The sequence below is a fragment of the Acinonyx jubatus genome, chromosome C1 (genome assembly GCF_027475565.1).
Source record: "Acinonyx jubatus isolate Ajub_Pintada_27869175 chromosome C1, VMU_Ajub_asm_v1.0, whole genome shotgun sequence".
In the NCBI taxonomy this organism is placed as follows: domain Eukaryota; kingdom Metazoa; phylum Chordata; class Mammalia; order Carnivora; family Felidae; genus Acinonyx; species Acinonyx jubatus.
The window spans coordinates 188214250-188357873 of record NC_069381.1 but is presented as its reverse complement, the minus strand read 5'-3'; the positions used below and the strand labels follow the sequence as shown (position 1 = coordinate 188357873).

Here is a 143624-nt window from a genome sequence, read left to right as displayed (position 1 = left end):
AAATGGACAGAAGGGAAAAGCAGGTAGGAAAAAAAAAAGCAGAATGTAGAAATAAATGCACTAGAGAAGAATGGTAGGCATGGGGAAGAAGGTATATTGATTTTCATATTTCAAAAAACTGAAAAAGTTGCATTTCATAAATACTTGGATATATGTGCACATACACAGGCCATTATCACTGCATTGACAATTAAACTTAATCTCAAAGCTTCAAAGTATACCGTGGAGGTATTGATTCAGTTAATCCTCTCCAGGTGGATGAAACCCATCCACCAACGTCCCTTCCACGGGGGGAAGAGGAAGGAAACAGCGTTTCACTCTGGGACACGCGGGAAGCGGGCAAGAGCCCTGGCAATCCACGTGGTGCCAGTCCTGCTTTTGCAGTCAGGCCTACCCCGAGGGAAAGGCCACTGAGCTTGGCATTTTAATGATAATTCATGGCATGTTATTTTCAGTTGCGGTCCTTTTATGTATTTTAATTAGTGTCTTAACATACTTGCCTTGGGCCCCTGAGGGAATAGTCCAAACAACCAAAACCCCAAACCCCAAACTACGACAGAATGAGTGAGTGAAAATTAAAGACAATCCTGGGAGTTCTTGGCTTCCCAGCCTGTGTCGTAACCACTGAAGCTCCTGCCCCTCCCCGGCTCCCCCTCCACAGCCCTCTTTAGCCCGCCACCTCCCATCGCATCTATGCTGCAGGGAGCAACCACATCTTTTCTGTTTCCTTTGGCTGGGCATCAGTTTCAAAGGTGCCCCCCTCAGCCAAACGCCTGTTGCTCGTGTCTTTGTTGCCGGCCTCTGCCAGCCAGCTGCCCCCTCTCCCGCCCCCACAGTCTGCAGTGCCTTGCCTTCCTTATTTGCAGTCCTTAGTCCACCTCTTCCCCACTATGCCTCTGTGGCCCTGCCCCTCTTTTAAGTCCAGGTTGGAATCTTTTCATCACGCTGCCTCAGCCTGAAAAGACGCCTATTTTTTTTCTGCTCCTAGCTTAGATTTATGGCCCTTGTCAGGCCTTCCTGCCGTGGCCTCTGACAGCCCCTGCCTTTCCTAACATCAGATTCATTGCTGTTCCTAAGGTCCTTTAAGATTTTAATGCTAAGTCTATAAATTTCGTTTCCTTTCTGCTTTAACCTTTCTTTAGACCTTCCCATTGTCTGATGGGATGTCCCCCAGGCGTTGATTTGCAGCCCCATTTCTCCACTCCAGGGTGAGCTGGGGGGGTGGGGTTGTGGTTGGAACCCATGATGGGAGAAATGGCGAAAGTAGCCGATGAATTTAGATTTCCATCAGCTCCAACAATTCTTCAGGGTTTGATAGGGATTGACATTTTCCTTCAAAGCTGTGATTTGCTGTGGACTTGTGGTGGCTTTTCATTAAAATAGTATCTGAGAGTTAAAAAAAAAAAAAGAGAGGGTTGGCTGAACAGATATCCAACCTCCCTTAATAAATGCATCCGAGCTTACATTTTTCCTCTCTGATGTGTCAGCTGGAGATTCTCTTCCATCTCCAACACACATGGGCACTGCTTAAATCACTCTGATTTCTCTCCCAGGCAGACTCCTGCCGAAGAAACTTTTCTCACCTTAAGATAATAAAGCCCCCAGTTGAGAGAGGTGGAAATGGCAACTGGCTTGAAATTTCAGGGGAGAAGACTAGGTCACTGCAGAGAAAGAAGGAGCTTGCCAGCTCCATGAAGCACAATGAGAGTACTTTGGAAGTATGATTTTTGGAATTCATTTTGTCTTTCTTTGGCCTTGGAGGTGTTAACAGCCTCACGGGCCTCGCTTTTCCTTTACTCCCATTCAGGGCAGCTGTAATGAGGGGGAAGGTTGGAGAAAGAGTGGGAGAAAAAGACTTTTGTGTCCAAATCACTTTGATTACATTGCTTGTTCAATCTTAAATTTATTCAAGGTGACAGTAAAAGTCGAGGGAGCAAGCCATTAATGGAACGGTGAATTATATAACATATATGGAAGTCTTGCTTCCCTAGGTCAGACGTAAGTGGAGTCAAGGCTTTTGTTTTTTGATGGTGTCTGTCTCTAAGAATTCACTCCATTTTCGTGTTTGGATTCCAGGTATTGGAATCCTGTGGGTCATGATGCCTTGCATGCTTTTTCTTTAAGTTCTGGTATAGTTTTCCATTCCTTTGAGCTGATTTGTGCTCGTTTTATTGCTGTCCCTACTTTAATGTCCTTAAATCTAGTTCCAGGACTCTCCTCTATTCCTCCAACCATGACGAAGTGGTCCCCCAAACTCCTACAGACAAAAGGTTTGCACTTTTTAAAGCCAACTTTAGATGGCTTGACATTCAATAAAGGCAGCTTAATATCGGATGTGGCAGAGACTAGCTACCCATTCACTTCACCAGCTCCCTTTTCCTCTTGGGCACACGACTCGACTGCATTTCCCAGTCTCTTTTGTAGCTGTGAAATTTGCAACCACATGACTCCGTTCTGGCCGATAGAATGTAGAAGTGATGTCTGCTACTTCCAGGACTGGCCCATGAAATTCTTACCCAGTCCTCCACGTCCTCTCTCTTCCCTTGAGTGATAGTCAGATTTAGAATTTGCCACTGAGCATGGTGGGACCTACACACCTGAAAATCCGTAATCTGATAACAAGGACTTCGTAACTCCCTTGGAACCCACCAATTCCATCTGCTAACCATTAGCAAAACCCAGCTATGTTTTATAAACACCCACTTTTATCTGTGTTTTCTACAATTTAGTAAAAGTTACCTTGAGTGAATTGGGTCACATTCCTCAGAAGGAGGCCCTTTGCTCTAAAGAATTATAAAAGCTTGTGGAAAAGATATGGAGGAATTCTTGCCATTTAGGAGAAAAGAAGGTCTCCTATGTGGGTTAAGAACTGTGATAGAATGGCTTATAGCTCCCAATGCTTTACCCTTTTCTTTGTCTTTGCGTTTCGTTATTCAACTTTTAAAGTTATCCTTATGCATTTAGGCATTTCCATTTTTTATCGAGGTATGATTATTAACAAATGAAATTGTATATATTTGGGTTGTATAATATGATTTTTTAAAAGGTGTACAATGTGATGACTTAATGCATGTATACAATGTGAATCAAGCTAATTAACACATTCATTGTCTCACATATTCACGTTTGTGTGTGTGTGTGTGTGTGTGTGTGTGTGTGTGAAAAACACTTAAGATCTACTCTCTTGAAAATTTCAAATATGCAATACAGTGTTATTAACTATAATCACTATGCTGTACATTAGATCCCCAGAACTTATTCATCGGATAACTGAAAGCTTGTACATCTGACCACCATCTCCACATTTCCCTTACCCCTAGTCCCTGGCAACCATTGTTCTACTCCCTGGTTCTATGAGTTTGACTTTTTTAGCGTCCACATCCAAGTGAGATCATACGGTATTTGTCTTTTGTGTCTGGCTTTTTTTTTTTTTTTAACTTGGCATAATGTCCTCTAGTTTCCTCCATGTTGTCACTCAACTTTGCAGTTCCTTCCACCAGTACTGGAGTATGCTTCCCTGCCCTTTGTCCTTGAGCTCAGCTGTGTGCTTTGGCCAATAAGATGTTAACAGACACCGTGCAGACCAAGGCTTCAGGTATGTCTGAGTGTTGGGTGTGCCCTCTTGTGCTTCTGCCATCGCTATGAGGAGATGCTCTGCCTAGCTTACCGGTGTGAGGGGATGAAAGGCACGTGAGACAGACTTGGCTCCAACCTGTAGTCTGGAACCAAGCCCAGTCTAGCTCATACGGGATCACCTTACCCCCAGATGGCCTACAGATGAATGACTGAGAACAAATGAGTTTTTAAATAAAGCCAACAAGTTTTCTTCTCGAGGTAAAATTCACATAAAATTTAGCATCTTAACCATTTTATCTTTATTTTTTAAATGCTTATTTATTTATTTTAGATAGAGAGAGTGCACACAAGCGGGGGGGGGGGGGCAGAGAGCACGCAGAGCCCAACACGGGGTATGATCTCATGATCAGTGGGATCATGACCTGAGCTGAAAGCAAGAGTCAGATGCTTAACTGACGGACGGGGCCACCCTGGTGCCCAGCCTCTCAATCATTTTAACATGTACAATTCAGTAGTATTTAGCGTATTCACCGTATTGTGAGACCATTACCACTAACTAGGTCGAGAGCATTTTCATCACTCAGGAAGGACACCCTATACCCAGTAAGCAGTCACTTCCCATTTCCTCTCTCTCCCACAGGCCCTGGCGACTGTTATCTGCTTCCTGTCTCTTGGAATTTGCCTATTTCGGATATTTCATACAAATGGAATTACAGTATGTGTGTTCTTTTGTGTCACTTAACATAGTGGTGTCGAGGCTCATCCATGTCCTGGCGTATAGCATCTCATCCCTTTTTGTGGCCGAATAATATTCCACTATATAGATATACCACATTTTATTATCCAGTTTGATGGACCTTTGGGTTGTTTCCACCTTTTGGCTATTGTGAATAGTGCTATTATGAACATTTGTGTACAGGTTTTTTTTGAATATCCGCTTTTAATTATTTGGCTATATCACTTGGGCTGGAATTGCTGGATCATGTGGCAATTCTATATTTCATTTTTGAGGAATCACCAAACCGTTTCTGTAGTGGCTGCCCTATTTTATATTTCTACCAGCAATATAGGGAGGGTCATCTGCACCGAAGTGGCTCGCTTGGCTTCAGCCTCGTTTCTTGACTATGGCCTCTTCATCCTTCAACCTCTTCTATAGCCTTTCGGATCCTTCCTGACTCCAGGAAGTGTGGGAGCTCTATGTTGTACAGAATGAGTCCTGCATTATTCTGTCTGTGAGCCTTCCCTTTCTCCTCCAGCTGAGCTTGAGGGAGCCAAGATGGCAGGCTCTTCTTAGTAGAGCTTTCACTGGTGCAGGGATAAGCCTGTGCAGGTGCCTGAATGACATTAGAGGGTTGGCATGTGAAATTGTTGGAACCCTTAAAGTGAGCCAGATACATCTTTTACTTAAGGTAAAAACATAGGAAAGGTTTTCTTTAGAAATAGAATTAAGGCACTGGTTTCTTCCCAGCTCATTAATTATGTAGTCTGTTTAGAGAAATACATGAAGAGAAAACAAGTGGTTCATCCCCACTTTTTCCATTCCTTTTTTTTTTTTAATTGTCAAAGTTTAACACAGCTGCTTTTCTTTCCTATTCTCTGGCGCTGGCATCTGATTACGGTAGAACTGATTTACGGTGGGAAAACCAGGAGGTGAATTATTTATTCTCCCCAAGTAAAGGATTAGCTATTTCTACTTTTAATGGATTTTTGTTGAGGTGTGTTTATATATTTTTAGATGGATTAAGAAGTCCTCTGACCTCTAATATCATATACAAAGCTATTTGCAAATCACATTAAAAGTCTGGATTTAAACTGATGAAAGCAAAGAAATGAAGAATTGTAACATTGAGTCTGTGACCCAAGAGATTTTTCTTAGTTTATATTCTTGTGCCCCAGAAGGAATACATAGATGTGAGAACAGGACCATAGTCCAATAGACTGTGATAAGCTAGCCAACACAGGTGTCCAGCTTCCAGGCACAGTGACTCGTCTCAAAGGCTGCATCATCCCCCAGCGGGTGAGGGAAGAAGCCTGGAGAATAGGGGAGAGACTGGTCAAGCTGTTGCATGTCCAGGGCATCGACTTCAACTATAGAGCACTGGCAGGGGGGCATGCTCCTTAGATTGTCGTAAGATGGGTTTATTTATCTATCTTAAATAGACAATTTAAAGTTTTACAGTAAAACGTTTTCCCTTCGGTCCTTCCCTTTCCCCCATCCTTCTAATTCTCCATTCTCCTTCCATGACAGTCATTCCTCTTAGCTTCCTTCATATACTTCCAGAGTTCCTTAATGTAAAACAAATGCAACTATATATTCTTATCCCCCCCACCACTTTTAGACAAAATTTGGAATGCTTTGTATGCTGTTACTCTGTGCATTAAAACAAAACAAAACAAAACAAAACAAAAACTTAGCAATATATCTTGGAGATCTCCATGTGAAAGTACACAGAAAATGTCCTCACTGAAAATGTCTACATTACTGCATAGTATTCAAACGCTCTGCTTCTACCAAGGTTTATTTAATGAGCTCCCTATTGGTGGACGCTTGGCTCATTTCCATTTTGCCATTTCAAACAAGTCTGCAAAGAACAACCTTGTACCTGTTGTATGCCACATGGTGGGGAGGTAATCTGGAGGATAAATTCTCCAGTGTGACCTGCTGGGTTGAAAAATATTTGTAATTTTGATAGATGTGTTCAAATTGCCTTCTGTAGGAGCTCTGCTGCTTATGCTCCCCTCAGCAATGCCTGAGAGACCATACGCTGTGTGTGTGTGTGTGTGTGTGTGTGTGTGTGTGTGTGGTGGGGAGAGATGTGGTTTAAATTTCTCTGAAAGTTGTGATACTATTTAAATAAGAGGGGTGGAGTGAGAGAAGGAAGTGAAAGAGTTTCTTCTGGATCCCCGGAATGTGAACAAAGAGCAACAGGGACTCCAGAGAAGAATAATAACGCTAATTGTTAATGTTTAATGTAATGCTTGCTATGTGTTTGACACTAAGCGCTTCACTACATTCGCTCGTTGTTAGGCGAGGATGGCTCATCTGCTTTTGATTTTCTTCTAATTTTTGTTTTCAAATAAGCATCGAGAATTTACCGTGTGTGAGACATTCTGCTAGGTGCTGGTTGATGTAAGTTTTGTTGACAGAAGCCCTGCCAAATGTCAACAGAAGGGGAATTTGGGGGCAAGCTCTTACCAACACCAACCAAGATGGTGTGGAAAGTATCAACAGCGATCTTGTGTCGGGCACCGTGTAATGTCTCCCGGAGGCTGTTTGCCCTGGAAGCTGCAACACAGACAAGGTGTGTGGTTGACTCACCTGCTGTAGGTTGAGGCAGAGCAAATCCCAGTAGCTTCATGACACGCGTGCACTGTTGGTCTGCTCTGTTTCATGTTTCTGTTTAATAATTCCAGTTTGGGGTTGGATGGGTCCGAAGGGGGAGGAAGAATTTGATTTTGAGTGAGTGAGCGAGCGAGTGTGTGTGTTGTAACACTCAACTAAGAAATAAATCCAGTTCGACGACATGTCAGATTTTGTCAATAGCTGGCAGTTATAATTAGTATATATGATGTATTACTTCAAAGGAATATTGAGAAGGCAAAAAAAAAAAAAAAAAAAAAGTCAGAAGCCAGAGTTGATTAGCATTGAGAGCTACTGCTTCCCCTTACTTTCTGGTTTTTCTTACTTTTTTCCCTCTGCCCTAGGCTGCCTTCAAGATGACTCCAAACTTCTATCGTCCTCACTCCTAGCCTTGGCTTCCAGAGACTATCCCTTTATCGCAGCTGGCCTGCCTTCCTGGTTTCTAAGCGAAGCTATGTTATAGTGCCAGGGATGATTAGCCTTTGTTTGTACACCATGGGGCTAGGATGTCAGTGTTACCCTTGTCTTTAGGATGCATTTGAATAATGGGAGGGGTTTTAGGGTGGGCCACCTATGGTTAGAGTGTTAGGCATTGGAAACTAGTTTTAGGGATAGTATTTATAGCGAGGGAAGGTGTTTGGGGTAGAAGAACAGTCTTTTGGAGCTATCACTGCTATTTGGAAATAGAAAAACAGGGGATTTAGCAGGAAAATAACTCACAGTAATCGATTTTTTCCAAGGCAGAAGCAGAGAATGGGGTTCTGACTCTAAAAAGCTGGGTTAAACACGGTTTCAGTCAAGGTCCATTCAGGTTAATGTAAACCACGGTAGTTATTTCAAATAGGGGGAGACTTACTAGAGGGAAGTGGATACAAGCATCACATCTGGGAATAACTTGTTTGGGCTTGGAACCAAATACACTCTTTTTTTAAAAAAAATTTTTTTTTTTAACGTTTATTTATTTTTGAGACAGAGAGAGACAGAGCATGAATGGGGGAGGGGCAGAGAGAGAGGGAGACACAGAATCGGAAGCAGGCTCCAGGCTCTGAGCCAACAGCCCAGAGCCCGACACGGGCTCGAACTCAAGGACCGTGAGATCGTGACCTGAGCCGAAGTCAGACGCTCTACTGACTGAGCCACCCAGGCGCCCCCCAAATACCCTCTTTAGATAGGACGCGTGCCTTGCTGTGTGCCACAGCCCCTGCTTGGCCCATGAACCGGGTATAGGCTGGCTGGGCCCCTGAGAGTGTGATCCTGATTGCAGAAGGAGTTTGTAGCAACAGAATCAAGATATGTTTCTTGGATGAAAGCCTTTCACCTTGTCGATGTTTTATAGGCAGACTATCATTACCTTCCGGTTGCTTTTGACACGTGGGTCCCTGAATTTTTAGACCTGCCCTTGACACTCCTTAAAAATAGGTCCAAGGCCTTCTCTTCTCAGGCTGTATTTGACCCATCCCTAAGAGATCCCATTCATACAATGGCTTCGGTGGTGCACAGATGATGTTGTGCCTCCGGCATAGTCTCCTATTCTGAGCTCCAGTCCTCACGGATGCTTCAAAGGCGAATCACTTAACACGTGTGAGACCGAGCTCACCGCGCCCTACAAAACTCCACCTTCTCCCAGTGTTCTCCCAGGGACAAACATCACCATCTATCCAGTGGCTCCAGTCAGCAACCTGGGAGTCATTTATGACCTTAGCTCATTTTTCCACATCTAATTCATTGCTAAGTCCTCTCGCTTTTACCTCCTAACCATCTCCTGAGTCTGTCCTTTTCTCTCTCTCTGCCCCTCCCACCCTAGTCTAAGCCACCATCAACTCCTTCCTGAATATCTAAAATCGCCTCCTCACTGGTCTGTCCCCGTCTATTTTGATTTCCCTCCAGTTAATATTCCAGCTGACTCTGGTGTGCTCTTTTCAAAGGCATATCTCATGCTAACATATTTTTCCCTCAGGGATGCTTTCTCTGCCCTTCATATCACTAATCACGGTGGCAATTTTACAGGGCTGAGTGTCATTCCTCAGTTACTGCCTGCCTTTCCCTGTGGATTGTCAGCTCTTGGAGGGTGGTGGCCATGTCTGTTTTTCCTGAATTTTCTGACATTCTAGCTCTCAGTGAGATGTATAGCCCATAGCAGGGACCCAGCAGATATTTTCCATAATAACTTAGCACAGAGTTTTGTACTTCCTCAGTGCTCCGTGAATACTAGATATTTACAAATACCAAATATCAACTGAGCAAATGACTTTCAGCTTCAAAGGTGGGTTGAGATGCAGTTACCAACCTGTCTGAAAGTATGAACGGAAGTCTGTGAACCTCTATTTCTCATGGGATATGAAGGAATGCTTCTCAGGGTTTTTAGCTGCAAGTGATAGAAGCTGGGTCTGGCTGAGTGCGCGGAGAAGGATTTGTTCAAAGGGTACAGAGGGGTTCACAGGATCATTGAGACAGCTGAAGGGCCCAGCTAGAGGCTAAACCTCTAGAAACATGCCTACAATTATGCCGTCAAACCAGTCTGATGGGGAAGCCACTGCAGCCACCACCATGCATTGGACGCTCTAATTGGCTCTGAAGCAACCTCTGCACCAGGAACTCGTTGTGCTCCTCCCGCCATTGCGTCTGATTGGAGGGGCCCAGGCCCCATGTCTGCACTGCAGCTGCAAGGGAGATAGGGAAGTGAGTTCCTCTCCAAACATAAGATGCATATGTAAAAGATGTCAGGCAGCCACCAACCTGACCGATGTCCTCGATGCATGGACGGTCATAAAGTCTTTGCTTGCTCCTAGCTCGTAATTGTGCATCTGGATGTTGGCATGTACCAGTAAGAGTAGTTATGTGGATAAATGGTCAGAGCTTGACCCAGAGTACTCTAAACTCTTTTCCTCCCTTTGTAGCTGATTTTGCATTTCACCATTAGATGCTTTAGCTTAACCATCTAGACAATTAATGTAATACTAGCTACCAAATGCTGAGAATCAGCAGTAATGGTAATGTATTTTGAGGTTCTTGGATAAAAGGCACTCCAAAGATTTGCTGTATCATTATTTAAAATAGAAGATTTCTGATGAAAATGCTAAGTTCAAAGGGCTTGATGGCTTCTCAGGATGCAAAATGGGCAATGCCTGGTACATTAGCTTAATAAAACCAGTCCCGAAGATGTTTGCCTAACTCTCCTTCCTGCTGCTCTGTGGGCTTTTGAAGGCAGGAATATGTGGGAATGGTGATGGGCGTAGTCACCACGTGTGAGCCTGTTCCATTGGCTGCAGGCGCGGTTGGAGCCTTCTGAAACGAATCGCCGCTTTTTTGCAAAGTTCATTGGGTGGGACTTTCTAACGCCCCCTCATCCCAGATAGGTTGAGTGGCAGAGAAACTCCAGATGAGGCCACTGATAGCACTATTTACTCATGTGTGATGCAGCATGAGAGACTCACATGTGATAAACACACATCTCTGTTCTTTCAGTTGTGGGATCTGGAATCTTTTCCAACAGGGTAGGATCAGCAATTGATTTCCTCTTATGGCTCTCCTTCCTTTTCTAGTTCTCTCTCTCTCTCTCTTTCTCTTAAGCCTGGTAGCCTTCGCTCACTTCTTCCCTAAGGTTGCCAGCCAGTTTTTTGTCACTGACTCTACTGCAAAAAATGGCTACTCCAGCTTTGTAATCCTTCTTAACCTCTTGCAGCTGACCTTCTTTGGTGGATTGCTCTCCATCCCCAGAGAGGCCTCCATGGATCCCACCCTTCTCCTTTACACTCTTTCCTTCTTTTCTCATTCATTGGTTGAGTCTCCATCGATTTCCAAGTTAAGGTCATGGCGTGTCTATGTGTCTCTTCTCTGTCCGGTCTGCAGTGAGCCCTGGTCTTTTCCCTTTTCCCTCATCAGCTGGAACATACACCCTGTTCTTCCTGTAAGAGGCCATGGCTTCCATGTTACAAGGTGCTTTACGCGGACTGCAGCAGGTTCTCTTTTCCTGTCAATAACATGGGGCACATAGAAGGATGCACACATTAGGTTCCCACATCCCGTTATACCACCTGAGCTGATCTCAACTGAGGAATAATTTAGAGGGACTCTACCAACCCCAGTATACTCATGCTAATTTGCTAGCAAGCTTATTTGGAGGGAAAAAAAGCACTGAGAATTCCTTTTTTGGAGCCATCACAAGATGCAGGCACTCAAGAAAGGTTTTTTGAGCTGAATCTGGCCCCTGATCAGTCAGTTGATTGACTATGACAAGTGACGGGAAGGTACAAAGCCTCCCTAAATGGCACACAAATTATAGTGGGGTGGTCATAGACGGAGAGGGCATTGGAGAAAGATTGAGTATTTATTAAAATATCTTTTGTCAGCCAGATTTATTTTTGTCTTTCTTTATAAGATGTGATAGTTTTGCATCAGCGCATCTAAATGAAATAATTTGCTAAAGGTCAAATGCAATTCCCTCCAGCCAGCTTTCATTTACCTTCTAATTAATAACTAAATGTCCACACATACATTAGCCTGAGGCTCATGCATAAAATATTAAGTACCATTTATTGAACACCTATTATGTCCCAGGCATTTTGAATACATTATCTCAAGTTCTCACAAACCCAGAAAGTAGAAATACTCCTCTAATAGAGGAGGAAAATGATGCCTGGAGAGGCTAAGTAATTTGCCGTTGGTCATGCAAATTCGTATCTGAAGCCAAATGCTCAGTGCTTCCTCATATCACACTACAGGGCAGTGGCTTCCTGCAAAGATTTGATGTCTTGTGCCATCTGCTGTTACTAATGAACGGGAAGATGAGAGATTGGTATGGAAGACTGTGACTTTGTGAGTCAAACACTTGCCCACCGGAGGACATCGTGTTGCCCAAAGCTTGTAGTCCTTGATGGTTGCCATGGTGCTAATAGCTGGGTAACTGAGGTAGGGACCTTGAGAGAAGAGCCAGAAGAGCCTCTGAAATGATGAAAGCTTTAGGAAATGAACCCTCTGAGAAATCTTTGGCTCCTGTGAGCCAGTAGGGGTTGAACTTCTCTAAGAGAGGATGTGTCTTAGTATGTCTCAGCTCATATTTCTTCTCTGGGTGAACGAGTGCCATGATGGGTCAATGAAAAACAGTTCTTCCTCTGCAGAATCGAGGTAAGAAGCCATTCTTCCTACATTTCTACTGACGTACGGTAGCCACAGGCATTCTGCAAAGGGAAATGACAAAGGTTCCTGGTGTTAGGGCCACACTGCTACGGGGAACTCGCATAATGATGGAAAGAGAGAGAGGAGGAGGTAAATATATATTTGGGAGGTAGCAAAATGCTGTTCTGTTCTTGTTTTCCATCAATTCATCCCCCCCCCCCCCATGTCCTCTCAATTGAGGGAAAGGTTGCAATTAAATCAGAAGAACATGCTTTGTATTGGTAAGGCAGGATTGGATGTGCCTCACCTGGAGAGGTAGGTGAATAGATCAAAACAGAGATTCGCCACCAAATGGTGATTTCCTAATGCAGGCATTAACAGGTTAGCTTGACGGGTGTTATCAGCTCATCACTTCCGGGGAGAGGCAGGTGGAACTGAAAAGTAGACAAAACTTTTTTCCGTAGCTCTCCAACCTCTTTCCTGACTCCTATTTCCATGTGTCCCGGACCCTGAAACTCTACAATGTATCAGCTGTTTACAAATCTAGTGCTCATTTTTCTTGCACATTACTTTTGGTATTGAATTTGTAAAAATCATCCAAACCTCCTTTTATTTTGAATTGGAACAAGCCACATAAGCTTTGAAACATTTATTGAGTAGTGATTGGACTACATCACATTTCAATGACAAAATCACCACCTTCTGACCTCTCAGAGCCCTCCTTCCCATTATGCCTGTAATTTGATAAATTTCCACCTGGTGGTGATTCCTTGCTCCAGCTGCATAGGTCCAGGACATTAGCCGGTATATAAATCATAAGAGTAGCTTCTCAATAGCGCGATGTAAATCCCTTGCATCAAATTACCCAGGACTTATTCCCTGTCCCTTGTTAAAACACAGATTCCTGAGCCCCAACCCTTCATCCACCTAATTAGACTTTTTGGGGCGTTGGGTTCAGGAATCATCATTTTGCAGAAGCTTCCTTGGTGATTCTGATGCAGAAAAGCTTTGGGAATCACTCATTTTGAGAAAAATAGAAATGCAAGTAAGAAAATCTTATAACTTTAAAAATAGTAAGAAGAGTATAGAAAGTGATACCCATCTTAAAAAAAAAAACATACAAACAACTGCTGTACAAAAATCGATGTGCAGCTTAAGTCTTTGTCTCATTAGACTTTGATTATCAACCAGTGTTTATCCGTAACTCTGCTTTTCCTTTCTTCCCTCTAAGCAAAATATCCCTATTCTCAATTATTCTTAGAGTGTTAGACCAATCCCTTGGTCTCTCCTCACAAGCTCCTGGCAGTTTCCCTCATCCTACAGCTTTTACTGAACACCTTTAGTACTTCGACCTCCTTGTCGTGTCTCATCACCTGGCTGAGGTTCAACTTGTCTCTTTCCCAAGAAAGCTTGGCCTTATTAGTCTTATAAAGGTCCCCAAACCACATTCTTGCTTCCTGTTTCCTCACTCTGAAACTGAAAAAAGAAAAAGAAAAAGAAAAAGACTGCATGGCAGTTTGCATAAAATTACGGTTTTTATTTTTCAATAAGGAAAATGTCCTTTTGGCAATTACCTTCCCTTCTATAACTGGCTCTTCCAGGTGTGGCAGAGGGATTTTTTTTTTCTTAGATGGATGCTTATTCTTCAACTAAATTAGCAACTACACAAATTCCAGCTGTTTTTATTTCCCTCCATACTACCTTGGGTATTGAATTTGTAAAACTCAGCCAAACCTCTCTTCTCTCCTAATATTTTAAATCTGAACAAGCCAGACAAACTTGAAAGCATTTATTGAGTAGTTACTTGACAGTAACACACAAATACATTTAGACATTCAAGGGCAATATATTAAGCTGATCTGCAAGATGTTCCTCTTTTACTACATTCAAGACACTTTGTTTTCACCTTCCAATTCTCGATGAAGAAATTTGATATTGGTTCTGTTTCATCTCCAGCTTCTGCCTACTGGGAATAGAATTTCTAGCAATTACCATAAAGCGTCAACGGGAAGAGATCATTTGACTATTTCATTGGTTGGCTGCAGGGAGGGGTTGGATTGTTATAATGAGGTATTTCTTGTATAACCCATTTAAGGGTTAGGATAGCGTATCACTTGACTGATGAGTCATTCATTCATTCATTCATTCACCATTTCCACAAACATATATCCAGAACCTTGGAGTGTTTCAGGTGCTAAAACACTCTCCTAAGTTGGCTTTTTCATCAAAGTAGTCACCACAATTTGGTGGAGGATAAATGCAAGACAATATAGACGGTGCAGGCATATGTATGATTCTCTTACATCGATTCTTGTTCCTGGTGTCCCAGCCAACTCAGAAGGGGAAAAATTCGCAAGGGAATGTTGCAGTTTGGTCCAGCCTTTGTAATAGTTTTACAGCCAATTTCAGTTGAGTCCTGGAGTCTTCTTTCCCTCAGCTCGGGAATGTTAACCTCTGCCTCTGATCTTCACCTCTGTGCCTCTGGATTATTATAGTGATTTATCTGTACTCTTGGAAGTAATTCCTCATCACTCTTCTTAACTGCCTTACCACTTACATCACTTGGAGAGCTTATGGGTCAGTCTCGGGAGACTTTTTCCCAAGAGGTGTCAAGTTGTCAAAATTTAAGAAACCTTTCCAAAAAAAATGGGAGTCCAAGGCCATACTGAACAGTAATGTGGGCCTTAAACAGTGGTGAGCCGAGTGTTCATTTGACTTGATGGCATGAAAGAACTCATCGCCAAATCTGCCCAAATGGAAGTAGTCAGCCCTTACTTCCAAATTAGCCTACTTGTGTCTGGATGGAAGATCCGATAGGTGGAACAGCTGAGAAGAATTATTACATTTTAGGCAGATATCATATAGATCATTTACATCAGAGTTGGGGCTTCCCTTCTATGTGCTTAGTGGTTTAGAGCGTGGGCCCAGGAGCCAGGATGTCTTTGGCTGGCTCTATCTTTCACTGGCAGGGTAATATCAGGCAACTTTTCCTCTTTGGACTTCATTTTCCTTATCCACAAAGTGAGAAAAGTAGTGGAATGTGCTTTACAGGGAATCATGAGGATTAAAAGAATAATTCACTTAGCACACGGTAGGTACTCAGTATGCGTAAACTATTATTTTTCCTTGCGATTCAGGAGCATCTCTGGTTCTGCCTCTATTTCTTTGGGTTGCACCATTCTGAAGATGTCTTTTTAGTTAAACTTGAAGCATCGTGTTATTACTGATACATTCATCTAACACATGCATTTCATGAGATTTGGAGTCCCTTTGCTCACAGAAGGGGTACCACGTAAACCTGGAGGGCAGCCTCTGTGAAAGTAGACACTGGCCCATGTGCCCAAGGCCTACCAAAGTTCAGGAGGCCGAGGAGATCCTCACAGAGATCACACACACACACGCGCACACACACATGCACACAGAATATTTGCTATTTATTTGGCTTCCTGGAAGTCTGAGTCCATTGGCAAGTGAGTGAGTGGTGAGAGAGGGGACGGTTTAATGCGAATGGGAGCCTATGTATTGCTTATAGTCTATGTGGACTTTCCTAGAGCCCTGAAACTTTTTCCTGATTATTTTAACTTTTGACTAGATAACATCCATAGAGCTCAAACATTAAAAAATACGAATAGGCTTATGGTGGAAATTCTTCTCCTTTCTTCTCTTCCTTGCCCTAGTGCTCACCTACTCCCCCACGGGTGAACCTCATTATTTAGTTCTTGTTGAGCATTTCAGGTTTACCGCATGGAGGCATACCAGCAATACTGGCTTTGTGGGTATGGAGAGTGCATGTGGCAGTCACACAGGGCCCCGTGTTCAGGAGGGCCTTGCCTTGGATTTAATGCTCTGCTCTTGCTGTCTTGCAATTTTTAGTAATTTTTGACCCCCCCTGCCCCTCCATTTCAATTTGCACAGCCCTGCAATTTATATGGTCTGTGCTGCATGCTAGACATCATTCTCCAGTTTGCTTCTTGGCTTCACTATATGTCTTAAAGATCTTTTCATATTTATACATAAAGAACTTGCTTGCTATTACGATTTTTTTTACAGCTGCCCAATAGTCTATCCCCGAGGATTCAAAAACAAAAACCACATACACGGCTGCTTTAGGATCCCTATACCAGCATTCCAGTCCTTTAATGCTTCCAAATTTGGGAGAGAGAAAAAGATTGATTGAGAGAAGCACCAGAACATCTTCCCTCCGGCTGGATCCCTCGTTCCGCCCTCATGGTTTTAGAAGCCCTCAGAAGCAACTCTCATTTCCTTACCAGCTTCCTGACTAGCAGTGTCCCCACTCCCCATGGCTCTTTTCCTGCCACCCCCCACCTTGCTTTACCTTTCAGTTCACGGTTACTGAAATCCTTGACAAGGAATCATCTGGGCTCCATCAGTCACAGCAAACTACTTCTGTCTTTGCCTCGATCTGCAGACAAATACTTTGAGCTGAAGGACAGAGTGGTCGCCAGAGACACTCTTTTAAAACCCCCCTTCCATTCCTTTCTTATTCTTACTAATCACTATTTCTGGATAAATCTATGGTCACGGCCCAACGATGTGGCTGCTTTTCAGAAGACAGCCTAGGCCCTCTCTCCTAAGGAGTCTCTCAACTGTTGGAAGGCACCGGAGTAATGTCCCGAAGCCCATAACTCATTTTGAAACAGCCAATAGCTCTGGCTCCATTACAGCCAGACCTATGTCCTTGAAGCCCTCTCTTGGAGTTAGACAAGGACCATTCACTCATTCAAGAAGAGATCCCGAGTGCCCCACACCATAGCCGTTCCGAGCGGCTGTCCCTTTGGAAAGAGCAGAACTTTATATGAGGTCCACATTCCCTGGGAGGCGAGCGCTGGGGTCTTGTACACAAGCACATGTCTTGCCTGTCACCCCTCCTCTGGCCATGACTTCGGTTTGAGTACACGGATCGGGATCCTTGTGCCAGACTTAGTCGTTGAGGTGCGCAACGGGGCCGGCAGGCCCCCAGCACAGCCGCAAGAGGTGCTGGCCGCCAAAGGCACGCACCTGCTACCAGGCCTTGGCCTGTGCAACGGCCGCGTGGTGCGTCCGCCAGCGTGTGCCACGTGGGATAGACACCCAGGAGTGAACGGTGCCGCAGGTGGGTGGGAGAAAGTCCACAGCCTTGTTGTGTTACCGCCTCTGTTCCTTACGGGGGAAGAGAAACCACAAACCACTCAATGGCTTACTCCTCCTCGTTTCAATCAAGCCATACCCTCGGCACCTGGAAGGAAGATTAACTGGATGCTAAAAATGCACTTTTGGAGTCCAATTCCACTTCCAGGGAAAGCTTCCAGGTACCCTGAGACTCCACCGGGAGAAAACAAGGCTACAATTCCAATTAAACACCATATTGAGTACTTTGGTCTCAGTACACTCTATTTGTTTAGTTTATTTGAATATTTGATGAGGAATGCTGGGGTGGCAAAAATTAATTAAAATAAGAAAGAATGATCTTAAGAGAGGAAGGGGGGAAAATGCTAAGAAGCCGTAGATGGCTTCTCCCCACACCTGCCAGCAATTAATTAATCGCTAATCCGTTCATTATTTCCAACTTAGGAATCTCTGTCCCCTGGAAAAAAAAAAAGGTTATTATTTTGTAAATGTCTAATTAAAACATGTCCAAAGACAATCTCTGAAATGGGTTTGGCCCATGCTAATCACATCCGCAGGATGGTTGGGAGTTGATGAAGTGCAGTCTTGGGGCTTTCTGGGACCGGAGAAATCTTTTCTCATCAAAGCGCTGAGCCTTTGAGGGCTCCTTTCCTTACAGTTCACCATGTGCGCCTTCTCACTCCAGGTATCAGTGGGCAGGGACAGGCGAGAACATCAACAGTGATCTCGTCCACCTTCCTGCAGTGGGTCGAAGGGGAGGGCGGAGGATTTCCACGGTAGTCGTCCTGGGCAGCTGGTTGGAATATATGCATTTATAACAGCATTATCCAGACCTAAAGTTCACCCTAGATTGTATTCTAACCCTCGGCAATTGACTCAGGAAAGTGCTGTACCTCTGCTTGGGCTGAGGGCGGACGGAGGGAGTTCCGAGTTTCGCGCATCTCCATCCGGGGCCCAGCCAAGCGTCTTTATCCCAGAGCCCCGGGCCCACCCAGGTGCTTGTCCCCTCGTTTTCCTGTTGCCTGCTCGCCCTTCTTCACTGCAGCAGCTGAGAATCTTTACCCAAAGTGATTTACAGCTGTGCGCATCAGGCTGGGTCTGACACTGATGGAGTCCCTTATCTCCCTCCCGTCCTCCCTGCTGACAGCCTCCCCCTCAGGTATCAATCAGGGCATCAGCTCCCTACTTCCGGGTGAGCCGGGGGCTGTCGGGGATGCATTGTACCTGTCATCTTCATCCGAACTGCCACCTGCCCTTCACGGCTTAAAGTCTTTTTGAGGCGTGCGGGGGAGAGCAGGTACATACACTCTTCCCAAGCAACCTGCCACAGCTCGGGATGGTTCCACGTGTTTTGGACAAATTTGGGGATCGTGGTTTCTAAAAGGCGGCACAGGGGACATTTGCTTGCGTCAGCTGTTCAGCCTCCAAATCCCTGGCAGGATGTTGATGGGGGTGGCGACAGCCTCACCTGGCAAGCCCCTTCCCCCCCAGGAAATATCAGCACGCTGTCCTGTTTCCAGGGGCCGCAGACAACTAGGGCTTTGTGAGCAATGAGGCTGATGCTCTCGAAGAATGCAAGTGAGGAGCACGTAACGGGGGAGACAGAGCGGTGCCGAACGAACGCAGGAGTGGAGCGGGTGGAGGGGCAGCCCCTGAAGACTCCCCGGGATTTAAAACCATGGGGGCCAGGAGAATGAAATAGAACACCCGTCCAAGCCTGCCTGTTGAATCGGCCCCAAATGCAGTGACATTTTCTTTCTTGGCTGCTTTGAAAAAGGAAGTGAGGAGAAAACGTAGGCTCTGACATTAAAGATGGATGGGGCTTAGACAAATGGAACAGTTTTGAAGGTTCCCCCCGTGCGGGGAAAGCTGAGGGCGCGTCTCCACGGTGCGCTGCTGGGAGAGATGCTCTCTCTCTGCTGAAGCCCAGAGAAAGCTGCATCAGGAAATGGCAGCTTTCAGTCCGGGCCAGCCGCAAGGTGTCGGCTGGCGGGTGTGCCGGGGTTCGCTCATCCACTTTGGGGTGGCATTTGCAACGGGAACGCGACCGGGCCTCTCAGTGGGGAGGAGCTGGGTGCAAGGGTGAGGCCAGAGGACTGAGCTCTTTGGTCTTCTGCAGAAGGCACCTGCGGAGAAGCCCCCTCCCGGGCAGAGCCCGTCGGTTCTGGGCCTGGCTGCGCATTTGACTTTAAAAGCAGATTCAGCTGGCTGGCCCCTCGGCATGTGAATGGCTGTGAATGGCATCTCGAAGGAGCAGAAATCCCATTAAGGAAGAACTATTGACCCATCTGTCTGCGTGCTGTTGACTCTCTGCTAACCTTCCATTTGTGGCCTGTGATTCTTTAATGTGGGAAGTGGTAATTGGAGAAGAGGGATTAGGAAGAGGAATGAGACAATGACTGCATGTGACACTGGAGAGCAAGGACTTGAAGGCCACTTGATCTGTAACGTCCTCTTGGCCACCACAAAACAGAGACTCCCTGTTCCCGTTGCCCCAGCACCTGTTGGTCCAGAGGGGCTCCAAACCCAGTGTATCTCATTCGTCCTGGTCATTCCGCTGTCTCCAGCGCAGAATCTATGCTGGCACCTACTAGGTTCTACATCGGTCTGTGTCTGTGTCAGCACAGGGCAGAAGCACAAGGGACCTGGAGGCCAACAGGGGTGATGGCCAGGCACATCTACCGGGACATACGTGCACCCAGGATGAAAAGCAAATTATAGGACCAGCCCTCCCCACCCCCCCTCAAAAACCCTCACCCTGTTTTCATGCCATAGATAGGTGCCAGACTTACAGCAGTCATAGCCGGTGCAGGCCGGACGTAAAGAATTTCGCGTAGCAGGCAGGTTGAATCTGCTGCCATTGGCATTGGCTGCCGCCGTGGCCCCCTTTTTGATTAGTGTAGCTGAATGAACTTGCCCGCCTTTGGGCTTCACTCCCACCATGCAACACAAATTGAAATAGTGGGGTGGCAGGCAGGGGCAGTGGCGGCTGCGGTGGGGAGGGGAGCACAGGGACCTTCCATCTTGTTAATGTAACACTTCCTTATGTGATGGGAGCTGAGAGCAGCCTGTAATGAATTTCTCCTCTGGTAATCATTCACCAGTGCATTGTGACCCGTGTGTTTTTGCTGTGCTACACATTTCCAGACTTTCGCAGTGACTTGTCAGCACCTAGTAAAAATGAATTGGACACGACCCATCTCTTCACGAAATGCCCTCCCCCGCCGCCTTTCGTCTCGGTTGGGAGAAGGAGTAGGTGGGACCACCTGGAATGGCAGCCGTGGACTCCGGGGCTGTGGTCTGACTCCAGGCCCACATCGCAGGCAGATTAACGCAAGCATGCCAAGTCTGTGGGCGCTCTTGTTACACTGAGCCATGTTCTCTGGTCCAAATGGTTCCAAAGTGGCCTTTGCCTCTTGCACCTGTTGTTTCTTGCTGCATGATGAGCCGGGGAGGCAATTTCTTTCATCGAGAAGACATGGGTGCAAGCGGTGGTACAATTAGGCATCTGGGCACCCCATGGGTTCTTACCAACTCTGGTGTGAAGACGCATTGATGGCGGGGGACAAGGCCATCGTCTGAGTCATCCGCATGAGCGTCGCCATCTGCAACTGTAATTCTAGCCACGTGGTCAATCGTAAGACGGGGTTTACAACCAGCTTTTACTGCATTTGTGGATCATGATGATTAAACAACAGATGGGAAACCCAACCAAGATTTTTAATCTCTACCTCTTCACTGAGGGAGCGAGTGAGGGCTGAGGGAGTCACTTCGTGGCCTCTGTGTAGGGCTGAGTCTATAATTAGGGCAGGCACCCCCCTGATATCCTAGCCTAGTTTGTACTCTCATGCCTATCAGACCACAAGCACCCAGTTTGGGTTTTGAAATGATGGTACCTGAACCCTGGGAAGGTTCTAGGAAGCTCATGGTGAAGATAAAGCCCCACATTTAGGGTTGCCAGATAGGATACACGAAACCCACTTACATGTAAATTTCAGGCAAAGAATAAATGCTCAGTTTGAGTATGTCCCGAGTATTAGACATAAAAAATAAGACTTCTTAAAAAAGGCAAGTTGCTTTTTTAAACTGTGGTAAAATGTACAGAACATAAAGTTGGCCGTTTTAAACGTTTTTTAGCACACAGTTCAGTGGAATTAAGTACATTCACAATGTTGTGCGATCCTCACCACTACCCATTTCCAGAACTTTTCCACCATCCCAGGTTCTGTACCTGTTAAACAGCAAATTCCCTATTCTTCCTCCCGCCAGCCTTTGGTAACTTCTGAGGCACTTGCTGTCTCTTTGAATTTTCCTGTTCTAGTATCTCCTATCAGTGGAATCGTAGGACATGTCCTGCTGTGTCTGGCTTAGTTCATTTAGGATAATATTTTCAGAGTTCATCTATGTTGTAACATGTATCAGAACATCATTCCTTTTTGAGGCCGCATAATATTCTACTATACACGTGCACCCAATTTTGTTTATTTTCTTACCTGTTGACAGACGTTGGGATTGCTTCCACTTGTTGACTATAGTGAATAACGCTGCTGTGGATGTTGGTGCACAAGTATCTGTTTGGTCCCCTGCTTTCAATTCTTTTGGGTGTATGTACTTAGGAGTGGAATTGTGGGATCACATGGTAATTCTATGAATAACACGTTGAGGAGCCACCCTCCTCCTTTCCACAGTGGCTGCACGGGATATTTTAATTTGTTAACTCTGGCAAGCCTCCAACTTTTTCAACGGTATTTTAATCCGAATATATTTAACCTGAATCATCATATCTAAACCGAAACAGTGCCCATCTCCACGTTGGGACTTGGGGGCATAATTTCTCAGTGCAGCCTCTAGGAAATCTGTCAGGTTTGCGTCTAGAGTGGAGCATAGGTAGCAATGAGGAAGAATTGATATACATCACTCATTCCTTTAGGAAACATTTATTGTGTTTGCATGGTAAGTGCCAGGTCGGGGCTGGAGGTCCTGGTACAAAGGGGGAGCGAGACGTTTCTCCTTACCCCCCCCCCCCCACTTTTGCTCCACCCGGGTTTCCCTCTGGCTCCGAACCTCTGTCCATGCTGGCCCTTCTCTCTGACACATTCTCCCCCTGCCCTTCCCATTCACCTGACCCGGCCCGGGGTTTCAGCTCCCATGGGGCGCGGTGCTCAGGCTTTCCTGACCCCTCACGAACTCACAGCTGTCCACACGTCACTCCACAGCTCTTGCCCTGGTTATGATGATAGATTCGTGTGGTTATTGGATTCACTTATGTCCGTCTGGATTGCAAGCTCCTTGAAGGCGGGGACCACGTCTGTTATGCCTATCACTGTCCCCTAGCACCTAGCAAGGCACATAGCATGCATTTAATATAAAACGTGTTCACTACATGAATGAATCCATGCATTAATTATTTTCTCAGGAGTTAGTGGGAGACCAGTAAGCACATCTGCTTCCATGGGGCTCTGGCAAAGAGAGCACTTCTGCCGAGACGGAGCTGGGATTTGGGCCAGCTCCACAGTGGAGTCAAGCCCAAGGATGTGCTCCCCGGCGCCTCCGCAGTAGGGACACCACGGAGGCAAGGCAGGGACAGGAGGCTCTGCAGAGCTTTTTCGGACCGTGCGACACACAGACAACCAAACAGAACTGTTCCGTCGCTAGGATGTCAGAGCCCGGGGCTCAGAGTTGGTTTAGCCCAACTGCCCTCTGCCCAGATGGGAAAGCCAAAATGTGCATCACCTTCCCGAGGTCACTGTGCTCTGAGGCAAAGCTGAGAACCCTGGTCTCGCAAGTTCTGGGACCAGAGCTCTCCCACCTCCTCAGCATGCCCACGTTCAAGGTTAGAAGAGCGCTGTGCATTTCAAAACCTTCTAACGGTTTCTTTGAACTCCCACAGGATTTAAAAATCATTGGCTGGGAATAGAAATGTGAGTAATCAAGAAGATTAGGTGGTGAGGGTGGCGGGGGGAAAGGTAGAGAAAGAGGGCAAATCCAGAAAGGCTGCCTGCCAGGGCTCTGGAGGCAAGGCCCTGCCAGGGCGCTTATGCGTGAAGCTTGGCAGGGCGGGGTGGGGGGGGGGGGGGAGGGTGGGGGGGGTGGGCAGCCAGCGGGCGCTCGGAAAGGCTGCGCTTCAGCTCCCAGCGGAGGCAGTCAAGGGCTTCAGGATGGAGATTTATTAGCGGAGCTGTGCTCCAAACCGCAGCATCCTGGCCCTGCAGACGGTTCTAAGCGAGGCCTGGGGGCTGCGGAGGCTGCCGTTTGCCCTTGGCGAGAACTGTACCGGTTTCCAGGGGACTCTGTCCGAATGGGGGTGTCAGAGAGTCCACGCCTGACCGCGGCTGCCCAGGCTGGCTGGTTTGGTGAGGGGCCCAGAGCAGAGCACCCCAAATCTTCACATCCTGGGTCCTTGGCCCCTGGGCCTTACCTCCCTGCTGGTGGAGGGCTTTTCTGGGCCCCTCTGTGTGCACACGGGCCCGGCTGGGCCTCAGGACAGGGTTTTGCACCCTGTGTGGGACCTGCTTGGGCCGGGTCCTCCGTGGAGAGAGGGGCCCTGCTAACCTGGTGCCACAGGGCAGGAGGAGGGATGAGGAAAGGCTCAGACCCTGGGGCCAGGTGAGGCATGAGTCCTCAGTGGAAGGGTCTCTCGTTCTCATAGCACTTGAAAGCCAGCCATGACAGGAACCGTGTGCCTGCACACACAGGTGTTGTATGGGGTTTTCTGGCAGAGAAGAGAGAGGAAACAGGTGTCATTCTCTGGATAAGCTGCGAAAACAACGGCAGCCCCTCCCTCAGAGGTCTCTCAGCCCGGTCTTCAGGGAGTATGGAGAAGGCATGCCCTTCCTCCAGAAGCTCCTCACAGGGTCAAAGGAAAGGAACGAGGAGGCCAAGCCTTGCAGGCTGCGAGGCCCAGGAATTCTGAGAAGTGGGAATTCAGAAGCAAGCTGTGCCTCTGCCTCCCAGGCCTTTGGCTTCTTAGGGCCCTTCCCATTTTGTTGATGGGAACAAGAGTCACAGTTTCTGTGGAGCCTGTGGGTGGATGCAAGGCGGCTCTGAGGACCCACACAGGTAGCATTTCCTATTCTGACCATCACCTCCTCCTCTCACACCCAGTCCCCTGGCGGGGAAAATGTTTCCCCAGGAATTTGTTTAGCTCAGCCTGGGATTAGAGCCTGAAGCCTGTAAGAGCTGGAACCGAGTCATCTTTCCATTTCTTCTTCAGGCTTCCCTTTCCCCCACCGCGCACCCCCCCCCCCCCATCGCTACCACCAACGTTGCAGAGACAAGGGCACCTCAGCATCCAGATGGGTCCTGTTTCCCTCAAGGATGGGCTTGTTCCAACTTCATTTCACTCCCTCCCCTGAGGGTTGTATAAACATTTCCAGAAGGATGCAGATAAGGAAAAAAAAAAAAAAAAAAAAAGACCTTATATAAACACTAGATGGCTAGGGACCGGGAGATATTATTAGTTTCTTAGGACTTTGAAAATACCCAAAATCTCAACTAAAGGCAAGTACAAATTTGCTTTCATTGTAACCTCTGTTATTGTTGCTAAGGTCAGTAATATGATAGAAGCAGGCATCTCAGGAGACACATGATACCGTCAAGATCACAGGGGGGCAGAGAGGGAAGTTGCAGAAATTTGACTGTGGTGACCTTACCGGCCAGTGAAGAATGGCCAGGGGTGGTGGTGGGGGTCAGGGTGAGGAGCTGTCTTTTCTCTAAATTAAGGAAGGCCAAAGGGTGATACAGATCAGAGAGCATCTCCCCACTGTGCCTTAAAGGATCTTACCCGGCTCCCCAGCCTCTTCTCCATGCCTTTCCCCCCTCAAGATCCTGCTTTTAACCAACCATTGCTTTGTGTTCCTAGGGGGCGCAGCAAACTCTTTCCCACAGCGGGGATCTCTCAGTGCTGTTCCTTCAATTTGGAAAGCTTCTCCCAGGCACTTGGCTGAGCTGACTCCTCCCCGTCAATTCAGGTTTTAGCTTAAATATTACCTCCTCAGAGGCCTTTTCTGACCACCCAGTTAGTGGGAGTGACCTTAGTGATTTTTAAAAGGGAGTTCTAAAGAGATATATTGTATTAGATTTCAGATTCATTAGATTTCATTATGATAAGTGTTGTTGACTCTAAAATGAGACGGTTTTATGTAATTACTGCAAATCCTATAACATCAGTAATAAAGAGCCGTGTTTTGCAAATACAAACTCAAGTAACACAAATATTACACCTTCAATGTCTAGTAATTTTCCATCAGAGCCACCGGTTTATTGCTTTTACATAACCAGTCCTTATTCTATGTGTTTGGCTATTTGCTTTCTGTCCCCTTCACTGGAGTGTAAGCTCCAAGAGCTTATAGAATCAGGAAGTACTCAAAAACATTTCCTGAGTAAATGATTGAACCAAATTTCCTTTCCAGGGTGAATACAGCCTCAGGATGGGGGGTGGCAAATTTGTCTTGTGGAGTCTCCCATTTATGTGTATGTGGGAAATTCATGGTACAGCTTCTCCCTCCTCCTTCCCTGGGACCTGGTACTGCCTAGAGGTGAACTCAACCTCCTAATTTAGCTTTCCCTGGCCAAAGTCTAGTTTGCTTTGAATCCAATAACCCATCGTTGAAAAGATCCCTGACCATTTTGGGAGGCCAGGCTACTTTGCCTTTCTCTGAGATCAGAGGTTCTTAACCTTGAAAGTGTCCCAGAACCCCCTGGAAGGGCTGTTAAAACACAGGATCCCTAGGCCCTCGTCCCAGAGTGTTTTAATCAGTAGATCTGGAGTGGAGCCCAAGAATGTACAACTCTGACAAGTTCTCAAGCGATGCTAATCCGCTGGCCCACACTTTGAGGAGCAGTGTCACAGACCTTAAAATCAGCAGAGATGTTGACAAGCTAATGTTTGACCAGGAAGAAGCAGTGAGGAGTCAAAAGTTGCAGGGGATTGGCAATATCTTGGGGGAGGGGGGGGGGGTTGACAGGGATCATAGTCTTGGAACTTTACTGGGCAAGCCTTTGAGTTAAAGTAGCCGACCTGTCCAGGTAGCCCATTCCCCATCCCCATCTTTCACTTTATAAAAAGCCAGCCAATCGACCTCCTAACTCCATAAGAAGTGTTTAGAAACATTGTCCTAGGAGAATGACCAACCATTCTGGTTTGGCTGGGATTGAGAGGTTTCCAGGGACATAAGATTTTCAGTACTAACACCAGGGGAAGCCTTGGGCAAACTGGGATGCTTTGGTCATGCTCAATCCAAGTCTCTTTGTCTCCGATAAAAAATATGCAGAAAAATATCTCTGGTATAATGTTTATTTAAATAGCAATCTTAAAAAGGCTTTATACAAATCATATAAACACAGTTTGACCTTGTCGTTTATTTTTTACATTGAAGAATCACAGTAAAAGCTCTCAAGTTCCCATGATCTGGCTCAGCCAGCGAATGGTCGAATACCTTTAGCTGCAAACTCTGGAAAAGTTAATCTTCTGTGTGACAGCTTAACCTTTCCCCTTGTGTTCTTGTATTCATGCTCATTCCTCGGACCCTCAACCCTGTCAACTCCCCATCCCCGCCCAAGAGAGAAAGCAACCCTGTGGCCCTGTTGACTGCCTAGTCCGGGAGAGCGTGGAGGTAATGTGTCATTCAGTACAAGGCAAAAAAGGAGATCAATACTGTGAGTTGGGTTTCCCAAAGGGAACAATTCAAGGAGACGGGTCAGCTAGCCTACCTGCAGATAGAGAAAACAAATGCACCAGGGTGCCCCCTGGCCGAGTTAGAATCAGGCCCCACTGTCTTTCTGTCTTAGGACAGCCCAGCCTCCGGTGTTGGTGAGGTATCTACATGCAGCCCCGGATGGCCAGCTTTCCTTTAGCAGGGCCCACCCAGGGCCTCAAACCAGCCAATGGTGAGTATGGTTCGAGGACTGGGAGAGGGATGCAGGTTGGGTTGTGGGTAACTTAGAGGCAAACTGCAGGCCGAAGACAGGGCTGGTCTTTGGGGAACCGTACAATGGCCCGCTGAGCATGAGCGGGCCAGGACCCCCAGGGTAGGCTTTTGAACTTCTCTTCTTCTGCAGGCAACTTTTGGAAATCCCTAGGACTCGCTAGCTTCCTGAACACTGAGCTACGTGGGAAGGCGAAGAGGAGGGTGGGCTAATGAAAAGCTTGCTTCTGCTGCATGCCCAGCTCGGGAGGGGGGGGTCCTAAAGCTAAGCCCTTGGGCTTGACAGCTTTACTTTTCACCTCTAACTACCACTGTGCCAACGAGTGCGAGATCAGTGGTGACACTCGGGCCCTAGGTCAAAGTCACAACAACATCACTGAGTCCCACGTGACCATTCACATACACAGTAGATACAGAGAACTCAAAGGCTCGCAAAGACACACATATATGAATAAATAGCTGTCGGTTTGGACTCTCCCTCTCTGCATACAAAACACTGTGACATTACCATTTGAACTAGTATTTCCGTAAGTTAACATGTAAGGGAATCAGCCAGTCCCATTCACCCTTTCCCTTTCACCTGGGTAGGAGACAAATGAACTTGTGGGTGACCATAGCAGCAAAAATGGTCTGACAGTTTACCACTGATAAGCAATGGGCTGGGCATACTGGTGGGGTTTCAAAGGTATTTCCAGCACACAGGCAATCTTTAGGCATTACTACAAAATCAAGATTTGGATCTTGACGCGGACAATCTTATCCTTCACACGGTTTTTCTGATGCCTCCCCTTCTAGAGTAGCTGAGAGTCATCGAGGACTATGACTGCGCCTTGGGAAGCAGGGCTCAATCCATTAGTAGGATTAGCGGTGAGTTGGGGGAGCTGGCAGTGGGGCCACAGGGGTTAGGGAAGAAGGGATGCCTTACTTAGAGGATACTCACTGATTTCTACATAGAGGGAAAATACAGTTTTCTTCATTGTTTCAAGGCACTTAATAAAAAATACATAAAGTGTGTGTGTGTGTGTGTGTGTGTGTGTGTGACCTAAGAGAGACCTAAGAACATAGGTCTCTCCGGGGTTGAAGCAGTGTTGTTAGTGTTTTGGTCCACAGTCCTTGCATACTTCTGGCTCAAATCAGCTCGTGTACATCCTACCTGCCTCTCCTGAAATGCTGTAAACCCCGAGGAATAGTCAATGTTTACTAACCTATAGGAGAGACTGATTCATCAAAACGTCTCTGTACAGTCTGCTTAGCCTTGGCTATGACATGATCACAGAGGTTGGATTTCCTTTTCCCTCTCCACTGTTCTCCTTTCCGTCCAGTGGTCTCCAGTTACATTTCACTGGGGGAAAAACATACTAACAGCCTGAATTTGCCACCCCATCTCTGAGAGTATCAAACAATGCTATGCCTTGGGGACAAGATGCCCGACAAATGGGCGCACGTGTGTGTGTGTGTGTGTGTGCGCGTGTGTGTGTATGTTTTAGAAGAGCAAGGAGGAGGGTAAAGAAAAAGTAAAACCACCACCAGAGGCCCCACGAAGTAGCCTCACAGCCACAAATTCTAGGTCTAGATGTAATGAATGGCTCCTAGTCGCAAAGCACGTTAAGGCTTGTCCGCTTCTAACATGGAGGTGCTTCTGTGGATTTCTGACGTGTGAAGTTTCCTTTCTGGTTTGTTTTAAATCGCATATAAGAAAGAGCTATTCATGCTGACCCTAAAATGGCAATTTTCCCCTGGATAAAAAAAGTTAAAGGCAACAACATCCTACTTAAATGCTAGGACTGGAAACGGCAGCTTGTAGGGTTGGCTGGCATGAACCTACACAGCAGATCCCGTAAAGTCGTAAAACGATCAGAGGACAGGATAAGTTGGACGGCTTTTTTTTTTTTTTAGCTTTTTTTTTTCCTAAAGATGAAAAGTCTGAAAAGACCTTTTGCTTTTCAAGTGTTGATTAGAAAGACGAAGCAGAGTACCATGACCGCCACTCTGCTTCTATCCTGGAAAAGTCATTCTCCTCTTCTGCCTCTTTGAGTTGCTCACAGACCAAAGAAATAAAATATAATAACAACAAACTCACAAACGAAATAGAACTGTGACCCCCAAAGAGATGAGCTCCCGTCTTAGTCCCAGCAACGACTCAGCCACCGCGCTTCTAGGTGGGTTGTAACCCCCTTCGCAGCATCGCCCTGCCTCCCTCTACTCGTCTGTTCTGTCCACACCTGCGGTATTCTGGATCGGTTTGATCGAGATTATGGCATTCAGTTTCCAAAGGGAAAAAAAAAACGTAATCTTCACTAGCCCCTCTTGCTGGAATGAAGCGTCAGATGTGATTTGGGTGCAATCCGTCATGCCTCGGAGCAGCACTTCTGGTGGTTCATCTTGACCTTGTGCTTGAGGCCGTCGTAGAGCTCAAAGTTGTAGTTCTCCAGCGTGGTGCAGCTGCGGGAGCTCAGCCCTGAGTAGGAGCAGGTGCAGTAGAGCAGGAGCCCCGCACACGTGGCCCCCAGGAGGACGCCCAGGGAGCTCATGGCGATAATGGTGATGAGGATGGGATCCAATGTGTAGAGCCAGCTCTTTTCTTTGTCGGCCGAAGGGGCACCAGACCCTGAGGTCGGGGAAGAAGAGTTGCTCCAGTCCACCTCATACTCATCTGTGACACAAAGCATATGAGAATTGTGGGCACTGCCTCTTTCGAGGTGAAGTGACTGACACCCACCCCCCCGCCCCAGCCCAGTGTAGAGGTTCTTCAGGGCACAAAGACAAGCAGGGGGACCCTGGAAGTGCACTGGCTGGCGTCAAAGCCCAGCCTCACCAGGTCTTTGCTGTGTGACTTTGGGCAAGTTGCTTAACCTCTCTGCCTGTGTCTTCCCATCTATAAAACAGGGATACTGTTAAGGCTGCCTTTACTGGGTTGCTAGGAGGATTAAATGAATTAATAATTGTAAAGTGCTTGGTGTCCAGCACATAGCTAGCACTAATTATTTGATATTTAAATAATTTGACTCCGACTAGGTAAGCTCAGATTTTGATAAAAGCTTCAGGGTGCCTTTGGGACACTGGGGTGATCCCGTGATCTGGGCACGCTTCTTTCTTTGCCTCCTCACCCCCCACGTCCACTTGCTTCAAGTTCAACCAAAGGATAGACAGGCTGAGACTATTTTCACATGACAAGTTTCCCAATTTAGTATTGCTGGCCATCTGAGCAGCAGACTTTTTTCAAGCCACCACACTCACTTGACATACACCTTACCTTACTGTTATGAGTTGAATTATGTCCCCCATATGTTCATATGTTGAAGTTCTAACCCCTAGTACCTCCGAATGTGACTTTATTTGTAGATAAGGGCCTTGAATTTTTTTAAAGTAGGCTTTACATCCTGCGTGGAGCCCAACGCAGGGCTTAAACTCATGGCCCTGAGACCAAGACCTGAGCTGAGATCAAGAGTTGGACGCTTAACCGACTGAGCCACTGAGGCACCCCTGGAGATAAGGTGTTTATAGAAATAATCAACTTTAAATGAGGTCTTTAGGGTGGGCCCTAATCTAATACGGATAGTGTCCTTATAAAAGGGGGAAATTTGGAGGCAGACACAGGTGGGACATTGCCTTGAAAACATGGAGATGACCATCTACAAGCCAGTGAGAAAGGCCTGGAACAGATCCTTCCTTCCCTCATGGTCCTCAGAAGGAACCGGCCCTGCTGACCCCTTGATCTTGGACTACTAGCCTCCAGAAAGGTGAGAAAATAAATTTCTGTTTTTTAAGACCCCCAGTTTGTGGTACTTTGTTACAGCAGCCCTAGAAGACTAATATACTTATTATTTCCATAGTGTGGCCAAGGCATGACCACATCCACAGCTCATTTTGTAAGATTTCCTAATAATTCCACGAAGAAGACAGGGTACTATTATAATTTTTTAACAGGTGAAGAAACTCAGGGGCACCTAGGTGGCTCAGTTGGTTAAGTGTCCGACTCTTGATCTCAGCTCAGGACATGATCTCACAATTCATGAAATCGAGCCCCGTGACCAGCTCCATGCTGACAGGCAGTGCCTGCTTGGGATTCTCTCTCTCTCTCTCTCTCTCTGCCTCTCCTCCCCACCTCCCATTCTCAAAAAAAAAAAAAAAAAAAAAAAAAAGAAAAAAGAAAAAGAAAAAAGAAAGATGAAGAAACTCAGGTTTTTAAGAAATTAGGTGACCAGATAACTCACTTGAGGTTCCAGACTTAGCAAGCAGTTAAACCAGGAATAGGAATCCGGCTTTCTGTATCCTTATCCCCTGCTCTCTGTACCCATCATAGTGCCTCTTGCTGCTACACCTACTGTGGCCTCTCCTTTTAAGCCAGTTCCACAGCTTTGCCCATAAAAGGAGCGTTAGACAGGGTTTCGCAGGGAGAGTCTGCATTGAGTTAACAAGGTGCTGTTTGGGTTAGTCACTCTGTTTCTATAACTACACTTGAAGTGTTTGATTAAGGTCGGGTTAAAAGCAGCTGTTCTATAAACAGCTCTTCTTAAATGCATCAATCTTGGTCTAAAGTTGTTCTTTGAGAGGGACTGTGGTGATCTCTCTTGCAGATCAACTCTGGCACTCAGAGAAGCCCAGACAGACATGTGCTGCTCTGAGTCGAGGGGAGAAATTATATCTACATGTTTGCTCGGCGGCCCTCCAGTCAGGGCTCTTGCTTTATCCTCTTGAAGTATGTGTATTTGAAGTGGGAGAATAGAACTTGGACTAAATACAAGATGGGCATTGTAGAAAAGAAACCTAAATCTGGCAATGGGCCCCAACTTGGAGTCTTGGATAGTGTGAGAAAGGCTCCCCCCCCAAGCCAGGGAACAGGAAACCACAGAAAGCCTAGGAGAATATTCACATTTATACTCATTTACTCAGGTCCTTTTTGGGAAGAGGTCAATGGGTTCAAGCAGCAACACATTTAGAAGAGCCTTGCTTTTACTTCTAAAGGGTTTATCCAGATTTGAAGTCCATCAATGTCGAAAGTTGCCTGAAGTAGGGGACCTGTTTCAGATTAGGCAGAAGGAACTCAATAAACTTTCCAAATTTCTAAATTTGACCTTGACAAAGCAATTGATGGTTTCTTCACTGCTCTCTGGATTCTTTTCCCTTCTATTTCTGATTGGTAGTTCTAAATTTTGGCCTTCTCATACCCCAGGCATTATTTTTGTTGACATCTTTATAACCAAACCTGAATTTCATGATGATCTGCTAAATCATAGCAATACTCACCATCAATTTCATCTTCATAGCCCTCTCTTCCGTGTATTTCTGGAATGTCTACTATAATGAAAAAGAAAACAAACAAATCAAGTTATAACAAGTTCTATTGCCATGGCTAACAGGCAGAGATGCAGCCTTTCTGAGAGTGACTCCCCAGTACAGTGGGCAGCTAAAGAATCACATCTGCTTCTAGATCATTTAGTATGTACATTACTGGATTCTTTCCCCTTCAAATGATTTGTCTTTATTGCCAACAGCAACCAGAAGAACAGAAACAAAAAAGGTCTTTAGCTCCAAATAACTCCTCACTTGTGTTGTGGTAATGACTGTAGTTCATTGCCATTATAGGTCTGCATTTATCCAAGGCAACTTGGATGGCATGCCCATCATCAGTTGCTACAACTGTGATGTTTATTTAGTGTAATGGACCCTCCTCATATGCATGCATGTAAGTAGACATATCCTATAAGGGTCTTTCTCCTCTGGCTTTCAAATAAACGTATGGTAATTCAACAAAGTCACATTTCATCATTATATGTTTTCATGTAGAAGTAGGACTGGAAAGAATGTCATAAGGCCTGTCCAGCTCCGCGTATCTGTGCTAATATCTCTTGTCTTTCCTTCTCAGTTTACTTTTCCACTGGTTTTCTTTATGGCTTAGAATAGGTCAAACGTGGGCATCTAATCTGACTAGCCCAGGCTTAAAAAGAGCTAAATTAATTTATTGTGGATTTTCTCCAGTATTATCACTGTCTATCTTTTTCTTTTTTTATGATAATTTGGGGGGGGGGGATGTGGGAAAGACAGTCTCTCTATTCACTATGCTGTCCATCTTACAGAAATCAGAGCCAATGAAAATTACTGGTCTAAAATGGCAAAACATCAACAAAGAGAATCAAATATGTGGTGATTTATCATTTCTTTGTTTCTCTCAGGTTAATTATGCCTGCCCTGGCTGTCAGCTCAAGATGGCGTTAGCAAGTGTATGGACACGTTAGGAGTTATATTGAACCCCAAGTCAGGTGCACAACCTTGAGGTCAGCACTATAAACCGATACCCCAAAATTCAGGCTTAAGTCAAAATCAAATCCCAAACAGCTAATACTGTCAAACAAGAGGAAGAGAAGAACTTCACACTGGCCTGAACTTTCCCTCATCAGCACATCTCAGGGAAGATCTACTTGACCATGACATGAACTGAGGATTGATCTATCGCCACCACACTTGAAATTCAGTCTTTTCCTGGAAGCAGTGATTTTAGTCATGTTACATAGAAGTCTTCCTCATCCTGGCCAGAGTGCTAAAGCACATTTTGATCCCCCTGGTCGTTAGTAAGGGATGCAACAAAACAACTTGCCAGGACCCCACTTGAAAGGATCAATGACATGTGGCACTAATTTGCCATAAATCCAGCCTGTTTCTGGCATGTTTATAGCACAGCAACTGGCACCTGCAGGTCACAACAGCTTCCCCACCTCAGTGCCCATCCCCTGCATTATTCTCCAGGACCCTACAATGCAGGCTGTTTCCTTGGAATGAAGATATGAATATGAATCAACAAGAGGCAGGAGGTATCTGTCATAGGGATCAAACTGAGCTTGTGAAAGTCAATCTGGAGATTTTTTTTTAACCTTGTGAAAAAACAAACAAACAAACAAACATGGAAGAAAAGCATCACATTTCCATCCACTAATCGTTTTGATGGGATGCTCATACGTCTTAACACCTTCACGGTTAAGAGATGCAGAACATTGGATAAGAATATGCGAATCAGCCTAGTACAAAAACTGTGGGGCTCTTGCCAGTGACTTTTGGGCCAAATCCTGTTCTTGCTTTTAGGGATTTGGTCTCTGCCAAGGATGTGACAGATTCTTGGAGGCTAGAATGCCATTTTGCTCCATCTCACACCCTCAGGGAAGAACTCTTAGGACACTATTGACCGTGGCTGGAAAGGAGTAGATGTGGCATTGATCTTAAAGGAAAAGGGGTAAAAGGATGGTAATGAGTATGAGTACATTTTGCCCCAGGAGATCACAGCCTCTTGCCTCTGGAGGTGGAGGACTGGATGAGATGACCTCCCAAGAATCGGTCCATTTCTAAGGTTCTATGTAACTGATTGCTTAGATGGGCCGAGATTTCTGCACCTGGTGAATCAAAGGCTACCTAAGGTGAAGAAGAACACTTTAGAGGCTTGACTTGGCTTTTTGTATAATCACTGCTCCCAGGAGTTTGGGTGAGTGGGAAGGGTCAACAAAAGGATAAGTTAATCAACATTTTCAAAAGCGCATCTGTTCATCAAGCCTTAAAGAAAGAATGGCACACTAGGGAAAACCCAAATAAAGGGAACATTTGTACAAAAAAGCAATTTGCTTTGAGAGCAATTTTCTCTAGTCCCCTTGTTATTATTCTTGATATCTGTGATTAAGAGCTTTCTTTCTTAAAAGCCCCATTGCTCTTCATGGGCCGCCTTCCTTTTCTGTTAAGCCCAATAGGTAAACCTCACCTTGTTTCCTCAGGATGCTGGTAGGAAGGAGTATGACTCTCCCACCAGGTGCCTGTAGTTCTAGCAAGACAAGGCAAGGGTGGAGAGGGGGAGAAATGATGAGCTCGAGGCACAGAGTAGAGGTAGCACCTCCCTGATAGCAAAAGATAGCACAAGCATGTAGGGACCAGGGACCCTGAACTGAATTGAATTTCTCTTTTTTTGTCATGAGGACAAACTTGGAGAAGACCTTCCAGGACCCTGGTTTAGTGAGTGGGTGTGTCTATGCCTAATGGACGGACAAGGGCGAGTGGAATGGGCCACACCTCTAGGATCACACAGATCTGGAAAGGATCTTACCACCCACATGACTTCCACTTTCACCCTTTGTGCTCACATGACCCTATTTCCTCTGGGGCCCTGTATGGACTCAGTCTCAGCCAGTTTGACTCCAAAGCCTGAGTTCTGACTCTTCAGTACTGCGTGAGGGCCAGAGGTGACCTCTCACCTCCACCCAGGTCTGCCTCCAAGTTCTCTGGGTATAGGCAGGACACTGCATCTATCAGCGTCTAATTACTACCTTATTCTAACAGTAAAAACGGGCCTGCCTTGTCTCGGATCCTAGTTGACTGGATATACGCTCTCTGTCTCTTTGCCTGCATCGCTCTCCAGACACTTTGATGGGAACTCAGGAGGACTTCTCATGAATGGGAAAATACGGTCTGAAATTTGAAGCTCATGTTTTCCGTGATAGGCGTGACTCAGAGGGGGAAGGCTGATTTGCCTTCTTCTTCCAAGGGTAGTCTTCACTACCCAACCAGTCAACCGATCCTTACTTATGAAAGAGGTTTACAAAGTGCCCAGGAGCCACACTGGGTTTTTGGAAAAATGAAGATGGATGGGACCAGGTGTCTACAGTCAAGGCCCCTCAGCATGGTCGGGAAGCAAAGACTTGTCCATGACAAAACAGTATAAAAGAACGTGGGGGCTTGTAGACAGGACTCTAAATGCTGCTGGCATCCAGGGTAAGGATTGGGCACATGAAGCCAGGCCACTGCCAGGAAGGAAAGCATTCGAGTGGGGAGGAGGGTGCTGCACTGTGGCGGTTGGTGAGTTCGAGCTCCTTTATCCGTTTGATGGACAGGAATGGCTTCGAACGTGGCACCTGAGCCTTTTTATTCATATACTGATCCCTTGGTTTTTGGCTTAAATTCGCTTTTGTCTGCTCCATCAAGGAATTCAAAGAGATGGCCAGGCCTGGCCACATATCTTCCACCTGGATTTCCCTACATGAGAGTCAGGTTTCTGCGCCTCTCCTCCACCAGCTGCTGTGAACCAGCACAGTGAAAGGAAGAAGTAAACTCATGAAGGACCGGAACGGAGTTTACTAGAGTTTAAGTAATCAAGTGAGCAGACTCACCACTACTTAAAAAACAAACAACCTAATTCAACAAAACCTGGTCATTTTCATATTGTCATCAAAGCCTCAGGCTGCAAAGTCCCGTTTCCCCAGGAGTCCTTTCCCTTAGCACCGTCAAGAGGTGGGTGAGGTACACAGTGGAGAGTGATTCAAGGTCTTAGTCCATCTCCTATAGTCCTGATTTTTCAGGGCAAGAGGCCCAGAGGGGCTAGTTATTAAAACACTCACTGACTGTTCCAGAACTCCTTCCACCCTAGAAGAGTCATGTATTTTCAAGTGTCTTTGTCAGTAAATCGCAACACTATGGCACAAAAGGTTAACGGCCATACCCAGTCATAAACCGAACCTACTCTAAGGAGCTATGTTTTCCCCTGTGGGGTCTGGAACACTGCCTGGTGGTGTCAGACCACACATGTTATGCAGGAGAAGCACCCCCAGACACTCAACGTGCAGCTGGGGGATTCCCCACCGAGCATGATTTACGTGTCAAAGAGGAATGCTCTCTCCCAGTCTTGGCTTCCCATTCTCTCCTTCCCCACCTTACACGCACCTGCCTGTGCGCATGCACCCCCCCCCCACACTTTATCTATCTTCCCCTCTCCTTCATTTTCTTCCATTTTTTTCCCTCTTAAATTAAGATCCTTTGGTGTTAAACTGCTTTTCTGCAATTACTCTTAGAAAAATTTTGACCTTCCCTTTCACCACTACTGCTATGCTGTGGTCTACCGCGAGTGTATCAGCGCGGGTGTTGTTCTGTTTACTTTCTGCATCATAAAAGGAGCTTCACAAGACTGCTGGGAAGTGAAAAGCCTGCCCCAAACCACTGGCTACTTTCAGATAAATCATTGAGGACAGTCCATTCCTGGGCCATTTGCATGGAGATCATCTCAGGACACCAAAATACACTGGTTTTCTTTGAAGAGTCCCTTCCACGTGAACTCCGAGCAGTGGAGTAAGAAGCCTGGTTGAAGCTGATGACAGATTTGTGAGCCAGAGGGTGTAGCAGAGACCCTCTAGGAACCGTGTAGTGTCAGCTCTGCTCACTGTCTGAAGGAAAGGAGCATGGGATTTGGAGGAGCACTGCACTGGGAACAGGTTGCCTACTTCTCATCTGAGCTCTGCTATCCACCGCGGGTATGAGAGCCTGGGCGTGTCATTGACCCTCTGAGTCTCAGTTTGCTCCTCTGAAAGTAACCACTCATGTTCTTCCCTGCTCTAGTCTTTTATGTCTTACGGGAAAAAAATGAGAAAGGTCTGAGGGCCCTTCTGATGAGGGCACTCTCAAGAGGCTGCTGGTTGAGGTAGACAAGGTGACTCCCATAGAAAAGAACCCCACTCTGCTCACCACCCCAGTCTTCACCCCAGGTCTGTCTTCTCCTAGGTTGTTGCTCCCTGAAGTCAGCCGCGTTAAGGTGTGTGTGGAAAGAGAAGACCATGAAACAGACAGGTAAAGGGAAGCTGTGAGATCCCATGTTTCCAATACTGGTTCGTTTGCCTTAGAAATCAGCCCTGCGAACTGGCAATTGAAAAAGTAGTGGGTAAATTGTGCCCCGAGTTTTAAACTTCCACCTTAACGGAAGCCAGGCTGATAAAACCAACCTTAACGTGGCCACTTAACCCACCAAAGTGCAACCAGCCTTCAAAGCAAGGATTGAAGAGTCTCTTACACCCAGAAAATCATTGAAATCATTCATTTTCACAGGCACAGGTGTCACCGCTTCTATTTTAAAGAGAATGAAATTGAAGAAGGAGGGTAGAAAAATGCAGTAAGTTATTGAACAAATCAGTGCTAAGGCGAGTAAGCCACATTTTCGACACCTAGTTTGGGGCTGTGATTTATGTGGGATAAGCTCTTGGCTACTTAGAACCCTTGCTGAATTTGATTCCAAGTTCTTGAAACTCCTGAGCCAGCTAAATCACCGGACTGTTCAGATGGGAGTAGTCTTTAGAAAATTCTCTCAGCCATTTCGTTTTGATCCCAGCAGGAGATGTAACCCTGAGACTGAAATAAATGAGAAATAATGAAGGACTAGGAGATATTTCTTGGCCTTTTGCAGTGTTTAATTTAGTTTAACATTTAGTTTTGGCTGAAGGCTCCCCCCTGCCCCACCCCACCATCTTAATTTCCCTAATTCAGTTTGTTCATCCCCAGTTGCTACAGGAGCCAAAAGTTCAGATGTTGATGAAAGCTATGCCAAGCTCCTCCATTAGAGAGTCAGGGTACTTGAGAGCCATTTATCCCTTGCTGGGTTTGGCTTGAGTTGAGAAACACCACCAGAAGATCCTTTATCATGGGTTTTTATCTCTTGGGCTTATAGCCAAATATATGCAAAGTCATGGAAAAAAATATTTTTTGGAGTTTTCAAATGGTTTCGAGCTGGAAAGCACAGGTTTGAGATATCTGGAGTCTGAACTTGAATTTAGCCATTATTTTCTATTATTTTTAGTTGAATAACTAGACAGAAACACTAAAAAGGGTTGGAAATACCAACTGCAAATGAGAAAGCTGTGAAATGACCTAATAATATTTTCAAGTGTGGAGGCGGATGAGCAGCTGAGGCCAGAATGGCTCCACTGAGCCCCAACGATGATGTGAAAATAAGAAAAACGCAGCCAGAGAAATATTTAGCTATAAAGATGGGATTCAGAACTGTGCAGGTTGGAAACACCCAGCAATGATGATGGAGGAACATTCTGGAATCTCTACTCCACCCTAGGTCTTTGAAAAATCAGAGATTTTCTTCATAAGTATCAGTAGATATGTCAACAACAAGAAATAGATACGTGAACAAAAAGAAATTCTTCTTTTGTTGGCTACCTTCTCAGAGTATGAAGGTGAGAAAACCCTAAAATTTCAGGGAAATTCTCACATGTTCACATTTCAGAGAGCTCGCCCAGCGGGCTTTGACATTTCTTCTCTCCTCCAATCCTGATACTCAGGAAGTGTGCATGATGGGAACACCACTCAGGTGGAGTAGTTTCCTACCTCTTGGGTGAGTGAAAGAATGGCGTCAAAGAAATAAAACCACATTCGCTTCCACTGTGAAAAAGAGATGTCTTGTCAAAGCCTCCCCTCATATTCTGTAAGGCCCTGAAAAAATGCCCTATGTATCTCACCAAGTAAGCTTGCTCTACTTAAAAGGTGGGCTCTACTTCAGAACACAAGAATGAACAACACTGTGGTAAGAGGTTCAGGGTTCCAAAAAGGAACCTGTCTCTACCCACTCAAGAGGTGATTTTCCCCAGAAGCTTGCTGTTATCCCAGGACTGTAATTATAACATAAGAGAATAATTTGGTCTCTAGTAAGAACACAACTACTTGGAGGAAAGTAACCAACTGAGCTTTCGTTTGAGGGAATCCGCCCCCCAACTTCTCTGGGAAAGAGTTTGATGAAGGGGTGGAGGTGGGGAGCAAGTATGAGAATGACAGAGGAGAGGAGAAGGGGCCACTAGGAGAGGGGGTTGGTGCAGAAAGGGGAGACTGGAAGTTGAAGACGAACGATATCTGGCACAAAGGTAGAGGGGTGGAGACAGGTCCTCCTTGGGGAAAGAGGAGGGGATGGAGTCCCCCCCGTGGCGAATTGCAGAGCGAGACAGAGGACGGCATCGTGGGTCCGGACTTCCTATGAACGCCATTATTGAGCTTACACCCTTGGTCTGCAGTTGGCCGAGGCTAATGAGGTGCTCTGGGTGGCTGCTTTTACCATCCATGTCAGCCCCCGCCTCGGTCCTAAGGCCCATCTTCCCGCCTCAGTGCCAACTGTTGGGAACTGCCCAGGAGAAGCGACGGGGAAGTCCACGCGGGCCTCCTTCTCCCAGCCCCTCGGTGGCGGTAAGGAAACACAAAGGGATGAAATGGTTCTTTAACGGCCTGTGCTAAAAGGCAGCCTCAGTAACTAGCAGGCTGGCTGAGAACAGGACTTCGGTCAAGGCCTCCTCCAGCTCAAAGCTTTGTCTGCACTGCCGTCATTACTGGAGCCGGCCGCTCTCTGGCAAGTCAGAGAACTCTAGTCGAGGCCCCGTGTTAATGAGTCCTGCTGCCCGATGATGAACGCTCTACTGCCGAAAGCCAAGACTTGGTATACCACCACTCCGGTTCTGGATCAGCGCCCTCGCTTAGGGGTATGTTAGTTCATGATCTCTAAAGAGTTCAATTTTGCACAATTACACACAGAAGACAAAACAAGTCTTGTGCGTGTGCGTGAGCGCGCGCGTGTGGGTGTGTTTGCAGTGACATATTCGAGCTCATCCATATGTCATGCTCATGCTGCTTTCTTTCCTGAACTTCCCCCCAGTTATCCACCTGAACCCCATGCCCAAGAGGCAGAAGTCCTGGGTTTTTGGCAGGGCGGAGAAAAAAGCCCACAAAGCCCACAAATGGCGGTAGACACTGTCTGTTACGCTCGGAGTCCAACTCCCATTACCAAGATCCCTTTGTCTTAGTGCACAGTAGAAGTCAGAGGAGCACTCTTGGAGGAAAAGGTGTTTTGACCCAACAGGCCCCTTGGCTTCTCTTCTGCTCGCCACTTGGGGCCGGCAGCTTTGCCTATGCACACACACCTCCCACTAGAAAACAACCTCGCCTCCTGGTCACTTTCCTTGGGTCCCAGCAGCCCTGGACCTCCTCGGAAGAAAGCCCGACGCCACCTTTTGGCCCGGAAAGCCTGCTGTCCTGGGGACCGAGGCAGGCGCTTTGGCCCTAAGTCCCCAAGGATTGGAGACTTTCCGTCGGCACGTGGGCCCTACTCGCGGCTGCCGGAATATTTTAGTCTGCAGCACAATACTGTGCACTGACCTTAAAGGATGTTTTTTACATGAATTTTTTAGTAGGAAACATAAATAAATAACAGCAAGGCACAGTGCAGTCATTCTTTGAGGAAACCAAGTGGAACTCATTAATCATGGAGAACAGGGCTCTGCCTACAGAACCCAGGGATGGAATTAACCCCTGTACCACAGCTGCCACAGCTCTGGTGAGCTGCCACTTACAGTCAGGCCACATTCGCCACAAATTGACAGTTAAAAAAAAAAAAAAGTCCCTGCAATTAAAATTCCCTTCAGCTAAAACTATATAAAGTCTTCTCTTACAAGCGCTCCACACACTCCAGGAGAGAGAGATAGCCCCAGAGATTACGTGGCCTGTGGCGATGTGGGAGGGGATAGAATCCAGGACGTCCACTAGTTTGTGACTCTCTCAAATAGGGACAGGTTCACTGCAAAAGGTTAACCTCAGCCACTTGAAGCATCTGGTAAAATGAAGCGAGGCACACCATTTGGCCGACTCGTTCTATCGCAGAGAAACATGTGCGCAAAGATGCAGCCTCAAAGATGTTCATTGCAGTATTGTTTATAACAGAAAAAAAAAAGCGGAATTAAACGCAACCTGAATGCCCACCAGTAGGGGAGCAGTTAATAAACTAGGGTACAATATGGAATGCCATGCAAGAGCTAAACACGATGGGGTAATCTGGCAGTGGGTACTGACGTATTGTCAAGATTTTGTGAAACGAAAAGGAGAAAGTTGTCCGACAACGGAGCAAATGTTGTGATACCATTTATGCAAACAAAACCGAATCCCAACCAAACAGACCACAAAACCAGACACAGACATACAGGTTTGTAAAGGTCTAAAACAAGGCCTGGAAATATATACCTCAAGCTGTTTCTCGTGATTACTCTCTTTGGGGAAGAGAGTGGGACTGGTTAGCAATGAAATGGACTTCTGCTCCTTCCGTATTACGTACACATTTCCAGGATGTCGTTGTGTATAACTTGTAAGTTAAAAAAAAAAAAAAAAGCGAGAGAAACATCCAGCCAGTTATTACCCTAAAATTTCCCCCAACAACCTCTTTCAGGATCACTGACCACTCTGGTCCTAAGCCTCCAGAACAAGACGTTTGCCCCCTTCTGCCCCCAGGGTGATGCTAGAATGTCAGTTGCTGATTTTTCAAACAGCCTTTCCTATTTCTTGGTGCAGTGCCTGTGGGCATTTAGTCTTTTTGGGCTCTTGGAGGTCGGTGACGGCAAAGCCTAAGGACAATTAGAGTAGAATGATTCTGGGTCTCCTGCCCACTGGGCTGTGGGGGGAAGGAGGAATGGTTTCTGCTGGCTGCCTGCAAGCACCTAGATTCTCCATTGAGCCACACTATGCTAAAAGGGGTTTTGTTCCTTGGCCATTCTTCACATCTTGCATCTCTAATGCGCTTAGGTCTGGGGCCAAACGGACTCCTCCACACGGTTACTGCAAGTGTATTCTGGCTGAGGCATGTGGCCTGACGCCTTTTGAGGGTGTAGGTTCCTGATTATATCTAACCTCTAGACATACTCCAGTGCACCTGATCTATGTCAGGCTTAATTAAGTCGCACACTATTCTTAGATTTTAATTTATTTACATAAGGCGATTCTTTGCTGACTCTGAGACCATCAGCTGGTGTTCCTCTCTCCCCTCTTTTTCTCCGGTTGGATTGGTTTTGTGTTTTCTTTGGGCCATCACTGAAAGGGACGAAAGGCAAAGGACAGCTGGCAGAGCCCCAGTGATGTGCACAATTAAAGAGCGAAAGCAAGCCGCACCTACACCTTGGCTCAGATGTGTAGCTGACAACATGGACAAACCACAACTTAAAAATGAAGCTCTTTTCACCAAAGATTACAGAAAGGCCACAATGTTTGTGCAAAACAACTGCAAAGTCAGTGAAGAGGGACGCGGACGCCGTGCCGCAGCAGATCGGCTGGGCTTGGGTTATCTGGACTGGGAGGGTGCTGTCTTGCTTCAACAGCAAGAACACACATTTAAACCATCATAAAGGGCCAGGTGGGAGCCAAGGAAGACACAGGGGGCCTTGACATCTGGTATTTATGATCCATGGAAACACAATGTCTGTAACATTTATGCTTGGGCTCGTTCTGAAATACCACACTGATAACAGTGCTGCACTTGACACCTAAGATTAGAGTCCTAACAGTCGTTGCCCTTTTGGGGAAGAGAGAATGCTTCTAGAATTAGCCCTGGGACTAGAACCAAAGCAGGAAGAGCAACGATGAAATTCTCAACCATGGCTCTAAAAACAGGAACGCTAATGAAGCATAAGTGATGGCTGGTTTAATTTAGTCTGGCAAATTTGGCCCCAGGCCAGCTCAGGGAAGTGTTGACTGAGCCTGGGTATTTGCCTGAAATAAATACTTTTGAGAGGCTTTCATTTTATCCTTTACTAATGGGAACAAATGGCTTTAAGGAAAGCCAAAGATCATTTACACAAAATGGATAATTATACTTGTCATTAGAGGCACAAACAATGCTCTCATCATGGACATTCTGCTCTATTCTCTGGCATAGGACAGACAGTGACATCTATACTGAGCCATCTGTACTAACAGAGATTCCTGTAGGATCTGAAAACCAAAATCCTATTTCCTTTTAGCACCCCTTAGACAGGTTTTACGGATGTAAAAAGTATTCCTTCCTGGATCTAGGTTTAGAGGGGAAAAGTAGGACTCTGGTGGAAATAGGCTCTCTGGACAGTCCCTTTTCTTAGAACCTTTAAGGATGGTTCTTGCACCCCTGGGGAAGTCTCCTGGGCTGATGGAATGCTCTTAATACACCCCAGGAGTAGGGGGTGGTGGAAAATCCTTCCCCAACTTCTTCTTGACCACCATTTCACTGCCACGTTGTACTGCCTACGTTTCCCTGCCAATCCCCCACTGATAGAAATATTTTATGTATTTGATATAACTAATCACTAATGACCCAAACGGGAGAACCAAAGAAAAATATGTGTCCACAAGATCTGGCTTTTAGGGTAAGTTTCCCCAAGCCTCTCTCGAAGTTTTTATGGAATATTCCTTTTATAAACTGCTCTAGCTGGACAGTTCCAGGTACATAGTCATCATATAATTATCTTCATTACTTGCTCCAAAATGAAGTCTGGAATATTTTGGAGCCTTGAACATGCCATAAGTTCCCATTTTGTCTGGGAAAGTGCTCCTAAAGAGATCAATGTCCCCATGGAAGAAATGATTTGGTAGGCGAGGGGCATCATGTTGCCGCTTCTTCTCCAAAGGAAGCTATCTGTCTCTGTAGAGCCAAGTACATGATTCAACTCCACTGGTCCCATTCCCCCTGGGGCCCCATGAAAGGCAGAGTCCAATCTCCAGGGATTTGCCATCAAGAGAAATTTTGTGGAATCACACTGAGCAATTTAGCACTTAGCAACTTTTGCAAAATCCCACACCAATCATAAAAGTTGGCTCAGCTGCACAAATTGGATAAAACTCCTAACAAGCAGTAATAAAAATAAAAGAAGAAAAAACTGGCATCCAGCCTCAAGGAGAAAACCCACGTACCTCCCACAGCAATGCCCTGTAGCTCAGAAGGCAGTGGTCAAACTTTGGAAACATTAATTTGTTCAAAGCCTACATTTCAATTTTGTTCTCATAGGCAAACAGGAAAAAAAAACCCAGATGTTTGTATAAAAATATCATCATTTTATTACATTCCACACAATACATTTTCAAATAGTTTCCAATGTCCACAAGTTATTTAGACACACAGGCAACTGAGCAATGCAAGAGATGTCACAGTTATAGGAAGAGGGATAAGAATAGGAAGTAAAAATCTTTAAGTTTTCTTGTTTTGTTGTTTTTCTTTGGTAATTATCGATTATTTAGGTGTTTGCTTGCCTGCTATTTTTAGTTTAAAGACAAGATCTTTTTAAAGATGGGGTATCAACGTCAGAAATATTACTGGATTTCCTATCCTATTCTGGCTTTAATCCCAAAACTGTGGGGTGAGGGAAAAGACAATTTCACTTTATTTTCAGGGTCCTGTTTTGTCAATGGCAATGCTATAATTTTTTTTTCTTTTTTCTGCCTTCACCAGCAATTAGGGGAGAGCAATTGTTAGAATAATATCAAGGAAGGGATTTTTTTTTTTTTTTAAACCCCAGAGATAAGGGTTGCCCTCCTGGAGCTGTTAATATGAAACCTCTACTAAGGCAAAAACTTTACCAGCCCGAGCTAGACCTTCAATTCTTCATTCATTCATTCATTCATTCATTTATATTTTAGTAGTTGCTATCACCTTTTTGTCTTCTGAGAAGCAACTCTAAACACATGCATGCATGCATTCACCTGTCCAGTCTATTTTTCTTAGAAGAGAGTGATCCTTCCCTCCCTCCATGAAATACAGAATTTTGCTTTCTAAAGCTGCAAAGCATGATTTTATAGAACAGCTGCCCTTTTAGCATAGTACCTAGATAATACTATGAAAGTTGCTGGGCCGGAGGAAGAGAGAGAGAGAGAGAGAGAGAGAGAGAGAGAGAGAGAGAAAGAGAGAGAAGGAGAAAGTGTGACATCCCCAGCTGAAGTTCATCATGGGATTCACAAAGATTTGAGCAGGCTCATATTCTCAACTATGGCATGTACATAAAGATGATGCCACATGGGGCACCAGATAAAGACACAGCAAATGCACAAAGTTGTTGTCATCTTCTTGTAAAGAAGGGAAATCCTCAAGGGTAGATAGTAAGTAACTCACACAGTTGATACACTGGCTGGATTTTCCAGGTGTAATTTCCTGACACCATACCTCCACGGGGTGCCTACAGGGATGTCAATCATTTCGAGGGAATGCCTGGCCCCAAATGCACAGCTGGATGTGGACACCTGAGATAAAAAGCCCGTAGTGACTGGCATGGAATTCATCACACGGTATGTTGGGCTTGTGCCCCTCCTCCCTCTCGCAGCTTTGTTTTCCATCTTCAGCTGGGGTAGGACACTTGAAATCTCAAGGTAGCTCATGCTCTAGCCTTTCATCTTTTCTTTTCTTGGCAGAGCTTCTGTGGTTGAGCCAGAGTAGCTCTTTGAAATAGAATAAGAGTGGGAGAGCAACTTTCTTTCAGAAGGATGAAACAAACCAGATGCGAAAGTGAGCGTGTGTTTGGAGGGACCTGCGAATATATTCTGAAAGAATGCTAAAAGTCTCTCTCTCCCAAGCAGCCAAAAAAAAAAAAAATTAATATTTTGTTCTCAGAAGGTACCTGGAGGCTTTCAGCCCAGGCAACCATCTTTGGAGAGAATCTCACACTTCCCTGGTGGATTCCTAGCAGGAAGCGGAGAAATCAACACCCCCAAGGCCGAGCCCCAAGTCACTGAGCGTCTCGTTAAAATACGCATTTTCTATCAATGAAATTGACTTCATTATTGAATCTATCCTTTGTACAATATCATTAGGCAATTTGTCTCTAACATCCCTCTCCCTGCGTTGCTTAGAGAGGACACACGGGCAGCAACAGATTTATCTTCATTATACCCTCTCCTGATGCAGCAACATCTGGAAATGCCAGGCCAGCCTAAGAAGGTGTATTTGCCAGATGCTACGAATGCTTTAAGGGGTAGCATTTTAAGGGTTGGCAGTTGACATTTAAAAAAAATGGTTACTTCTGAATATCCTCAGAATATTTAAATAAGTCAGGTGAACAGTCTTATGTTTTAGTGGCTATAGATTCAGGCACACATTAACACCACGAAAGGAAAGCAAACGATCCCTTTCCCCCCATATTTTACAAATGCTATTACAATGACCAATAGAATACCAAAGACTACAATTTTTAAGCTTCTTACTCAACTCCATCCCAAGTCGGGCACAGTAAACCCCCCAAGTGAGGAGACTTTGAAAAGACCACATTCAGTCCTCCCTGCTCCTCCCTTCTCTCCTCCACCTCTCGCTCCCACCTTAAACAGGCTACTGCTTTTCCTAAGCCAGTCTCAGACTTGTTATTCTTTATGACGTATTCCAAGATTGGACTTAACTGATAAAAGCTACACATTCATTATGAGCTTCCCTTTCATAAGGCAACACGAGACAGATTTACTTCAGGGCTGAAAGTAGAGATGATTCTGCACGCACCCAATGGCTGCCATCTTGCTACTTCCAAGACTCCAGGAGACATGACAAGGGGTCATGTCTGAGTGCGCTGGGGGAACTTTCCTCTTGGGTCAGGTGGATCGGGAATGGGATAGGGATGGGAGGGGCCACATTTCATTTCATGCGGCCTCGAGTTTTTTTAGGTACCTGGAGAGGACAGTGGTAGCCAACAGAAACCCAGCCAGAGCTAGATAAGGCAACAAAAAGCTTCAATCTCTTCTCCAAGTAAACAAAACTAGTACAGCATATTATTTTTTTTTTGGAGAATGTACCCCCGGAGAAGTAACACAAGGGTTAAAGGGGGTCCTCTCTGAACACACCCACACACACTACCCCCCAGCCCCACAATGAACCAGTCTCTCTCTCACGTCCACACACACACACATACACACACACCCGACACAGAGCGATTCACACGCACATGTATATACTATGTACAAACACACAGATCCAGGTTTCCTCTCCGGTCTCCTGGCACACTGCCCACCGGGAGGAGGTATGGGATAAGGCAAGGGGAAGAAACAGGGAACCAGTCTCTGAAAGAAAACCAGCTGAGCCTTCAGTTGTGAAGTGCTGAGGGGCGTATCTCTTCTCATATTCCAAGATGCAGCATTAGAGGTGGGGGTGGTTGGTTTGGAATCAACAAAGGATAAAAACAAACCAAGAGAGAGAGAACCCAAGGACAATGGTCAGGATGAATAAAAGCACACAGGGTTTGGGCCCCCAGAGAGAGAGAGAGAGAGAGAGAGAGAGAGAGAGAGGAGAGACAGACAGAGATGTCTTGAGAGTCCACACAGAGACTAGGCGAGGAGAAAAAAGTGCAAAATCGAGGCAACGTGTTGGTAGTCTTTCTCGTTTGTTTTGGGTGCCGTCCTTGGCTTCGGCCCTCAGCAGTGCGAGCCGCGGTCTTGCTCTAGTTTAATGGTTAGGGTGGGCTCCACCGCCAGAGGGGCCCCGTTGGTGTAGTGGGAGGTTTTGTAGGTGATGGAGTGATCGGTCTTCTTGGCCGCATAGCGGAACCGGTGGTAGTGGAGCACCAGGGCCAGCGCGACGGAGACGAGCACCAGCACGGCGCCCCCGGCGGCCATTACGTAATACCAGTAGGCTGGGATGGGCTGCACGGGCACCGTGTCCACTGTGGGCTCGGTCCCTGGTAGGAGGGTGCCCCCTGGTGGAGAGACACAGAAGAGTGTTGCTAGGCTGAGAGCATGCAGACTACTCCAAAAATTAATTAAAAAAAAAAAGAAAAAAAAAAGAAAAAGGAAAACACATACATGCTTTGGAGCGGATAGGGAAGGGGCAGGGGAATAAGACGGTACTGAGTCCTTCGCTCGTGACAAGCACTGTTAAACGACTGACATCATTTCCTACTCGCAACCTGATGAGATAGGCACTGTCGGGCCCATTTCACAGATGGAGGTCTAAACAGAGGCTCAGAGAGACTAAGTGACGGGGGTTATACAGCAAGTGATGGTAAATATGGGATTCAACCAAGAGCTGTATGATTACAAGGCTCTTTCCTTCTTTCTGTTAAACCGCAGTTACCCTACCGTAGACAGAAGCATCATAATTCACACGCGTACGGACACTCACGGATGCGCACAAGCAAGAAAATGATGCTGGAACGACTTCCGGGATTCCGGCAGGCTGATTCTCCGAAGGGGTGGAAATAGAGTATTTGGTCCGGTTGGCCAGCATTCGTAAACAAATGTATTAATTAGGCTGGCTAGACTTAAAGGTGAATTCCACTTTGGCTTGCCAAGGCTTCCATGCCCATCGAAATCAGCCTGGTCTTGTCTAAACAGGCCAGTTATCACTGTCAAGCCATGACTAACGCATCTTCATTTTTTTTTTTTTTTAATTGGATGGAGGATTTTGAAAGCTGATTGGAAAGACGTTGCAAAAGAAAAAAAAATGTGGGCACACATGATATGGGTATGTTAAGAGAGAGAGTGAGTAAGTGAGAGCCAAGGGAGGGAGATCATTCTTAATCTCAGAAAAGACAGAGGAGGGAAAGAGAAGCTAGCAGAGGATTTCGAAGGCAACCACATTCGCTGGCCAGCCTCTGGTTGCCATGGAGACGATATAGCAGATTTAAGCCCAGGGAAACTCTGGGGAAAGACTGGCCAGAGTCCCACTTGATGCAAAACAGTGCTACAACTTGATTCTCCCGAAGATTTACATCAGATGAGAATCTGGCCCAGAATGGGACTAGGAGCTTTGGAGCTTGCCAAAACCAGACATGATCTTTACTTCTGAAAAATGATGTATGCTTAACCTATGAAAGCTTCCATCCCTAGCTGCTTCCATCAAGTGGTGGTGGCCAGAAAGACCCATCCTCTCTGTCCCTGGGATCCCCCAGGGGGACGCATGGCTGGGAGGGGCCGCTGCCTTCTTCATCCATCCTTGTTCCCACACGGTGGGTGTATCTCTACTCAAGATGCAGCCAGGGTGCATTTAGATTTTCATGCCCCCCTGCCCCCCCCCCCCCCCCCCCCCCGCGAGGCTTGGAGACCCTCAAGTGGAAGAAGTCTCTCTCCTGTTGATGTCTCCCTCAGGGATGGACAAAGTAAGCGCTCCACAAGTGCTCTTGACTGAAGGGCTTCTGAGGTGAAGCCTCCTATCTGTGGGTCAGTGTTGGCCAACTCCTCAGCCTGAACACCACAACGCCTCTCTTTGATTTGGGGGAGTAGCTGGGGGGTGGGTCAGACCTTCTGATGTGTCTCAGAAGTGGAAGCAAAATGAGAGCATTTTGCTGGAACTATCTTCTAGAGCCTGTCCACCTGCCCAGCCTTTAATCACTGGTTCCTCTAGTTTTAGGGATCCCCTTCTGCTAAAGTGCAGGGTTTGTTGGTGCCTCTCGGGCCACCAGAAGGGTGCAGTATCGGAAGAGCTTTGACAAGGATGTGTCACAGCATATACACTGGCAGCCACGTCCAGAGCCCCACCATCCCCGTTCTACCTCGTTCCCTTTGTTATCACCTCCTCTATTTTCCTTTATTCCCAAATCACTTCTGTCTTTTAATAATTTCATTTCTGTAGCTGAGAAAGCTCTTTATCTCCCTCTCCCGCTTCTGCCTCCCCTCCCTTTCCCTCTTTCTCTCTCTCTCTCTCTCCGCCAATCTTTGTGACCATATTGAAAATTACGCGTAGAAACGGAAAGAGAAAGCAAGGCGCTGAAAACAGCTCCTTGAAAATGGCCAGCTTTTGAGTCACAGTGAACTGGTGGCAACTCATTATTCAGGTCACTAAGAGTATCTGCTGCCTGGCAACCACCCTGCCGTTGGATTTTCATGTGGGCTCAGAAGAATGCACGAGAAACAACAAAGTGCATGGGGACGGGCTGAAGTTCCCCAGTGCCAACCCCCTCTTCCCAAAGGGCATCCTTGGGTTTGCTTCTGATTTCGATTTGGTGCCACAGTGAGAGCCCTCCTCTAATGAGAAGAAAGGAAGGTGATACATCCACAGGGATTCACTCCCCACCTGAAGCACCTGATCATACACCACAAAGGGACCAGCACAAATTTTTGTCAAGCCAAAAATGGTCACAACTGCTCACATTCCCTCCAAACCACATAGTTTCAGTTCAAAGGCTTGCTTTCCTTCAGTCAAAATGCTGGTTTTCAACATTAAGTACCCCCCCCCCCCCCCCAGGGCTCAGAGTGCTAGGGCTGGGCCTCAGTGCTACTTCTGAAGTGTTTCTTGTGATAGAGACAACATTGGGCCACGGCGGGGAGGATGTCAGGGCCCACAAGAAGGGGAGATCGCAATACACGGGTTACACGTTCAGAGTCACAGCGAGACCCCTGGTCTCAGAGTTCTGTTCTGCTTTGGAAGACACACTCCACTTTAGGTATGAGACCCCTTCCCCTTTCCTACCAATGCTCCCCTCCCCCAAGTTATCAACATGAAGAAAATTTTCGTGACAAAAGCCATCTTATGGACAGTGATGGACAGTACGTCAGCTCCTTAAACATTTTCCTTGGACATTTGTTTTGAGAAACGAGGAAGCGTGCTATGTGAGTTTGTGCTTTTAATATGAAGGGAGTTAGAAAAGAGAGGATCCACCTACCAATTCTTCTCTCCTCCCCCCACAGGCAATTTTGGGTGACGCACAGTTGGGGCCAGAGTTTCTCAGAACATTCTCCAGCTGAAGAGACTTAACTCCCACAGGCAGGTGGATTGCTGGTTTGGAATCTGGCTTTGTGGCAGCCTTCAGGGGCTATATACGAAGGCTATATACTATGCCAGACAGAGAAAAGAAAGGTGATAGATCAACAGGGGTTACATGCCCTTCCAAAGAGCCTTCCCAGACAATAGCAGCAATCCAATGGATGTCAGAGGGATGGATGGATGGATGGATGGATGGATGGACAAATGGATGGGAGAATGTATTTGAAACAACATCCAGATTCCCGGGAAAACATTAACGACCCACTGGTACTTCACATAACAGTTATTCTTGGTGCTAGCAATTTTGCTGGCTCATATTGTGCCTCTTAGGTGAAGTTGCACAAAAGGTACCCCCCTCAGATAGATGTCACTTGCACCAGGTGCCCAGGTTTGTGAGTGCCTCTGTTTTGGCCCCACTTATCCCCTCAGTCATATGGGATGGCTGGGCCGTTGCTTTGTAACAAAGGAGCCTGGGCTGGTTCCCCGATATGGGAGAAAGAGGGTGGGTAAGACCTCAGCCTTGTCTAGAGCTAGCAATGTGCTGGACTGGAATGTTCCTTTTGATTGCAGTAATGTCTATCACTTATTCACATCCCTCCCCCCACCCCTCTTTTTTACCCAATTGGAAAATGCCTTCAACTCTTGAACTATTTTTCTTTAATTACCATCCTCTAATTCTCCACAAAGTTTTCTCATTGTGTGAGATAATGAGAAACAGATATTTAAATAGTCAATAATTTCAAGTGTATTTGCAAGGTTGAGCAGGCTTCCGTCTGTAAAAGTTCTGGGCCCCCTGGAGAAAGGGGCAATGCAAAGGCATAAGAATTTGAATTCTGGCAAACCGTAAATTCTAAGAAGCCATGCATAGGAGGAGACTGAGGGAAAAGAAGACACCCAGGTAGTGCTCCTTCCATTCCTCTCGTGCACACAGGGTCACTGAATTAATAAACCCCTGGGAAATGTGGCCATAACAACAGGTACAACGAGCGGTCACTTTCCATGGGAAGGATATAGGGCAACAGGCTTCGCACGAATCACCCTGTTTGCTCCTCGTGACCCTCGGACGGGAGACGCGAGAATCTGAGAGGATGAGTGATTTCCTCCTGGTTTTACCTGGAGGAACATCGAGGAAGAGGGCAGCGCAGCACAGAGCAAAACCCTAGCGATGGCTTGGAGCCCTCAGGAAGCTCACGCCGTTGGAAAGTAGCAGCGTCAGGACCAGAAGCACGTGCACCCAATCCCCAGCCTGTGCCAGGGCCCCGGGGTCGGATGACCGCTCTGGCCCGCTGCCCAGTTTTGTCCATTCTGGAACACAGCCACCCTCCTCACATATTGCTTACGGCTGCTTCTGTGCTACAGCGGCAGAACTGAGTATTTGCGACCCAGAGTCTTATAAAGCCCGACACGCTCTCTGTCCTTTTCCAGAAGAAGCGTGCAGGCCCCCGTTCTAACCAAGCTGGGATGGGACAGGAAGTCACCCTCTCTCTTTCTGCCTCCCGCCTCCGTCTGAACCTGTCTGAGGACCATCCCGGTCAAGTTCTCGCTGAACCACTGTATAGAGAAAGCACGTCCTACAGCCAAGTTTACCCCATGTCCTCTGGACCTGGAGGAGTCACCCACGTTTCCAAAAGAAATGCTCTGAAAGACCCCGGTGCCAGGCGGGCCATCTCTCCCAGAGGAAGGGATCAAGGCTCGCTGCAAGTAAGAGGTGGCCTCGCTGTGGGGAGACTTGGCCTGTCGGCCACGTCCTAGCTGCACAGCTTGGAAATGAGGTGCAGGCGAAGGAGTATTTCAGACAAAAAGGCTTGTTGGATTTGTGAGATTAGACAAACAAACGAAAAAGGTTGGCGCCTCTGGAGAAGTTTACGAAAGACAGTAGACGAAAGCGGCCACGTCCCCTGGCCTGTTTGGAAGAAGATTGTAAAAGTACAACATCTCCCTGAGAAATGACTCTTTAATTGGCCTTACAAGCAGTGTCCAGAGGGGCCTTGGAAGGGTGCCACTAGGCTCGCAGAAGCTGCACTGACCCCCCACATCTATCCCAAATGCTTCTGAATTCAGAGCTGGGGCTGGCTGGAGTTTCGGACACTTGTCTCTGGTGGCACTCTCTTCCTGGAGAGAGGAGGCGTCGGTGAAAAAAATGTCCTTCTCCCCTTAGGGAAACTGACGTTGGCAGCTGTTTAGATGAATGGCGAGCTTGCGAGGAGGGGCGCGTTGGGCCTCTGTGATGGGGGGGGGCAGCTTGCACAAGCAAACCTCACAAAGAATGCCTCAGTGTCCCCTTAGGCAAGCTGTGGCAGCCAAGCAGTTATGCGGTTTACGCACATCTGATCTCCATGCTTCCTCGCTCAGCAACACCTAGCCTCAATCCGGCAGCTGGAGACGTAAGGGGAGGGGGGCCAAGGAGAAGGAATCACACACCACAGCCGCCTTTCCGGAACCCTGGCAGGGCGTAGGAATGCTTCTCTGCTTTTCAGCCATGTAACCCTCACCGCCTCTTGGAAGTGCTTCTAGGAGAGAAGAGCTCAAGGGGAAGCCAAGGAGAGAGGGCACTGGGGGGGCCAACCCCAGGTCCTGCGCCCTGGGATGGGGGGACGCTGCACTGATGGGCAATGCTTCTGGGAGACAGCCAGTGGGGAATAAGGGGGGGGGGGGATAAAAAGGGAGAGGGGGTGGGAATTGGTCCAAATTAGTTTGGACCAGCTGGCACCAAACAAACAGAACTTAAAACGTGAGGCGCACCCCGGCCAGCTCTGTCACTACCTGGGAATGGGTCTCTCTTAAGACTGCTCCCCTCTGTGCCCAGGAGACTGACTGAGATGTTCACTTTCTCCTGGTGTAATTGAGCAGGGCTGCAGAAAGTGAACCCTGAGCGCGACCCACGGCTTTCAGAACTGGTCTGAGAGCCCAAGCTCATAGCTGTTAGTTAGCAAGAGACACTGATGTCCCTTTTAGCATCCATCAGTGGCAGACCCAGTGCTTCTGAATCCTTTACTGTAACAACCACCTTCCCTGAGAGCCCCCGTGCCTGGGATTTCCACGGGCCTCTAATGGGTAGGGTACCAGACCCGGTGTCCCTGCTCCTGCGTTGTTCAAAGTCCTCAGCCTCTAACATGAACAAAACCTCTTGCATCTACTGTGAGCTCCTAAAAATAACTACTTGGTCAACAGCTACAGAGCTCTGATCATGCGCCCTCCACATTTTTACTGGCTTCTTTATTATTCTTTTTTCTTTTATGGAAAAAAGAAAGTATTGGTTAAGGGGAAATAATCCATCACCTTAATTATACCACTTTTCGGGGTTTTTGTCCTTTTCCTTTGTACGGGTTTTCATTTGTTAAAGCTCACGTTCTAGAAAAAGATACATGACGGCACTGTGCTTATAGCCAATGCTTAAAAAAAAAAGAAAGAAAGAAAGAAAGAAAGAAAGAAAGAAAGAAAGAAAAAAAATGCACACCCACCCGGGCTACATTGTTTAAGACGTGACTCATAACAACAACAACAAAAGTCTTTTTACAAATCACATGACAACGCAGCTTATTCACGTTCTCTTTTCCTTGTTCCTTCCCTCTATGGCTTGTTTCTCTTCATTACTGACTCATACCCTGGTTTACAATCAAAGTATACACACGAAGCAGAAAACACAAAGTGATTGGAATAAAAAAAATGTTTCATGGCGAGAAATGAGTAAGAGGCAGAAAAATGAAAGACACTTGCCAATATAACAGATCAAGAATACCTAACAAGACCCAGCCCAGAGGCCACTTCTATTGCATTTCCTTAAAGATTGACCTAGTCCACGCTGGGCTCTCCCAAAGAATGAGATTGCGTCTGTCACATGGTTAATTTATAATGGAAAAGAAAAATAACCCAGATTCAAAAAAAAAAAAAAACCAACCACACTAACAATGTAACCATCTATGGTTATTAGCGTTGAACCACCAACTCTCTGCATCCTGCCTGCCCAAACCTGAGTTCTCTTTGTTCCCCTTTTTGAGAGAAAAGGCCAATTTAATCCCAGGACACCCAGGCTCCCACCAGGGCCAGCGGTGCCCTGACCAGGAGAGGAGCAGTGCACCAGTCACCAGGTTAGGCAGGGCAGATGGTCCTCCTTCCTTTAGCCAGTGGAAGGCTTTGCTTGAGTCAAAACACAGATTGCATGCTGAGGCCAGAGGGGTCTCGGCCCAAAAGAAGACCGGTCCTGGGTTCATCCGGCTACCGACTCTGAGTGCCATGTACAGCTTGACAATGTGATAGAAACTGTCCATGTTCAGTTTCAATCCTGCTCTTGACTCTATGTTCCTTGGCCCAGTCTCTGCCCCCCAAGACTCGGCTTCCTTCTTCCAAAGTGCTCGTTACCTCCAGAGACAACAGTCATGGGCCAATGCACACCCCCTGTGTGCTGCTTTTGCTTAACGCCCCAGATCAGCCCATCGTGAGAGCGCTGGAGACGCTTACCTTCAAGTCACTAAGCCCTGTGTTTATTTTGGCTAAATGAGCACTGCGGCTCCGATGATATTTTATTTATATATTTTTTACAAGAGAACATGACTGGACTGTAAAGCCTCACGGTAAACACAACCTCAAGGAAGCACATGTGCCCCGGTTTGTTTATTCTCTTACAGAAGCAGAGCACTTAGCCCCCGTGCTTGTCAGTCATGGACCCAGACACGCGTGCTCACTCACAACCATGTCTGTGGTCATAGCTGCAAGCCTTCAGCCAGCCTTCCCGGGAGCTTTGAGTCTTAATCAGCAGGTTTCACTTCCCCAACATAAACATTACCTTGGGTCCTAGAGGTTAGAGCTTGAATTCAACTGTGATCCAAGTGATTCAGTTCGGATCTCAGCTTCCCTCCCAATGCTCAGATCCGCATTAGCATAAATCTCACGCCCAGAGAGCACCAACATGCACACGAATACTCTCCACCCTTTACAATGTGCAGCGGGGAGCGGGATGCCGTTCGGGAGGCAAGGAAGGGCGAGAAAGAAAGAAATTGTATTCTGTGTCCGTCTGTCATTCTCTGTTCTGCCGCTTTCTTCCCCACCTATTTGCTTAGAGGGTGAGGAGTGGAAAATGAGGCCAGATGATTTGGAGGCAACGGCGCATCTAGGTGGCAAACCGGGAATTCATCTCTTTCTAGCCAGGAGCTGGACAGATTCATGAGAGCGAAGGTAACGAGTCTAGACTTCAGATGTAAAAATGACTTCCCTTACCGCTGGAACACTGTCACCTCTGGGGTTAAGGCTAGCCAGTGCAAACAGGGCACAGGAAGCCTCACAACTGTTTGCATAAACCAGGGTATGAAAAACCCCTGTCCTCGGGTGAGGGCGAGTGTCTGAATGAGCTTTGCCGCCCCGGCCAACAGAAAGGAAGAACTTAGGAGTGGCTTCTAAACACTCAGCATGGGGACCGTGGGCGGAAACGTGATCGGTGCAAACTCACTGGAGCACAAGGAGGGCAGGGTGTGGGACCCACTGCACCCCCACAGGACAGGCGTTACTACCACCCAGGCTCTGAGGGTATGGCCATCATCCCCAGTTCCCCTCTCTTTACTGTGCTCTCTCCTTTAGTAGGGAGAAAATGGCCTGTGCTGTGTTTCAGTCCCCTATTTAAATGCTCTAACTCCAGTCAGCATATGTGCCTCCATCTTCCCTTTACCAGACACCAGGTCCAGAATTCTGCACCTTTTCCCCCTTAGGATTATCCTTCCTTGTGTCTTTTCCCTAACTTTCTGCCCTCCTAAAGTGGCCTGCCACCGTACCTCCCTGAGGGTTCATTGAAGCCACTGCCTTGGTGCCCTGCAGCTGGAAAGAAACCATCTTCAGGCGAAAATAAATCATTGCCACCTCATTTCACTTTTAATTTACTACTGATTTTTTTTGTTGTTGTTCGCTCTCCCCCACAGCCTCTCCTTTCTCACCACTCATGCATTTTCAGCCTCATTGCTCCCCGTTGGACAATGCAAGGCTGAAAGGTTTATCTGTAACCTATTTGTCTCTATTATAGGCTTCTAAACTTTAATTAAACAGGAGACAGTGAAGATCTCAATCCTCTTTCCTGGAAGCTACAGGTGTGGTTGGTGCCATCTAGTGGCGGGAAGGTGTGGTGTCTCTTTCTCGTGTGAGCTTTGTCAAATTTGGAGGTTTCTTCCCCATACCAAATTCACATCACATGGGGGGAAGAAAAAGACATGCAAAAAAAAAAAAAAACCACGTAATTTTTTTTACCTTTAAAATTCTCACCTGCAAAAGCCGATATGGGTTCTGGGGGAAAAAAAAGAAAAAATATTGAGTTAGACAAGGGGAAGAAACAATCGGGCAGGTAGAGGGTATGATGTAGATGACTTCCAATAATTTTTTTGGTAATACCCCATGGAAAGTGTCCTGTGTCCTCCTCATGCTCTAGACTGTGTCTAACATATCAGTATCATGGGGGCTGGGTGGGTGGGGAGAGATTCCCAGAGTTGCTTTGGAACAAAAAGTCCTTTATAGAGCAATGGGTCCCCAAAGCATTGTAATCAGTCACTTACCACTGATTACTTTCTCAGAGCCTCGATTATGCTTAGATGCCCAGGCCCGAGAGCTGCCTGAAGGGACTGGGGTGGTCCCAGGCGCTCCTGACATCATCAGGCACATACACATCCGGGACCCACGTGCCAAGAAAAGCACTCGGTGAGTGATTACAGTTACTCTGCCAAGTAAAAGCAGGTCCGTTCCTTCTGGGGATTCCCTCTTGTTTTGGAAATGCCCATGGCTCTCATGGGAGATGGTCAGGATGCCCCTGGGGTGGCCTGGGTAAAATGTGTGCATCTTCCTTGGGCTGGTCGCTCAGCCCGTCTGTCCAAAGGGACACTCATGGTGTCCTTCTTGTGCTGGTCACCTGGCATGTGATGTTTAATCTTACAACTCTGGGATCTTGGGTACTGAAGGTGTCAGCTTCAAAGCAAACTCTAAAATCTTACTTCACCTGCCACAGTTTGCCCTGTAATTCATTCATGTAAGAGAACAACTTGGGTAATTGTGTTATCGCTCTGATATAACATATGTACTATTTTCGTTCACCAGTGAAGGCTTCCATTAAAAACATCAAACCTTTGCAGCATGTAATTCTGACTGGCAGTTGCTCTCAGTCTCTAGCATTTTCTTTGCTAAAAGCTGGAGTCTGACGATGGGGTCTTGGCACCCTGAGTCTCCATATACTTAATGCATGTCTATTTCTGAATGGGAACAGGAGATAGAAGACTTCATCTCATTTATACCCCTCCCATCCTGAATGCAGCCTAAGATACAACTACATTCATATCTCACCTCCTGCACAGACTGTTGCTGTTCTACCCCTGGGTATCACTGGGTTTGAAAATGGTGTGATGCTTCCTCTTGTAGATCCCAGCCCTTGGTATCTTATTTGGAAGAGCCACAAAGAGACAGCTATTCACGTACCCATACAGTTCTCCAGTGGGACATCAGTGCTTATCCGAATGTCATCAATGGCAATTTCTCCCGAACGTCCTTTTCCTATGACTCCTTCAAACACAATCTAGAAGCCAGAAGAACAAGAGCCATGGTTAACTGAGCTGCTTGGAAATAGTGCAAAGATTTCCAATTCTCTGTTAACTGCAGCTTAAAGCGTGTGTGTGTGTGTGTGCGTGCGTGTGTGCGTTACTGTACCTGGTACACATCTGTTGACCACATGACTATGGTGCTTGAAATCTTAATTTAAAGAGTGGTTCAAATCAAACGTATATCTGAGAGGATTAAAAATATATATAACAAGGTGATGGACACTGTTGTCTAGTAATCAGAACGTAGAGATTAAAAGGACAAGAATCAGGACATGTTTACAGGAGGGTTGAAATGTCTCTAGCAATTTTGGAGGTTCCTTTCTCATGAATCTTTTAAATGCCCAATGCAGGTACTGTATTCGGAAACTCAGAGCACATAACAGGTGGGGGTAAGGTGAGAAATACAGCACTGGGCTTTGCCTTAGGGGTAACATTGTCTTAGGGCTCCACTATTACAACTAGGAGGGGAAGGATCTCTTCCTTCACCAATAGCTTACTGAACACCTACTATGTGCCAGGCACAAGGACAGTCACAAAACCTAATAAGCCAGACCCTCTGCCCAGAGGATCTCACCATCTGGCGGGGGAGACAAAAATGCAACCAGGCACTTACAACACGAAGCATTCAGGTTTCTAAACGGGAATGCAGTTAGGAGTGCGGCGGAACTCGGGATAGCTTGCAACCTCCAGGGCGACTGCAGGCGGCACACAGAGGCCCCTCTGCTCTGTGGTCTTCAATCCTCCCTCATTCCACCCTCCCGGGTTCTTTCCGCAAACTAGCACATGTCCTCTGGCAAGCCGAGCGAGCAGTTGGCTGCCTCACCAGCCATCTGTTGCTGCTTCTCGTCTGGGGAGGAGCAGGTTAATGCTTTGGCTGGTTCTCAGTCACCTCTTCCACAGTGTGTCTACTCCAACCCAAGCCTCAGCCACAGCTGTGCAGACCCATCTGTGCCTCAGTCTTTTGCTCTGTGGGGCAGAGATAATAGAACTCCGCTCCTGGAGCCACTGGGAGAGAAACTACTCATTTGGGAGTCTTTCTGGTCGGCTGGCCACTGAGTGCAAACAGCAATCCTCCCCTTCCCACGTTCACCCTGGGACAGGTCTGGCAGGATTTTCCCCTCTCCTTGGAGTGCGAGAGGGCTGGGCAGGCTCCTTCCCGTGTGTGTAGAGGTTGGTTCGTGTTGATTTCCCTGGCTTCTGTGTCCCTTTGTCAGCCTACCTGATAGCAATCTAAACTAAAATGGAGAGAAGAAACATTTGTTGGGAAGATTTTGGCAATATAAAAGGCAATAGGAGGAACAAAGAACCAAGTCTGGATGTGGAGATAGGCACGTTTTGAATAACAAATAAGAGTGTCATTCAGTTGCCATGGCAATGTGAGAAACACAATGAAAACAGCAGTGCTTAACCACGTTCCCTAATGATGAATGGGCACGGCCCTTTGAAATCCTGAAATACACATCACAAAGATTCCCTCGGATCTCTGCACCCACCTCCTGTCACCACCCTACCTGATACTCCATGTCATAGCTGGGCAAGATGATGCGCCCGTGTTTCCACTCGTTGCCCTGGTCCTCGCGGATAACCCAGAGGAGCTTGCTCTCCTGGCTGGCTTCGCGCACCACCTGCAGCGCCACCCCGCGGCCGCCCGTGGCTTGGTACTGGAACTCCATGCACACGGGGCTCCGGGGCAGGTGCACGGGAGGGCTGATGAGCCGCGCGTACTGGCCCTCTCTCCGGCCATCGCTCTGCAGCCGCAAGAAATTCCTGTCATCTGGGGGAAACAAACCCAGAGGTTCTTGGTAAACGCTTGGAAAAGAGACCAGTTTGCGGCTGTGGCCCCTCCTGGGGAAGCTGGGACCAGAGTTTAGGTGTCTTGTCGATTCATGCCTTTGTCCTCCAGGCCCCGTGTTTCTTTCTCAAGGTGCTTTTGGGGCTTGGCTGAGACGCCGCTTCCTTTTGAAGCCCCTTCTGGAGGCTCTGTGTCAGGTTGGTCCTTCCTGCCTATTTCTCTGCGTCACCTTCTTTGCGCCTCTTTTGCATACGGCACTCGGGGCGGTTGGCCTTGTGTCTTGGCTGGTGGCATCTGCTCTAAGTCTCGTCTTCCTGAATTCTAAGATGCCAGGCCCATGTCTGATTCACCAGTGGCTTACCCAAAGGGCCAGTGCAGCCCAATGAACTACATTATAAGGGGCTGAGGTGGCTGCTAGGCTGGAAGATGATTCTAGCAGGTGGTTTATGCTTGAAGCCTTTGTCATCTCGGCTGGGCACTGTCCAAATGGAAGACATTGAAAACCGTCTGTCTCCACCAGGGCTACTAGACAGTGCCCGGACTCTAGGGAGTATTTGGAAGCCCAGTGTCAACTTCAAGCACAAGAAGGGCTGGATGGCGGCTGCACAGGGATGAGTCAGGGACTCGACCCCCTACTCCCTTCCCTGTTTGGCTTGGGGAGGCCAGAGGTGGCCTTTTTCAGAGAGCCTGGTAAACAGAGCTCCAGCGAGAACAGGCACTGTCATTATCACTAATAAAGGCTATGTGTTTAATAGAGAAGATACGCATGATGAGAAATTAAGGTTTCGCCCGCGCAGATGTTTGGGGAAAGGGCCTTTCGGCGGATTAGTTTTCAACTACATCAGACACTGTGCAGAAGACTAAGTTCTTGTTGCCATTTGCAGACCTCACGCCCTGCAGATACCGGTGTGGGGGCCTGTATCTGCAAACCCACCTGGCACAGAAGCATTCTGGCCACTTGCACAGAAAACAGGCTGCGATTTGAGGAGACAGGCTCACTGCCTCCTTTTGGCCCTGAAACATCTTACGCTGAACACTTCTGCAAGATGGCAAGGGCACTTTCACACCACACAGCCAGCACACCAGACACTTCAGGATCATGTTAATCTGAGACATGTGAACCCAGCTTTCCTATTCACCAGAGACTGTGAATATCCCAGGCTTGTCAGCAGGGGACAGGAGAGGACTCCAGAGCCTTGTATCAACAGGTTAGTCTCCGGACCGCTGGTTTGCTGTTACTACTCCTGCTGACATCGCGACTCTAGCAAGAATGAGCCTGTGACAGTCTTCTTATCCATGGCCCCAAACCAGCTCCTTCATTTGCCCCCCCTAGCCATCTCCCTTCCTCCTTCCTGGCTCCCCTAAGTCCCCTCCAGTTAGATTCTCTGGGATTATTGCTCCAGAAGCTACCCTCCCCAGGGAAGTCAAATCAGACCAGTTTAGGATGCATAGTTGGGATTCCAGTTTGTCTCCTTAACCATCCAGAACCATGTCTGTCTAATACCCTCACAACATGAGACTTCTGCAAGGTCAAAGTCAGCGCAGATGGCTAGGCAGCTGCCTACACCAGAGAATTTTAAAGCTGGTGATCTGCCAAGGGAGGAGACATGGGCACTGCAAGCAGACACTCAAAGACCTTCCAAACCTAAGCTTCTCCGATCGGATCTCATTACGACCGCTATTAATGATAATAATTACAAGTCATACCTGCAGAATGCTTTGTGGATTCCAAAGCACGTCACATGCATTGTTTCATCTAACCCCATGCTAGATACGTGTGAGCCAGATCTTCTTAATCTCGCTTCGGACAGGATGATGCAAATGAGGCTCAGGAAGGTTCAAGTGACGCGTCCAAAGGAGAGAGGGTAGGGGGTAGCAGAGCTGGACCTGACGTTAGGTTTTCCACCTGCTTGTGGCAGGTTCTTCCCTTCAGCTGCGCCCCAGGTACCTGCCTCGTGCGCCCCAGGCACACTCTATTCAAGGCGGACTGGCTTCCCCACCCTGTACCCTGCTCCTGGACCTCCTTAGTGTCGCCCCTCACTCCCCTAACACCCCACTTTTGCTAGTTCTTCTAACTCTTCTGGCACATTTCAACAAATGCTGCTTTTCTCTCCACAACTTGAGCGTTTGCTGACTGTACCACTAATCTTATGTTGTTTTTATGTTTTTATTATTTACTTATTACATTTTTTTTTTTTAATGTTTGTCTTGGCGGGGGGGGGGGGGGGGGGGAAGGGCATAAAGAGGGAGACACAGAATCGGAAGCAGGCTCCAGGCTCTGAGCTGTCAGCACAGAGCCCGACATGGGGCTCGAACCTACAAACCTCGAGATCATGACTTGAACTGAAGTCGGAAGCTTAACTGACTGAGCCCCCCAAGTGCCCCGTTACCTTGTTTTTAAAAAGACTTGAGGCCATTATTCATGCATTTCAGCAGGGAACCGCCCACTACCTTGTGCTGTAATTTAACTGATTCATGTGTGTCTTTCTCATCACTCCGGTTAGATGATTAAGTCCCGGTCTTACACATATGAGGGTTAATACTGCTCCTTCTCCCTGACATACATATGCCACTACTCAAGAAAAGTTTGCTCCCATGGATGAATGACAAGCACAGATAAAGAATGATACGAGTCTCTATATTCTCACAAGAGAAACAAGAAAATCCCACAGACCCAGACAACGTCTTCACAATTCCCTCCCACTCTCCCGAGCCAACAGCCCCTTTCAAAGGTGAGGTGCACTGACAATAATGGGATGACCTGTGGACACACCCTGGAGCCACCTGCGAGAAGCCCTCAAACGCTGCCATGCTCCAGTAATTTCCAAGCCCTGACTGTTTCTACCTCATATATAAAGAAAACCAGATTTCAGAGACTTATTATTCAGCCTTCTTCCTTCACAGTTTCACAAATAAGACCCACTTGCTGCTTGAAAATTGCTTGGCAGAAATACTGTCACTTGTGTGAATTTACATTCTTAAGCGGCAGGGGATTCATAGCATAATGGTTAGAATTTAGTAAGTAAAATGTGTGTGGAGGTGGAAAGAGCCGTGCTGGCTGGATTTTATCTGGGTCTGTTCTATTTACCCATCCTGTTGCTAAAACTTCAGGCACAATCAGGCCAAAGGTCTCACAGACTGCCGCACCCGGGATCAGGACCGGAGCTAGCCCCCTCCTCCCCTCCTCCCCCCCCACCCCCTCTGCCTCCACAATAAGACGATAATCGCTTCACATGATTTAAAGGACCATTGGAAGACCAGGGAGTTAATGCTGGTGGCGTGCTAAGCACGAGCAGCTGAAGGATCATAATTCAGCGCTGACATCTAAGCTAATCCACTAGTTTGCAGAATCTCAAGACAAGCAGGCCTCTGAATTTCACTTAGTTAAATCATTTGTGCCCCACTTGTCTGTTAAGTGCTGTGAGCTTGAGGGAAGAAAGATGATATGTAAATTTAAGGAATTAGCAGTAGACATCAGTCAGAGGGACGCGGAGCTGCAAAACGTCCCTGCCTGTCACTGAGAGAGGGCTGATTAGAAGCAGGACATCACGAAGGAATAGCTCAGACCAGGAAGAGCCCAGGGAGGGGATAGGAAATGCAGGGGCAAGAGAACTGACGTTCCCTGGGCACCTACTGTGTGCCAGATGGTGCAGCGGAAGCCTTGTCTGCCTTTTCTTATGTGGTCTTCCCTGTGCAGTCTAGGTCTGTGAAACAAGTATTGTTTCCTCCATTTTCACCAGAAAGGAAACGGAAGCTCAGAGAATTGAAGCGATGTGTCTGAGACCACTGCTGGAGAGTGAAGTACTACATGAGCCCCGACTGAAGTGAGTAGAATTGCCAGGGCATGGCCTCTCCTCTGGCTTGGAATCCTGGTCTAATGCTCACTAGTCTTTTAAAGCCTCAGTCTCCCCATCTGTGAAATGGATATAATAACAGCATTACTGGATAGGGGTGTGAGGAGGAGGAAATGGAAAAAGCCATGCAAATGCCTTGCACAGTAACAGGGATATAGTAAGTGCTCAATAAATGTTAGGATCTTTGTCTCACGACACATACTGCCTGCTATACTTGCCCCCCATTTTTTTTTCTTAAGAAAGAAAAAGGGTCACAAGAGCACCAATAACATGGAAAGACCATTCCTAGACTCACAAGGCAGTATGGTTTGGCCTGAGGGCAGTGAAGATGCTCTCTGGATTGGCTGATCCATCCAACCCCGGCAACCAGCCAGCTCCTACTTGTGCATCATGTGCTGTTTACCGATGTCTTTCCTGTCAAGATATAGTAGATGAAATAAAGTACTACATGATTCTGGAATGAGAGTGGGACCTCAAGAGACGGTTTAGATTGGGTCAGCCTGGCTGCCCAGAGGAACCATGCTGTAAACATCCCTAGAACAGCTGTCCACCCTCTGCTTGAAATTCTCCAGAGAAGGAGATTCCATAGGCCACATCGGCAATGTGTTTTCTGGGTCACAACCCTAACTGTCAGGGACTTCTTAAATTCAGTTTTAGGTTTTCCTGCTGTCATTGAGACACATGTCCCCCTTCGATCCCTGATGGAGCACGGCCAATTTCTGTCCTCTAACTTGGAAACATTTTCACCCATGAAGAATTCAGACCCCTAGTGTTCGCTTTCTCAGGAAACTCAATCCTTGCCTCTTTACATGTCCACTTTCCAAGCCTTTACTTATGGTGGTAGGTCTATACCAACCCTCCTCTAAGCTAAGTGCTTCAGTGCTTTTAAGCCACGGCACCCATATATATGTTCTTCTAGAACATTCTAATTTATGGCCTGCCACTGACAAACACGGAGGAAGTTTTAAGCACACAGTGGCTGTTGATGACTGGATAGAGCAAGGGCTTGGCATGGTACGGGTGGGCCACTTTAGCGATTTACTTGGACTTCAAGGAAGAGCCCTGTGGATTGTAAAGAGGTCCCCAAACATGACAACTGACCAGCTAAGGACCAGCTCTGCCTCCTGGAGGCCGTCTTCTTGTTCTTGTAGCTGATGGCAGTGCTGTCGGCAATGGATAGCTTCCAACAAAAAGACAATGGAAAGGAAATATGTTCACTCGCTGAAAGAGAGTGAAGAAATAATGTCCCAGAGACCCAATCCCTCTCCTCCTGGACCTGACATATTTGGGAGGCATTTTGCTAGGTTCTTGACTCAAAACATCTGTTGTTGTCCATGATACAGGGGAAAATAATCACACGGGAATGAACAACAGGAGTTCAAAAGGGCAGAGAGGAAGTGCAGAGGACAGGGCCATTCAGGCATTTTAACCTGCTGCTGTCTCTCGAAAGGGTCTCCTGACGTTTCACCTGGGGATTTATGGCCGCATCTGGCTTCAGCTGCATAAGTGCTGGGTGAACATGTGACTGACTGTGTTTGGCCCGACAGCAATGGTATCGGTTGTGTCCACACCTTACCAAACCCTGAAGTAAGTCGCCAGTCTGATCCTCCTGGCTATGGCAAAGCCAAACACACCATCTGTCCAACACACACATCTCCTGGTTAGCATCTTGCCCTCCTACCAGAACAACCATCTGAAAGAATATTTAGTGCTGCAGGAGATGTAATCTCTCTGCATAGGTCATGCTTAAAACATGAGTCAGCCCCTCAGCTGGCCTCCCAAGGTCCGTCTATCTCTGCTAAGGTCCTCAAATTAACAGCCAGTTAAGGGAAACATTGACTTTGCATGAACTCAGCAGGGTATCTTCAAGGTTTACAATTGACCATTTTGTGGACATTTGGGGCTTTAGGTCTGGTCTTTGCAGGAGTCTTCTTAGAGCTGGGTTTTTGTTTGTGTGTTTTTTAGTGTGTCAGCTTTCATGAAGGCTTTTCAATTGAGGCAGTCTTGTTATCATTCTGCCCTTCATTATCAATCTGCACACTGCTGCAGAACTCAACCAATCAGGACTTTCAGAAAAAAAGGAATAACAGCTTCTCTTTACTGCTGTCTGTTCTATAAAGTCAGAGATACTTTCCTTCCTATTTTTCTTAAAGAAGCACCGCTATGCTTTCCTTTTCCAGTTGAAGTTATTCCTTGACTATTGGCTTTCTTTCAGCCAAGTTCTTCCTGGTCTTTAATTATCCATTGCAGTCTAAGCCTGAGAAGGTCCTGTGTCTATATTTGCAGTGGCTGTGCCCCAGCCGAGCCCCATCGACCTTTTTTTGAAGGCAACTCAAGGTAATGCCAATGCAGCTTCTGGATTCTTCGCTACCATTGGTCCCACCTACCGGGGAGGTCTTTTGAGTTCAGAGAGAGTTGCTTTTTAATTCAGAGTCACTATTAGTTCCCTGTCAAATATCAAGCCCATCATGGGCAAGTTCACTCATCAATTCTTTCCCATAATTTCTTTGCAACCATCTACTCCCCCACACTTAATCTTCTCGTGTACATGTTCCCCAGGGAACCATAGTTCTGGTCCTCTGCTCTCATGGAGTTTATAAATGGCCCAATCTGCATCAACACAGCCCCATGATACGTTAACAACTTTACCCCTGACATTTGATGGAATAGCTACCATTAATAAAATTTGAATATTTCAGAACACTGTATTCCTTACTCTGTCTTGAGCTTATTTTTGAATCCAGAGTAAAGGTTCTGTTTTCTCAATCCAATAAACATATAAATGCGAGGCTGCCAAAGCTCGGTCTTACCATAATCGTGTACTGGTACAAATAGGCATGGCCTGTTTTCTTCCTCCCTCCCTCTCTTCCTTCCTTCTTCCCTCTCTCCCTCCCTCCCTCCCTCCCTTCCTTCCTTCCTTCCTTCCTTCCTTCCTTCCTTCCTTCCTTCCTCCCTCCCTCCCTCCCTTCTTCCTTCCCTCCCTTCCTCCCTTCCTTCCTTTCTTCCTTCCTTCCCTCCCTCCTTCCCTTTCCTTCCTTCCCTCCCTCCTTCCCTTTCCTTCCTTTCTTTCCCTTCCCTTTCCTTGATTTTGCATAAGCTCCACACCCAATGCAGCACCTGAACCCACAACCCTGAGACCAAGAGTCTCATGCTCCACCAACTGAGCCAGCCAGGCTCTCCTGCATATTTTCATTATATCACTTCCATGATTTGAAGCTATTGAAATAAAGAAATACTGTAACCATACTTCATGAGGTCAACAAATGCATAGAAGAACACACATTTAGGGAGACCAGACACGTAATACTTAAGGATTCTGAAGCTAACATGGTACCCTCTTTTTCTAGTCTTCTTGTCCCATTCCTGACAATAATGGTGATAATAGTAATAATAACAACTATTGTTACTATTATTGGCACTCCTTAGTATTTACTTTTTTTGGTCCAATGAAATAGTTCCCACACTATCTAATGCTATGCTATCTGCTTGCTTTCTCTACTATGGTTGTTCACTGAGGTCGAATGGCTCAGTGACAAAAATAGCTGCCACTGGACACTCTCACTAAGGGACCGTAGAGCAGCCACATCCACCTAAATACTTGCTTCTTGGTTTACAATGTGATCGGTTCCCCTCATGGGGAAGCAGGGTCAGCAAGGACCCCAGAGGTTACACATACGTCGATGCCAAAAGATGCCTGAGCTGTCTAACCAAGACAATTCTGCGACGATGGCCACGTTTTACATCTGTGCTGTTCGGTATATCATGGCCACCAGGGCCCTGAAATGAGGAACTGAAATTTCAGCTGTATATAACTGTAATTAACTAAAGTGGAAATAGCTACTTGCAGCTCTAGACACGTGAGCTCACCATATCGTCTCAGAGTTTTTACCTTGTTCCTTAAAGACCTGATCATTCTCGACACTGGGTTGATGATCATCGCACTTGAGAATGTCTGTAGAAACTACTACAGCTCCCACTAGGGAAGACATTTTCTGTGTCGTAGCTACACAGAAAAGACAAAGTGGCTTCTCAGAGGACATCGGACCGGTTCCTCTACAACCACCAGGGGTCACTGGATTCGGGACAGGGTTCCCCAGGGGCTGGTGTGAGCACAGCCCAGGCTTCCAAGCCACAAGCAAAGATCTCAGAGAAGGAATTCTGAGTGGCTTGAAAGATCATCTTGAAAAACAAAAACAGTGGCATGAAACCAGTGGGTGTCTTGTCAGCCTTAAGCAACTATTACCACTGGCCAAAAGAACAGAACTAATTGCTGACTTAAAAGGAAAAGAAAAAAAAAAAGGCAAAACAAAACTTGAGAAAAGAACTAATTCAGAAAATATCTAAGGAATGTAAATAGTTTCCACAGACACTTCTAATCAAACAGGCTGCATGTGATATTTCAACATGGCTATTTCTTCTTCCTTTTCTCTCTCCTTGTCTATCCTAATGCCCCCTCTATACTTGATGGAGACACCTCCTTTCTTACACGCAATTACTTTTGTTTATCTACCCAATAAGCGGGTAAAACATTTGGCACACTTCTCCTAAAGAGCATCTCCTCTTTGTGGAGTGGTGAAGTGTGGGGGACACAGGGCTTTTGGGTTTGACTGGGAAGGTCCAGCATTTGCCCTGTCCCTGGTCAGCACAGCTGTTTCCTCTCTCCCAACTGCTCCCCTCGGGGCCCCATTTTTTTCTTTTTTTGAAGAAAGGACCACCCTGAACAGAAAGGGCTTTCTATCCTTCCCTGCTTAAAGCCCCATATCGAGTTTTGTAAGGAGAAGGAAAATAGGAAACACAGCAGACGACTTTTAAAATCATCAGAGGATAGAAAGAAGGGTTCTGAAAAGAATGTCACGGTTTTGTTTTCTGGAGACAGGTTACGAGTGCCACTTTTTCAAACTTCAGGGGTTCCTCTGGAGGAGGGAGATAATTATTTTCCTTCTCAATATCTTAAGGGAAAAACAACATTAGATCTAGCAGTTCCTTATGGCCCTAATTTTCTTTCTGTCCCCATCCATCCAGCCAACGGTTGGAATTCTGCCCGTGCTTTGCGAGCTTGCTCTGAAAAGCCCTCCCAAACTGCTGGGTGGAATGAATCAACTGGAATGAGGACAAGAACTAGAATTTCCAACCAGTAGCCAGGGCAGTGGAGGGGGCACTCAGGTGAGGGTGAGACCCGCAGCAGGGGGAGGCCAAGGTGAACGGGCAGAGGGACAGAAGGACAGAGGTCAAGGCCAGGCTCAAATGGAGAGTAACTGAAGCTCTCCCAGAAGTGGCACTTGCTAATTGGTGGCCTTGTGGCCTGGACAGGGCTGGCCTCAGACATGCTTACAGAAAGTCTGCTCAGAAGACGGCAAGGGAGGAGGCCAAATTTTTAGGGAGAATCTGAAGAGGGATGTTGAGTAAGAGCCAGTAAATCTCCCCATGCTGTGCCATTTACATCCGTTCTTTCAGAGCGCCTCTGCCCAGCTGCCCCCTTGTACACACCTCACACGATGTGCGTGCACACGCACGGCACTCATGCATACGAACCACAAATACACTCAAATGCAAACACACACACATTCGCATGCAAACACACGTGTATACATAGTCACAAACACCTATGCATAAATCGCGTGACATTTGCACACACACACACACAAAACCCACAAACACCCTGAGAGAGAAACACATGTGCAAACACATACATACCCACATCACCCACAAGTACACACTATGCGTGCATACACTCATGCATACCCCACAAACCTTTCTTATGTTGGGATGAAAAGTGGAGGTTGGGAAAAACAACCAATTAATTGGGCCAAGTCTCAAAGGAGAGGAAATGAAATGAAAAATCCAGGCTGGGTTATAAAAATAAGTATTTTTTTTTCCAGCGTGCAGGAGGCTCATTATACTAATTAAACATTATTGCAGTGAACGAGAGGGGGGGGTGATTAAGGCTGGGATGAGGGTGAGTACTCTCTCCCGTTGCCCGAGGCCGTGGTGATCTTCAGGTATTAATCTCTCCAAGCACTCAAATGCTGAAGAGACAAACACTTGAAATATGAAAATGTTTTTCTCCAGAGCAGACACTGTGACCCTCCAGGAAAGCAAGTGCAGGCTGTGTTGGGAGGCCGGCCCGCAGAGCTCTCCTGGCGTCTGTCCCACTGCTGTCCCCTGGGGGACAGGGGACGCGACCAGTCCTTGGGGTTGAGGGGCTGCAGAGCAGCTCTGGGGAGCCCTGTAGAAGGCGAGGCCCCTTCCTCCCTTTATTCTCTAGTCAGGCAACATTTGATGTACTAATTTCCAGAATTAACCCCTTTCCTCTTGAAAGCTTATGGGGCCCCGAGGTCCAGGCCAAGGGTGCAGAAAAAATGGAAACTGAACAAGCGGTGTGCGGGAGCCAACGTGTGCTGGCTTGCGAGAGCAGACTGTTACAATTTCCAGAATTTTGCAAGGCAGGTGGTAAACGCGGTCATTATTAAAGATTAAATTACATAAAGTTACCATTAAATAAATTATATTGAAAATGAAAGGCCATACATTCTCAAGACTCAACGCTTCCTAATGATTTTAATACCTTTTATCAGTATCAATGCTCCTGACGTCATTCATATCTATTCTAGCCGTCTGATGGTGAAAAACGATGTCGTGTAGTTACTGTGCTTCCCAGCCCCGCCCCTGATCATGTCCTGTTGGCAGCTCCACCACAGGAGGCGTCTTTACGTCCCCGAAAGCTGCACACATTACAAAGCAGGGTTTTTCTTTTTCCTCAGAGTTGGTGGTGAAACCCTGACCCGAACGCCACTGTAAAAGCACGCTGCGGTGCAGAGGGCAGACGACCCTTGATTCTATGGGCTTCTAGGAGGGCTACAGGCAAGCCCTCTCTGGCCACCGTGCCAAGAGGGGCTGCCAAAACCTGGCTCTGAAAGAGCGGCTGGACGACAGTTCAAGGACAGGTGTCAACACACTCCTGGAGGCTGAGCGCCAGGCCACTCTACTAGACCCCCTGGGCGTGGCAGCATTTCGGACCCTCAGCTTGGTTTGCTGCTGAAGCGATGACACCCTCGGAGAAGTATCAGCCAGGCTCGAGGCCAGGGTTTCCTAAGGAGGCATTTTAGGAACAACAGGCGGCTTGGTGTTGACAAGAGGCTCTGCCGTGTCAGCCGTGAGCGCTGGCTATGGAGACAGGGAGGCACTGACTCATCCCGTCTCCTAAAACCTCCCAACTGCTCTTTCTTTCTTCCTTTCCTTTCTTTTCTCTTGGCCTCTCTTGCTCCCTCTCAGCTTCCAGGCTGCACTGTAATCACAAGACGGGGCTAGAAACCGCCAGCCAGCTATGGTGTAGGGTGACGTTGCAAGCAAGGACTGTGGTGGCTTGTGGGCGCAGAGCAGAGGATTGCTCTGTGGTGGGGAGTTACGAAGCTTGCCGGGGAACCTGGGGCTGGGAGACGTGGAGCAGTCTCCCCTTACCTCCTTCACCGCTGAGTCTCTAGCCGGCTTACCTGGAAACGTCCGGTCTTGTGGGCTGGAGCTGCTGGCCCAGGTACTCCTGAGCCACTTGGCATGGTCGTACATCCAACCGCAGGGCTCCTCGGGGAAATCAAAGTTGCAGTTGAATCCTGAAGGGAGCTGCAGATCTTTGTCTGAAAGTGGGGGGAAAATAACCCAAAGAAGGCAAATGAAATGGGTTCGGACAACAGCCACAGTGGTGCCATTGAAAGGGCTGGCAAGGCCTAAGTGGAGGGCAGAGAAAGAAGCGGCTCCCTTTGCTTATTCATTTAACTCATCTTGGCGATCGTTGGCTTTCGGGTCAGCCTTTGGTCTCATCCTTCCCAGGCATGAAAGCCAAGTCTGCCAGTGGTTCCCAGAGTAAGCAATTATAAATGAGGCCACCAAATGGCTTCGGGCTCTAATCAGGCTCTTCTGTCCACCTCAGAGAGCAGACAAATGTGAAAATTGCTGTTCCCTAAGTGCCAATGAAGAATGTCTCCCCGGTGCCTCAGTGGAAGGCTGGTTTCTGCCAACCTGGCTCTCAGAAGTGACGGGGCAGCCCATTAACATCCAGAGAGGCTGAAATGCTGGGGAGGTGCTGGCCAGGGCGGAGAAAGTGGGCTCAGAAACAAGGAAGTCTTTCACCTCCTGTGATAGGTCTTTTGTTCCAGAACACAGGGTCAGCCCGGCATCCCCGTGGGGTGCCAAGGCCAGGTAGGTGATTTGGCATGTTAGGGCAGAACAAGGGGGCCAGACCAGCCGGCTGCCTAGCTCAGCACTGACCGGCAGAAAACATAATTCCGCACGGCACTGAGAGCCTGCAGGCCAAGATCCCAGGGCACTAGGGAATGCTCTCCTTGTGGACATGTCCAAAGTGGCCGCGCCGTGGCCTGTCCCGTCTGCTTCGTTGTTCACCTGTCTAAGCTCCCACTCAGCTCTAAAAACCCAGTGTAAGCTGGTGCCAGATGTGTGATTGAGCGGGGGCGGGTGTGGAGGTGGGGGAAAGAGGAAACAGGAATCCAAATGTGGAGGCTTGCTGGCCGTGGCCGTAGAGACAGCGGAAAAGTGCTGGCTGATGCTAGCAGCGGGGAGGAAGCAGGGTCTTTGGCCTTCTCACTTCCCTTCTCAGGGTTCCCAGAGAGGAATTTCCGCGGGGAAGGCCTCGAATGCAGGTTAGGAAGTCTAAAGGGAACAACAGATGGGTGGGAACAAATTGCTCACACCATGGGGGCGAGGAAGGCCCACCTCTGAGGGGAAGGGACTGCCACCAGGCTCCCATTGGGCCGCCCCTTCCCAAGACACAATACTACACGTTTGCCTGCCCTCAGCCAAAGTCAGCTTGACTTGAGAGGAAACACATGGAGTCTATTACAGAAGCATCAACCTGTGGCTTGGAAAAGTCAGCCCTTAGCCCTTGCCCCCCTTCTCCCAACAATTTCTGAATTTCTATTTTTCCGTTAAAAAATATGGAGTAATTCAATATACCATAATTCCTCTCTAATGTTTACACGCATACTGTAGCTCAGGAACCAAATTCCGCAAAAAGACCTTTTGCAAAAAAAAAAAAAAAAAAAAAAGAAAAAGAAAAGAAAGAAAAGGGGGGAACCATCAAAGAAAGCTAAAATGAAACAAACCACTATCAACGGGAAAATTATACGAAACTGCTGAAAGTCTGCGGCAGAACTCTGACATTTCCCTTTGGATTGCCACTTGGATAGAGCCCCGTCCTCCTGCCCTCCACCAAAGCTAACTCTGCTGATCCCATGCTGTATATTAACTCCCTGTGCATTCCACTGTGAGCTCTCCGACTATCTGAAACACGCCTCAGAAGATTCTCCGAGTCTCTTTCTCCTCTTCACACGACAAAAACAAGTTCATTAAAATGTCAGAATCCTGTATTCAACTAACCCTGACCAAGAGCGTCCCCGCGCCCACACGATATACAAAAGCACATTCCTAAAAGCATATGCGTTAAATTATCATTTTTCAGTCACACAACTTCAGCATTTATTTTTGGCTTCCCGCCCGTTCTGCTTTGCAGTCACTGTTTGGAGCCGTCCACTCCATCAGTGCGACCGCTCACACCACAGTGGCCGGCGTGATGGGCTCGGCAGGTTGTGCCATCCACCTACTGGGTGGGGGCTACATTGTGTGTCTCTGCCACTCCCCAAGTCCCTCCACTGGTCTTCCCTCATCTCATTTAATGAAGGTTTAATAGTGATCAGTAATGTACTGTAAATGGAGGCTGGCAAGCATTACATTCTAGCCAGAAACGCCAGGTGTTCCGAAATTTGTGGTTTGTTGGGAATGTCCTCACACTCGGTAAGGTGATGTTCTTTTGGGCTCTGCCAATTAGTGTTTTTATGTCACTCGGATGTGTTTACAAGATGAGAAAGGAGGTGACGCAGGGTGCCCAGGTGAAGACGCTGATCCGGAACCAGGAGGCCCTGTGATCTGAAGGAAGGGTTGAGGTGCCTTTGCCCATTCCTGCCTCTGTCACTGACCTGGGCTCACCCCATGGAGGATGGGATGTGCCATTTGATGGAGCCACGGGTATTACGCTCTCTCAATCGGCAGTGTGCAAAGACACAGCGAAATTCGGTCGAGGAGTGGTTAACTGCTGTGTTAACCTGACCGTCGTGCTCCACGGACCGAGTTAGCCAGACGACTGTCAGATCTTCACCTGACTGGACGGTGGAGTCACAGCTCAGTAGCAAAAGGCCAAGGATTCTAAGGCCAAGTAAGGGCTGGAAAGGGAGCCTTCTCAAAGCAGGGGTGGGGAGTCCTCCCTGGATGGGCTCTTACGTCAGCTGATGACCCCTGGGTTCCCACTTATAGGCTGCACCGCTTGTTCCAATATCTGAGTGTTTCCGGAGCAATTGTAAATGGCCTCTGACCTCACACTGAAAGGGCGGGCCTACGCCAGCCGACTCCATCTTGTTCTGGGTCCTTCACCTTGACCACACCTCCTCCCCTTGAGTAACCCCCCCCTCACCTGCCTAACAGGACTCGACCCTTCCCCAGGACCCTTCCCCAGCCAATCGGCTGAGGCCATAGCCATTACCTCACCAACTGCCCCCAGGCCCCGATAAAACCTTTGTCCTTTTGAAACTCGCTCTCTCTCCCCGGTATCTCACCGCTGCGTCGGTGCAGGTAGGGGATTGGGCTCGAGCTAGCTCGAATAAAGGCTCTTTGCTTTTGCATCGGACTCGGCTCCCTGGTGGTCTTTGGGGATCACGAATTCTGGGCATAACAACACACCTCCCTGACCTCTGACCATGGGACACCCAGGTCCCTGCCCCAGCCACAGACCAGCGGCCTCTGACTGTTAGCACCTTGCCATCCCGGATGAACCATGACTCTGACCCCAATTCTCACCGTCCTCAAAGCTGCAGTTCTCCCCACACTCCGTGACCTCTTCATCGATGGGATATGGGGTGGTGGTCTCTTCACTCTTCACAGTGGGTCCCAGTGTCTCTACTGTGGGCTTCGAGTCTGCGTAACGGCCAAGAAAGGGGAATGAACACTGTGTATGGCAGTCTGCATTGAAACCCAGCAGGAGGAAGATGCCCCAAACTACGTTTCCTTTTCATGTATTTATTTTTATTTTTTGAGAGAGAGAGAGAGAGAGAGTGCGTGCGCATATGAACACGCTGGGGCAGGGCAGAGGGAGAGAAAGAGAAAGAGGGAGGGAGGGAGAGAGAGAGATAACCTGAAGCAGGCTCCATGCCCAGCGAGGAGGCCAATGTGGGGCTCCATCTCAAGACCCTGGGATCATGACCTCAGCCAAAATCAAAAGTCAAATGCCTAACCAACTGAGCCACCCAGGTGCCCCTAAGTGTGGGCTTATAGGAGGAAGAAAGGATAACTACTAACGGTGGACACACACACACACACACACACACACCGCTCCGGAGTCACCTCTGTGCGCTATCAACAAGTTAGGAGCATTGTCTGAGTTGAGCGAGAATGGTCCCAAGCTGCAGAAACAGCCACGACAGAGGCATGGACACAAATCCGTGCTCTTTACTCCATAGCAGAGCTCCTGGAGCCGGCATGAGAGGCCACGTGGGGCCATGGTGGACGTGGGTGAAGCGGACCCCGAGGCAGGCTAACCCGTGCTCTGGGTGCTCTGTCTACGACAGAAGCGTGGGTGATACGCACGTGCACGAAATGAACGGTGTCCCCCTAAATGAACGGTGTCCCTCTAAAAACAGTTTTGAGAAAATCCCGGTGTTTCACGAAATGAGCTTCCTGTGCACTGCCCCTCGGTGGCTCCTGATGTGCCTTCCCGCCCGACTCACCCCTGCTTTTACGTGGAAGGGATGTTCTCTTTTCAATCTTCTCTGACTCACACAGAACTTTTATGGAACCCAAGCTAACTGACCGATGCGGCCCACCTATAACAAGGTAATCAGAAGCACAATAGCAAAGCCAAGAGCCAAGCCAGACAGCTGGGGAGGTGTAACTCCAGACATTGTTGTTCGTGTTTGCACGAAACTGAATGGAAAGGAATATGGACTCAAAGGGACTCATGCTCCACTTGGTGGAAGTAATTAGGCCTGTGCCTCTAGGTCAGGTCAGGGTGTGGCAAATTCAAATGCTTACTGAACGCAAACGGCTACTGTAAGCAAGACAGCTGACTGGGGGCCAGGAGAGTAGAGTGGGGGATAGAAGGTGGCAGAGGGGATCTCGCACGCCCAGTTTAAGGGCGGCCACCAGGACCGGCTCCAGCACCCTGAAGGCCTGAAGGGACGTGGCCCAATGCGGCCAGATCTTGCAAAAAAAATTTTTTTCCCACGCGAAGCCAAAAATCCCCATGGGAGATCTCTAGACCTGTCAGTGTTGGCAACTTGTCCAAAGTATTATAATAAGGAGCATGCAGCAGAGCTTGGCCGGGCCAAACCTGGCTGCAGGCAGTCAGTTCTGACCTGGGCTCTAGGTGATTCATTCACCCTTCCATTCACTTGTCTGTTTGCTCGGGCCAGTCATTCACTCAGCAACTTACTTACGAAAAGAACAAAGCAATGAGTCAGGCCCTGGGTGGGGCCAGGAGGGGTTCTGGTAAGTGGCGCTCAAGTCTGTGTGTTGCGGGTGGGGTCTTCATCCCAGAGCTGCCCTCCAACGTGACTCTCCGAATAAGCTCGTGCATTGTTCTTCCCATTTCTATACATGTTCCTTTGCACTATTGTACGTGATTAGGCACCTTTGTCAGGCACACTTCAGGATACCATTTAATAAAGCCAGGAGCTGAAGGAAATCGCTAAATACACTGAATAGCTTTTTCACGGTCGACTTCCCACCTTTCTGCTATTAAATACTATGCACATAACCTTTCATACTTCCCTTTGCCGTATCTGCCTCTTGCTCACAGTAAATAGCAAATAACCTCGAAGCGTCCTAATTTGTAAGCTCAGATTTGTCACTGTGTCACAAAATCTCAAACTCGATTGTAAAGCAAACTATGGGCAGCAAAGCAAGAAGTAATCATTTGAAACACAAACAAACTAACAGGTGAACCCGCCCTGTCACATTATTTAGCTGCAGTGACTCAGGCCAGCCCTATTATTTTTCCTGCTATCCTTTCAGGGTAGGAATGAAGTGAACCAGGGATGAGTCGCTGAAGGAATGGGAAATTGAACAGCAAAAAAGCCACATGGCCTAGGAGAATAGTTTCTGGGGGATGTTAGGAAGCTGGTTGGCACGGATAATGTCAAATCCAGGGGCACGGGGGGGGGGGGGTGGCTGATGAGGCGAGAGGGCAGGGCGTGTGAAGGAAAGTGAGAAGGCGGGGCCGTGTCTGCTGTGCTTTGCTGGGAGCTCAGAGGTAACTGCCCATCAAACTGCAATGCTCCCCTGCAATTGAAACCAGATGTCAGAGACTTCAAAGGGAAGGAGGCTGGGTGGAGGGTAAGAAGCCCCAACTCTGATGTCCCAAGGAATGGCCAGGCAGGACTTTGAAATGAGAAACCTGTTGCTGACCATCACCAGGGTAATTTGGGCCAGGTTGGGGTAGGGGGGCAATAAGAGGAAAAGGACATTAGCAACTGTCCTGCCAGTCATAAAGCAGGGCCAGCCTGGGAGAGGCAGGGCACGGAAGGCCAGAGCATAGGAGGGAAGCAGGAGTAAGCCTCCAGCTACCTAAGCGACCTCTGGCAAGTAGCTTCCTTTCTCTGGGACTCAGTTTCCCCATCTGTGAGAGAGAGGTTGGCCTAGATCTGTGATTTTTGTTTTTTGATTTAAAGTGTGTGCCACACTCATTAGCAGGTTGTGGAATCCATGTGTCGGGTCACGACCAGCATTTTTTGAACGTGACCTGTAATATTTCAGAGTACGCTCACATGGGGAAAGTGAGCACTGATCTGGGAACCTCTCGTTCCATTGTATTTACTCATTATAACAGGTTTGTTAGGTGCCAGGTAGCAGTCTAAGCAGCTTACACCCATTATTTTACTGAATCCTCATTACAACCCTGGAGGGTAGATATACTCTCATCATCCCTGTTTTTCAGCTGAGATAACCAAGATGCTGAGAGGCTAAGTAACTCGTCTGAAGTCATGCAGCCAGCGATCGGCAGAGACAGGGCTTGTACTTGGCAATCTGTGCTCAGGGCCCAGGCACTTAACAATACACTATAGCCCACATGCACACACTGTGTGAGTGTGTGCCTGCAAGTCAAGTGGATGGTGATACAAATTTTCAGCCGTCGATCATGGTCGAAAATGTTTAAAAGCCCCTGGCCTACAAGCTCCTGGCTCCCCTGCAGCTCTAACCGTTTGATTTCGAAAAGGCCGTAAATGAAGCCAGCTTGTACCCCTGTTGGACGGCAGTTTTCAGCACCTGCAAGCAGACAGCTGACGTGCAGGCTGCAGCGAATTGGCCTTTTCCCTACGTGACGGGGAATAAAGTGTCTTCCTACTAAAACGTGTTCACTGGGGCTGCCTTCAATCGAAAGGTGAGAGAGGCTAATTTGGGCCTGATTTCCAGCCTGTGTGCCTCAATGGGGCTCCTCCTCTGTGCCATCGTGGCCAGCCCACGGGCAGCACTTTGCTCCCTGGGAGCCAGAAGCACTTCTCCGACATGTCCTTATTAATCCTTCCTGCTACCCTGCTGGGTGAGCTGGCGACAGGTACGGCACAGACAGGAAAATGGAGATACCTGGGGCTCTGGTGGAGAGAGGGAGGGTGGCTCGGCCTGTGTGCTGCTCCTGCTGGCACTGGGTTCACGTGGCCCCCCTGAGCTCCTTCTGGAGGGCAGTGAGCCAGCTCCTGGTGAGATCTGCTGCCAGCTTTGCTACAGGAGGTGCCCGGAGGGAAGGTGGGGCCTGACTCAGAAGAAAGGGGTGCTTTCCAGAAACAAGAAGCGTGGGCATGCTCGGTGGGCCTTACCCACATTAAGGAGAATTAGAGGACTCCCCTGCCCCCGCCACCACCAGCCTGGGCCACTGAGGAGGGGGTGGGCGGGAATGAACAAGACTCCTTCTCCACACCGGGAAGAAGTCCTATTCCCGTCAGCTTCCCTGCAACAGGGTCCCTTCTGAGCAAATAAATGCCTTTTACAGATGTGGCTTCAAAATGAAAATGAAGTCTCTTAGCCACTGACATCTGGAGGCCAGATTCAGACATAAACCGATTACTTTATTATCATGAGGGGGTTTTTTTCTTCCCTAAATCAACAGCCACAGCCTTCTGGCCTGAAGAGTCAGGGTCTAATTGAATTTGGGTGGGTCGTGTGTGGTTACGGTTTGTTTTTGAGAGACTTGGGTTGGAGAGCTGAAACGATCCTTCAAAAAAGACAAAGCACATCCCTTGAGAAACTGTCCCAAGCCCAGAGGCTGCGGTGCCTGTGGTCTGAGGCAGGGGAACACAGCAGGGCCTGGGGTGGGTCGGGTTCTGAGCTGACAGAGCTTCAGCAGGGAAGGCTGCCCCCTCTGCCCATCCGTGTCACGGTCTGAGCTCCTCCCAGGGCATCCCGGGAAGCCAGGCTCACGAGACCCCGTGGGCGAGAGCCCTGGAGTGGAAGGCGGGCCTTACCTGTCCAGTCGCAGCCCAGCACTTCCAGCCGCATCCCAATCCCTGCTGGAGACCACCGCTCGGGGTACACCCGCACGTACTGTGCAGGAACGGGGTCGAATCTTCGGATGTCCGGGGTGTCGTAGTGCATGTTCCCTTCAAACAGCTGCAGGGGAGACAGGCCACTCAGCCCTTCTTCTGTGGGACGCCCTCCCCTCTCCCCCTCTTCTTCCTTCTCCCCTTCCTGCCCTTCTCCCCCATCCAGAAGGCAGCCTCATAGTTATCTCACTGGACATGACAACCCACAGGAGCTCCATTCTCAGACCGAGGTTTTGATTCAGTTGGAAGATGGCTAGGGTCCCAGAAACATGGAAAAGCGGGAGCAAACGCAAGTGGCAGTTGCCAGCTTCTGTCTTCTATCTTGGGACGGGAGACTGAGGACTCGGGAAAGAATTAGGCTCCGAATAAGCCTTAAGCTGGACTTGGCTGGAGGGTGGAGAAGTGAGTTTGAGGCTGCTTTGCCCGTTGTCTTAGAAGTTCTTGTTGCGATGCTACAAAGTCTAGATGTGGGACCCAGCTCACTGATAGCTCTCAGGTCACTGAGGTCGCTGAAGGTAAAGCCATCCTCTTCAATAGGCTAATGACAACATCGTCTCATCACACATTTGATAGTCTGAGACTATGTTCCTTAGTTTTGTTCAGCAGAGCCAATTCTCTCACAACAAAGCTCACCTGAAGCCCAGGTACCTGAACTGAGGACAGTATGGCTGCCCCGGTCAAAGGAGGGTGGGGGACCCAAACGAGAGCACACGTGGAAGCCACCGATTTAGGGTGATGCCAGTGTGGAGACGTGCTAGGGGCTGTGGCACCTAGGGACGCTGCAGGGCTGCCTCACTTGCAGGATGCCCACAATTCCAAAAGGGGGCACTGTCATCGGGAGGGCCAGGCCCTGACCCTGGCTAAGATCATCTCCTTTCCCAGGCTCCTACAACGGTCCAGAAGAGTCAGGGTCAGCTCTCCCCGGGAAAACCCATGATCCAACTTCTGCTCTGCCCACTACAGGTTCTAGCTATCAACTCCTGAGCCTTTCCAGGCTTCCACATTGTGAGCTGGGTGTTTACATCAGTGCTGCAAAGCCTCCAAACCAGCCTGTGCCTCTGCATTAGGAATGGACACATTTGCTGAGCAGAGGCGGCCAAACGGAGACACGTAATTCCCCCTTCCTTGGTAGGGGTCTGCTCTTCTGAGGAAAACGAGGGTAACTTGGCAGTTAGGATCAGAACGCCTGACTACGCCCAAGATTGACCCGGAGAAGGACAAAGGCACGATGTCTTTTCCCCTTGCTGGGTCTCCTCCATACCCCGTGTTGAGGGCTGACCTTCCTTCCCTGATGGTGGGAGGGGCAGGCTGCGTTGGCCTGGGTGAGTTTCTCCCGCCTCTCCCCAGCCTCAGTGTGAGAGGTGGGAAGATCGAAGCAGAGTCAGGACTGGGAAAATACAAACGAGTGCAGTGACATTCAAAAAAAAAAAAAAACAACAACACAACAGTTGTTTTTGGAAGTAATCCCCTCGTTTCTACAGTTTAGCCTCCAAAAACTACATCCCGTTTGGACGTCTGGCCAATTCCAAGGAAAGTTCATGTGAAGGAGGGTATAAAGGGTATCACACTTTACAGAAAGGCAGTGCTGAGTGGTGGGTAGGCGTCTGGGCTCTGGAGTCAGGCTGTGTCCGAACTGTGGCTCTCCACAGGTATACACGGTGACCCCAGGTATGACATCAAGCCTCAGCTTTGTCATCTCTAACACGGGAGCGGCAAAACAATCTCCCCCTCTAGAGATGTTGTAAGGATTAAACATGGCACTTAGCACAGTGTGTGGCACAGAGTAATGTATAAGTTAATGCTTGTTTTGTTAGAACACAGGGGTTTGGCGAAGACTATCTAGTTGGGCAGTCAGCACCTCCAAACTGAACTTCTCTGTCTGGGGTAACGTTAGGGAATCTTCCAGAAACCACCTACCTTCGGCTGCTGGGTCCTGGGGTCCTGGATGTGTTCCCAGTCTCTGCCGTTTAGGCTGTAGGAGACTTTGAACTTGCGCACAAACGCCCTGGCTTCCACGGCAGTGATGCTGTCTCCTCCACGAGCCCCCTGGATGATGATGCCCTTCACCGTCTTGGGCACTCCCAGGTCCACCTGCAGCCACTCCTCGCCCGGCTGGGCCTGAGGGACCCGGGGGAACCAACCCGAGCGGCTGCTGACGAGGCGGGCGGCGCTGGGGCTCCAGAGGTACTCACGGGTGGAGGAGGCTGAGATCTGAGAGTCAGGGATGAGGCCCGAGAGCATCCCCAGCATGTTGGAGCAGGGGGCATCTGTGGAGGGGAGAAATGTAACAGCTCGTGGCTGGCACCCTGCTTAACGGGTACCACCTCCCGTTAATAGGGAGCTACAAAAGAACCCGACCATCAAACGCTGTCGGCCAGCACCGATTTCTTTGCGTTTCAAGCACGGTGGCTAAGAGCCCAGACTGGCATCCAGACTGCCTGGGTCCACGTTCGTTTTGTCGCTTGCTAGCGGTTTGACCTTGGGCAAATGATTGAACTGCTCTGTGCCTCAGTTTATCTAGGTCTAAAGGAGGGCTGGTGGCAGAACTTACCTCTCGGGGGTTGTAAGGATTCCATAAGTTACTACATGAACGCTCATGGCACAGGGCCTGGCACATCTCAGCGCTCACACTGTTAGCCAAGGGCTCTCATATCCTCCCCAGTGACACCAGTCCCCACTGAGCCTCCCAGGGCAGTGAGCACGGGGGGAGTTCAGCCGAGCCCGGAACTGCTTCCCGGGTGACTGCTTTCCCAACTGGATGGACACGTACCTGGGGTCAGGTCTTTGCTTCCACTTGTTATCACCGCTCGGTACTACCTTGCATCCTTTGCACGTGCTGTTCCTCCCACTCCAAATGCTGTTCCCCTCAGTCGTCATCAGGCTAACCTTTACTCACCCCCAAGCTTAAGTGTCGCGTCCTCAGAAAGGCCACCCCCAAATTTCTAATCAACTGTCAGGTCCCCTCAGCCACTGTTTCTCGGAGCACCCTGTTCTTTTCCTTCCTACACGCATCCTAGTTTATAACTATCCAGTGCTTGACGACGTTATTATCTATGTTGCCCCCCAGCCTGAAAAAGTGTCATGATGTTAGAGACCCCATCTGCTTGTTCACTTTTCCTGTCCACTTTCACTCCCAGTGTGGGGCCTGGGGCACAGCAGACCTCCAAAACACACTCGTGCCGCCAATGACCGAGTGGCTAAGACACAGATAAATGGCGTGCGGCAAGGCAGGGTCTGCAGTCAGGGTGCATTAGATGCTCATAAACTGAGTTCCAGGTGAAAGCGGACCTTCGGGAAAGGTCACGTGGTGCAATCATGCTATGGGCAGCGGGCTGGAAGGGGGAGCAGAGCCCAGGGCACCATCAGCTCCCCAGCCTTACTGGGGCACCCCCTCACCTGTGACCCGGCAGCCGAAGAGCTCCAGCCGCAGGGCAATGCCAGAGTGCCAGGTCTGGGGCCGGACCCTGACGAACCTGGTCAGGAGCGGTGTGTGCAGCTTGTTCAGAACCACCTCCGTGGCATCGTTGTTGGCTTGGAATACCTGCAGCGGAAGACGGGAAACCGCCGTTGAAGTCCCAGTTTGTAGGCTGGCCACTCAACACAGTCCTTGAAGGCAGTGCAAAAGTTCTGTTGAACCTTAGTTCCCTCCGGTTTAAAAAGAATCAGTGCGTTTGTTGTTTGGGGCTTTGTTAGAAGCCCCATGAAAAAAAAAATCTGATGGCTCACACTGCTCTCATGTGAAAACAATAAATGGTCTTCACAAAAACTTTTAAAGGAAAGGAAAACTTTGCCTCTGGCCGAGAGCAAGCAGAGGGAAACACATTTGCCTTGGAAAGGAAAATGCTTTCAGGAGCGGAGAGAGGGAGAGGCACAAAAAGTGGAATATTCTTTAAAAATGGAGCCAAAAGGTCATCTTTTAGGGCTGGCAGACCCCACCCACTAGCTTGAACTTGATGCTCCCCCCTCCGTCATGGTGCAGGCATATAGGAATATTCACAAGGTATTTTTATAAAGTGCTTCAACAGTTGTCTTGTTAGTTACTTTGAGGCCTCCCTGCTCCATGAGAGGGTGAGAGCATGGGGCCACCCACCATCTACCCCTAATGGCCCTGTGTCAATCAACACTTTTTTGGTTCTCTCTGGTCTTTGTTGTAGGGTCAGGGTTGCAGACAGTCTCTCAGAGTCCTGCTCTGGCTTCCTCTCACTGTAATCCCCGCCCTGTAATGAAATCCATCCCTGTCCCCATCTGACCAATGCATCTCTTAGGGGAGGAAAGGCTTTTGGGAGTAGCTTCTAAGCCAACATGGTAGGAGTAAGTCCTAGTTTACCAGATGGCCCAAATCAATAACTGCCATATGGACCTTATGCTTTTCTGTGCTCTCCATTAAAAAAAAAAAAAAAAAGTAGCTTGTGCAAGTATATATGAGTTTCTCTTGGTTTCTCTGGCTAAGGGTGGAGGGAGAGACCAACCAACCGTCACTTCTAAATCATACCTGTCATAGCTCTAACAATCAGGAGACTTTGCAAATCTACTCACGGCTAACTCTGCAACACCTAGCAATTTCTTCTGGGTCGAGGGACTAAATACTTCAGCTCATGATACCTATGGCATGCCAGGTATTTGGGCATGACAGGGCTGGGACAAGACGATGGGGAAACTGGGATGTTTGAATAATACCCCTGAGCCAGACACTGTGTAAACACAATTACCTCTATAATGCCCCAGAAGGTAAGTATTATTATTTCTGCTTTATTGATGAGAAAATGGAGGCTCAGAGATGTCTGTCTGGATCCAAACCCCTGCCATGTTTTTAGGCTGTAGGCTTGTGGGTTCCTATGTTGACTGTCATCTCTTTTAATAAATTTGCAGCGTTTACGTTGGTGGCTAGGAGTCTTGGAGCCCTTAAGGTCTCCAAGCATGGGCTGAATGGAGGTGGAGTTGCTGTTCAGGGATGTGTGTTTATAATCCTGACATAGAAAGCTCTAGGTCACAGGAGTGGGCTGCACGGCAGCTTAGAGCTAATTAACAACGTGGTTCTTTCTTTCCCATGAACTGTAACTAGGAACTCTGCCATTTGGCAACCTTGAACCCTTCATATTTTCCACTTGCTGAGGTCAAAAGTTAGAGCCATTTAATAGCACAGCACTGATGGGGGGGGGGGGAAGGGTAAGAGACGCTACACCTTTTGCGACCAGATGAGGGGAGGTGGCTCATTTAAGACAGATGGAAGAAAGGCGAGGAGGAAACAGGTTTTCACTGGCCTACCATATTCAGTTTAAACCTCTTGTTCCTGGTGCTAAGCCCACCGACCCAGGGGAGCTCCCCCCGACAGCCTGCCCAGCTTGCTGCTTCCCTTTCCTTGCTGGGGAGCCTCCTGCCCAGCCCTGAGGCCAAGTTCCTTCCTTTGCTGCCTTGCTAACCGCAGGGAGTAAGAGGCAGAACTGACCACCGGTCTCTCTCACAGGTTTGATTTGGCTGCTTCCTTTACAGTGATGGGGGACAAAGAGGGGCGAGAAAACAAAACAAGGGAAGAATGGCCAGGGAAACAGGAGGAAAGAGGCTTAAGGTCAGACACCTGGGGAAAGGCCGATGGGGAGAAGGGGAGAGAGGTACCCAAGCCTCTGTGATCTTAATCTTGGAGAAGGATGACCGGAGGAGGAGGGGACAGGGTGCAGGACGGCTCTGGCCTGGCCAAGCCCACTCCATGGCTTCTCGGGTGCTTCTAAAGGACTCTGCAGCTCTGAGAAAGGAATGGAGGAACTGAATCCAAGAGAATGAGATGACTCAGTCCTCCTAGAATTCAGCGTGAGGCAGAAGCTCTTGTTTGTTTGTTTGTTTTTGTTCCTTTGGCAGGGCAGAAGCAAATGCAGCACTTTGCTTATTTGGGGAGGGTGCTGGGAGCAGTGGGGGGCCACCACCAGCCTGCTCCCTGAGGACGGTGACGGTGACTGTGTGTGGCCTCCATCCGGAGATGCTGAGGAGTTCATATGGGGGGGGGGGGGGAAGCTTGATTTGTCATGTGAATACAGAACTGGAGCGTTGAGTGGATTTGAACTTTAACACAGCTGCTAATCCACAACATATACACCACGCTGGTACCGTTTAGAAACACAGCACGTCTTATGTGTTTTTAATATCCAATTTTATCTTATCTGACCCCTTCGTTTTTCAGCCTTGGCAGACAACAGTGCGAAACCTTTCCTTCCTCCCGCTCAGTAAGGAAATGACTGTGTCTTTGGACTGCCTTTGGGCGGCTGGCATGTGCGTGAGTGTGGCTGCACGTGGGCATGGCCACGCGCACACACGAGTGACCCAGTCTGGCGAGGGGGTTGGTCTTCCCCCAGAGGCACGAGGTCCCAGACTTTGGGTGAGCCCCCTGGATCTCCGCCTACGGTGGCCCCAGTCGGAGAGGGGACGAGCACGCGGTTTCTCTGCTGAGGCCACCTAGCTGACCGCTCCAACTCCGCGTCATTCTAATTCTGTTTTGCTCACTCTGCTCCTGCCCCTGCCTGGAACCACATGAAGCCTCATTCAGTGTGGCCTCAAATTATCCTTCTTGGTTTCCTGTTTGCCCTTGACTTTGTGCTCAGATCTGCCCCTGCTCTCTGGACCCTTTGCTGAAGGAATCCCACCTTGTTTGATTAAACCTGTGATACACCTTTCACGCTGAGTGTGGTGGAGTGGGGAAAAAAAATCCTCGGACATCACTGAAGCAGGAGCCAGGACAGACACTGCGCTGCCGATTAACTCGGAAGTGTGGGCAAATACCTCCACCTGCCCCAGGCCTCAACTTCCTCCTCTGTTAAATGAGTTGATTTGTAAGGTCTTTGCTGGCCCCCAGATTCTAAGGCTTTCTGCATAAGAGTGTCCAACTAGAACTGCCCCAGCAATGTAACAGGGCATTTTAGTTGTCCATTGTCCCTTAGAGCCTGAGTGCTTTTGTAGACGAGTGCTGTGGGTCTTAATACGCTTCAAATAGTGCCCAAAACACATGGTGAGTGCCCCACTCAGAGGCAGAGTATACCTTGTTGATGTTTTCGCTCAATAACGGTTCAAATTATGAATAATGAAAAGTAATGAATAACAACACCTTAGTCCTTACATATTGTCTTGCACCCAAAGATATCAAAGTGCAATTTATGAAAATCCATTTTTAATGAAATATTAAGCAGTTTCTATTTCTCCTGACCCAATGGATTTACAAGGTCTCTATTTTTCTCCCTGCATCTTCCTATTTATAGCTGGTAAATGCTATCATATATTATACATCTTTATGACTTTCTCAATGCTTCTGTGGTTTCAGAATCACCCTTCATATGTTTTCTGATCAAATTCTCGGAGATGGATTCTTGGCATCTCGTCTAGGCGCTGCAAGGTAAGGGGTTGTGTGCATGGGAAATGATGCCAGGAAATTGGTTTTATTCCCTACTCCCTGCCGACTCACTGAATCACTATAGGCAAATCAATAATCCTTAGATACCTTGGTTTCTCCTTCAGGAAGATAAACTCAATAACAGGCTTGCAGGTGAACGCTAAAGTCTACCAGCCCTCCCCGCTGGCTCCAATGCCTGCACAACACCCAGGACAGATGTTACAGTGAAAGCTACATCACAAGTGACAAATGGGTCTCTGTTCAAAGGGGAGGGTTCAAGTTCTAACAGCCATTGACTCTCATGTCCCACTTCGAGGTCGTAACTTGACAGTAAGGTGTCCATAATGCTGAGAAGAATCAGTGGATCGTCAGTATATGGTACACGCCCAGATAAGCATAAGACACCCAGATCATCAAACTGTGATAACATGATAACATCTGTTTTAAAAGCTGGATGTCGCAGATGGTATACGTTTTTGTTAATTTTAAAAGAAAAACTGGGGCGCCTGGGTGGCTCAGTCGGTTGAGCGCCCGACTTCAGCTCCGGTCATGATCTCATGGTTGGTGAGTTCGAGCCCCGCCTCGGGCTCTGTGCTGACAGATCAGAGCCCGGAGCCTGCTTCCAATTCTGTGTCTCCCCCTCATGCTCTGTCTCTTTCTCTCAAAAATAAATAAACGTTAAAAAAAATTTAAGAAAAATAAAAGAAAAATGCTAATATGGTTGCTTTACCACCCCAAAAGAAAACCAGAAGTGTATTCAAGTAGGGATGCACAACTAGTGTATCCCTAGTTTTTTTAAGAGGTAAGGATAGCATTGATTGATGTAATTATTAAAGTGTGTGTGTGTGTGTGTTGAACACATAGATTTCTTCAAGTGCATCCCTGTAAACCAAGTTTAAAAAGGAATTCAGGGCACAAAGTGGTTTGGATAAGCCATTTGGTGCCTCGCTGAATTCTGAACATAATCCAACACTTTCCAATTGATTCTTGAGACCTTTGGTTTACTTGCAGTAAGACAGAATCTGAGACCAGCAGCACTGCAAAGATTTTCTGATTTGCGCCTCTGGGGGGAGGGGGCACCTGCCAATTAACTTGGCTGCCACCCAACATCCCAGCGTGGTTACTTTCTATACCCCACCCAGGAAAAGAAAACCAACATGTTTTGACCATGCCTACGAGCTCCTAAGGTGTGGAGTATACCAGCACGTGAAATGAAAGAAAATAATATATGTGATCTAATAGGAAACATCTAGCCGGAAGGCATCCCTGACGGTTTTGAGGTCATCTCTTCTCTGTTTTTCATCCCCTTTCTTGTTACAGCCACCGTTCCCCGCTGACCTGTCCTTAAGTCTTCTCTTAAGAGTATGCGGTGACTCTAGCAAAGCTGAGAACAAGTGAAGTGCTGGCCAGGTGGAGGCCTCTCTGGGCAGGGGTGTTTCCTGCCAGGCCCACATCCTTCGCCGTCACCCCCCTCATCTCTGCCATCAGCACTCAGGTGCCCGGGACGGCGTGGATGCTTCACGTCCATCGCAGGCTTTGAGCTTCTTGGCAGAGAGATAAGGTGCAGGCTCGCGTTGTGAGCCGGCTGCTTAACCTTCCTCAAGCAGGCAGGCCCTATAGTTGACACACGCGGGCTCTTGTCATGTGCACCGTCTCCCATCCGAGTAGGGCTTTGGTATTCAGTCTGCACACGCCTGTCTCTTCATTACCTATGGCATGACCTACAGTTTATTCTGATTTTGCTGTAAGTATCTGAACGTGGCCAGCTCCAGGGACTGCAAAGAAAGCAGGCAATTTTTCAAAGGCAACACAGCGCTGGAGCCCTGAGGTAGAAATTGTGCAGGAGACGTTCTTCTTCTTCCCCCCCCACCTTTTTTTAAATAAATATTTCTCTCTGCTAATAAATGTTTCATTGCATCCAAAGTTCTCCTTTTCAATCTACTTGGCACGGACACTCAAGGAGGAGGAGAACAAAGCAGGCAGAAGGGAGAGGTGGCAGGAACGGAGGGCAGAAACTGGGGAAACCAGTGGCAGATTTTAAAAATTTCTCTCTGAAACAACTGAATGGACTCATCCTTACTGCAGAACCAAAGGCCTGTCTGCTCTCTCCCACCCTCTTCCCTGGCATCTTCTCTAAAACCAGCCACCGGGCCTACACATAAAAATAAATTGTTAATCAATGAACACCATCCTGTTTAATTAATTTGTTGCACCAAACAGGCAAGGGGTGGGGGGCAGGGTAGGGGGGCTGTTGCACTCGGGGACAACGATGTTAAGGTAATGGACACTTTTTTTTTTTCCTTTTTGTAAATCATGGCCCTGACAATTCTCTCTTAAAACTCCTCCTTAAAGACTATAAAAAAATTTTTTTAAAGCTGCTTTCATTCTAGTGGATGTGGGAACTTAGCCAGACACAGAGTCAGAAGGGATGTGTCTCACATAGATGTGTATACATATACAGATATGAGAGAGAAGTGGGGGAGACTTTAAGGGAGGGGAAGAAGGGGGGCAGGGCAGAGAAAATTCCTTAACCACCAAATGCTCATTTATGACCATGATGCCCTCCTGTCTCCTGCTCCTTTACTTAGGGCTGTTTTTGTCATCAAGCAGCTCTGCTGATGCAAAGGAGAACACGGAGGAGCAGGGACATGTCATGGGGTGGAGGGCGGGGGAGGCCGGTTTCTTCCTGAGGGTGAGGGCGGAGGTGGGTGGGACGTGTGCATCCCATCTGTGTGTGCCTTGTGGGTCCCCGTTAGATTTACTGCAGGATTATGTTACCCCCATCGAGACGCCGAGCCCTGGAACACAGCATACTAACAGGATTAGGGTTTTGGGACTGGAGACAGGAAAGCACCAAGGAGAAGAGGAGGGGAGGGCAGCTAAGGGATTTGGGGCTAGAGGAGAGATGGTGTGGGGGAGAGTATAGCATCAGAGCAATGAAAGGGAGTGGCCAATGTCCTCCCGGGAAGGTCGGGAGAGAAACACAGGCATTCTCACATTGTCACATTTTTTGAAAAGGTGCCTTTAACTTGCAGGTGGGCAGAAGAGAGCGTGAAAGGGTATGGGAGTCAGGCTCCGGAGACTCTCTGCCAACCGCATTCCTCTTCCAGCGGAATCTCAGCAAATCTCAGAGCAGGGAAATGGTGATGGCAAAGAACCCGACAACCTACCAGATGAGGTGTTCACTCCAATGCTCATCTAGAGACGCTGGAGTTAGGGCAAAGAAGAGTTTTTCCAGCCCCAGCAGAATCACTACACCCTTTTATAAGCCCTGCTCACTCGCTCTGTCCCACTGGCCTCAGTGCACAGCAGTGAGATGGAAAGCATTGGGAATTTGGCAGGGAGCATCGTAAGCGCCAGGGAGGCTGGCCTCAGCTCCCAGAGACAATTCAGCACCCATGGGAGTTGGGTGAAGCCGGCCACAGGAGCCTGATAGAAAAAAGGTTCCAAGCTTATGTGTAATGACATTTTCCCTTGGGCTTCCTAAGTGGAGAGGCTAAGGGTCTGAGCTCATCCCATGGCAAATGGATAAGGGACAAACTTAATTACGTAGGGCCCTGGATTCTTCTCAGTTATAACTGAAGGGGGCAGAGAAACCGGGGGACATGAATTTCGAAAGGGCATCGGCTCTCTTCGGAATATACGCAACCCTGGTTCGATGAGGCAACCATACGCATGGCTTCTGAAGGCTGAGGCTATTTCCCAGCTGACAGCTTGTGTCATTGTCGTCGTCTCATACACAATAAACAAAAACTACAATGAAAAGGATAAGGGGGATGCAGTCATCCGCCAGGAGGTTAAAAAAAAAAAAAAAGGTATTTTTTGAAAACTGTGAGTTGTTAATTAGGGGAACGACTGCATCCCTCACAGAAGACTGGAGCCGAGGAGGGCAACGTTCGTCTCAGGCAGCTCCAGCACAGGGCCCATCAGATGCAGGGAAAGGTCTGGGTGACTTATCAGGTCACCTTCCAGACCTGCGATCTTAAAGGAGGCAGATAGATATCCCATGGGGCCTTGTTACTTTTTAAACTGATAACTTGCTTCTGCTCAAGAAGAGCTTTGTGGGTCTAATACATTAATTCCACCTGCAGACAGCCTTCCATCTACAGATCCCAAGGTGCTCTGCCAAGAGCCGCCGCAGCACCATTCCATTTGGGCAGGCGGAAACATTGAGGCACGGAGCCATGAAGAGAAATTTCCAAGGTCGCACAGTGCATCATCTAAGGGGATCTGAAAATAGACGCCGCGTGGTTCCGTTTGCCGACTGATTTGGGGGGTTTGGTTTCAGGACACCCCTCTCTCTCCTCCTAAGTCTCTGATAATTTCAGACGGTTTTAAATTCTCAAGTGGCTTTCGAAGTCATTTGTTTTAATCCAGAAAATAAGTATAGGGCAGAGAATTTTCGAAGTGAGGTGTTTAAGTGTCTTGAAGGGATATGGCCGAATCAAACGCAAAGAAACTCCATCTTCATGATTCTAGGATGCAGCCCATTCTGTGATGTAACTCCAAGAGCCTGCCATGCTGAGTCACACTGTCTGAGCCCGACTTCAGATCTCAAAACCAATGGAGGCTCTCCAGGAATATGCACACCTCTAGACCCTTAGACTGAACATCTAGGAAGCTGATTTCCCTCTGGATCCAAGACGACAGCCAGGCCTAGATCAGATTGCTGGGAACACCCTCCTAGAGATCAAAGCCCCATGAACAGGTGCCTTTCCTGGGGACTCCATGGTTCCCCAGGTCCTGGGGCAAATTACTTTAAGAGCTTCGATTCCAGTCTTTGAAGCAGTGCCACATTCTGAAGCGAATGAGGTGGTACCTGAAGGCTCTCTGATCCCGTTGGCGGCCACGATTGCATTAGTATGACGAGCTTCGTGTGTTTCCGCCACTCATTACAGGGTAATTCTGAAAATGCTTGGACCTCATCCCTGTCCTCCCCCTCCCATCCTCAGTCTGGCCATCAAGATATGTTTAGCACCCCCACAGACTCTCTCTTTGAGCCCAGATTTCTTCCAAGTACATCAGAACAGCCAGCAGCATTGTGACTAAGAGCAAGGTAACCGGGGCTATGTCAACAAGGAGACGCCCACGCTTACCAAATAGGGGAGGAAGGAAGGCAAGGGCTTTTGCTTAGACATATAAGGGCACTGGCCTCTGTCCCTCTGTCCTGACACTAGAAGTCTCGGTCTCATTCCCTCCAGTGCACACTCCCAGAATCAGCAAGTCGGAGGTAAGTGGGGTGCTGGCCAAGGCCTCATGCCCCCAGCTACTCCCATCTCTCTCTATGCCCCTCTCTTGGTTTGTGTGCACATGATTGTGCCTATAATTATAGGCACGTACACGAACCTTCTAATACCGTATTTACAACACTATGTCAATGTTTGGGGTGTTATTAATATAGCTGGCAAAACCAAAAGCAGTCGTTTTCTACTTGTGGTTTCTGAAGAAATAGATCTGAAGCAATTTGTATAATCTAAGGGAGCACATGGGCTGGATATGGGCTCCATCAGGCGGACAAGCTCTCTGCCTTGTGGTTACGCCATAAATATGCATGAGGAGGGCCCACCCTATAGGAAAATCATAGGTTCCATATATTTATGGCATGTGTAATTGGATAAGGATTTGGGGATGTGCTGTACATGTGGCCTGCGTAAGTCGGCTGTGTTTTGCCAGGAGGATGCTCGCAATACCCCCCACGATAGCGGAATGCCTCCCCCATAGGCAACCTCGTCACGACATACTGGGTGGGAAGAGACAAAGAGGAGGCTGCTCGGAGGAGGCCGAGGGAGGTTGGAAAGAGCTTCCTGGTCCCCACTTCCTGGACAAGAGTCGTTCGGCCGTAGGTCCAGGCCCTGCCTCAGCCCGGTCTGGGTCCAAACTGTAAACGGTGTGTAGCAAGGAGATAGCATAGCCATCCCCCACCACCGCCAGCACTCCTTCATCTTGTTTTTCTCTGATTTCCCCGATTCCCTGGTCTTTGGCACACCGTGTTGGTGCTGACGGGGACCCAGGAATGGAAATCAAGTTCCTACATCTCTGCCCCCCACGGCACCATCCCTTCCTCACACCCCGCGCGCAGGCTTGCGTCTGCAAACCCTCCCTCCGCACCGTGGAGCAGAACAGCCTCCACCTTCCCCTCTGCTATGCTTCGCTCACAGGTCCTGAATTGTGCTTTCAAGCCCACCACCAGGTACTGGCCGGCCTGGCGTGGCGCCCACCATCCATCCAGCGGCTGCAAAGAGGAACCCAGTGGTAGCGACCGACCCAGACGAAGCCTCTCCCCCTCTTGCCCCCGACACCCCTCCTCACCCCCCTCCCCTTCATGGCATCGAATCAAACTGCAGCAGACTTGACAAATCTATTTGGCACGGTTCACTCAACTATTTCAACCCGAACAGCCCAGAGAGCCGTGCCGACGCCCCACGAACGGTGCGGAATCTGCACGTTAAATACAGACATCTGGGAGACGGATCTGCTAATGGGGGAGCAGCAGAGATCACCCCTGGAGGGGAGGACGGGCAGGTCTCCCTCGTCACCCACCACACCCGCGGTGGGGCAAGGGAGCGTGGGGAGGGGGTGACGCCTTATTGGCAGGCTTTCCATTCTCCAGCCTCCTTCTAGGTTAGCCAGAGAATGAATTATCTAATGGGGAAGGGAAGGGGCTTTTCCTCTGCCCCAGCACTTTTTATGTGGGCAGGACGGATTCACTAAAAAACCAAACAACAAAACGAAAATGAAATTACCCCTTGGCTCCTGGGCAAAGAAATTTAGCCAAGGGTGAGAAGAGAAAGTGAGAGAGAGAAAGAATAATGCATCCAATATGAAAAAGTTGAGACTGATTCCAAAGGAGCCCAGAAAGCTAAATTCAATTCTCAGGAATAGCTTCCCTGCAGAATGAATACCAGGGATAAAGCCAGGGAGGACAGCATTCTGTCAAAATGTGCAGTGCTAAGGTATTTCCGAAAGCAGATTTCCTACAAATAGTGTTTTAAATAGCATCCCAGTCCATCTGCGTGCTTTTAAAATCAGCTTATGCTACAGTATCCCTCTGGCCAGCGCTGCTTAGTCATTGGGCCTGGACAGGGAGGCTGTCAGGTGAAACTCCTCCTTCTCCCTCAGGACCCACTCCGACTCAGCGCTGGCCCTCGCCTGCCTGGCTCAGCTTCTAGGTTCCACCAGTTTCTTATTGAGCAGGGTGGGTGGGGAGAGAAGGCATGAAAAAGAGTAGGTTGGGGAGAGGACTCAGCCCATGCACCTAGCATCCAGTGCCAGCTCCGGCTTGCCATTTCCAAGTGATATTTGCAACTGAAATAAACAAAGTCAGTGAGAAACCAGACCTGGTTGAACATGTTAAGGTGAGGAGGTCCTTCAATTAACTACCTCACTTTCCCTATTCGTCAAATGAGGAAAGTGTGTGTGTGTGTGTGTGTGTGTGTGTGTGTGTGTGACACCTGGTAATATCTAGAAGCCGTGATTTTCAGATGAATGGTGCCACGTTACTATGGCAATTTTAATAATAAAAAAAAATCCACTGCCTTAAAAACTCACATTTCCAGAGCGAATCAGTGCCGACATTACAGTGGAACATTTTCTCGGTTCAAGGTTTCCAGTCTCCCCAGCGAGGGCAAGCAGCCTCGGGGCAGTGGTAGGAGACAAGGAGGCTGTGTTTGCAAACGATCTTTGGCCTCTCTAGGTGTGGTGCCATGTGTCCCATTTTGATCATTCACAGCGTGACAGACAGGGGAACCGTAGCGCTAAAGAGGAGGGTCTCTTTGCCTGTCCCCACTTCCATTCAGGGAAGGATAGGCACTCTCCTCCTAGAGCCGGGAGCCAGCGCATGACCGTGTTCTCCCCCCGCCAGGTGAGACCACCAGCCACTTCCAATAAGCCCCCTATACGCTGCGTGCACCTTATGAGCAGTGTATCGCCAGTGCCGGCCCGGGCCCGCTCACCAGCAGAATGCCACGTGTCTAAGTAAGCCGAGAGCCAGCATTCATCCTTGTGCGCAACAAAAACCCCACGTCACCCACACGGCCACACCTCTGGGGGCCACAGACACTGAAGACACCAGCTGCGAGAATTCAATGCCTTGCCGCCAAGCGTGATTGCCAGTTCAGATCCCATCCCTGACAAACTGAATTTCTCCTCATTATTTATTGTCCTCTTTCTTCTTCGGGACATTGTGAGTCCCTCTCAGGATTTGTGCCCTTTCATTTCCAGACCTCGGTAACTCCTGAACTACAGTTTCATGTGGCTTTGTGATTGTTAACCCAGCATGTGGAAGGGACTCAGGCCATAAATGCTCAATGAATCCTGTGTAGGGAGGCGCGGACTGGGAACGCATTTTCTCCTTCATTTGCAGTCAGAGAGCACTCCGCAAGCTTGCTCACTCTCTCTCTGCTGTGCGACATGCAACAGCAGCCTGGCTGTCGGAGAAAGCGCGTTTTCCAATCGCTTTCGCATAAGAAAGGATATTTTCAGGGCCACCGCCTCCCACGCCTCCATCAATTATTTGAACCTCACGGAACAAGGCCTCCTCCCCTCTGTGGGGTCAGCTGGAAGCTCCTCTTGTCCCAAGCCTCCTGCACCACCCCAGCATGCCTTTGAGGTGGGGATCTGGGTTTTACCTTGTGGTTTTTGCCATGCCGGTACACCATCCAGTCTTCACCGTTCGTGCTGACTTCCAGCTTGTACGATTTGACGTAGTAGCCATTCTGGGTTTCCCTGGAAATCGCTCCTTGCGTGGCAATGGCTGTAAGCATGGTTAGAAAGTGCAAATCCACCTGAGGGAGAGCAGAGGAGGAGTGAGGGGGCCGCAGCTCCTGACAGGAGGGCAGCATCTTGCTTTTGCTTCAAAGGACACGAATGGAATACCCGGCTTACAAGTCGTGTCTGTGATTCCCTCAGAATCAGCACGATCAGTTATCAGTTTGCAATTCCAAGCTGGACGGTTAATCTCGACTTATTGGACACTGGATTGGACACCTTTGAAACTGTAACTTGATTATTTTTCTGCTTTTCTCTTCTTTGCAAATCTGAATGGACGGTAGTCAGTTTATCTTAAAGGGATCCTTGAACATCTAGAACTGTGACCCCTTCTTACTGGACTACAGCCCGCCTTAAGTAGTAAAAGCAGATGCTATTCTAAAGGAACAATGGCTAAATCCACGCCGCTCCGCCCACTCCACCCCAGTCCAGTCCAGTCCAATTCACTTATGACACCCTTGTTGCAGCGTCTCAGCTCAGGGCTGCTTTGCCTCCCGTGCCCTCAGTCCCTCAATCCATTGTGTATTTAGTCACTCAGGTCACTAAAGGGTCAAAGGGCATGCAGAGTCTGCCCAAGCAATTAGGCTTATGCACCAAGTCCTGACCTTTCGCTTGATGAGGAAGATGGCCAACATTTGGAGGCACCTTTCTCCCCACAACGCCAAACCCATTTGGAAATTGCTTTGGAAAAAACCCAAAGGAATGCCATTCCTTTGCTGGCCACAGTGTTTCTTAATGGCAACCTCTGTGTGATCAAAATTTAGCCAGCACTCGCTGGTAAAATTTGAGTCAGGAAGCATTTATTGGCTACTTACTATGTGCTCAGCATAGTAAGCAATTCAAAAGAAGTATGCGGGGCTGCATATGTGTATGACAGACAGCTGGATAGCAATAAGAGAAAGTTTATGATTGAGGCCCAAAAATAAGGAGTGAAATCAATGGGACATTGATTGTAAAGGAGAGCGTTCTGGAAGCTTTGCAGGATCAGAAGGGTTTTTGGAGAGGCAGAGGAGACACAGTTACAAAATGGCCGGAGGACTGTGCTGTTCGAACCTCTGTGGACTCCCTGGAAGTTTCTAAGTAGCCCTTCTCCCTTTCCTGCTGCCTGTTCCACAACATCCTTCTCAGAGCGGAGGTCACTGTGTCACATCAGAACTAGGACAGGATTGTCAATGGGTCACAAGGCCGTCTGGTGTGTGTGTCATAAAAGCAGTCATTGCTCTAGCATGGACCCAGAAGCTGTTCTTCCCTGGGGGATGGGAGCTGGACCAGTCTGTAGTTTCAGGGTGATTATTCAACACAAACTGCAAGTCTTATTCAGAAGGAAGGCAAACAATAGTCTGAAAAGATGCCGCAGAGCATCTGGGCAACTAGAGTTTCATTCCCGGTAGTGACATTTTCCCATGTGTTCTATCTTCTCTGATAGCTATGTGCAAAACCTTCCTGGCAGGGCTCCCTCCAAGTAGCAAAGATCATGAGAGGCTGCCATGCTCAGCTAGCGACTCAAGTCTGCCCTTAGGAAGACGCCCTCCCCCTACCAAGTCTCTGATGCCTCCCTCTGCCAAGAATGAGGAAGATCTGGAACTGTTTATAGAATGTTCCATGGATATCTCTACTGAGAGGCAAATAGCACCCAGGCCAAACAACTTCTCCGAGGCCCGGTAAGTGTCACAAGGGCAGCGGCAGTGTCCATCTTACTTGTCATTTTATCCCAGTAGTTAGCACAACACCTGGCTAAGTCTATTTGTGCCTGGCACCTGTGTTTTTGGACGGATGGATGAACGGGGTTCTCGAGTAGGCTGTGTTTATTTTCTTTGTGTCCTCTGTTCGCTCCAGGCGAGGAGCCACCTCCCTTGTCCACCAACACACGTGCCCTCTGCACACCCTCTAGTACATCTGAGTGAGTACCTGGAGATATTCCTTGCTGGAATCCAAGTTGGGTGTCCAGCCATTGTCGTCACCATGGAGGCGGCTTTGCTGGGGTGTCCACCTTCCATCAGAGTAGGTAGATGAGGCACTGATCTGTTCATTGGCAATCCGGCCGGATTCCATTCCCAGAGGGACATTGCACTGGAAGTCTGGGGAGTGGAGATGGTCAAAGGCAGAGTTATGTCTCTCAGCCTCGAACCCCTGGGACTCTGAAAATGTTGCTCCCTCTTAGGGGCAAGTCCTTGCAGGAACTCGCTCGTCTTAAAGACCTCATTATACGCTTGCATTTTAAAAAACAACCCTGCCAAGTCACAGACTTTGACAACCCCTCTGGGTCTGAAAGAAACTAAATTGGACCTAAAAGAAGTCAGGCTGTGGGTAAATAAGAATCATCATACAAATTAAAAATACAATCTAAAGCACAAGAACTGTTGGTGCCGCAGGCTACGGATGCTCACAGACACCAGATGCACCGATATTGAAGTACAGGTAAACGTGTGATAGACCCGTGGCAATCTGGGTGGGCTGATACATCGTGGGAAGCTTGCTTTATTAATAAACACCCAGGAGGCACTTTTGCTTCTTTCTTTCACTCAACTGTCTCGAGTTCTGGCACAGAAGACAGACATCACAAAGCAGTAAATGCCTGTCTTTGGGACACCTCTCCACGAGCACAGGTGTGTCACTCCATTCCCCTGAGCCACTTGCTTGGGCAAATGGACCCAGAAGTCACTGAGTCTGGCCATGCACCATTAGCTCAATTGCTGTCCTTCCCACGGATACCACAGGCACTGGTCACTATTTGTGTGAGCACGTGTCTGATAAAGACTAGCAATTTTTTCAGCTATCAACTCCACTCTCTAGCTCTGTGACTGAACTGGCCCATTGCAGACCCTGGTGCAATTTGCAATACTGTTTTCCTGTCACTCAATCTTCATGGGCTTTTTGAAGAAGCGCAAAAGCAAAACCCAGAACAAAACTCGTCACCTTTCCAGCAGGCTAGGCTGCCATGTGCGTAGGTAGGCACGCAATAAGCTGTCTACAACCGTGGCACGATTTCCCCAGCTCCAAGCAGCCTTCAAGTACGTCTTTAGTACTTAAAGTTATCCTTTGGGTTTCTCAGTGGAAATGGCAGCACATGTGAGGCACACATCCTAGAGGAGCTGATGTGAAGATTCAGGAGTTGGGAGTAAACGTTGATGGAGGCCGGAGACTCACGGCCTGGATGGGAAGTTCCAGGGCAGCTGGAGCCAGAGGTACACTTTATGCTTTGCACGGCACCTGGCACATAGCAGAAGCTTGGGAACTGTGTATACTGGAAGCGTGCAGTGAAAGTGCAAGTGTGTACCAGTCTAGTGAGAGAAGCTCTACCCAGGGCCAGAGATGTTTTATATATATATATATATATATATATATATATATATATATATATATATGTTTATTTATATGAGAGAGGTGTAAAAATTACTCAGTTTTCTGACAATGGCCACTGAGGCTTAGAGAGGGAGAAAAATAGCCTCCGACTCAAAAAATGTTAGCACAGGGTAGGGGACTCTATAGAGCCGTCCTCACTAACCTCCCTTCCGTTCACAGATGGGAAAACTGAGGCTTGCGATGGTTCTGAGACTTACTCTGGGAACAACTAATTCTTGGTACACATACGTACTTTGTAAAGAAAGGAGTACCCAGTCGACATCTGTTCTATTTTCATTAATCTCTGCCTAGCAAGAAGATATAGCCCCCATTCCCTGAACTCAGATGCTGCTATAAATTCTGGAGAACTGCCCTCTCCTCTCCCAGAGGCCAGTCTGTCTTCATTACATGTCCTCACAGCCCTGATGGAAGGACAGGGCAGAGGTCCCCAACTGCCCAACTCACTGTCTGGTGGCTCTTGATGGACCAGGTAGTAGCGTGCAGAGAAGCCATCCTTGGCCACCGCCATGTCTGTGTGAAAGGTCAGAGAGAGGACCCCGGTCGACGAACGGAGTTCAGAGGGTGTTTTGGTGCCACAGTACTTGCCAATCAGGGGGCCGACTGGACATGCAAGACAAAGACAAGTCAGTAGACATGGGAAGGTCAAACTCCATTTTCGATACATTTGCACTTGCCACAATCACCAGTCACTCCATGGAGCATCCTTTGGGTATGCCTTGGCATAAAAGAATGACCAAAAATAGGTCTTGAGAACAACACGTAGTATTTTTCCTGGACGTTAAAAAGTACAGTTCACCCTTGAACAACACGGGTTTAAAGTGTGTGGATCCACTTATACGTGGATTTTTTTTTTTTTTGGAGAAATACAGTACACTCCTGTAAATGTATTTTCTTTTCCTTATGATTTTCTTAATGACATTTTCTTTTTCTCTAGTTTCCTTTATTGTAAGAAGACTGGGTACGCTACACATAATATATAAAATATGTATTAATTGACTGTTTATGTTATTGGTAAGGCTTCCGGCCAACAGTAGGCGATTAGCAGTTAAGTTTTTGGGGACTCAGAGTAATGTGTGGATTTTTCAACTGCATAGGCAGTCCAAGTATTGTTCAAAGGTCAACCGTACTTTCCCTGACCTGGCTTCATTCTGTTCTCTCCCTCTGTTCAGGGATGGGCCAGAAAGCTGTCATTATAATGCCTGTTCTACAGAAGAATAAATTGAGGTTCAGAGAGGTCACATGACTTTCCCATGTTCATATGGCTAGGAAATAACAGAGCTGTGACTCAAACCTGAGTTTTCTGACTAAGTCCTAGGCTTTTCTCAGGAAATGAAACTGCTTAGCCATCAAGTCTCCCTTATAGTGCAAAACACTAATACTGACTACAAAAAGGAACAATTGGTTTCTTCACCAATACAGATTCTGCTCAAGACCTATGTTGGTCTCCCCCTGAGAAGCACCAGTTCCTCTGGGCCTTGGGTGATGCACCTTTTTGATATTTGTGATTGTATTAATAATAGTAAAATCATAGTAATAATAATGGTGATGAAAACAGTTTATTTATACACATAAGACACAGAGTTTAAGTGACCTACCCAGGGTTGCAGAACTGCTCAGAGCAGAACCAGGATTCAAACCTAGTCAGTCTGGCTCTGGCATCCTATTGGGGCATAGTGGTCACTGAGTCACTTTCTCTGGAAATCCTGACAACTTGGGGCAGAAAAGAACACTACCGATAGGTCTTCTCATCCTCATCCGAGTATCTACTCACTCTCCTCCTATCCTTCTCCAGAAAAATACCTCCAAGAAAGGAAACTGCCTTCCTGCAATTTCTCTGAAATCATCCTTGGTGAAGAATACGAAGAGAAAGTCATCATGGGTCATACACAAACCCTAAGGAGCTTTGAAGTCTTTGTTCTCTCTCTCTCTCTCTCTCTTTTATCGTTACTAAAGCAATTCACAGGCAAAGGCGAAGCTCCCGAGAAGGGTCTCGTGACAGCGACATCACTTACCATGAGGAATGCCGTCCCAGATGTCCAGCCAATCGTATTTGCAGTCTCCTTCGCCCACCTGCAAAGGGTCATGCTCCAGGTCAAAGGTCAGAAACTGCAGGATGATCTCCATCTTGGGTTTGGCCAGGATGGTAAAGGTACAGTCCAAGTTGTGTGGGTACTTCTCGGGAAATCCAGGGGATTCAATGGTCCCGTTGGGGCTTGTGAAGTTTTTTGAACAGTCTTCGGAGCCTGTATGTAAAAGAGAACTGTAGCATTAAGAAAGGAGAAGAACATGCCTTTCTCTCTTGCCTCTGTCACATGGGTTATTTACATGTTGGAGCCCCAATCCCCCTACTCGTGACGTTTTTGTTTTCACTGGAGTGGCCCTTGAAGCAACATACTCTTCACAGCCACGTCTCAAGCCTTTAAGCCAGACTTTCTTTAGGAGAGAAATTAGGGGAGGAGAGCTGGCGTGCTCTACATAATACAGTAAGGTCAGCAATTGAGGAGTTGGAGAGTGGAGGGGGGTTAGAAAGAAGTGTGTGTGTGTGAGATACAGGGAGGGAGAGAGAGAGAGAGAGAGAGAGAGAGAAAGAGAGAAAAAGAGAGAGATTCTCTTGAAAAGAGGAACAGAGCCTTCTTTCTCAATTACTCAGCTGCTCGCTCCAGAAATGTAAGTTATTTCAATCCTTAAGGAAGGCTTGCTGATTGCCAGCAGGGAAAACAATGTTACCCCTTATTTATTGCTGACCTCAACACTAGCCCCTATTGTCCAGAGCCAACCCAGTGCCCCCTTCTCCCTCCAAGATCCAAGGTGCCTCAGGGGAGGGGCAAAGGGGAGCTCGGGTCTCATTCATGTCATGACTATATTAAAACGAGCTGCTCTGTAGTGGCCAGACAATTAACAATCGACGTTTGTAGCTGGTGGATCACAGCAGGGCATTGGGGATGTTAAAGGCCGCTCCGGCTGCAAGTTTGGAAAAATGTGGCAGTGTATTGACATTTGGAAGGCTTCTGGTTCCTTTGTGGTAGGGATGGCCTTGTTTTTTCTCCGAAGCTCTTGTGTCTGCTTTCCTGGGACTCACGGAGGCGTTCTTATTAAATGCCGCACACATTCGCATCCCGGTGCAGGCTTGGACGGCAGCAGGAGCTCTAAGAGGATTACAGCCACCAGATCTGCTAATGCCTCTAGGTGGAGTCGCATTAAAAGGGCCCTCGTGTGCTTTCACCCAGCCACCATTGGCCAGCGTGGGCTTCCGACCAGCCCCGGGACGCTGGGCCCACGGAGCAGCACGGGGCCAGAAGCGATGCCAGTCAATGCAGTGGATGTAAAGCCTGGACAATCGCCATTGATTTCACTACGCTCCGATTTTAAAATTAAAAAAAGCTAGCAGGATTTATGAGGAGGATAATAAGCACTCTAAGCATGAAGAAAAAATACAGAAATACTCGATAAACCAGGTGTTTACTGGCAGGAAGTGTCCTCTGGGGATCCCGCTGAAATATAACTGTGTGATGTCAATACAGTGATCTTAGCCCGCAGCGATGTCTTTATCCGAGGCTCCTGCAGCAGGGCCCTCCGTGAGGCTCTTTATTGATGACGGCTTTCTGGAAAGCGCGCGTGTCTGACTTGGAAAAGGTGCCATGCAGATAAGTGGGAGAAAGGGGATTGCAACTTCCTTTAGCATCAGACCGGAAATTCCAACATCCCTACCTGCCCATCCATCACCTCTGCCTTCAGCCCAGCGCTGTGCCCTGGCGGCGTGGGGATGGGGGATGGGCGAGAGCTAACCTTTTCAGCATTCCCAAGGCTCCCTAAAGTGCCGCATCTCTGAGGCTCTGCACTCTGTCAGTCAGTCACGGGCGGCCCAGTGGGCAGCTGGGTCCAGAGGGCTGAGCTGGGACGGCCTTTCCCCAGTTTGTTTACCACTGAGCCCCCAGCTTTGTTTACTGCCAAGCCCCACGCTCCGGAGGGCCTCCTCAATGGTTTGGGATGAGGCAGTTTGGCAAAGCGAAGCCAGCTGGCCGGTCTTTGGGGGGCTGAGAGGAATCTTGAAAAGGTTAGTGTTTATTGCCATTGTGCAGCCTTCTCCATGTGGGTCACTTAGCCGGAGGAAATTAACTCTCTAGCCACAACTGGCTTCCAGAGCCGGAAAAGGCATCCTGACATTCCCTCCTCAAGTTTGCTGTCTTGTCATTCCTTCTCAGGGCAAGGGGAATCCCCACCCCACCCCACCTCGTCCCCCCCCACAGGAGCGGGGAATTTTTGGTGGAATCTTTCTTTGGTTCCTCCCATCCATGGGGGAAAATTCGCCCACAAGGGACACCTAGTGAGTCGAAGACAGGCCTGGAGAATGCGACATTTTAAAGCACCCACAGCTTCCAGGGTTCTGAGGTCCTGCGCTTCACTGGTCAGAATTTTTCAATATGATATATATTCTTTTAACGCTTATTCATTTTTGAGAGACAGAGACAGAGCACGAGTGGGGAAGGGGCAGAGAGAGAGGGAGACACAGAATCTGAAGCAGGCTCCAGGCTCTGAGCTGTTAGCACAGAGCCTGATGTGGAGCTCGAACTCTTGAACTGTGAGATCATGACCTGAGCCAAAGTCGGACACTTAACCGACTGAGCCACCCAGGTGCCCCCAATATAATATTCTTATGGCAAAACAACCAACCAACCAACCAAACAAACAAAAACACCAAAAAGAATACGTATCTATCTCTGACACATGGCTATCCATGGGTATATTCTCTGGCTTATTTTAAATGAGGAAGAAAGACAGTTTTATCCTTTTTACGCAGAACAGTCCAACTTGCCCATTACAACGGTGCATTCGGTCTGTAACCGTGCCACCTCATAGTTTGGACTGTGGTCAAAGTGCCAGAAAGCAGGCAGCTGGATGTTAAATGTGGGGGAGAGATCTCACAAGAGGGTGACGATCTTGGGACGAAAGGGGCGTCTTGCAGACATCTACCTAATCCAAGATCCTTCTCTGCAATGTGTTAAAAGCATCAGAGGTTAAAAAAAAAATAGCTCAGTCAACAAATACGCAGGTTCACTCAATGCTAAGATTGTCCACACAAGCTGGGGGATTTTGGCTGCAGTGAATGGTTTCATACCAAAGGACTCTGGTGTGAGAAGTGCCCACTCCATCTTTTTCCACTATAAATTTTACAATAACTCTGCAAGCAAAGGAAGAATCCACACGCATAAAGCTATTTAAAACATGGTGGTGGATTTATCCAAACTGAGCTGGGCCTGCCCTCAAAACTCAAAAGGTGAATTCAGTTCAGGGAGCAGGAGCAGGGGGGCACTCCAAGTTTTCTCTGTCTGTGGATGACCCCAGAGATTTCAGATTCTGCGATGTCTTTGGGCACCAGGAAGGAAAACTTGATCTTGAACTTTGGTCAAGGGAGTCTCAGAAAACGAATGAACAACAACAAAAAAAAAACCCACGTTTTCCAGTGATTCAGTTTCCAATGTTACTTCTTAAGTTATTTTAAAATTCCTTTCTCTGTTCTGCTCATGATTTGGCAATTCGAGATCCTTTAAGTCTGCGAGCTGTTTCGGTTTGCACTTTTGTATGTGAGCAGTCTGGTAATATATAGACGTGTTTAGAAACCACTTCATTCAGGGGAGACGTGGACCTTGCACTCCAGCCACATGTCCCCCTTTTGCACCTGAATTGCGGATTTGTGTCTGTCAGTAGAATTCGGCAGCTGAGCTTCCACAGTCCGCGGTACCATTATTTTGGGTATCTGTGTTTACAGTCCCCGCCGCTCCCCGCCCCCCCCCAGCCCCGTCTTTCTCTATGAATCTGACTAGCAAACATAGCTGTTTGTTTGGATTTCTTCGGCATGTTCACGCATTTCTTTCATGTTTTGCGGATGACGTAAATTTTGTGTATTTTCTTCCAGGACTCCCACAGTGGAAATGTGGGTGCAGGGAGGGCATGGCATCTGGAAGAATGTTCATCTTCCTAGGCTTCTCAGCTTTGAATTTTGTAGCCCGCGCATGTATGTGTTTTACACAGTGTTGCCCTTCATGCTGAGGGCTGTTCTCTCAGGCAGGCCTGATGGCAGGTGAGAGCGGCCCCCAAGAAGACCACTGGGCTCTCATTTTCTCTCTTGCGTTCCCTGGAAATATGGCTGTGGTTGGCAGGGCTCTCTCGCATCACAGGAACCTCTGTCCTCTGTCTTTAGGGAGTCCTCGTCCTTGAAGTAGGGTGCCCTGTTGGTCCATGCCTAAGCCACCTTCCATGGCTGGTGCTATGGTGTCGAAGCATCCGCAGACTATCTGTCCTCAAAACAGTACTGCTCACTTATGATACCCTCTGTGCATTGTAACTTTTAACATCAAAACTGCATGATGGATAGGGTTAATATTCATCCTTTCGGTGGCTTTCTGGAGAATACGGCATCATCCCTTGTGAAACACTAAGTCAGGAAGCATGAAAGAGACATGAACTTTAATGGTCCTGCTCACCCGTGTTCTGACTTCCCTCAGCCAGCTCTCTGGACGACCTTGCTTGGAGCTGTTTTCCGTTCACTGTCAGCACGGGAGAGCTGAGTGACAGCTTTAGCACTGGTGACCTTGCTATCTAATTGACTTCCTGGATCCCCTGCTTGCCACGTCACTCAATAGAGCCCTCATTTTCACAGCCACAGCATGTTAATCGTACCTTTACTTAGTGCTTATACGCCTTCTGCCTCATATTATAGTTTTCCTTTCAGTCGACATATCTATTTACTTATGTTCATCCAACGACGTCTACTGTGCATGGGTTACGTGCCGAGGGACTTCACGCGTGTTTTGCCCTCTTCTAGTGTTTTATTCCTTTCTGTGCTCTCTCTCCCCAACTGCTCCCCAGCAGAAGAGGGTATGATGAATGTTCCATCTGAGCTGGTGGCACGGACTGATCTGAATCTTGTGTAGGACTCTAGGGAATGTGGACTGAGGTATTCAGGAGCCTCACACCAGCCCCCGAGACACTGGACACCGCAGACTGTCAGTCCTTAGGACCTCATGTGGGTGGGAAGCATGGCAGCCTGTGACAGACGGGCCTTCGTGAGACTCGTGCCCTGGGACACTCTGTGCTCCCCCTGGGGCTTGGAGATGGCTTGACAGAGTTCCCTCGGCCCGCCCCTTCATTGGATTCTTCGTTCTTACTCTCAGGCAGACAAATCTGACAAATATTTAGACAGAGTGGATATAAAAAGTGCTTTCAGCAGCTACCACTTCCTTTCAAGAACTGTTTAGTGAAAAGAAAATATATATGAATAGGTCCCCTTACACTGAACTCAAGAGGCGCCGGACTTGGGCCTCTCGACGACAAGGCGGACAGCCTCCCCTTGTACCAGACTCTGTCTACAAGTTGTAAAACGGAGGCTCAGGAGGGGCCGTGCTGGTAGATGCAGTAGGAGCCCGTGAGGCAGGGAAGCAGGCTGGGGGTGAGGGGAGAACTGGAGGGTGCTTCGCTCAGCCTCAAGATAATGAGCTCTCACCCTGGAGGGAAGGGCATGCCGCTTAGAGTGCTTCAGCGTAGCTACTGAACTAGCTAGCGAGTTACGAATAAAAGTTGGCTCAATCCAGTTATGGAAATAAGGATGGGCCCATGTTTTCAGGGCCTCAAGTAATCTGAGGGGGACCTCATGGAAAGCGGGCAGTCAACTTAAAAGAAGTAAAGTGTTCTCTGTCTCTTTTTCTCCTATCTTTTTGATTGCTTTTCCGGGGGCAGCTGTATCTGCATTTAGGAAGCAGGGGTTCAACAGGTAGAAGGGGTAAAGCAGATCAGCAAGGGGGATTCCTACGAGCCACATTTGATTTTAAACACTACTGGATGACCCCACTGGGAGGATCATACTAAGATCTTTAGAGACTCTAAATACTGAAAAGATTATGTCCTTCTGCCCATGAAATCCCAGATAAAGGCAACATTAAACCATGAAGTAATCAGGAGGACGTTCAACTGAGTTTTGCTTTCCCCCCACGAGAAAAAACACACAGAAATCTAATTGTGATTTAAAAAAAACACACACAGAAATCAAATTCTTTTCGAAAGTGGTTCTCGAGTTAATTGACCCTCCTACACTTTTGGTGCCACAAACAAATGCTTGCCTGCCTGCCGGGCAGCACCCAGCGCTCTCTCGAGTTGGATCGTAAGTTAAACTGGGTTTTCATCTTGGGCTGTCACCAGGGTCACCCTGAACCTCTCTTCCAACTCCAACAACTTTTGTAACCCCTCCCATCCGTCTCACTGGGCTCCATCCATGTGCATATGATTCTCACACAGTTCCCTTACACAGTGCCCCACAGCCAGACACAGAGGGCAGCTACCCGTCCTCCCGGAGGTGCCCAGCTCCCCGCTCTCCACCCGTGACCACACTGACCTGTCTTGAAGATCTCGTAACGCAGGGAGAAGCCTGCCCCCTGCCTGGCGTAGTCAGAGGTGAACTTGATGTAGAGCACGGAGCCCGAGGAAATGATGGTGGGTGGGGCGATGTTCCCACAGTGCTTTCCCAAGAGGTCTGCAGATTCACTGTCCCCATCCCGAATCTCAATGAAGTCATACCTGAGTGAGGATGGTACACAGGGGCACATATGAGCAAAGATCACGCTCAGGAGATGAAAGGGACCATTGTCTCACTCCAGCTCCTGTGCCCTCCATTTCCAGATGTTCAGGTGTTTCAGAATGATAAACAAAGGGCGTTTAGGTTTGCTTGTATAGACCGGTGAACCTAGATATAGGAAGTTGCATTGCCTTATTGAAGCCATGAACAGAATGGGCGCCTCAGTGGATGGCTAGGTTTTAAGGCCTTATCTTTTGCCCACATAAGAGCAGTAGCATCATTCTATCAAATTATCTCAAAACAAACATTTTTCCTTCCTTCCGTAGCACCACTTTTATTTCCATCACGATCTCTCTGAATCTTAGTCTTTTCGTCTTAGCTCTGCATCACTGAGAGTCACTTAACCCCTCTGAAATCAATTTCTTCATCGGTAAGATGAGGATAAAAATATCCAGTTCAGAAGGCTGGGCTGGAGATGGAATGAAAAGTATAAGTAAGATGCTAGGCACCGAGCCAGGCACACTGGGGACAGTCCTGGGATATTTGTTTACTTTCCTGCCCTCTCTCCCATGTTTCCATTTTCTCCTGGGTCATCCCCTCTTTCCTTATCTTTAATTGTCAGTGACAAAGGCTCCCAACCATGGGCCCCCTCCCTCCTTGAGATGACTCTGCAAAGTTCACATCAGCAATGTCTCATCAACAACACGTTTTTAAAAGGAATCAGCATCATATTAGATAAGGCAATAAAAACCTTTCTCCAAAAGCAGGGGGTGAATCCTCAGGGACCCAGAGTCTATGAGCAAATAACTATTAGCCTCAGCAAGCTGCTGAGCAGGCTGCCCTCCCTGTACTGAAGCTTGAGCTCGTTTCAAATAGAATCAAACTGGCCCCAGGTTGGGGAAGACACCTCAAAGACATCCTTGGCTCGGTTCGTGGAATGGCACACACACCACGGGTGACATTTTATCTGTACAGGCACACAGATCCAGCCTTGGTGGGTGCTCCGGCAGTCTTCACTGTGCCGGCTCTGTGCTCCTCCTCTGGGTTCCCAGTAAACATCCCTGTCTCAGCGGCAGAGGTGGGACATTCCTTCCCCACCAGCTCCCTGCAAATTGCTGGCCACTGCACGATTATTTACCAACAACCACCCATTTCCTTGTCTCTCCCTGTTTATTTATTTTCCATCAATCTGTTAAAACAACACGTAAGACATTTCTTTCTGGGGGGGTAGAGAGAGGGCCTGGAAAAGCTACTCTCTCTGGGATGTGCCTGCAGACTCCTGCACACACACGGGTCTGTGGGAGCTGGCTGCCTGTAGAAGTGGCTCGTTTGAGCTGGAGTGGCCCAAGGCCTCCCTGCAGCCCCCAGGAACCATATTTCAGATTGCACAGCCACTTATGGATAAATAGGCCTGTGAAGGAAGTATAAGGAGTGCACCAGGATTAGTGCAATCTGAGACCCCAGAGGGCTGGAATCCTACAGTCAAAAGAATTACAGAAGCTGGTTGGGCTGGAAAAGACAAGATGGCAGGGTTTCCCCCCAGGAGCTCTGAAGAGACAGCTACAGATTGAGAAAGGCAGTGGGGGTGGGGGAATCTGCGAGTTCAGTTTGGGAGATGATGCTGCCTTTGAAAATGTGCCTCCCCACTTCCAAAACCAAAGTGAAAAGACACTTAGTTTGTTCTCAAAGGAAATTCCCCAAACCCTCTGGAAAATCCCTGCTTAGTATTTCCACACTGAGGTAAGCGCTGCTGGACAGTCACTCTCAGCTGAGTAATGGTGATGCCTGACCAGGGTACACAACGGTGGAGAAGCCGGCTGTGTTCAGTAGAGCAGACACTACCCAGTTCCCCTAGAGCAGTGCATGTATGAATCTGCAGGGAAGAGTCCCGTCCCCCTGGCCTCCACCCCCAAGCTAATCCCAGAAGTAGAACTGGGTTTGGATCTCAATTCAGCCTTAATAGCTGGGTGACTTCAGGCAAGTTACTTAACCTTTCTGATCCTTAGCAATGGGGAAAATGACAGTAAAATGGGATATTAGGACCTTCCTCCTAGGGTTGTTGTGAGATTCAAATGACCAATCTAATCCATATCTGGTGTCGGTACCCAGCCTGGTAGTTAGTGACTGCTCAATGAGTGTTCATTGTGATTTATTGTATTCCCACACGCATTTCTGGGGTGAAGAGATACAGCAAGTGAGTAGAGGTGCAGTATAAGCGGAATGAACATCTGTTAAAACATTTTGGAGTGCATTTGGGCAGAAATGTGACAAAGTCTTTAATCCAGCAATTCTGCTGCTGGGAATTTTTTCCTAAGAAAATAATCAGACAATTGTGCAAAGATGTACATGCCTCCTTGTGCATGTATAGATATAAGAAAAACAAAAGTGAAGGGCACCTGGGTGGCTCAGTCAGTTAAGCATCCGACTTCAGCTCAGAATCTCGCGGTTCACAAGTTCAAGCCCCACCTCGGGGCTGGAGCCTGCTTCAGATTCTTGTCTCCCTCTCTCTCTCTGTCCCTCCCCCGCTCACACTCTCTCTCTCCCCCTCAAAAATAAACAAACATTAAACAACGTTAAAAAAAAAAAAGTGAAAAGATGGTTCGTTTATAAACAGCATCATATCTAAATGTCCAATGGAGGGGGTGGTAAATCAGTTTTGTGTTTATAAAATGGAATACTCCACTGCCATAGTAGGTGACGCTGTGGGTCTAGATATTTTGTTCTTATGGGAAAATGGCCATGCTGTATTGTTAGGTTAAAAAATAGATTTAAAAAAAAGCATGTGTTAAAAACATATACATATACACACACATATACACATTCTTACATATACATAAAGAAAAATGTCTGAAAGACTACCTACTAAAATATTAACAGTAATGAGATATATATGGGTGGTGACATAATTGGTAATTTCTCCTTCCTTCTTTGTTCTCTTCTATTATCTGAATTGCTTACAGGGGGCTTGAATTTTTTAAAAAGCCACAAATATATAAAATAATGCTGCTTCCATTAGGATTTTTTTTTTCATGGTGACAGATGGTAACCACACCACGGCGGTGAGCATGGCAGAATGTATCCAATTGTGGAATCGCTCCGACGTGCACCTGAAACTGACATAACATCGTATGTCAACTGTACTTCAGGAATAATAAAGACAGAATAGAATAAAAGAAAAGGAAAAATAAAACAAAAAAGAATTTTTTTTTTTCAAAGTAGGAGAGCTGAGAAAAATAACCCAGCTCTCAGAACACAGCGGATGAAAATGTAAATACCCTCATCATCATCACCACTTCCATCATCACCTGTCTTGCGGAACCGTGGTGGGGACCAAATGAGACACGGCACTGGGTCACCTACAATAGTGCCAGGGGCATGGCCCACACTCGGTAAGTACTTAAACACTTTTTTTTTAAAAGACCACCAGATACCTCCAGTGTTTCTGTTGCCAGTGTTTCTGGAAAGGACAAAGAGAGGCCCTGACGTCCCACTGGCTGGTTCATTAGAAAGGGAGGGTTTTATCTGGTTGCCTAATCACCCATGGAGTAATTTAGGGGATTAACACAATCAGCGATGAAGTGGGGTTACCTAACAAACGCCATAGCTGTAAGCTGGCCTCAATTTACTCAGTGAATATACCACCCCAAGTCCTCTCCTGTAAATGCTGGCAGCTACGAATACATCCCGACGTATTTACACACGCAGAGAGAGTGAATGAAGGGATGCATTTTTTGAAAAGGGTTCACATAAATCAATCACATTATAAATTTTCTTTCTAGAGCTTGTCATTTAAAGGACCCCTCTGGTGAATCCTTTTGTGAAGCAAGTAATCAGCTCTTACTTAAACTCCTTAGAAAAACCAGATTTTCCTCTTAGGTTTGCTTGAGGGGAAAGGGACCCAGAGTTACAGTTGGGTGGCTAATCGCCGTCCCCCCCCCTCCTCCCCGCCCCCACTTCCAGTGCCCAGGATCTGCCCCATGGACGGGCCCCAGTTAACCACCAGGTCTTGTGGCTCGGCTTCCTGCATAAAGGGCACACACCAGATGACATGCTGACTTCACACGGAACGTCTCACTTACGTCCTGTGTGCCTGACTCATTTGGGGAAATTTTTTATTATTAGGGATTTGCTACAGCTGCAGTAAATCTCCTTAGAAATTTCAGTGTTGTCAGGTTCATTTGGAAGAGCTCACAGAGGATTAGGAAGTTGGTGGCCTCGGCATAAATATGGTTCCGCATCTAGCATCTGATAGCCAGCGTTTGTTTGGTAAAGGAATCTGGGCTCTAAACTCGGGGCTCACCCCAGCAACAGTCAGGTGGGATAACCCGCAAAGCCGTTCCTCTTCGAACACATTATTCATTTTCCGGAAGAAAACATAAACCAGCTAACGGACATATTAACTACTGTGTTTGCATTTCATTATTCGTAATCTCCCTCAAATGAAAAAATTCCTTCCAAAGCTTTCACGCTACCTTTTGTTATTTTATTCATTTATTTACTTTGCTAAGCCCAAGTAGCCACTTCCACTGCTACCTTTCTCTTTCTCTCCACAATGGTTCCCGAGTGCCTTTTTCCTTTTCTCCTCACAGATTCCGCCATCTGCCTGTTGAGCATTTGTTGAGAGAACGTTTTCTGTCCGTTCTTCCTCAACTTCAAAGTCTTAATTTCTCTCCCCAAACCCGCATGTGGGGCGTGGGAATCTTGACGGCGGAATTAATTTTCAGAGACCACGGGAGAGGTACGAAAAAGCAACAGTCTCATCCTTCCTCTCATCACTAAGGCCAACATGAAAAGGGGCTTTCTGCTTTCCATAACTCTATCCACACGTGACGCTTCCCAGCAGGCCACCAAAACGCTGGGTTAGCCAACCGAGCCCGTGCTAGAAGATCCACTACACATCAGAGCCCCTGTGCACACCCAAATCCTGAAGCCACAACCTTTGCCAATCAGTCAGTGCCTCCTTTTATGCCACTTGGATCACAAATGATTAAGACCTCACACTCTGCACATGGCAAGCTCCTTCCAGCCTCTGGGCCTTTGCACTTGCTCTTCTCTCTGCCTGTGATACTCTGCTACCTTTTTCTACGGCTGGTGCCGTCTCATCCTTCTAAGGGCAAATGTCACCTCCTCAGAGAAGCCTGCCCTGACCACCCTATTTCAGACAGCATACCCTTATTCTCCAGCTCACCACCGTCTTATTGCCTTTATAGCTATTCATCGGTACAGGTCTTGTCAATATACTTGTTTATTTGTTTAGAATCTGTGTCCTCACTAGATTGAAGGCACCATGAGGGCAAGGATCTCACCTTTGTGCTGCTGAACCTCTCGTGCTTGCACAGTGCCTGGAGGGCTCACAGTTTTTTGTGGAGTGAGTAAACGGATGAGGGACCTAAGGTTGGTGAATTCTGAAGAATTCACTCTGTGATGACATTTCCTGAGGGGTTGGCTACACTGGGTCCATTTTGTGGACTTTGCCTTTGTGTTCTAACACATTCCCTGAGCTATTCTGGTTTTATCTGGAAACCGAAATGTTGCCTCATGACTCGAAAACACGAAATATAACATTTTGAGTGGAAGAAACATCTCAAATCATGCTGACAGCATTTTCACTATTAGCGGCAAACAAATCAACTATAATTAAAATGCTGTCAAAGTGATTTGAGATTTTTCTCACACTTTCAAAGTTCCATATTTCATGAGTAGATTATGGAGGCCAGAGAATTTACCACCTCCTGGAGTGCCTTTCTTCTGGGAAGCTCAAAGACATCTACAAACACTGTCTTATTAATCCTTACATTAAAACCTGCAGGGAAAATAGGAGGAAAAAACAATGCTGTCATGTACAACTTCTCGGTGAAGAAGCTGCCTAAGACACAAAGAGACCATGCGCAGGTCTGCAGGATGCTGAAGTCTCTGGTCCATTCAAGGCCAAAGGCAGGTCACCTGGTCTCCAGCTCAATAGTGAAATCCAGCCTCAATGGAAAAAGTAGCTCACTGTCAGGGCACATTTTTTTAAGTAGCAATTGTCATTTCCTGGAATTTCTCCCTTTCATTGGGGCTACCCATTTCATACGAAGCTGGAACATCAATGCGAATATCAACGGGAAGAAGTTCCGATCATTTATTGAGCATTTATTATGGGCTGGACCCCTGTTTAGATAGTCCTTGGTTTAATCCTCAGTGAATACACACCACACCCTGTTATAGCTACCACCCATTTACAGATGCAGAAACTGAGGCTCAGAGAGGCCAAGTGACCTGCCCAAGTCTGAGGCAGGCTTTACCCCCGGGTGGTCTCACCATTGGGCAAACTGGCCTCGCCTCCATTCTTTTGTCTCACTATTGGATAAAGATCTGAGCGCAGTAAGAATAACAGATTGCCACAGTACAATACCATTAGAAGGTACTGGGTATAAAGAAACCGCCTGGTTTCAGTTAGAAACTTAACAGAATCTTGCTCTTTTTATTTAGCTGTTTTGTTTAAACAAAGCCCACAGGACTTGCCAAAATTAATAGACAAATCTTACCAATAGAAGCAGTGAGCAGATTTGGAATTCATGGTTTCAAGATCCACCCAGCTCTGCTTTTAAGTGTTCAGATGGGATAACATATTAATTTTTGCAAGTGAAGTATTTTTATAAGCGCATATATACCCATATGTGAACATATGGTCCATCGAGTGAGAAAACAGTACCCTGTGTATTTATAAGCTCTTAAAGTATCATCTAGAGCATGTATTCTTAAGCCCGTGGATTTCCAGTAGGGTCCGCAGATGAGTTTCAGTAGGTGAGGGAACCCTACAAGTCAAACGCAGAAATTTTGTGTTTGTGTATGTGCACATTTTCTTAGGTCTGTGACAAAAATAATCTTAAATCACTGTTATACAGAAACATATCTGTCTATAAATAAGTGTGTGTGTTCCGAGAAGTGTAGTACATGGGCTTTGTGGGTACACCCATCCAGTTTCCAGCACTCATTAGTGGCCTGACTGCAGGCAAGGCATTTCACCTCTCTGAATCTCAGTCTCTTCATCTATAAAATGGAAAAAATAATAGTCCCCGCCTTATGGGATTGTGGGAAGGACTGCCAAAGTACATACAAGCCCAGAAGAGTCCCGGGTGCCTTAGAAAGTCACCGGGAGACACCGGCTATTTTTACTCCTCCTCCTGTTTTTATAAAGCGGGGTGGCGGACGTGGGGGAGAGAAAGGTTACATACACGTAACGTCGTGGAAACTGAACACGTGGAGATGGAATGAAAAGTCATAATGGTAGAGACAGTCTCGGTGCCCCCCCCCCAACCTCAGTGCTAGCAGTGGGGGTTTCTAAAAATCCTCCTTCCGTACAAATCCATCAATAGTGCTTCAGTCACTTGAGTTTTTGCGATTTCCTTTCCATCTCATGTTTCTGAGCCCAGGCTAAAATCAAACAACCTGTGCCTTTCCCCTCTCCCCCCCACCCCCCCGCCCCGCTCCCCACCTACAGGTGGGTCTTGAACAACCACCCAGCCTCCCTCTGTTTGGTGAGTTAATGCATGTCAACAGCTCAGCACAGTGCCTGGCACAGAGCAAGTACTCAGTAAAGAAATGTTCGTCATTATTGCCGCTATTATTACTGTTGTTATTGTTATCATTTGTGAGATAACTACGGGACTCGAACGGTGCCAAGACGCTACATCTGTTTGCGTATTTGTGTCGGTGCTGCTGCCTTGTTAACAGGCGACTATTGGCAGTTGCATTTTCTTCCTTCATTTCTTCCCACCACAAATCTCTGATACGTGGAGGTTATCCGCAGTCCCCGCACAGCCAGGGTCATCGTGCCTCTTTAGAAAGGAGGAAATCTGACCACCCAGCAAAGGAAGTATGTGAAGAAAATAACCCAAAACAAACCGAAGGAATGATTCCAGAAAACCTTGAAGGCAAGAAAATGGAAACTACAAATAACATCTATTTATAATTGCTGGTTGTTTTCCGCAGAAGCCCTGGGATGATGGAGAGGGGCCTGCCGATCTCATTGTTCCTGACGGAGCAGGCTGCCAAGAACGCCTCGCGACGTGAGGAAGGAGGCCACTCCAGACAGGGCGTCTGATTAGTCTCACTGAGGATGAACTTTCGGAGAATTAAGGGCACGCAACAAAGCCTCCGGCACTTTTCCCCTGACCCCCTGGCTGAACACCGCTTCCCCCACTGACCTGGCTCCCCAGCAAGACGCATTCCTGAGGCTGTATGGACACAGATCTGTTCCACTCCCGGACCAGTGAGCACTCTGGAGGCTGGCTTGGGTGGAACGTGTTTGCTTATGTAAGGACTGATTTTCTAGGCAAGCAGTGCCAATGTGAAGTTTAAGGCTGCTGGGCAGGCTCTTTTCGGCACGACGGTTGGGTCTTTTTTCTGTTTGCTGTACACGTCTATAAAATCCTCACCCTGCAGTTAGCTTAAAGGGCCCCTTGTTAGCATTTGGTAACGATACTAGAGTGGGAAGGAGGTAAGAGGAGCCCATAATTTATGTCTGTTTACCAGTAGGCTGGCGCTTGGATGGGAAGGTGAACCCCAGCAAGGCCAGAGACTGCCTACACTGTCCTACACTGGCCTGGGTCAATCAAGATTGCGTGCCTCAGTTTGCCTCATCTCATAAATAGGAATCATGCCTCTGTGACTGGTATCCACTAAGGGGAAACTGGAGCACACCATCCCAGGGCTTGGCATGCTGGCGGCATCCTTGCATTTGGCCGGGCAGACAGTTCCCTCTGGAATAGGCGCTCACTAACCCTGGCTCCCAGAGGGTCTAATTGTGAGAGCAAATCATAACCTTCCCATCTGTCCGAAAAATGGGAGCCTGCTGGGAATGAGGCACACTGGGCACCGGGGAATCAAACACTGCGTCAGAAAAATGTTTTTCTAAAGGTTTGGGCTCCCGACCGTTTTTTCTATCCCCCCTTTGCTGGCATCCAGCCTCCATAACAAAACTTAGAAAATACAAAGCTTGCCTGAAAAATGTACCACGCAGAAATGCAAGCAGGGGACAATTTGGGAGTACGTGGCTGGTGTGACGGGCCCCGTCCTTGGATTTCACTCACTGCAAGCTTCAGGTTACCGAGTTCAGAGCCTCTCCGGGCTCCAGCGGCAGACTTGTCGCCATTGTGCAAAAAAAGCACCTTGGTGTGGAAAGGACGGGCCTGCGCGAATGTCCAAGCAGGAAGGGCTGCTGCCACGCCAGGGTGGAGATGCTGAATATAGTACTCGGTGGCCAGTCGGCTGGAACGGCTTCCACCTCGCACGCCGCCGCTGGCTAACTGTGCTCTCCTCGACGGCTGTGTTGTGCAGGCACTGTGGCCGCAACAGGCGCAAAAGCAGCCCCCTCTACCCGGTGCACGTGGAAGCACGCGCCGCTCCCCGTCACAGACACGGCCCTCTATTCTGAAAGAACTGGCCGGCATCTGTCGGGGGTGGAAGGAGGGCACGTTCGGGAATACCGGGTTCTCTTGGCCGGAGGTTCCACAAGACCAGGAGGAAACAGGTCTAGAAAGGACGCCACCTTCTAGGAGAAAGGGAACCAGATTGCAGGAAGTCTCCCAGCAGGATGGGAGCAGGCTGAGTCAGACGGTGAAGGACCTTTATACATCCTACAGCTGTCACAGGCTGCTTGCTTTGGGCAGGAGCTGCTGGCTGCCTGGCTGCACGGCCCTCACGCCGTCGGTGGGGGGGTGGGGGGGGGAACGCTGGTGCCAGGGGTGAGCTGTGAGGGCCACACAAGGTAAGGGGCCTGGTGGGCAGGAGGGCAGCAGAGACCCCCAGAAGAGGAGTCAGTCCCCCCCCCAACACGGAACCCAGCCGCCTGGCCCGAGGCTTAGACCGAATCCCGAATCTGCCTGGACCTCAGTTTCCCAGTGGAGAAGACCAAAAATGAAAAAAAAACCCAAAAAAATCCCCAACTTTCTTACCCTCCTACCACTCTCAAAGGGATGACACATAGATAAATCACTTTGAACTTTCAGATGAAAGGTGCTCTATAAACTCCAGGTCTCATCAACCGTAATTGTTACGGTAATTATTTTAATGATAATAATGATGATAATGGGAGAAGGGGGGGGGGCGTGGGGACGAAACCTCCTACCTTGAGACAAAGAAAAACTCTTCCATTAAAACCTGCGTCACGATTCCTTCTGCTTCAAGCTCTCAAACCGTCTCCTTCAAACTGCCAATTCCTGGGCTGAAATATTATTTACTCCTTTCCTTCCCAATAAAACAATTATTTGTTCCACTGTTCTCCCGCTCGCTCACTCTCCGGTGTGTCTGGCTTCGCCCTGACAGCTCAGCCATGGACTGTTTACATGTCTCGCTCACCTCCAAGACTCTGGTTCAGCTCCATTGACACTGAAGGCAGGAGAATTCTCTCTGTGTGAGGAATCAATTACTTCCGCTGACACCCTATTACTAGCCCTCACGTCTTCAGATTCCAGCTGCAGAGTGAGGCGGTGGGGGGATGGCAGAGAATTTGAAGAGGATGGCGAGGGGGGCTGGAGGGGACCGGGAGGTGGATGACAGGGGGGCAGAGGAGACCATCGACCGAAAGGCAGGCCTCCACCCTGTATTTAAAGTCACAGATCTCTCTCTCCTTGACTGCCCTGCTGGCATCCAGAGGGGACTGCGTGGCAGAAAGAGGCAAAGAAAAGGAATAAAAAACAGAAGAGGACAGGAAAAGACTCGTCAAGGATGTCTAAGGAAATCAGAGAGGCCCCAAATACCTAAGGACGGGAACAGCAGGTGACAGCTCTAGGTAAATAAAGGCAGCTTTGGGGGTGGCTTTCCAATCCCAGCTCTACCCTTACTGTCTGTGAGATCGCTCAGGGCCTCGGTGTTTCCACCTGTTAAATGGGAACAACAGTAGTCCCCGGTCCATTATATACACAGACCGCCAGGATGCTTGGCTACAAAGTTAGGGGGGATAAAAAGCATATACAATCGTGTGGATTTTATCGCATGAAGTCCTTTGCCAGCTTTCCAAACCTAAGCCCGGTTCACATGTTTTTCTGTCTTCTTTTTTAAAATTTTATTCTGACCCAGCTAACATTTTTCAGGGATTTTCCCTCTAGGAAAAAAATTCTGATTATGTAAATTAAATACAACCATCTACTCTGCAATCACTGAGATGAGTTGTGAGGCCCTAGGTTTTATAATGAAGGTCGATTATGGAAGCTCTTTTCTAGAGGGAAAGACAAGGGCAGCTAATATGTATATATTTTTTTTCGGGGATGATTTATCCAGGCAGAAGTACAAGAATGGAATTAAATTATCTATTGAGTTTCTCTTAATCCAAAGGCTTCAATCCCCCTGTCACCGAAAAGGACAAAGAGAACACATTATTTTCTATAGGACTTATAACTATAGACAAATACACAAATCCCTTTTTAGAAAAATCTGATTTCTTCACTCGGTCTATTTCCTTCTCCTCTCTATCCCCTCCACACCCTGAGCTCCCACTGAATTTCTGAAGACAGACTCTCACCCGGTGTAATTAGCCGGGAGAATTACACGCAGTTACATGGGGTAAGATGCCTGCCCTCTGGGACCTCTGGCTTCAGAGAAGGTGCCAGGGTTGAGAGGCAGAACAAGTGGGATTGTGTATGAGAAAACCTCAAGTGATTTTCTCAATCAGGAGATAAAAACGCATTGTTAGGAAGGACATCCACAGCGAAGCTTGCATTTGGAGAGTTGTGATTGCAACATCGCATATTTAAAAACAAACTGCCAAAAATAACCCTTGTCCCAACTGCTCTTTAACCTTGGTAGGAGGAGGAGAACAGTCTGTGATTTTTTTTTCTTCCCACTTCTCTAGCAAGTTAAGTTGCTGGGTGGAGTCCTTGGTCAAGGTTGGTGAGCTGGGGTCTGCTGCCAGCTGAGCTCCAGTCAGCAGGACCGTCCCGTTATTGCACCACGTACCTGCAGGGGGATCTGTTTCTGTCATTAGGCAGGGTTGTTGCAATACAGAAGAATATTGCTGCTCGTTGGTTCCTTGGGGGAATCAGAATATTTCTGTGGTTGGGCAGGCAGTAAATCTATAATAATGTCATGAGTAATCAACCTGAGGCTCTCTCCTGAGTGCAAGACACTCTCCTGAACCAGAGAATTTATACTCTGCTTCGATTTCCAGAGACTCAGGTGGACACCAGCCGAAACCACACCTCCAGTTGGGCAATGTGGCCTCCTGCCCTCTATTCTTAGGAAAGAGACACGTGTTCAGAGAGGGTACTGTGTAGGAGTAAACTGGCAAGTGGAGTTTAATCCAGTGTTTTCTGGACTTTTCCAGGCCAAACCCCACATTCAGGCATTAACTCGGGGGGGGGGGGCGTGGATCCCTGGATATAGAGTACAAAATTGTAAAGATGGCCAGGGAGGGGGAGAGCAGCAGAGAGTCCTTAAGATCTTAGTTTTTCCTACTTCCCGACCCAGCCCCTTCTCTGAGATGGTACACGCCTGGCCAGGAAATAAAATTCAATAGCATTGCTTAGGCGCCTCTTCACTGAGAAGTTCTGTTGATCAGCAAGTCACAAGGATGGCCCTTCAATTACTGTTGTTCCCAAAGGCATCAAATTCTTTCCCCTTCTTATCTTTGGCATGATTCTCTCCACCTGGAGAGCCAGGGCGCACACACTCCCCCTCTGTCTGCCTAACTTCTTTGGGATTGGTGCAGCCATCGCTTCTGCCAGGGAGCCTTCCCTGATCTCCCCAGCCTAGGCTGGGTCTCAGGGCTGTGGGCTCACATTACTCGCCTATGCTGTATCCCCAGTCAGCAGGCACAGTGCTGCGGGTGTGGGCAACAGAGCATAAGAGCGAACAGCCCAGGTTGCAAAGTAGGGCATTCTGGCTTCAAATCCCTTCTCTGCCTTTTTCCGTGAATGGGATGCTTAACTGCTTTAAGCCCAAGTTCCTTCTTCTGTAAAATGGGAAGAGTAACAGTGACTTCGCATTTTTTGGAAGCAAGGATCAAATGAGATGATATATGTGAAGCACTTAGCAAAGTGCCAGGCTCAGGGGTGATGCTTCAGATGTAGTAGCTTTATCATGAATAACCACATTTTTTTTCACTTGCTCCCAGACTCGAAGTGCCACGAAGGCAAAGAATACGATTTGCCATCGCTGCATTCCCAATGCTATCATCTCTCGTGGCACATCATGGGTGTTTAATAACTATGAGTGAATGCATCATCTGTTGCCATTTGGGTGGTGAAAGGCCGAGTCACAGAGAGCCTAGCGACTTCAGTAAGCCCGTGTCTCATCTTCCCGTTGTTACTATGTCACATCACAAGCTGGGCGAATGGGGAAGACAGCTCTGTCTGCCTTTCAACGCAGGTTCATGCCATGCTGACCTATGTCCTGGCATCGCAGATGTAAAAATACCAGGGAAACAATCATTTGCACGTGCCTGCTTGGTATTCCAAGACCAGGTGTCTAGAAATGAAGTATGTGGTCCATGCCCTTAGAGGATTTACACGCTCAGAATACAACATATTGACTGCATAGGAACCAAAGGCAAGCCAGCAAATCAAGGCAATACACAATGCTCTGGGAGCTCGGCATTGGGACCCATAAAAGAACTAGGAATCAAGGAAATGGAGGGGAAGAGGAGGGGAGTGCACAGCTGGACACTAGGGAGGGGAGAGGGAGGAGGGTCCAAGCACTGGGTGCTCACAGATCTCATACAGATGTAAGGTTGTCTTTGGCTGTTGACTGGAATCAAGGATGCTCACTGACTGAGTGCAGAAAATCATTGCTGGCTGGGTGGGGAGGGGCTAGATTATTGAGGTCTGGTCTGTTCCCTCTGTTTACTATCGTCAATTTATCAGCCTGGGAAACCGCTACCTTTCAAAGATATCACCCGCTACTTTAGTAGAAACAGACACATCTTCTAAGATTTAGAGGGCTCCTCTGGCCGTAAATAAATACAAGAGCACCTTGCTTATCCAGGACACTTAGCTAGAGGCCAAATGTCCCTAAACCTCAAATATGCAGAACATGGGTGGCCTTCAGGGGATGGTTTCAGCCTTGAGCATCTCTATCGATGCCAGGGACCCCGAGCACTGCTGTTCTTATACTTTGTCCCTGGGGGTGTGCCTCAGTCCCGGCTGTGCCATGAGCTTGGCCAACAGAAGCACACCAGACATGCTGGCCCTGGTTACACTGGCTTGGGGCAGAGCTGAGACCCCAGAACCAAAACTTCCCAATAGACAGCAAGACCTTCTGAAGCAAAATCTGTACAACACAATAAAAGAGTAAAACAAGTCAAAAGAAGAAGGGTCCAGGAGGCAGGGGTACACATAACAGGAAGTGACAGCAACAGTACTGATAGAAAAAAGCCACACATGTCCCCATGACAAAGTACAAAGATGCCCACACGGTGGCTAATTCATCGTGTATCCAGATGCAGGAACCTTGCAATGCAGTTATCATCACACTTTTGCAGACGAGGAAACTGAGCCCTGGGAAGTTGAAATGGTCAACCAACACTCAAATCTCAACCTGTCTGATCGAAATAGGACAGTACCTGACCTCTGTCACATAAAGTGAGGTTTAAAATTAGAAGCCTGAATCATCAAGAAAAAGTTGACTCCCCTTAGTATTGGTTTTGTTTAAGAACACAGGGAAGTGTGGCACATGATTTAGAATGTTCTCTATCAGAAATTCTTTCAAAAAAGGACATTAGAGCTTTAAAGGAGTATGCTTGAGTATCTAAAAATTCCACTCGGATTCAGCGCTACTCTTCAGTGCCGCGAGGTAAATAAGATTATGCTGTGCTGAACACACATAAAATCGTTAGCGTAAACTTCTTGTGGGTTTTTTAGCAAAAAATGTTTTTTAACAAGACTTTTTTTTAACAAGCAATGTTCTTTCAGGTTTTTCTGGTGGTTTGTGCACTTTGTGGAGCACGTTTTTGTTTTTACTTAAAAAAAATTTTTTTTTAACGTTTATTCGTATTTTGAGAGACAGAGCGTGAGTGGGGGAGGGGCAGAGAGGTAGAGGGAGACAGAATCCGAAGCAGGCTCCAGCCTCTGAGCTGTCAGCACAGAGCCCGACTCGGGGCTCGAACTCACAGACCGTGAGATCACGACCTGAGCTGAAGGTGGACGCTTAACCGACAGCTGACCAGGCGCCCCACGAAGCACGTTTTTCAAGACACCCATCTGGAAATGACCCACTCTTAACGGGACCCAGACTCTTGGTTTTGGTTTCCTTTGAGCCCCTGGGATGGCGTTGGGTGCCACGCCCACATGAGGACTCATGAATAAGCTGTGTCTCACACCCAGGTGGGTGCTTTTAAAAGACGTATATATTTTAGATTTCAGAAATAGAGAAAGATTCAACTCTGTGTACATCTGTTCCTAAAGCCCTAATGTTCAGCCTCTTGTCTGATGACTCAGGTGAAAGGCAGCGGTATTCTCTTCCTCACCACAGGGAATGGGTGGCTTCTGCCTGTTTGCTCAGATGGCCCTGAGTCCTGCCCTTTGGTAACTCGGCCACATCAACGTGGCAGGGCCACCGGGGCCTCTGGTCTCTGCCCACAGCCGGTGGTGAATAGGCCCCAGAGCAGCCTGTGGGCGCTGGGGGTTTGGATGCCTGCTAACAGCCCGTGGGAGGAGTTGGGGACCTCACCACAGATGGCGGTGGCCTTGGATTGCACTGACTCAGGCAAAGTTGAGGCTTGTGAGTGAAAGTTTCCAAGCAGACAGTAGGCTTAAGTGGAACCAAATTAATAAGTGACCGTTGGGGGGAAAAGGTCTGTCTGGAGTTTATTCATCAACGGCCTTGACCTTTGGGTTGTCGATTTTAAGGGACAGGGAGCCAAGGGTCCAGGGGCCACTGGCTGGGGCCTGTTCCTGGCTCACAGGGCAACCGCTGCAGTTGACCTCATACACAGGAGGGAGAGGGGAAAACACGAGGGGGAGGTGCTGGCCGCCGCCCTTTCTCCACGGTGGGGCTGGCTTTCTTCTGCCGCTCTTACTCACTTCCCTGTTTTGCAGGGGTGCTGCCGCTAAGCCCTCTCACCAGGAGGACGGCTTTGGCAGTTTTCTCTTGGTAAGCATCCACGCTATGGGCCTCGAGAGCCAAGTCCAATTCGAAGCATGCACCGGAAATGAAAAGAGAAAGGAGTCTAATTTCCTTCGGTACTAAGTGCTTTCCAAACCCAGGAGCTCCCTTGGAACGAAAAGGAGAGAGGGCAAGAGAGGAGGAACAAGACAGAACTTCGAGGACTTCAATTAGGCTAATTGTTCCTCTCACAAGCAAGTGACACGAGGCAGTGGGGGTGGGGGGGGAGGAGGAGCCCACTTATTCTGAATGCAAACGGCCGGGGAATGTTAAAAATACCTTGCAGAGTGAGAGACTTCAGAGAACCGGATGTGTCTTTCTAAATACAAAAATTGACAAGAGTGACAGGGAGACAGGGAGAGGAGGGGAAATGGGGGAGGGAGAGAGAATTAAGGATGAGGTTAAGTAGCAGAGGCTTGACCCCAACAGAGCCTTCTTGCCAATTTGGCGCTGGGGAAAAGAGACCCCAGAAAGATTTTTCTCTGACCTTCCGGACCTTTTTGGTTCAAGCCGGAAGCATCCACGGGGGAGTGGGGAGGAAAACAGGAAGCTACTTAGTAGGGATGATAAGCCAGATGATAACCTGTAACTTGCCTGCTTCCCCTGCTCCAAGTCAAGTGCGAGGCAACATCCTTGTCCCCTTTTTGCTGCCAGAGACTCCAGCGACCTGAGTTCTCCCCATCCCTAGGGCTGAGTCCTGTGTGGGGAAGGTGGACCCTGCAGCCCCAAACAGGGCAGGAGCGTGTTTTCCTGGCCTTTCACGCTTCCCAACACGTGTTAAGTCACGCTCACCAGCTCCCCAACTTTTTCCTTCCCAGAGCCATGCCTTCTCCCCCCTGCCACTATGAATATACATAAGACGACCTCTTAGCAATTTCCCTGGGAGATTTGCTGGCATAAGCATAACAGAATTTGGCCCTCAGTCGACAGAGGTGCTTAGTCAAATTTCCCTGAGCCCAGACCCAAGCTCTCTGTGCATCACGCTTCAGTCCGTGCCAGCCGTCTGCAGCCCAGCCAAAGGCACCAGGAGCAAAGACACCTGACAGAGGAGCTCTTCTAACGGACACCCTTGCTAACGTCCACTGCGGGGAATCAGCAGGCTTGAGATGCCGTAAAAGTATTATCAGGCTGCGCATTTAACTCAGACAAAGAGGAACTTATGAGTTACCCTAAGTCATCCACTGGGTCAAGAGTAGGTCTGGGATTAGAAAACCCATCTTATGACTCTTTGTCACATGAGGCCTCTTCCATCCCGGAAGCCCTCGGGTTTTCCGTGAAGACTACCTCTCGCTAGGAGAAAGCCATTATGTAGGTGTGAAGCAGTCCCAGGAGGATAACGATGCCATTGATTCACCGCCTCACAGCCTAGCCCTGGTTAAAGAGGGGCCTGTCTCCTGCACAAGGACACGCTGGCCTGGATGTAGGCCCTGCTCCCTTGCACCTTTCTCGCCCGCTGGCCCCGTTAACTTTTCAGTACTTGCAACACCTTGGTCACAAGGAATGTCCAGACTGCTCGTGAATCATAAGGGGACAGTGAACACCCATCAGAGCACTGGCGCATCACAGGTGCACGTTTGGAGCAGAACGTGATCGTCGGCACATTCTTTTCTGCACGGCAAACTCGCGCTGTTGTTTCAATGAGCAAGGACTTTCAGATAGAGCCCACTGGACGGTACAAAGCACATTCACGTTCTTGACATTACAATGCTACCTTTCCCTTCCCCTTCATTTAAGGGACCTCGGTGTCAAGGAGGCATTTCTAAAGCACTCACAGTTGTCCAAATGTCCACTTGGTATCTCCCAAGCTACACATTCCCAAGGCGGCAGGGCTGACGTTGTGAGACCAGCTGAGCTGTCTTGGGTGACTGACAACCTCTCTGGGCTTCAGTATACAAGTCCTGACAGCACCAGCTTCCCAGGGCCACTGTGAGGACTGGATGGATTGCTATTTGGAAAGCAATTAGAATGGAGTCTCTTAACTAAGTCCCTAACACTGGCTTCGAGACTCTAACCTGTGCAGCACAGACAACAAGAGTCAATGTGAATCTTCGACCTACCAGTGTAGCCTCCGATTTTTAACTCGCTTGCAGCTGCTTCCTCAAATAGCAGCCAGATCCTTCGGGGCTAGTCTCCGCTGGGGGGGGGGGGGGGTGGGGATCTGGCTACTAGTTTATCAAGGAAGCTGGTGAGGTTTCTACATGTGGTGGCAGCGGTGGAAATGGGGAGATCTCCAGGGGAAAAGTAAATCCCAAAGTCAAGAGCTGGCCTACTGTAGTCCAGCCTCTGCCCCCAGATGGATTTCTCCCTCACTGCTTCCTTTGAAGATGGGGTGCTACTCCCTACACTCTTCACTCGGGAAGGCTCTTTCTTCCATGCCATGGGATCCACGGGGCTTTTATTTCCCCTGAAGGAGAACCTCAGCTTGAGGTTTCCTCCCAACCCCCCACCGGGGTCACTGTTCAGCAGGTGCTGGGGTTGGGGGGGTCCTGCCATTAGGTGTCAGAGGTGGCGGGAGGGAGCCCCGGGAGGTGGTGGGAGTGTGGCTCACGGATGCCCAACGGCACAGCATGGTGCTTACTTGCAATCGTGCTTCTCAATTTCGAAGTGAGGGTTGAAGTTGAGGACGATCTTCTGGTTGGGTTCAGGGGCGTAAACAATCCACTCGCAGTTCTGGTGGGAGGGGTAATCCTGGGGGTAACCTGGGGAGGTGATATAGCCAGCATCTTTGGAATTCAAACGACCTCCACAGGCTGAGTCTGAAAGAGAAGGCAAAGAAGCCAGAGAACTTCAAATATGCTACAGCCTTCCACCCTCCCCTCACCCCCCACCCTGGTTCTTTTCGCTACCAGTGGCTGATTAAAACCGTCTTACAGACCTTTTATGGCAGTCCAGAAGACTAACCTACTTACTCATTCAGTGGAAGAGATTATTTCAGCTCATCTTCCCCACCCCACTCACCCAACTGCACACACACACACACACACACACACACACACACACACAGACGTGCTCACAATTGCACACACTCCTCAAATGAAAATATTCCAGAAAATGATCATAAATATACTTAATTACATGGTCTGAGATTAACAAAAACAAGAGAGCTGCAAACATAGCATGCCCCCTGCCTTTTCCTGTCTCCCTCCTTGGCCTGTCTTCTTCTGGTGCAAACCTCTCATCTCTATCTTTATCTCATAAATCCTTCGTTTCATTCGGTGTCTCCCAGCCCAGCCCAGCCCAGGCAGCCAGAAGTAACGGCTCCAGGAACTGACAACAGTGGTTTTGTGGGGCCGACCCACAACCGAGCCTGGTAACAATTACATGTGATGGGGAAGGAAGCATTTTCAGCTTTGGGCCAGAACGGGCCCTGGAGGGTGATTTTAGCTTCTTCTTCTTCTTCTTTTTTTTTTAAGAAAGAAAAAGCAAAAGCCCCAAACATTTAATTCCACATACACCACAAATTTGATTTATTATTTCATTATACACCGAGTGGAAAATATCTGCATCGCAGAATTCACTGGCTCTGACCTCAGAGTTTCGACAAAAGTGCTTTGTGCCTTTCTCTCGCTTTCTACCCACTGTCCCTCCTGCCCGGTCACCACCACCAGGGTGTGCTGCTGCTTTGTCCGGCGGCAACCAGTAACCAGCCATTTGAAAGGAGGCTGCAGGGGATGTAAGGGCCCCCACCTTCCCAGCGGTGCCTGGCTGGAGGTAAACAGCTTCACGTGAGCCAGAAGGCGAGGGGGCGACTTCAAAGGCAGACAAGGTGGGCGCTGACATTTGAAGAATCTCCTGTACTGGGGAGTGAAGTTCTGTCATCCCCAGGAGGGGTTCCTGGGGAATGGGGGTTTTGCTTAAGACCACAGTAGAACAGAAGACGGGAAGGCACAAGAGCCCTGGAAATATTCAGAAGCCTCCTGGAGACCTTCCTGAGACGCATGCCTCTCTTAGCATCAATCACGATTTAATATCGCCATCTGCATGGAGCAGCATGGGCCCGTGAATTATGTATTACGGCTCAGCAGCCACCCTACAGGACGGGGTCTTTCTCCCGTGTTCACTCTTTGAGGGAAAGGGTCATGCATTTTTTAACTCTACAGGTGCACTTTACTATCCCCCATGTCTGTTGGCATTACTGTCTTCCAGACCTCTGCTTTAGATTACCAGCCTGACAGGCTTTAAATGCATAAAAGATGGGCACGCCGCACAATGGTGGTTGGGACACACAAATCCACACAAGTAGCCTTTTAGGCATCGTGCCTCCGAGAGCTCAAACTGTGCTGTGCTGAACTGCCCAGAATCTAATGGATTCAGGTTCCACTTCCTACTGGGTGGAAAACAAAAGCAGGCCATTTCCTCTGCCTAGCAGTGGCCACATCATCCTCTAACTAATGACCCCGCACCCTCCGCAGTCCAGCAGGACAATGGGCCCAGCCCTCCCGCACAGACAGAGAGGAGGCCAGCAGTGAGGCCCGGTGCCGCCCACTCCTCTGCAGCCAACCCCCACAGGCTGCCCCGGTGCCCGTGCCACCGCCATGTCGGGCACCCAACAACTTGCAGCAAGTCACGCTGTGGCCCATTGGCGCTGGCTCATTCATGCACGTGAAACTGGCTGAGAGGGACCCTCTGAGAAAGCAGCGGTGTGGGGGCTTCGATCACCAGCTGCTCTTACCACGCTAGCAGGAGAGGGAAGTTTCAACTGGGTTCCCCTCCTCTGCTAGCTATTTTGCTGAAGAGTATTGCCCTGCCGCACACTCACCCCAAACCGCGCTTTTCGCCTCGGACCTCATCAGAGGGAACTTGAGCTGAGCTCCTGTCTAGTAACTGTTATGGTTTCCACATCATCCACCCCCTCTCCCTCCTTCTCCCACCCCTGCCCTGCTTCTCTCCAGCTGCTCCTGAAAGAAGAACTTCTCCTCCTCAATTTTCCACTCCGCCCCCCCTCCCCCCACCACCAAGTTCAAGCTTTTAGTAATTAGACCGGGCACACATCATCAGCAATAAAGACAGGAAACTTCCTCATAGGCAGGTTTCGTTTCTCATCCACACCAGGAGCAATCATTTTCCCACTCAGAAAACACTTTTAAATGATACAGAACCCATGGCTGGTAGTCTGTATTTTCCACAGAGTTAAGTAAAAACTTAACTGAAAGATAAAGGAGTAACACATCTCTTTCTGTCCTTTCTTTATCTGAAGAAAATCAAGGTGCTTTATTAAAATTTTTGAAAACTCATTAAAACATCTGCTTTGCTTTTGTGTGGTTAACCCTTTCGATACCCAAACATTTATAAACTCACATTCTTGTGTGGATGGCCCTCACACTCAGAAACACACACAAACGTGGATATTGCACATATATCGGGTACGTAGACATATTAGAAAGTCACACTTCAGTCCCGCACACACTTTCACACTCTCTCATAAAATATCACACCTCATTTGCGCAGACATATATCCACCAAGATAAATACTAGAATTTCTGTCCCTATTTTTCTTGGAGAGAACTGAATTCTTGAAATATATCAGTAAAACTTGTAAGGAAAACACACTTAATCCCTCTACACCTCCTCTTGATAATGGATATTTCATATCCAGGTTTGGGGGCCCTTCATTTCTTAAATACAAAGACACCCCCAACCGAAATGAGCTGGACTTTCTTCTGACCATCTATTACCTTGGAGGCCGGTATTGTGTCCCCCTGTATTATGTGGAACAGCATAAATGCTCTCTGTCCTGTCTCAAAGGAGTCCAGCCCAGGCAAAAGAGAGTTGAACTCAAGGGCAAACCCCTTTAGGCCAGTCTCCACATACTGAAGGGGAGTTGACCTGGTGAAGTTTGAGCTACTGAGCCTGTTTGGTGAGTTAACAAGGGACTTCTTTCTCCAACCATTTTGTGAATACCTTTCACCTGGGGCAAATTCATTTCCCAAAGAGGAGCAGGCAAACCCAGGCCTGGGCTGTTCAGATGGGGTTTTCTCCTACATCTGGGAGGGAAGCCTGAGGGATGAGTCAGCTGAGGCCAGATAAAGACCTCGGAGGCCCAAGAATAAAAGGATTAAAGTGACACCTCTAGATGTAGTTGGAAAGAAAGTCCTAAAGTCACAGAGGCCTGATTTTTTTTCCCTCCAAGATGAGTATCTAGGTGTTTTTATTTCACATATGAAATGTCAGATTATTTCGGACATCTGTATCTTTCTGTCTCTCTTTTTTCGTTTTTGTTTTTGTTTTCTCTTCCTCCGGTGCCCTTGTTTTGCTGGTCACCTAAGTATCATCTGATGCTGCCTGCAGGTAAACTGGCTCCTGATCTCAGTAAAGGGATTTTGTATTCATCCACTTAACAATTCTAAGGTGCTCTGCCAGCCTCGGAAGGAACTCGCCCTCCTACAGAACCCAATTTAGGACAAACCGTAGTTCCTCCGTAACATCAGATTTTTAGGAAGTCATAAGGAATAAAAGAAAATCTTAAAAAAAAAAATCTGGTCACCTTCTAAGGAAATTCAACAGAAGTTGTTTTAAAGGAACACTCTATGGCTTAACCTTGACAGCGGGATTCACTAAAAGAAGCCTGACTGTTGTGAGTACTTTAAAAAAAATTTTTTTTTTAACGTTTATTTATTTTTGAGACAGAGCATGAACAGGGGAGGGGCAGAGAGAGAGGGAGACACAGAATCTGAAACAGGCTCCAGGGTCTGAGCTGTCAGCACAGAGCCTGACGCGGGGCTCGAACTCACAGACCGTGAGATCATGACCCGAGCCGGAGTCGGACGCTCAACTGACCGAGCCACCCAGGCGCCCCATGAGTACTTTTAAATAATTAGAATGGCAATGGCTTACTTCAGGGCAGGGAGAGACACCAGGTGGCACCAGGCGACAGAAAGCTGGCAGTCCCACAGCAAAGGGAGAAAAATCAGATCACCTGGGTTAGCCGAACTGAAAAAAAAGTCCTGGGCAAAAATGGACGTTTAGGACTCGCTGAAGGTGGGATTGGAGAGTCCGGCTGTTGTTGGAGGTGCGTCTGGGGTAACGAAGTGGGGTGGGGTGGTCTGAGAGTAGTTAAGAGGGGATACGGCACTTGGATTCTTGGTGACCTTCCTGGGTCTCAGCTTCCTAAACTGTAATTCAATGAGTGGATTGAATGAAGTGGGATGAAGCGTGTAGTTTTCAAAATTCTTCTTAGAAGGTGTTTGTTTTCTCTTTGGATAAAACTCTACCCAGAACTCCAGTGTCCAAAGCAGAGAGAAGTGGAGCTCTCTTGGATGCAGGAGGTAGGGTGACGAGAAGAGGTGTTGAGACTGGGCCCCGTAGTTCCCTCATCACCTCTGAGGGGCTTTCTCCGTAAGAAGATCGGGCTTCTTGGAACAGGACGTGACACCCACCGAACTAGGCATCAGTTCCCTTATTACTTTAAAATGCCTTGTGAAAGAGAAGGAGTAGGCTGATTGGAAGACACCTATTTCTTTTTCTTTTTAAGTTTATTTTTATTTATTTTGAGAAAGATACAGAGAGCAAGAGGAGGAGGAGGAGCACAGAGAGAAGGAGAGAGAATCCCAAGCAGGCTCCACGCCATCTGCACGGGGCCTGATGTGGGGCCGGAACTCACTAACCGCAAGATCATGACCTGGGCTGAAATCAAGAGTTGGACACTTAACCGACCGAGCCACCCAGCCACCCCAAACATCTATTTCTTGTATGTACCTGAGGGCCATACACTTGGTGGAGAAAAGCAGTCGGTCTCATTTCCTATGAAAATACTGTCCTTTATTTATTAAATAATTTATCCTTTGTCCACAGCATAACCCCATCCTGTTTCCACTTCTACAGCATTTCCTTCTTTAAATTATTAGCAGCAAGGCAAAGAAGAAGCTCTTTCTCCTACTTGAAAAGAGAGACGGTTGTCACCTTGCCACTTGACTAACAAGAAGCCTTGTCTTCAATATGGTCTCACCACGGGCAGGCTGTGTGACCTTGGGTAAGTCAGTAAACACCTCTGAGCCTTTGTTTTCTCATCTGTAAAATGAGGGGAGTGATTCTAAAGGTCAGTTCCAGTTCTAAAATGCGAAGCCTGTATAATGAGGTGAGGAAAAGATCCTATACAACCAATAGGTGGAACCAAAAATTTAAAAACTGGTCTCCCCTCCTGGAGAACAAGACATTTGTTCAAGGTGTCACTTCTGTTTCCTCTGTTTGGTAAGCCTTGAAACAACCTCTAGGATTTTTCCGATGAACATGCCTGTCTTGCATTATGGAGAGTTCAAATGTCTCTTTTAATCACATTAGCTCTACTGACGTGAGTTTCTCTCCTTAACTGAGTCTGTGGCTGCATGCTTAATAAATAGTGTGGATGTTCAGCAGTGTGTGTGCACGTGTCCACAACAGCGATGCATAAAAGGAAAGCCCAAGAAGAGTTTCTTCAAATCCCTTGCCTGAATCATCTAAGTCCTCCGCTCAGGGTTTTAACCAAATTTTGCTCGCTAACCCCGGATAAGCTGCTTTTTAAGAGTTATTTCTGGGAGCCGAGGCTGGATTTTGTTTTATTCAAAGAGACTTCAGTCTGTCACAAGACAGTCTCATAAAATCTGTATCTTGGCTTAAGCTGGGAAGAAATGAACCGATCCATCAGCCTAGGAATGTGGCTGTTTGACCACTTCCTAAGGCAACTGGGAGGGGATTCAATCTATTCAATTGATGGGGCCGGGTGCCATTGAGTGATGTACTCCTGAAGGCACAGCAAATGGAAATCTCTGTGAACTTTTGCAGTGATAATGTTCAAAATCTGAATAAAAGAACCTCTGGGAGGACAGGATGGAGGGGATGAGAGAGAGGGAATGAGGCCAGCCTGTGAGCATGGAGAGAGGAGTGAGGAACCAGGCAGGCTTTTGCTTCGGAAACACTTCCCGTGGATTCAGAGGGGACAGAACTGGAAATTGGGTCTGGAAGTAGGCCCTTTGGAAAGTCTTCCCCCCTTAATCTGGATTCTAAAAATGAACCTTCATTTCAGTGTTACAACGTAAGTTCGATGCGATGACCCCCTCTGACCTCGAATCATGCCACCTGTGGTAACCTTGTTATTTGTCATCTTATATCAGAAACAAATGCAATTCCAATAGGGCAGTCAATATAATAGCATTAGTTGATATTTATGTCCACTCTTCTCCAGCCCTCATTGCAAATGCAATTTTGATGCCCTTGATGAGAGACCTGGGATTACAATTCCTGACCATTTCAACAGACATTTGGGGAAGGAAATGGAAGAAGAATAATTTTGAGGTCTCTCCAAAAACCAAAGGAGAATAAAAGGTAATATAATATTTTTTTCCATTTATTTTGATTAACTGAAGGCTTATGTTGAAACGTCAATGGCTCCCCATTGGTTAGTGAATGAAATCCAACTCCCGAGGCCTGGCAACGGGGCCTTGCATTTAGCCGAACCTATCATTTCCGACCTTCTTTGCAATCATTTCCCTCCACACGTTCTAAACTGCAGCTCCTGAGTGTTCCCCAAATACACCAGTGTCCATTCCTCCGCTCCCATCTTCCCCTATTACACCTTTTCCAGCTCTAACGCCCATCATTCCTCTCCACCCGGGCTCAGATGTGACCTCCACCCTTCCCTCCCTGGTGCCTCACACCAAGACTACTGTTCCCCCCTCCCTGTCTGGAACCTCCGAGACGGAAGCTCTTTAATGTCCTTCTAAGGCGTGTGAGGGCTCCGGAAGGCCTTATCTGTTCTTCTCCACCAGGCAACTCGAGGGTGTGACTCCTTCCTCGGTGAACTTTATAGGATCAGACTCAGAGTCTTACCCAAAAGTCAGACTCGGTGACGTTTGGTGAATTATTCAGTTATTAGCTGCCTAACATAACACCAGAAGCAGCCCTAGCTGCCATGAACTCCGAGGAAGCCTCAACACAATCATTCTGCTTCTCTAGTACGACTCTTCTTCCCCAGCCCGTAGCTGCTGTTGAATGCGGAGATGTTTTTGTGGTGAACCGAGAGTTTCAGTTAACTTGTTTGGAACAATAATATCTGGTCATGAGGCAGGGTTGAGTCACGTGAACCATGTCTCCAAAGACACTCTAAGCCTCCGCTAATAATGATGCAGGTCAAAGGATATTTACATCTTAATCCTAATGATGGTAAAAATAATTTATCTGAGGGTCTCTTGGCCTCCCTCACTCTTCCAGAGGTGAGTTCTAGATATTTGTTGTCAGTAGCAGCAGGAAGATGCACATTACTTCTTCGTCACTAAGCTGTTTGCTGGTAACAGATTATCTCTTGCTGGGTTTCAGTTCCTTTCTCTCTACTTCTATCTCCCCATCTCCCTTCCCCTGGCCCCCATTATGCCTTTAGGGCACATCTGTTTTATTTTTTGCCTTTATCAAAGCAATTATTATTACAGCTCGGCCCAGTAATTTGCAATTCCCTCTATCTTCTTTGCTGAAAGACTGGCCAGAACCCAGATCACTGGTTATCAGGATCCTTGGAGGCAAGTGAGCAGGGTATCACTGGCTTTGTGCATTAAGCAGGCCAGCAGCCCCGTCCTCTGCACACTACTGGGGAGAGCTTTCCTTTTGTTATGCCCAGCTCCCCCACCCCTCCTTTTTTTCTGGATTAGATCCTGACTCTTTTATGAAGACCCAGAGGGAAATGGGATTATTAAGAGTCTTGCTGGGTAAAAGCTATTTTGTCTTTATGATGACTTTCTTGAGTTCAGCTGCTGAGGGGCTTTAATGCCAGAGTAGAAGTTATTGCACATTCAGGGGAGCACCGTGCACAGAGTGCTCCCTGCTGAGCACACCTTCTGTGATGAAGGATGGAAAGGGAGGAAAGGGGAGGAAAGGAAAGGAAAGGGAAGGAAAGGGAGGGAAGGAGGGGAGGGGAGGGAGGGGAGGGAAGGGAAGGGAAGGTAGGGGAGGGGAGGGGAAGGGAAGGGAAGGGAAGGAAAGGGAAGGAGAGAGATAAAAAATAAGTAGAGGCGAGAGCACTGAAAGCAGAAGAACAAGGAGAGAAAAAAATGGCAACGAGGAGACGTAAATTTTAGATGAAAATCCAGCAAAGACTATTGCTCTCTGAAGAACAGTGTGAGTGATAATCTGAAGCTTATAAAACATAGACAAACGTTCAGTGGGGTAAGAGCCAAGAAAGAATAATTATTTACTTATTAAAAATAACATAAACATACTACAATGGTTATAATGTGCTTCCTATGGTCATGAGATACAGTGATTAAGTGCCTTTAGAATAGGCTTGATATGGGCCAAATAGTATTCTATGTAATCTGGCATAGCACAAAACAAAACAAAAACCTATGGAGCAGGTATTACTATCAAACATACTTTACAGAAAAAGAAATTGAGGTACAGAGAGATTAAGTGTTCTAGACCACAGAGCTGGCAAATGGCTGAGCTGGACTTTAAACCTAGGCAGTCTGGCTTCTGTACCTCAGAAGCTGGGAAGCCCAAAGAAGGGCTCCCCCAAACCTCTATGTGACAAACTTATTTAGTGCCATTTACGGAAAGACAAATGTTTTGCCTGTGTGAAAACTCCCTTTTCTCTTCCTGTGCCAGTAATCTGTCTGCGTGAACAATGAGAGACGTGTTCAAGGCTGGGCTGTGGGGAGGGCGAGAAGCACTTAACACCTTCTCCACTGCCTGCACACGCTGGCACTCAGCTTCTTGTCATCCTGACTGTCTTTCCTGTGTACTGGAAACCAACGTATGTCTTTGGCTTTAGAGGGAGGGTGGTGTGGATAGATGTTTCAGGTCTGAAACCATGTGTCACAACATTGAGGGGTTTTTTGCTGGCAACTCCCATTTGTCTCCTTTTCTCAACCCCACTCAACCCTATCCTAAATGCCACATTGTTATTGTTCTACTGGATAGGAGCAGCGTTTTCAGAAACGGGGGATTTATTTTTATAGCACAGCTGGTCTGCCAAAGGTCACATAATTTGGCAACGTTCCCAGTGGTTAAAAATTAATTTCTTCTTATTAATACAACCAAGGTCCCATAGGATGGGAGCTCAGCCTTATCTAAACTTGACAGCTTCCTAAACCTTCAGAAGATGCTTTCTCCTGGAGGGCCAGTCATGCTACAGGGCCACTGTGTCCAGGAATCCAGCCTCACCGAATCCTGTTAGGTAATGAAACCATTAAGCCCCTAGGCCATTTCTCATCAAGGCAGATAAAGCTTTAAAAAATGCTGTAGGCTCTCTAGGACAAACTTCTGCGGTATCTTCCATGAGTGGGTAATTAAAAAAGAAAAGAAGAAAAGCGAATTCTTTACCTGGAAGGAAAGGTACAAAGACTAACTTTTGGGGATCAAACTCCTATCTGCCATTCAAAGAGGGTGCCTCAACGATGATGATACAGTGGTAAACAATGGTCAAATGACAAAATACCTAAAATATGTTAATGATAACATAAACTACTGCCCAGATGTTACTTTTCAAGTCCTTTTTCATCCACGCAAGAAATAGAAAGGTATTATGCTTTAAAAAATTTTTTTTAACGTTTATTCATTTTTGAGAGAGAGAGAGAGAGAGAGAGACAGAGCATGAGTGGGGGAAGGGCAGAGACAGAGGGAGACACAGAATCTGAAGCAGGCTCCAGGCTCTGAGCTGTCTGCACAGAGCCCAACGCGGGGCTCAAACTCACGAACTTCGAGATCATGACCTGAGCCGACCGAAGTTGGCTGCTTAACTGACTGAGCCACCCAGGCGCCCCGGAAGGTGTTATGCTTCTGCTCCATCTTTTACAAAAGGAAAAAAATCTCAGTTCTATTTCCTCATGTTTCCCTCGACTTCTGGGGAATGTATTCTGAAAACTCTTACCAATGAACCTGGCTCTGAATTCAGTCAACCAAGAATTGTCCCACACTCTGGTCACCCAAAGTCAGCTCATTCTCTTGACTACTTTAATGAGCAGCTGAATGAAAGACACCAAGTAGGGGCCTCAGAATCACCTGAGTCCATGGCGTTTCTCCCCAGTGACGCCCCCCAGACCCCTCCCAGCTCTTGTTTACATTCATGCCTCATTGCATATGAATTGGCAACTGGGCTCCTAACTTTTTCTGTACTACAAAGATAGGAACTGGCCTTTCTGGTTGCAGAATATGGACTTCACATTCAACAGCAGGGGATGAGAGCCATTTGGTAGACAGCAAGAGTCCTGTCTAGACAGCCTGGGGTCCCAGTCACTGGAGCCTTCCAACCTTCCATTTTGCCAGTTGTGTGCTCTGTGACTTAATCGGAGGGCTCTGCAGAATGGCATCAAAGTCCAAACCAGTGGTGCTGCTTGGGCATTCACAATTCCACCAGGCACATCTTGGACAAGAAGGTGCTTGCCTGGAACACTCATGGGGAGCGCTCTTCTTTCCACTGTTTGCACTGTGTGTTCTGTTGGCAGTTGGTAACAGCTTCCTTACCTCCAGTGGCTGTTTATGGGGTAAAGTTTACTGGGCACACGTTGAATGTGGGCATGAGACCAGTCCCCAGAGCATAGAGCAGGCTGTCTGTGTACAATCTAGGAGTTCACAGTTTTGCTTGCAAATTACTGTATCTATACCTACCCATAGTCATCCCGCATTTTGGGGAGACAGGCTAAAAAAGAACGTCTGCCCAATAAGGGCGCCTAGAACGTCACTGCTTCTCATTTAGGATTTGTTTGAACCCAGACCTATCTCCCACAGACAATTTAGACCTCTTATCTGATCATCCATTCCGGACGCAAGGTTGATTGGCCGAGTCTGCCCCGTGTCCATGGCAATGGTGTTTAAAGCCAAGCACAGATCAAAGCTGGGGGGGGGGGGGCGGGTGGAGTGCGGGGGGAAGGTTGTTGGTTATAGGGTCCGGGTTCTTTGGGCCCCAAGTGGTGAGGAGGGGCGTTGGGGCTGGGAGTTGCCACCATCTGAAGAAGCCCATTGTCAGGGCCTGAATGATTTCCCGAGCAAACCCCAGACCCACCCCCCATCAACTCGAGCAAAGGGGAGTTTCGAGGCCAGGCGCTGACAACGAGTGGCCAGCGCCAGGGGGCTCTCCACTCAGTCTGAAAACGAAAGGAAAGGAGGCGGAGGGAGGGCAGCGAGCATTGAGCACACGCCAGTAAACCAGAGTGTGGATCCCCTCCCCTTCCAGAGAAATTCAACCGGAGCCGCAGAAGCTGCGACAAGGATGAGCCGGATCCTCTAAGCTGGCCAGGAAAGCTGATTCCCACCCCACCCCCACGGTTCCCAGAGGAGCAACCGGTTCATTCCACCACCACCCCCCGCCAGCCCCAGGACGTTGGCTCTGCGGGTGCCCCCCACCCAGCCGCCGGGCGCCCGGGACCCGGTTGGAAAAACTGCGGTGCAGTCAGCCGGAGGCAAAGGGTGGGGGCAGCCGTTTAATCACCGCTCGCCTCGCCTCCATTAACTTGTATTGATATTAAAAAGAAATCAATCAGTGAAAATGAAGCATTGGCCGTGAATATTTTTTTCTCACGTGGAAAAGCAAGGAGCAAGGCGGCGGGGGAGGGGAGGCGGACCGCGCCGGCGACTGCAGGTTTCTCCCGAGCGGAGAGCCGCAGCGGCGACTTAACTTTCTGGCAGTGGGCAGCGTGGAGGAAATGCCGCAAGCCTCTCCCTGGGGGTGTCCTTAGTCAGGAGGAGGAGGCGACAAGGCTGGAGGAGTTGGAGGCGGCCAACTTCTCCCAGGCCCGAGCCTTGGTTTTGCTTTCGCTGGGAATATTTTTGCCTAATAGAATGTTTATGGATCGTTCGGCTGTGTTTCTGCTGCTCAGCCCAAACAAATCGATGCGGCGTTAGAGGCGGCGCGGAGGGCTGGGGCGGGCTGGGGGGCCACCACGTCCCCACCACGTCCCCACCACGTGGATGCCGGCGCGCCGCGTGCTCTTCACCTGCTCCGGCGCACCGGCGGGCGCTGGGCGCTACTAGGGGCAGTGGAAGTTGCGCGCATTCCCGCGGCTAGAGCTGGCTCCTTTCCGCCCCTCTCCGCCCCGGATTCCGAAATCCCACCCCGGCTTCCCGCGTCCCAGCTTCGCCAGCGTTCCGATCCCCTGCTCCGCCTCAGCCCCGCGGAGCCGGCCCGCCAGGGGCGGCGGGGGAGGGGAGAGATTCAGCGCGGAGCAGAGCGCGGAAGGCAGGAGGGGGCGCTCCGGTCTGGGTCCTCGAGCGGCCTCGAGCCCAGGAGGAGGGAGGCAGGTCGGCGGCGCGACTACGATCTGGCGAGGCAGCGTGGCAGAGAGTGGGGGAGCCTGATGCGCGCAGCCCGCGCGGCCTCCCTGCTGCCCGCCAGTCCGAGAGTTGCCGCCGCGGCCACAGGGTTATTTGCTCAGTCGCTCCCCCTCATGCACCTTCCGCCCTCCCTTTCCCCTGACTCCTTCTCGGAACGGGTTCCCGCCGCCGCTGCCGCCGGCTGGGCTCGGCCCCCTCCCGGCAGACGCGCACCGGGTGAGTCAGAGGTCTAGCAGGGCCTCGCCCTTTGCCACCCGCTGCCAGCTCCCCGGGTGCCAGTCGGGTGCTCCAACAGGAAGTCCGAGCTCCCTGCGGCTTGCTTTCGCCTTTTCGAGGGGCTGGAGAATATCCACCTAGGGCGGGTCCCAGCTCCGCGTCCCACGAGGGGATCCCACCCCGGCGGTAAGGCTGCTGCGGCAGCGTCGTACTGGATGACCTGCCCCGCGCTCAGCGCCTCTGGGCTTCTCTAGAAGTGACGCAGCGCGGCCCGGGGCGAGGGTGGGAGGGGGTTCTGCAGAGAGCGCGAAAGGCAGGTGGCAGAGCGGGAGTGGGTTCGAGCGGGTGTCGCACACAAACGTACACTTCGCGCAGAGCTCGGGGACAGATGTGCGAACATCTGGGGTAGGACATGGCCCCTGAGTCTTCACGACCCCTCCCGCTCCGCAGAGCACACAGAACCTGAAGTTGTGTGTTGCGAGTGTGTGTGTGCGTGCGCGCGCGCGCGCGCATGCCGGTGTGTGCCCCAGTGTGCGCGCGCTCGCCGGGGCCTACTAGAGTCCGTGCCTGAATACATAATATACCGTGGGCATCTTCCCCGCGTGCGCGCGCGCGCACACACACACACACACACACACACACACAGCGAATCACACAAACATACATAATTTATGCAGCATCTAGGTCTGTGGGAGGTAATTTAATTTCGCTTCAAGCTGGGAACTTAGAATTAAGGCAAGAGGGAATGGGGAGACACAGGAAATCTCCCCAAGTGGGACCTGCACCCATCTCTTTGATAACGATTTGCAGCTGCCCTGAAGCCAGCTATGGCAGAGAAGGAGCAGCAAACGGGTGGATTTCGATAGCAAGGGCATTCCTCAGGCTTCCTTCCCCTCAAATAAACACTCAAGCTTAAATGGGGTGTGTTGGCGGTGACAACCAGAGCACCAGGCGCAAAGCTTCCCCTTTAGGCGCCCACAGGACCCACTAGCCCGCTCTGATGGGGGAAAGGGAGGGACGTGCCCAGGGAGCTGCTGCAAGGGGTTAACCCTACCACTGCGGCCATAGCCTGGAGGTGCCTACTGGTAAGGGCACTTCAGCCAGGCTTTATCTCCTCTTTCTCTTTCCCCTATTTCCTCCATAGATGGTTTCCCCCATTCTCAATCACCTGTAGCAGCTTCCAAGAGTTTTGTCAGATTCCAGACACTGTTCTCAGAGGGGAGAGAGGTTCACCCTGGAGAGTGGTGTGGGGAAGGAAGGACAAGCCCCACTGGATTCCCTGCAACCAGAAATCCCTGCTCAGGCAGGGTGCCCCTTGCCAGCCCACCTCCCCGCTGCCAAATACTGGCCCCAGACTGTTCTGGGCCTTGCAGTCCTTATCTCTGCAGTCTGTCCACACACCCTTTTTGGCAGTGGTTGAGAACAAATTCCACTCAAAAGTTTCTAACCACTTCACAAGAGTAAGAGACCTTCGAAGGCCACGCAGTCTGTTTTATCTAATACGGATTTTTAAAAGAACATGATTTACTTTCCCAGAAAACACATGGATGCAGGAAGGAGAGCGGGGACGACCAGCGCCTGGGTAGCCAACAGCGCCCAGCCCAGCCCCAAGCCCCCAGCTCAGCCGCAGGCCAACTTGCTCCATCAGCCTGAGCCCTAGGATTCTGAGGCGTATCCACACGGTCTGCAAAGAATCCACAGCATTGGAAAACCCAAACTAGACTCTTGTCTTTCCCAAGCCCTTCAGTTAACATTGCTCAATGGAGCTAAGTGGAGAGAATGCAAATGATTTATATTTCACTGGCTAGGTTGAAGAAACTCAAGGGAGATGTGTTCTGCCTCAAGACGGGGAAAAAAATCCCAAAAACTGTAATGCAAAGGCTTTGTAGTATTTTTAAACCTTTGATTCAGTCCATATGTGACATCTGAACACCGCCAAATTCTGTCTATGTTTCAAAACACACACACACACACACACACACAGTGCTAGCAGGAGAGAAAAGTTGGGTTTTAGAAGCGGTGGTGGTATAGGGAGGGCCGGCTGGGATCTCTCTTTAAGTTATTTAGTATTGAGGGAGCCTCCTTCTATGCCATCCCATGTGCCCAGAATGAGCGGTTGCTTTTAAAGGGAAAAGCATGTTGAAATGAACAGAAAAAAAGAAAAAAAAAACTTTTAGGGGCTTACCTGGTTGGCCTCTCACTTCGTGTCCTGAAAAGTAGAGAGCCAAGAAAACCCAGGTGAGAGGAAACATATCCATTTTGGAGAAGGAGGCTCTCTCCAGAGCTGGATTTGTAGATGTCTTGTATAATTTTAAGTCTTTGTGTTTTTCTCTCTCTTACGTTCTTCCTTACAGTGTCTTCTGCAAAGGTTTCTAATGGTCAGGGTTTCCCTCCTGGGTCCTGACGGCCCGTCTTCACCTTTATTCTTGCTGGATTCTCACCTAAGAGGAGGGTGGCTCTTGAAATCAGCAAAGCGGGAGCAAGCCAGGAAGGGGGGACGGGTTTCCTCTCTTAAAAACAAAACGCATCTATGTCCTCTCCAGTTCCTCAAAGTATCATTTCCTTTATCCTACAACATCACGAATATTTCCCGAAAGCCAAGCGTAAAAAAAAAATTATAATAAAAATAAAAGCCCAGACTTGCTTTGGGCATCACACGGCCCCCAGGCAGCTGTGTGATCTCAGAGGCGTAAACTGACACACATCTCCAGGCACCCAGGACCGACACGCGGGCGGAGGCACCGACCGCCGGACGGCCCGAGTGGGAGAGGCGGCCGCCCCGCTCTTGCCCTCGCCGGGTTCCCCTAGCGGGAGCCTCCCCAACGACTACACCCGCTCGGCCAGCCAGACGAGGGGAGTCCGAGGAAAGAAGCTGCGGCGGCGGCGGCGGCGGCGGCGGCTGCTGCTGCTGTTGCTGCTGCTGCTGCTGGCGGGGCGGCGGCGGCTGGGATCGCCTGGGAGTGAGCGAGCCCCTCTCCGAGTTCGCTCGCGCCCGCCCTCACCTCCACCTCGCCCAGCGCCTCGCCGCGGTCTGCGCGTCTGAGGATGTGCCGGGGGCGGGCTGCGGGCTGGTGCCTCGCTCGCCTTCTCTGCTTCCCCTCCGGCTCCCCCCAGCCTTTTCAGGCCGAGCAGCATGTGGATGTCAGAGCCGCGGCAGAGCTATCCGATTACGCGCCGGCTCAGGGCCCGCCCCTTCTGTGTTCCTGATTAAAGAGGCAGCCGCGGAGACGAGCGGCGCACAGCCCAGCGCCGCGGCACCCGGCTCGGGCGGGGCGGCGGCGGCGGTTCCCCCCCACCCCCACCCCCAGCCGCGGCCCGATCAAAGTTGAGGCGTCTCCCACCCAGGCTTTCCTCTCCCACCCAGCCGCTTCTCTCCCACCCGGCACCTCCCGCCCACCCCGGGCACCTCCGCGGCTGGCTGCGCCCGGCCGCCCGTGCGCACAGCCGGGGAGAGGGAGCGCCCCGGGGCACCTCCAGGGCGCAGTGCCCTTGGCCGCGTTGTCCCCGCCCGGGGGAGACTACGCAGGAAATGGGGGAAATCCCTGTTCCCCCCCAAATTCCCTGGCTCCGAGGCCACACACGTAGAACCCAGCACAATGCCACGCGCAATGGCGTTACAGGAGGAGTTGGGTGGCGTACGGTGTTTGGTGTGGGGAACCAGGCGGCAGCTCAGCCATGCGTTCGCACAGGCAGCAGTGCGTGGCGGCGGCACACACCGTCAGCCCAGGCTGAATAAAACCCCAAACACTCGTGCGCTTACTACTCAGATCCTTTGTTGTGTCCCAAACATACTCCTGTCCTCGCCGGGCGAGCATTTAGTTCTCTCTGCGCACCCAACTTGTAACCAGCAGAAGGAGAGGGACTTTCCGCAAAGAATTTCTTCAGGCAATTAAAC

General features: G+C 48.3%; 1 protein-coding gene across 5 annotated transcripts; it reads right to left on the bottom strand.

Annotated features, from left to right (window-relative positions):
* Window positions 1-26456: 26456 nt before the first annotated feature.
* Window positions 26457-142430, bottom strand: NRP2 (neuropilin 2). Of its 5 annotated transcripts, none has more exons than XM_027052759.2 (17): window positions 141915-142430; window positions 126864-127041; window positions 108026-108207; window positions 101652-101882; window positions 100084-100239; window positions 98185-98354; window positions 96138-96293; window positions 83535-83679; window positions 82056-82405; window positions 80061-80205; window positions 75406-75522; window positions 72039-72179; window positions 60414-60676; window positions 58781-58877; window positions 57569-57604; window positions 32353-32403; window positions 26457-29758 (listed from the first exon to the last, which is right to left on the bottom strand). In XM_027052759.2, exons 1-17 carry the CDS (start codon window positions 141985-141987, stop codon window positions 29454-29456), a joined length of 2796 nt encoding a protein of 931 aa, XP_026908560.1. In that variant the 5' UTR covers window positions 141988-142430; the 3' UTR covers window positions 26457-29453. The 5 variants fall into 5 exon arrangements, with proteins under 5 accessions (XP_026908560.1, XP_014929628.2, XP_053071648.1 ...); XM_015074142.3 differs by having other exon boundaries at window positions 57584-57604; XM_053215673.1 differs by having other exon boundaries at window positions 32353-32400; window positions 57584-57604.
* Between the last annotated feature and the right edge of the window lie 1194 nt (window positions 142431-143624).

Excerpts from the sequence above, each read along its gene's own strand:
- NRP2 (XM_027052759.2), bottom strand. The coding sequence starts at position 141,987 with ATGGATATGTTTCCTCTCACCTGGGTTTTCTTGGCTCTCTACTTTTCA. Across the intron at positions 100,240-101,651 it reads CTGGGACGGCATTCCTCATG|TCGGCCCCCTGATTGGCAAG; the intron begins GTAAGTGATGTC and ends TTGCATGTCCAG. Across the intron at positions 72,180-75,405 it reads GAACTGCAGCTTTGAGGACG|ACAAAGATCTGCAGCTCCCT; the intron begins GTGAGAATTGGG and ends CCCCACTTTCAG.